At 46.8% G+C, this 114,322-nt stretch overlaps 2 protein-coding genes across 12 annotated transcripts; one reads left to right on the top strand and one right to left on the bottom strand.

The window, feature by feature from the left end:
- Nucleotides 1-2,277: 2,277 nt before the first annotated feature.
- On the bottom strand, nucleotides 2,278-93,951 carry GRK4 (G protein-coupled receptor kinase 4). Of its 10 annotated transcripts, XM_057309571.1 has the most exons (18): nucleotides 93,316-93,404; nucleotides 86,546-93,147; nucleotides 85,866-85,989; nucleotides 78,010-78,277; nucleotides 71,222-71,317; nucleotides 61,840-61,952; nucleotides 52,211-52,288; nucleotides 47,632-47,732; nucleotides 42,374-42,466; nucleotides 41,161-41,224; nucleotides 38,156-38,296; nucleotides 33,369-33,559; nucleotides 21,450-21,487; nucleotides 12,985-13,074; nucleotides 11,774-11,982; nucleotides 7,962-8,096; nucleotides 5,985-6,122; nucleotides 2,278-5,356 (listed from the first exon to the last, which is right to left on the bottom strand). In XM_057309571.1, exons 5-18 carry the CDS (start codon nucleotides 71,271-71,273, stop codon nucleotides 5,090-5,092), a joined length of 1,710 nt encoding a protein of 569 aa, XP_057165554.1. In that variant the 5' UTR covers nucleotides 71,274-71,317; nucleotides 78,010-78,277; nucleotides 85,866-85,989; nucleotides 86,546-93,147; nucleotides 93,316-93,404; the 3' UTR covers nucleotides 2,278-5,089. The 10 variants fall into 10 exon arrangements, with proteins under 10 accessions (XP_057165554.1, XP_057165551.1, XP_057165558.1 ...); XM_057309568.1 differs by having other exon boundaries at nucleotides 85,866-93,147; XM_057309575.1 differs by lacking the exon at nucleotides 71,222-71,317 and adding an exon at nucleotides 61,575-61,627 and having other exon boundaries at nucleotides 52,211-52,284; nucleotides 85,866-93,147.
- A 267-nt stretch (nucleotides 93,952-94,218) lies between these two features.
- Nucleotides 94,219-113,525, top strand: NOP14 (NOP14 nucleolar protein). Of its 2 annotated transcripts, XM_026485986.4 has the most exons (18): nucleotides 94,221-94,529; nucleotides 97,343-97,477; nucleotides 97,950-98,091; nucleotides 99,958-100,100; nucleotides 100,628-100,762; nucleotides 101,514-101,636; nucleotides 102,408-102,539; nucleotides 103,371-103,632; nucleotides 104,489-104,619; nucleotides 105,135-105,220; nucleotides 106,248-106,383; nucleotides 108,104-108,205; nucleotides 108,667-108,820; nucleotides 110,330-110,489; nucleotides 112,070-112,217; nucleotides 112,793-112,911; nucleotides 113,005-113,160; nucleotides 113,364-113,525. In XM_026485986.4, the coding sequence occupies exons 1-18, from the start codon at nucleotides 94,335-94,337 to the stop codon at nucleotides 113,461-113,463; spliced, it is 2,559 nt and encodes an 852-aa protein (XP_026341771.2). In that variant the 5' UTR covers nucleotides 94,221-94,334; the 3' UTR covers nucleotides 113,464-113,525. The 2 variants fall into 2 exon arrangements, with proteins under 2 accessions (XP_044235323.2, XP_026341771.2); XM_044379388.3 differs by lacking the exons at nucleotides 110,330-110,489; nucleotides 112,070-112,217; nucleotides 112,793-112,911; nucleotides 113,005-113,160; nucleotides 113,364-113,525 and adding an exon at nucleotides 108,898-109,195 and having other exon boundaries at nucleotides 94,219-94,529.
- The last annotated feature ends 797 nt before the right edge of the window (nucleotides 113,526-114,322 follow it).

The raw sequence follows: 114,322 nt of genomic DNA, 5'->3' as shown, positions 1-114,322 counted from the left end.
ATTCCTCTTATCTATGTCCCCTTGCTGTACTCTTGGTCATAGGCTCTACCTCTCGGGACCCTGGTAATTTAGTACCCATGAATGAGATGAAGAGCTTCTTCAGGATCTTTCTTTGGTTCAGTCATATCTCATTTCAGATCTTCATGTTAACTGTCTGTGACTCAGATAATTGGGATTAGATGAGGTCAAGAGGGTGGACCCCCACGACTGGGTTAGTGCCCTTGTGAGGGTCAAGAGAGAGCTTGCTTCCCCTCTCTGCTCTCCGCCACGTGAGGACAGGACTGTGGGAAATGCATTTCTGCTGTTTACAAGCTGCCCGGTTCAGGGTGCTGGGCAACAGCAGCCCAGATGGACTTAAGACAGCGTCCTGCTCATTGGTGGTTGTGCAACTATACTAAGAACATCACAAAGGTTATGACCGTGTCTTTGATTCGCTGCTAAAAGCTCCAGCCCAGGGAAGGGCCCTTCAATGGGCCTGGGGAGGAGGGTCAGGAAGACTTCTTGAAGATACCGGCTGGCTTTGACTGCTGTATTAATGAACAAGGTCGACATGGGGCATCATATTTCCTCTGCTGGGAGAGCTATGTTCTTTCCTGAGCAAAACCGCTAAAGTCCAGTTGTTTCCTTATTAGATGATCAACTGGAAATTCCACTTCCTATTTAAAACTGTGACTTAAGGAGATGCTGGGCCATGACCCAGGACAAGCAGAACCATGGCACCCCCAGCGCGCAGAGCAGGCCCTCCGCTGGGTTCCTGCTCCCACAGAGAAGGGGGGAATGTGTCCTAATGACAAAGCAGAGTGTTTGAAGAACTTCACTTACACTCAGCTGCCTGCAGGCAAGAGGAATAACACAAGGAAGCAGGAGAGAAAGGGGCGAGCGCCTGCTTGCGCAGAGGGCCATGGGCTCAACTCAGAGTCAGGATATCAGAGAAGCAAGTCTAGAGACTTCAAAGAATGAGCCAAAGGGAAATCTTTCTTATTGCACATGCCTCACTTTCTAGACAAGGGAGCACAGACCCAGGAGGGGAGGCGGCGATGTGATCACTTGCTGTGCCTGGGTCCCCGCGTCCTGACACTGCAGCTAAGGTGAGCACTGGCAGCAACCTCAAAATTAGTACCCTCACGGTTCAGCGAGAACCTAAGACAGGGCGAGCAAAGATGAGAGCACTCGCCGGGATTGGTAAGAACACAAGCAAACAGGGCTTCCAAAAACTGCTCGTTGTAGTAAATTCGTAATCACTTTTCTGAAGAGTCATTTGGCAGCATTCGCAAAAGCTGTAAGTACGCAAACCATGTGACTTAGTACATACATGGGAGTGCTGCCCTAGGGACATTACTAGATAAGCATTCAGGGACGGAGGCACCAAAATGTTCCGGAAGCAATATTAATATGATGAACAACATCAATGTCCAACCATAAGACTTTGGTAGGAACATCTGTACTTTCATATATTAGAATAATGCCAAGGAGCCATTAGAAATGTGTTCGGGAGGAGGTAGGGAAACTGGAACCCTGTGCCGTGTTGGTGGGAGCACAAGCTGGGGCAGCCGCTGTGGAAGACAGTGTGGCAGTTCCCCAAAAAACTAAGAGTGGAGCTCCCATACAACCCAGCGATCCCACTTCTGGGTGTTCACCTGAAGGAACTGGAAGCAGGATTCACAACAGCCAGGCACCCGTCAACAGGTGGACGGAGAAACACCGTGTGGTCCGTCACACAACGGAATGTTAATCAGCCTTAAACAGGAAGGGAATCCTGACACCTGCTAGAACACGGATGACCCTTGAGGACATTATGCTGAGTGAAATAAGCCAGCCACGAAAGAAGAAATACTGTATGATTCCATTTATAGGAGGCTCCTAGGAGAGTCTAATTCAGAGAGACAGAAAGTGGACGGTGGGCCCCTGGGGCCGGGGAGAGAATGGACAGCTACTGTTTAGTGAGGACAGAGTGTCAGATTCACAAGATCAGTTCTCAAGACGGACAGTGGGGACGGCCGCACGGCAACATGAATGTACGTAGTGCCACTGAACTGGACACTTAACAATGTTAAGAGGGTAAATTTTATGTATATTTTACCACAGGAAAAAAAGAAAGAAAAAGAAACACTTTGTTTCTAATGAAACTGTTCAACAAGAGAAAAATCTAGTTTTTGGTGAAACTAACAGGGAATTGTTAGACATTTTTGGTGGGAAAGGAAATCTTTTAAAATTTTCAGAAGGGCAATTTGTTCACATCGGTATATAATATATATTCTTTTAAAATGCCCACACATCTTTTTTGGAATGTAATTGTGCTTTATTTAGGGAAAACAAATAATTTTCACAATGCGATGTTTATTTTTATCTTAATAATACACAGACATGGTCAAAAGAACAAGTCAGACACAGTGCTTACAAAGAAAACAGCACTCCTCCGGCCCACTGCTGCCCATCCCAGGGGAAACACTTGCCAGACAGAGCCATTTGTAATCCCTTTAGCTCTTTCTTATACGGGTTACACCAGCTGTTCATACACTTCATTTTTTTTAAAGATTTCATTTATTTTGCAAGAGCAAAAGAGATCACAGAGGGAGAGGGGGAAGCAGGCTCCCTGTTGAGCAGAGAGCCCGACATGGGGCTCGATCCCAGGATCCTGAGATCATGACCTGAGCCGAAGGCAGACGCTCAACTGCTGAGCCACCCAGGCGCCCCGGATTTCTGTTTTCTCTAAACCGTCCTGCATTGTTTATGAGGAGCATACGTTACTTTTCCACAATTACTAACAGATCTACTGAGCGGGTAGCACAGACCAAACGCTCCACTAAACACCTTACAAAGGCCTTGGGTCTCCATCCCCCACCTCCTGCTGTCTTCAAACCGAGATGAGGGCCGCCATCTGAACAGAAGCCATCCCTAAAATAAAGGCCCCGGACCCCAAGGTAACTCCTCCCTCCCCCCACGTCGGTACAGAGCAAGCGCCCTTGGCCCTCCGAATCGCTGCTGTGCCCCAGACTGCCGTGAACATGCACACAGTTGAACCGGCACTCCGGGAAGCGCCGGGTGGCGGGGTCTCCATATCCAGACCAAGTCCTTGCTGTTTGGTGAAAAGTCACTGAGGTCTGGCCCCCGGCTTCTCACCCAGCCCCTGCCGCAGGCCTCATGCATGCGGATACGGGAGGAAGCCCCAGTTCTGCACCTCGGGGCCCCCGGTCAGCCAGCAACACCGCCGCCTCGCCGCAGAATCTGCATGCCCCCCTCCCATCTTCACAAGGCCCGTGGGCGCCAAGTAACAGAGCCCACGTTCCCACCATGCGGAAGGGGCTCCACCTTCCTCTGTGGGCAGTCCTGGCAGAGGGAAAGAGTTCCTGACCTTGGAATCCCAGCATCCCTTAGCCTGTGTGGGAAGCCAGCTCCTACACTAAGTGCCAACCGGTGCCGTGGAGGGGCTCCTCGCCTACAACCGAAGCACAGGCGTCTCCCAGCTGCACCGCACAGTCCTGGAGACTCCCAGGCTGCCGCAGTTGGGGGAGCAGCCGCCCACGGCCAAGCCCTGGCCCGGGGGACCTGCACACACCCTCTTCCAGAGCGTGCACAGGAGTGCCACGAAGACACGCACACAGGACCGTGCACACCTCACACAGGAGAATCTTGGCAAGTGAGTGGATGTCAGTGTGGACGCAAACGGGCAAAGACCTTCCAGGGAAAGCAGGGTCCCACCTGCCTCCCGCCTCAGTGGGCACTGGAGGACACTCTGGGCTTGAGCAACAGGACCCTTGGCTCTGGACACTGCTGGGCTGATGCCCAAGCCCACTCTTCCGCCCTCTCTGTGGGCACACGTGGCACTTGAGCCCCCGCCACAAGATGTCCACACCAGGGGCTTCTGGGCATCGGGGCAGTCCTCAAGTGCCTTTTTATTCAACCCGGCTTTGGTGAAAACACAACTCAGGTATGGATATAGAGAAATCCGCAGACGCATACGGCTCATGTTAAGCTACGTCACTTGTTTATTGCGGCTCGCAGACGGGATGGAACGCTGAGCACAGGCTCCTTGGCGCTGGGGTCGGGCTCTGCAGTGAGTGGTCACAGACTTGTGGGCAGCTCCTCCTTCTCGCTGGGGCCACCGCTAATGCAGCCCTGCAACACGGCAGAGCGGCGGGGTCAGTCACTTACCTAACGCACGCCCACCCCACTCTCCTGTGGTGCACACAAGCGTTTACAAGCACAGGGCCGGGGCACTGACTTTAAGGCTGAATCCCACACTTCTTCTTACTCCCCTCACGGTACGGAGGATGCTCAGTTCACACACACACACACACACACACACACACAGCATCTCAGGTTCGCTTTCTCTGTTGCACACTCAATGCAATTACATGACCCGAGCTGAGCGCTGCAAGGGAACGAGGCCCGGGCTCCTCCTGTCAGCACCATGGTAGCACAGAGCAGCCCATCCTGCACTGTGACGTCCACGGCTGCAGTGTCCCTGACCGGCTCCCCCTGCTCAGGGTGGGCTGGCGTGTGGAGCATGTCCAGGCAGGACTTCCTGCACATGGAGAGACTGGCTGCCTGGGAGACCCATGGCACTAATCCATACCTGTCCCCCGTTCTCCGAGGAAAGGTGGTCCTGGTGGACACGCCCTGACAGAACTTTCCCACCTAAGGCTTGTTTTTCATGCTGAGCAAAGAGGGACTTAAATGTTAGTGGACAACCTCTGAATAAAGTCTTCGCGAACGTACAGGGTACAAAGCAGGGCGATGCCTTGGTCCAAGGAGAAAACCTTCACTAGGAAAAACATCCTTAGTATCATGCTACCCCAGGGAGTCTGTCGGCGCCGCTCTCCCACGTCCCGTACGAGAGCAGGCCCTGGAGGGACCCGCGGCCACGTCGGAGTGGGGACGGCGATCTACATGACTAGCTGCTCCACGACCGGACGCTCGGTTGCGAGCGAGCTCACGCACCGCCTCACTGAGGGAGGGTCTGGGCCGCCTGCCGGTGAGCCTTTTTTCCTTTGTGCGTCAGAACAGAGTCTTCACACCAACAGCAAACGACATAGTGAGGATTTTTCTGGTGGGGCTCAAATTGCACCATAGGGCTAGAGCTCTTAAATTACGTGAAATGTCTTAATAAGAAAGCTGAGAAAAGAAAGTTTTTACCTTGGTGAAATATTTCTTTTCTTTTAACACATCCCATTAAAAAAAAAAACACCCAAAATAACAAAATGCTTGTTACCCTTACCCCTCTCCTGAAGAGTCTGTAGAAGAAGCCTCTCTTTGGTTTGGGAACCGGGTGATACATTTTCTCTTCTACATTCAACACCATGTTTTCTTCAGGCTCATCTTCATTGATGTCCTTAAAACAACCCGATTCGATCATCTGTGTCCACACAAGAGCAGGACAGAAAAGGGGAGAGACATCACGAGGTCGGTCAGCCATTTCCTGCCCGACACCCAGCTCGGCACACGAGGGCCACTCCCGTTCCCATGCTTGGGGCAGGGAACGCAGCCTCTTCTTCCTCCCTGTGAGTGCACCCCCCAGAGCAGGTAAGGACTGGGTACCGGCCAGGCCCGCTTTGAAAGTGGGACCCAGGGTGGTGAACTGTCCCCCTCCTGTGCAGGCACCAGGGCAGCTGCCTTGCATAATCTTACCTACACACACACACACCGACACATGCACACATGCATGCACGCACGCACGCACACAGACACACACACGCATGCATGCACAGAGACACATGCGCACACAGACACACACATGCACACACACGCACATGCACGCACGCACACAGACACACACATGCATGCATGCACAGAGACACATGCACACACAGACACACATGCACACACACGCACATGCACACAGACACACATGCACACACGCACACATGCACACAGACACACACAGACACACATGCACACACACAGACACAGACACACATGCACACGCACGCACACGGGCAGGATTTTTTTCTCCTGGTGCTGTACCCAGTACAAACAGGCAGTACCTCGTTCTGCCAGGGGATGGAGACACAGCCCGTAGCAAACTGACTGTAGAATGTGTCGTCTGCGGTGTCCAGGTAGACCCCTCTCACCGTGGAGAACTGCTCGATGTCCACGACGTCCTTACAGTAAATGGCGTGCGGCTGTGCACCAACAACAAAGAGGCGTTGGCTCTGGGATTACTGGAGTCATTCTTAGTCTCCTTAATTACTAAGAATGCAGCGCGTGTGAAATCGATGCATTCACACTGTATTTGAAGCCTTTTCCTCCCTCTTGGGAGCTCTTCTCTGTCACAGACCCCGTGGATGCCCTCTGGTCTGCAAACCTCCCGAGGGCCCCACCCTTCCCTTTCCTGCGGTGGAAAATGGGTGACAGGCAGAGGCGGGATGGAAGGCCATGGAACCCTTGGCCTCCTCCTTGTGAAGTGCCCCACGCAGAGTCTAGGTGAAAAAGGGCAGGTCCCGCTTCTTGACCTGTCAGAGCTCATCTAGTGGCCTCCAGCTGCCCCTCCTCTGGGACAGGAGCCCCAGCCTGCTGCCCTTCGGGGGGCAAGCCAGCAGGGCGCGTCTGGGCCTGGGCCGTGGCCTCCTCCAGTGCAGCCACCTGAGCTCCTGGAAATCAGGAACGTAAACACGGGAGTCTAGCTACCGGCCAAACCATGATCGTGCAAGACGCCGGTAGTTCTGAGAACCGCCCTACCCGCGGGCGGGAACCTGCATGATCTAACAAGGGCCATTCAAAAGGCCGCTGGTCTGCAACCTCAGAGCAGCCACTACCCATTCAGTCCCCACACAGCGGGGCCATGGAAGCAAGTGGGGGCCCCACTCAGAAGACAGTCCAGGGGAAGTCTGGTGAGGACTGAGCCCAGGCTGAAGGCCCAGAACCCTGTCCTGCCCACCCCCCCGGACAAGACTGCCTGACCGTTACCACGGGACTCCCCTGTCAGCGGGCCCTCACAATTCCTCTGGTTACATTCAGTAGAATACCCAGAAAGTCAGCCCCGGAGCCTCGACCTGGCAGGCCCTGCCCCAGGCCTCTGAACACAGCAAGGGGAGTCATCGCCGCTTCCTGGAGAAGACTGCCTTCCCTGCTCCTTTCACACCTGATGGCCCACGTCAAGTCCCTGGGGTGCACATCCCTGTCCAGTGGTTCGCTCCGTTCGTCATTTGTTCCGCTGCCCACATTTGCGGGCTGGCGCAAGCGACACGGGGCAAGACCTTGCTTTCTTGTGCTCCCTGGGGTCCTAACACCTCCATCTGTGTCTAGCAGGTGGTAGGCACTCAGTAAATATGCAATGTGTGAACTCACTCAAAGAAAGGAGCTACTACTACAACATACTGGAATATAAAAACATAGTAAGTCCTGACTTGTACAACTAAAAATGTTTCAATTGTACACCTCAGTTCCATCATGTCCTGCAGAATTATCTCCACATTTCTGTTAAGGACAGACTGCTGTCCGTTCATTTCTGCTTTCCTCAGCATGGATTTCCTGCCTGCGGGTGTTCCCACCAAGGACTGACCCAAGCCGGGCCCTGTGCTAAGCGCGCGGACCTGGCCCCTGAGTAGGCCTCCACGGTAGGCTCACAGGAGGATCAGGTGACCTCCAGGGCTCCCTGCAGGCGGCATGGAGCCAGGACCTTGGAGACACAGAGAGCGGAAGGGCTTCCCAGACTACAGAGGTGGGTGTGCTGGCACTGACACAAGAAAGGGGATGCTGTCACATGGAAGGCCTTGCAGGGCCCGCCGAGGAGGCGGTGGGGTGGTGCCGGGGCTCCGAGCAGGGCAGAGCCAGGGTTGGCTGCCAGGAAGGCCCATGGGGACCTGTGAGGACAGTGTGGTAAGGGGCCAGGTGCTGGGAGGGGGCACCCGAGGAGAAGCACAGCCAGGTGGCACCAGTGGCCCTGCATCTGCTAGAAAGTCACGGGGTTCTGTGGATCCATTTTCTTGAACACCCTGCTCCTGTCTGGGCAACGTACTTACATCAGGACAGAAAGGTGGATCTAATATATTTGCTTCCAGCCTCTTGAAGTTAATATCCTTGAACACGGGGTGAGCTTTCACTTCCACTGCTCCGGCCTTGCTGCCCAGCCGCTGTTTGGGATTCTTGGTGAGTAACTATGCAAAAGGCAGAAACGGAGTCAATTTAAGCTTTTAGGATAGAAGAGAGAACTCGGAAAGTCTCCATAATAATAAGCAAAAAATCAGGGGTGGCAAAGAGCACCTCCATCCAAACAAAGTTACTCAAATTTCAAAGTTTCGCCCAAACCTCCTTAATTCAGATTTCACGAATTTAGAAGAGACGATGCTTCAAAAAGGAGTGGAACTAATATAACAGCCTTTGAGCTACCAGCAAGTAAAGGTTGGCTAAGTAAATCCTTAAGGAAAAAGTTTTAGCCATGTAAAAATTAGGGGACTCTTTTAAAAGAAACAGGAACTGTCAAGAACTTCACAGACACCATTCTAATGTTATGTTTATAAATAGAGACTATTTTAATCTATCCATTAAATAGATCACTAAGGAGCTCATATGAGGCAAAAATTCGGCAAACCAAATTCTAGAAATTGTATATTCTTAAAATGAACAGACAGCATCTCTTTCAAAAGTATTCCTTACTCATATATTCATAATTTTCACCAAATAGGGCCTCATCCACAGTTATCATCAGTCAGAAAGGCTTGGCTGTGCTCAAAGCAACACGGGACAGGTCAGGCTCTAAAGCAGGGCCAGGCCTGACCTCGCCAAGGTTTCAGCACAGCACAGCACAGCCCGGCCCATGCTGCTGCGCCCTGGGGGTGGAGCGCGACAGTGGTGCGAGGGACCAGCAAAGCCTAAGCACCTGGCCCCTCACGGAGAAGTCTGCTGACCCTGGCCTCATCTCGCAGCCCGCACCCACCGCTTTTCTGAAGAGTAACCAAATTCCCAGGCAAAGAGCCGAGCACATTCCGCGCCTGGCGTGTGTGCACCGGCCCGCACACCCCTGCAGCCTTCACTGCGTAGACTCAAAGCAGCACACACCCCCTTGCTCACCGTCTCACGGCCTGCACACGCACTACATCCTCTGTCTAGAAGACCCTTTGTCTGGCTGAGCCGGGCTCCAGCTTCCTACCTCGGAGCATGCTCCCTTAGGACACCCGTCCCTCCTGGTGTGACGCCATCACTTGGGGACATGCTCAGGGCCAGTCCCTCCTGCTGGACCCACACCTGCAGAGGTAGGGCCGTGGGAACTCCCACTCGCTGCTGTAGCCCCCGCACCTCGCCAGGGCGAGGGCTCAACAAGATTTGCTCAGGGCAGTTATTCTTGGCATGCTTTGCTCATTAAAAACAGATCTGAAAAGTCCCAGCGTCTCAGAGGTTCCAGGACTCCATCATCAAGCCTGCTGCTGACACACACCGGTCAGATGGCCGTGGACTTGTGGTCAGAAGGCCTGGGTTCAAGCTTGCCCACTGACATCCCGTTATGGGATATCACAAAAATCAAATTCTTAGGGGCGCCTGGGTGGCTCAGTCGGTTAAGCTGCCAACGCTTGATTTCAGCTCAGGTCGTGTTCTCAGGGTCGGGGGTTCCGTGCTCAGCAGGGAGTCTGCTTCTCCTGCTCCCTCAGCCCCTCCCCCCACACAAGTGCTCACCCGCGCGCTCTCTCTCTCTCTAAAATAAATAAATAAAATCTTTTAAAAAAAATCAAACTCTTAATCTTTCAACTGTGAGGCTAAGAAACAAACTGAGGGCTTCAGAGGGGAGGGCGTGGGGGAATGGGATAGGCTGGTGATGGGTATTAAGGAGAGCACGTATTGCGTGGTGCACTGGGTGTTATACGCAGCTAATGAATCATCCAACTTTACATCAAAAACCAGGGATGTACTGTATGGTGACTAACATAATATAATAAAAAATATTATTATAAAAAAACAAAACAAACAAACAAACAAAAAAAAAACTGTGAGGCTAAGAAAAACCCCTTAGAAGTCCACTCTTAGGGTCAAAGGAGGCAATACATTATAGAGCTTTGGAAACTACAGACAGGTGTCCACATGTCAGGCGCCACTCTGGCCACCTGTTTGGGTCGGTGTGAAAAGCCACTTGCTCTGTCCTACACAAGTGCCACGCTCTGACCTCACGCCACATCTGCATGCTCACTCGGCATGGCTGCAGCGTGCTGGGAGCAGGTGCTGGGCAGAGGAGAGGCAGAGAGGGGGAGGAGCCATGCACAGGCCTGCAGCGCCCCCTCTGCAAGTGCACTGGGCACGGGGCCCGGCCCACCGTCCCTGTCCCCAGGTGCTGTCCTCTCCAAATGCCCCCTGCCTCCTGAGATGCCCTCTCCTCCAGTCCCCATCTGCTGGGGTTAAACCCACTCTCCAAGAGCCAGCTGTCTCCGCTCACAGGAGCTACTGAGGATTTGTGTGTCACTAGGCACGTCACACGCACTCCTACATCGCCCCTTCCCAGCGAGCCTGTGAAGGTCAGGTTATCACCATGCAAACGTCATAGACGAGAGACCAGAGGCCAGACAGGGAAGCCTGGTGTAGGGAGCTGAGATGTGGCCCCCAGCACAACCTGCAAGCCAGAGATCGGAGTCCCAACCCTAGTTCTCACTCAGGCACCGCCTGCCTTCCCCAGCACCCCTACCAGAACACAGCATTTCTCCATCCTGAAAACCCTTGAGCCCTTGTTTCTCTCATTTATGGCACCCATCAAATTCTGCTTTTTCACCATAGTTATTTTTCATATTTGTTCTAGGCCTGCCATTAATCTGTGAGCTCCTTAGGGGCAGGCTGTACTTCCAACATATATCTTTATATTCCTGCAGCCCTTATCCGAGTGCCTGGTGGGTGGCAAGCACCGGTCAGATAGCAGCTCAGCCAGAATGCTATTAAACCTGGAGGAGCTGGCTAACCACCGCCAGCTCCACGCGGAACGAGCTGGCGGGAAGGAAGGCCAGCGTGGTCCCCACTGCTTGTGACAGGCCACTAACACTCATCACTCCACATATGGCAACAACAGGGAAGGGGAAACAAAATCGCTATCTCCAACCACCAACAACTCATCCAAGTTACTGACGTTTTCAGTAACGGGTACGTGGCTGCTGGCTCCCACAGGCACCCAACTGAGGACCCACAGCCTGCCTCTCTGTCCGTCCCCACCCCCCACTCTCCCCCTCAACTCTTCATGACCAGCCAGTCCTGCTTTCCTCTCCGTGCGCTCCCAGACTCTCCAACTCTGGCGAGAGGGGCCATGGCTCCAACAAGTCGTGCTCACACCTTTGCCTCCAGACTCATGACTCTGCCCTGAGACCCCCGTCCGCATCCTCCCATAACCCACTATGATTCCACCAACCATGGTTCAACCACTGCTCTGTCTGCCCCCAGCCCTGCAGTCTCTGTCCTCTTCTCTTCTCTCCACTGTGACACGCAGCCTCATGGGGCCCTTAACACATCCAGGAAAGTGGCAGACATGTGGTGGCCCATCAAGACCATGATCCCTGGCAGCCAGTTAAAGAGGAAAGAAATACGGGCAGACAGAAAAACCTCACTGTTCCTAAGAAACAAGCTTCTATTTGATCTTTAGTTTGACAGGAAATGAGTGACCTTGGTACCACTCTTCCCTCTCAGGGGCATCTTTTGAGAAATCAAACAAGGCACTGCTCTGCTTCGCTCCCATTGGTTGGAAGCCCAATCACGTCGTTTCCTAGGCAAGGCCCTGACTCACTGGTGGCTGTGTGGCAGGGCGACTGCTAGTGGAAACAACCCCAGTGAGCTAGGGCTTCCACCCCAACCTCCCCAGAGCTCGACCCACCATCTGGCAGACGGACTTGGCGTCCTCCGAAAACTTCTCTGAATACTGCTCGGTGTCCTTCCTCACTCTTCGGTCCACCTCCTCTCGCTTGACTTTCTCTTTGAATTTTCTGAATGGAGAATGTCCCTCAATCATTTCATATATCAGACAGCCAAGTCCCCACCAATCAGGACTAAATGTATAGTTTTCATTATTGATAACTTCAGGAGCTACATAACAAATACAGGGAAATTTAAATTAAATTTTGGTTTTAAATTTTCTTGTAATTAATTCCAAATAACACATTATAAACTTAATGTTTGTTACAACATGAACCCTGGAAATGTGTTAAGGGGCAGAAGACAGACACAGAAGGCCCAAGAGTGTGGATCCTATTTACATGAAGCAGGCAGAAGAGACAAGTCGTAGAGACACAGAGCAGGCGAGCGGCTGCAGGGCCGGGGCCGGAGGGGATGCTCATGGGCCCGGGGTCTCTTTCTGGTAGTGGTGGTTGCACAGCTCTGTGTGCGTGCGGAAATCCACTCCAGTATACACTTCTGAGTGGTGGATTTCATGGTATGTGACTTATATTTCAACAAACGGGTTATTGGAAATAGTCTGTGCTATCCCCTGGGCATGAAATGAGCAGCACACGTGGGGAACCGGTGCTGTAGGGCAGACCCTGCCTCCTGAGCAGGGTGCTCCCTCAGACACGCAGAGCCACACCCACGGGTGCCCCGAGGGCACTGACCCTCTACAGCAGCTGACTGAAGACACAGTGGGGCATGGGATGTTCCTGCAGGACTCTGCGGAGGCCCTCGGGTTCCCTCATGTCAGAGGCCATGCCTGGGTCAGGCTGGCACCGCCGGGCTGGGAGCTGAGCCCAGGCCAGGGCCTCCCAGGCACAGAGGCTTTGCAATAACCAGGGGAACACAAGTTCGAAAGGGCCCAGAGAGGCCAGTGTGCCCAGGATGGTGGCAGCAGCAGAGTGTGGGCCCCGTCCTGCCCTGATTCTGCCCTCACTCAGCTGCATGACCTCTGCCGGCCTCACACCTGGTCTCTGTAAGACAGGAGGGCAGCCAGGAGGACTCCCCTGCAGGGTCAGCACTGGCCGGGCACAGACTTCCAACACTACCCGTGCTCCCTCCAAGTGGCTTAGAACTTCTCTGTGTTGTGAGGACGCGGGCGTCCAGACAGAAAGCACAAGGATCTGGAAGCAGCCTTTCACATACCCATGTAGCCGACGGTCCCCACTCTTCCTCGGATGGTCCCCCCTTCCGGGATCTCCGTGGCTAAACCCAGGTCTGAGATCCGGATGTGCCCTGTGTGTGTTCAAACACATTACAAACCACAGGCGGCATGCTGACATATTCATGACAATAAACAGTGGGGAAAAAATCTAAAATTACATCTAACTTCTCCACATCTAGTAAAATACTATGCAGAACATTTGGTTCCACTAACACAACAGGAAATTGGAGTTATAGCTAGCTACTAATCAGAAAGCCCTTTAACCACAGACAACCACTTAATACGATAGAAGCACTGTGTTTTTTATTTAATTTCCTATAACTACCAGATCCATAAACACAACTATAACGAACAGTATATGAACTACACAAGAGAAAACGAACACGTTTTGTCAGAATACCAGTAGGCTTATATACAGGAACAACAACAGGCAAATAATAGGAGTTTTTCTCTGAAGAACAAATTGTAATAGCAAAATAAATAAAATCAAGGAAACTCAAGAGACTATGTTGTGTGTTAATGCCTTTATATAGAAAGATTTACATAGTTATTAAACTCAGTATGAAAATAACAATTTATAGAAAACTTTCTTTTGAGAGTCTACAAAGATAAACCAGCCCTGGAGGCAGACGCCCCACTCACCTTGTTGGCCGTGTGTCTCCAGCTCCTGATAGTGTACCTGCATATAGTAGGTGCTCAATAAATACGATCAACGAAATGAATGAACCAACCAATAAGCATGTGCTCAACACTGAAAATCCACCACATGCCCTTGCGGCACTGAATTAGCTTTAACACAGACTGCATCATGCCTTAGATGGGAAAATGGGCCTTCCCCTAGCACGCCAGCACTGTGAGTCACGTTACTCCCCGCAGCGCACCCGCACTGGGGGAGGTGGGAGGCTGGAGCCACGCAGCCTGGGGTTGAGTCCCCTCTCTGCCTCTGGTTTGAGTTCCCTCATCAGTGTGACTCAGTTTTCTGCTTTTGTACAGGAAGATTTCCTCAATAAGGCAGCTTTTATATATTTCATGTTTAAGTAGAGTACTGGCATGTTGTAAAATTTTAAGTATCCTTTCTTATTTTTCTTTTAAAAAGTGATTTTTTTCCAAGGAGAAATGAAAAGCCAAACTGCCGACAAATGGATGAAGACTCAGTTTGAGAACCCAGTCTGTCGGTGGGGCCACAGGGAAGCAGGTGCACGCGTGCCCTACTAGTGCTCACACAGACCAGCACAGCTCCGCCGCAGGGAACTGGCAACGTCTGAGAAACTGCACATGAACCTCTTCTCCAGCCTCACACCCCCCCCCAGGGGCCCATCCCAAGGACACACTGGAAAAAGCAGGAAATGACATGCCCACAGGGTTGGGCACTGCAGCACTAATGACAGAGAGCTGGGAGCAGCCGGTTACTGGGCAGCGTGGACCGGGCAGACCGAGCCAGTCCATCCACAGGCAGCCAGATGAAGAAATAAGGAAGATCTCCATTTAGTGTTGTAGAGCAGTCTATGTTACATATTTAAAAAGCAGAGAAAAATACTGTAATCATATTAATGTCATTAGGAACTAATGTTTTCAGCAATAGGAGAAAAAAACCCACAAATGTGAAATGAAGAAGTAAAATGAGAATTAGAAATATCAATATGAATCCATGATGGATATTTTCTTTTAAAACAAGAACAGATGTGTTCTCTCCCAAAAAGGGCCTGGGAAGAATGACCAGCAGGGCAGCAAGGGCACCTGGCTCCCACACTGAGATCTCCACACAGAGGATCAGGCCCCTTGGAGACAGGGTCGACTCCAGGTCTCAGTTAGCACACATGCAAGGTCATCCTGGAACATCTTCAATAAGAAATAATAGCAGAAAACAAGGAAATCATTAGAGGCTACTGGGCATCCGCTGGCCAAAGAAGGGACAAAAAAATCATAAAGAATGATTACTCCAATGGATTAAACCCTATCAAAGTGTTAAAATTCATACATTCATTAATGATACCAAAACAGAATAAAATGAAAACTTCCTTGATCATCTTAGAGAACGATAGAGAGCTAACACGATCTCCTGAAAAGTAGAAATAAAAGGAAGCATTCATGTATTTCACCTGCTTTTCCTGAACAAACAGGTAGACAAGGTTCTTTTTTACAGGTGCATCTCAACAATTAAGTGCACCAGGAATGACAGAATTAGAATGCCGTCACTTTACAGCCCCAATGAAATGCTGTATCTTGACATTGATCCTTCATCCATGAAGTGAAAAATTGGTGGGAAATGGATAATGGAGAGATCAGGCTGACCAAGGTGTGAAACCACTCATCACTGTGAACATCATAAAGGAGAGACACTCAGTCCTCACATGCCTCCTGATGTCATACAACAGGAAGGACACACCAAGTATGCCACCAAAAATCAAACCTGGACCAATTCCAGACTCCAGATCTAACCGCTGGCTTACAGGAAGAATAGGGGAGGCAAGCAACATGTTAAATCCAGCCAAATCCACAACCCGGGAACTTCAATAGGACAAATGTCTGTTCTAGACTGCCAGGGCTGCCATAACCAAAGCACCACAGCTGGGAGCTGAACGGACGGATATTTATTTGCCCACAACCCCGGAGACTGGAAGTCCAAGATCCAGAGCCAGAGGGTGGGCCCCTCTGCCTGGTGTGTAGACGATGGCTCTCACCCTGTATTCACAGCCTCTTCCCTCTGTGCACGTCTGAGTCCTCATCTCCTCCTCTTGTAAGAACACCAGTCATATCCGATTAGGACTCTCCCTAGTGGCCTCATTCAGCTGTAATCACATCTTTAAAGACCTTCATCCAAACATGGTTGACACTTGAACACTATAGGTCGGAACTTCATGGGTGCACTTATACATGCGCTTTTTTTAGTACGGACAGCACTGGAAATGCATTTACACTTCCTTATGATTTTCTTTCTTATGATTTTCTTAACATTTTTGATTTCGACTCAGGTCATGATCTCAGGGTCGTGAGATGGAGCCCCATGTCAGGCTCCATGCTGAGTGCAGAGTCTGCTTAAGACTCTCTCTCTCTCAGGGCACCTGGGTGGCTCAGTCGTTAAGCGTCTGCCTGCGACTCAGGGTGTGATCCCAGGGTGCTAAGATCGAGCCCTGCATTGGGCTCCCTGCTCAGCGTGGTGGGGGGAGCCTGCTTCTCCCTCTCCCTCTCCCACTCCCCCTGCTGGTGTTCCCTCTCTCACTGGCTGTCTCTCTAGTCAAATAAATACATAAAATCTTTAAAAAAAAAAAAAAAAGACTCTCTCTCTCTCTGCCCCTCCCCCTCTCCAGCTTGCTCTCTCTCTTAAAAAAAAAAAAAAAAAGAAAAGTTATATGCAGATTTTTGACTGTGTGGGGAGTTGGTGCCCCTAATCCCTACATGGTTCAAAGGTCAGCTATACAGTCACATTCTGAGGTACTGGGGCTTAGGGCTTCATGACATGAATTTTAGAGGGACACAATTTGACCCCTAACACTGGTTTCAAAAACAAATAAATGATACAAAGAAGCAGGGAGGAGGAACCTATGAAATTTTAAAAACTCAACAAGATACCAACCAAATGTAATATGAACTTCATGCTATATTCAATACACAACTATAAAAACATTTATGAAATAATTAAGGAAAATTTAAAGCTGATAGGAGGGGCAGAAGGAGAGGGAGAGAGAGAATCTTAAGCAGGGGGGCGCCTGGGTGGCACAGAGGTTAAGCGTCTGCCTTCGGCTCAGGACGTGATCCCGGCGTTATGGGATCGAGCCCCACATCAGGCTCCTCCGCTATGAGCCTGCTTCTTCCTCCCCACTCCACCTGCTTGTGTTCCCTCTCTCGCTGGCTGTCTCTATCTCTGTCGAATAAATAAATAAAATCTTTAAAAAAAAAAAAAAAAAGAATCTTAAGCAGGCTCCACACTCAGCACAGAGCCCGATGTGGAGTTTGATCTCATGACCCTGAGATCATGACCTGAGCCAAAATCAAGAGTCGGATGCTTAACCAACTGAGCTACACGGGTGCCCCAAGGAATTGTTAAATACTTTTGGATGTAATAATACTTTTGGGTAATAATAGTATAACAAGTAATAGTTAAAAAAATAATATCCTTATCTTCAATATACATTTTATAGCTAGAAGAATATGATGTATAGGATTTCCTTTAAGATCATTGTCAATAATAAAATGCTACTAGTCTTTACAAAGATTCACTGCTTATCCTGCTTCTTAGGAATACACCTACTGCATAAAACTGAAGTCTCTTCTATAGAAAATATAGGCATGATAGAGTTTTCTTTTTTATCTCAACTACCGGTTAAATTTCACAAACCAAGTCCCTCTTATTACAAGTTTTCAAAAAAGAGGGCTGACATATTTAGGATGGACAAACAGTAAATGTACCTAACAACCTAGAATAGACGATAATCAGCTTTTTAAAATAATATTTCATTTATTTATTTGAGAGAGAGAGCAAGCACAGAGGAAAGCGAGGGGGACAAACCGACTACCTGCAGAGTGGAGAGATTGGCACAGGACTCCATCCCAGGCTGCTGAGATCATGACCTGAGCTGAAGGCAGACGCTTAATCAACTGAGCCACCCAGGTGTCCCTATTCAGCCTGTTTTAAATTTAAATTTTATTTTAATTCCAATATAGTTAACAGTGTTTTATTAGTTTCGGGTGTACAATATAGTGATTCAACACTTCCATATATCACTCGGTACTCATCACAGTAAGTGTCCTCTTCATGCCCTTCACTTGTTTCACCCATCCCCCCACCACCTCCCTCTGGTGACCATCAGTTTGTTCTCTGTAGTTAAGAGTCTGTTTCTTGGTTTCTCTTTTTTTCCCCCTTTGTTCATTTGTTTTGTTTCTTAAATTCCATGTATGAGTGAAATCATACGGTATTTGTCTTTCTCTAACTTATTTCGTTTAGCATTATACTCTCTAGATACATCCATGTTGTTGCAAATGGCAAGATTTCATTCTTTTAAGGCTGAATAATATTCCATTGTATATATGTATCACCTCTTCTTTATCCATCCATCAGTCGATGGACCCTTAGGCTGCTCCCATAGTTTGGCTGTTGTAAACAATGCTGCAATAAACATAGGGATGCGTGTGTCCCTTTGAATTAGTGTTCTCACATTCTTTGGGTAAATACCCAGTAGTGTGATTACTGGATCAAATGGTATTTCTATTTTTAATTTTTTGAGGAACCTCCATACTGTCTTCCACAGTGGCCACACCAGTTTGCATTCCCACCAATAGTGCCTGAGGGTTCCTTTTTCTCCACATCCTCACCAACACTCGTTCTTTCTTGTGTTGTTTTTAGCCATCTGACAGGTGTGAGGTGATGTCTCACCGTGATTTTTGATTTGCATTTCCCTGATGATAAGGGATGTTGAGCATCTTTTCATGTGTCTATTGGCCATCTGCATGTCTTCTTTGGAGAAACGTCTGTTCACGTCTTCTGCCTATTTCTAATTAGATTATTTGTCTCTTGGGTATTGAATTTTAGAAGTTCTTTATATATGTTGGGTACTAACCCTTTACTGGATGTGCCATTTGCAAATATCTCCTCCTATTCAGCAGATTGTCCTTTTGTTTTGTTGATTGTTTCTTTTGCTATGCAGAAAATTTTATTTTGATGTAATCCCAAGACATAATTTTTTCTTTTGTTTCCCTTGCCTCAGGAGGCATATCTTAAAAAAAAAAAAAAAACAACATTGTTATGGCTAATGTCAGAGAAATTACTGCCTGTGCTCTCTTCTAGGACTTTTACGGTTTCAGGTCTCACATTTAGGCCCTTAATCTATTTTGAGTTTATTGCTGTGTATGGCATAAGAAAGTGGTCCAGTTTTCCCGACACCATTTGTAGAAGAGACTGTCTTTTTCCCATTGCATATTCTTGCCTCCTTCGTTGAAGATTAATTAAATAAACCCATATATAATTGTGGGTTTATTTATGGGTTTTCTACTCTGTTGATCTGTGTGTCTATTTTTGTGCCAGTACCATACTCTTTTGATCACTATGGATTTATAATATATCTTGAAATCTGGAATTGTGATACCTCCAGCTTTATTTTTCTTTTTCAAGATTGCTTTGGCTATTTGGGGTCTTTGTGGTTCCATATAAATTTTAAGATTATTTGTTCTAGTTCTGTGAAAAATGCTGTTGGTATTTTGATAGGGATTGCATTAAATCTGTAGATTGCTCGCAGTAGTTTAGACATTTTAATAATATCTGTTCTTCCAATCCATGAGCATGGAATATCTTTCCATCTGTTTGTATCATATTCAGTTTCTTTCACCAATGTTTTAAAATTTTCAGAGTAGGGCCTTTCACCTCCCTGGTTGAGCTTATTCCTAGGTATTTTATTATTTTTGGCATAATTACAAATAGAATTATTTTCTTAATTTTTCTTTCTACTGCTTCATTATTGGTGTATAGAAGTGCAACAGATTTCTGTACATTGATTTTGTATCCTGGAACCTTACTGAATTCATTTATCAGCTCTACTAGTTTTTTGGTGGAGTCCTTAGGGTTTTCTATATATAGCATCATGTCATCTGCAAATAGTGAAAGTTTTACTTCTTCCTTACCAATTTGGATGCCTTTTATTCCTTTTTCTTGTCTGACTGCAGTGGCTAGGACTTCTAGTACCATGTTGAATAAAAGTGGTGTGAGTGGACATCGTTGTCTTGTTACTGACCTTAGGGGAAAAGCTCTCAGTTTTTTCCCCATTGAGGATGATATTAGCTGTGGGTTTTTCATACATGGCCTTTATTACGTTGAGGTATGTTGAGGGCTTTTATTATGAATGGATATTGTACTTAGTCAAATGCTTTTTCTGCATCTATTGAAATGATCATATGGTTTTAATCTTTCTCTTATTGATGTGATATATTATGTTGATTGATTTGTGAATATTGGACCACCTTTGCATCCTGGGAATAAATCACACTTGATTGTGGTGAATGATTTTTTAATGTATTCTTGGATTTGGTTTGCTAGTATTTTGTTGAGGATTTTTGTATCTATGTTCATCAGAGATATTGGCCTATAGTTCTCTTGATAATCATCTTTTTTAAACCTAATTTCACTACAAATGGCAGGTTATGCTTTACAGACAAAAACAGAAACCCCAAAAAGCTGTCTAGATGGCAAACGAAAGAGTTACTCCTATGTTCTATGGTTTCTGGTCGAAATTAGTTCTTGGGAATTTTAAATGCATGATATTAAAAAACCTAAAATCAATTGCATTTATAAGTCATAAAGTACAGCCAGGATTACACTTTTAAAATTAAAAGAGTAGGAAAACAAAAAGAAAAGATGAAAAGTCTCCTGAAATCAAGAAAAGCAAAACAAAGTTCTGTCATTCCTTTCCATTCTTAACAAGAATGTGACCAGGTCTACAGTATCTAAAGAGTAAGTAACAGTAAGCACCACAGAAGTGACGCTTGGCATCTGCTTTGGGACAGGGTGGCAAAGGTCATGGCGGCCCGTGCTACTACTGACCACAACTGTACACAAGTTATATTTTAAGGGCACCATGAGCCATGGCAGTGACTGGATCCGATGCACTGAGACCCTGCATGGAGAACCAACCAGAAGTGAGCTGCAAGGGGCACAAGTGTTTTCTCAGAAGCATTTGCAAACCCTGATAAAACCAGAGGATGTTCACTGGGAGTGGGGGATGCACACATCCGCTCTCCAGCTGCTCCCACCTGGGACTCTTGCAGAGGCTGGGAGCAGCTGGGAGCTGAGCCAAGATTTTGGGCCCCCAGAGAGCCTGCAGGGACACAGACAGCAGCAGTATTCTGGCGCTCCCAGCACTGCAGAGACACAGAGACCCAGGGCCCTCAAAAACAGAGCCAGCTTCATCTTCAAAATATCAGAAAACAGAAGCTAGCAAGCTATGTAAAGAATAACTCATTATGCCCACGTTGGATTTATTTCAGAAATGAAAGGTTAGTTTAATATTTGAAAATTAACTATATTAACAGAATAAAAAGAATATCATATAATCATCTTGATAGAAAAAGCACTGACAAAATTCAACAACTATTCGTTATTTTTTTAAAAAGGAAAATTCTTAGGGGATCCTGGGTGGAAAAACGCTTCTAAGGGAAAAAGCAAGATGTGGACCAACAGCAAGAAATACGAGAGAGAAAAATGTTCTTACTGTGAATATATTTTAATATGCTTCTAAAACTCAATTATTAACTGAAAAATATGACCAACTCTGCTTCTTGCTTAAATACAGGGGAATGGCAATGTTATCTCTATTATATTTTCAAAATAACACATACCAAAGAGTTTCCCTTTTTGTTGTTGTTTCTGTTCTACAATGGGCTAAGCCCCCATCAACTTTCTATAACCAAGTCCCTCTTAACAAAGTGTTATGCTTTAGGCGTGAAAAGTTCACTCACTTACCACGGTCATCGAGGAGAATATTCTCAGGCTTTAAGTCTCTACAAAGGAAGAGACAACAACAAAAAGCTCAATTATTCAGAAGGCGACACTGATTCATCAGCACCCAGCAGAAATAACCACAGCTGTCTCTACTATGAGCAGCGCCAAGAATGGGGGATAACAAAACCGTCCTTTGTGGGTCAAGTCATGAGTCCTTCATGCCGTCGCTGGGAAGGACGAGGACGCCACAAAGGATTCATCTCAACCAACACCGTGCGTGTGACGGCAGTGTGCTCTGCCCAGGTCCGCAGATCTGAGACAGTTCAGTGATGGAAGGTACAGCCCCCTAGTAAGGAATTAGTCCTTAATGAACTTGGCTCAATTTCTCTTATCATTCATATACTTCTTAAAATGTCAACACCTGAAAATTTCCCATACCAGAAGAACTCAGCTTTGGGGATCAGACAGGCATGGATTCAAATCCTAGCTCTGCTGCTCTGCTGCTGTGTGACCTGAACTGCTCTAGGCCTCAGTTTCCTCCCTTGTAACGTGGCTTGATCCACATGTACCCACTTCCGCAGCGAGGCAGGGTTGGGGGAGCCCAGGCCTTGCAGCAGGAAGCATGTAATCAACAGCCATGACTGGAGAAGGGATACCACAGACTTCAAATAAATACAGATCACTAAAGGCTAAACTATCTTAAATGTAATATTCCAAACTGCTTGTTTCTTCCTTTTGAAAGAAAATATTTACTTTTCAGAGGATTTATATTTAACTCTGGTTTCAAAAGTGGCCCTATCATAACACCCCATCTCCCCTGAGCATCACCCCTCCGTCTGTGGCCAGATTAATAGAACCTCCACGCGAGAGCAACAGCAGATGGAAGGCGGCTGGACTCGGGAAAGCTCTGCGAAGAGGCAGAACCAGGAGCTAGCTGAAGTGAGCCTTCCCAGGACCCCACAGTTAGTGTAAAACCTGCTCAGGCCAAAACCCACACCCCCAGGAAAAGACGATAAGTGAGCCTGTTAGCAGCTCAGGAAGATGTGAATGCACCCTGAGTGGCTGCAGAGGAACCTTCCTGTGGTGACAGCCATGCCACAGCAGTCACGGTCCCCTTGGGGCGAGGGGCGGGTGGCTTCTGCTTTTGCATTTTCCAGCCATGTGCATATGCTCTTGCACTATCAGGGTGGGATGATGAGCATTTTTGGTTTTCCCTTTATTCTTTTCTGCATTAAAAAAATCCTTATGTTATTAAAAACAAAGGAGCCCTCCCTTGCCTCGGAACCTCCACAGCCTCCTCGTTTATGTGGGCTTACGCTCAACATCAACACAACACCTGCCCCCCAAACTACTTTAAATTTCTCCCGGGACACCCTAACCCTCACTGCTCCAAGTGTGGGCCAGCACCGCTGCAGAGCTGCTCAGAAAGCAGGCTGTGGGCCAGCGTGAGAGGCCCTGCCCCAAACCGGCCCTCCAGCCGTCCACTCAGCTGCCACCACGCACTGCGGCTCAGCTGGCTCTGAAAGGAAGTGTGTTGTAACAGCGGTGGCAGGAGTAATGTCAGTAACTCACCCAATGCCCACACAGAACAGTGGATTTATTGGTAAGAGTATACAATAAAGCTGTCACTGCAAAGAAATGTCTTGAGAAGATTCTGGATCACAAATCAAAACAAAGCAAAACCAATTTAATGATTAAGGTAAGTATCAAAATTCAACTCTCAATCTGAGAACTGGCCTTGTAACCTAAAGAATCTACACAAAAGGAAAACGTAAAACAAAATCAAACCCAAGTGAGAGAAAAATAACTGAAGACCTTATTACCCACTAAATATCTGAACTTGGTATCAGTTAAAAATTACAACCTCCACATTCTTAAACATAAAAGAATTACAATATTAGGCCTGACCCTCTAGTCTGCAAACCTGAGATTTTGACTCTGACAGTGACACGGAGGATACTTGATGGGAGGGAAGGGACAGATCTGACCTCAGTTACATAATTTTCAAATTGTCTTTTCTCTGTATTCACTGTATATAAATGTAAACAGCATTCATCAACCTGGTTTTTAATTACTGATTTTTCTAGTCTGCTTCAGAAGACTCAGGAGGGTGCACTGATTCAAGCTTTTGTATGTCTATTCAAATTTCCCTCTCGTGAAGTACCAACAGAAGCAGCAGGATTCTAGTTGGGAAAAAAAAACAAACAAACATGAGCCTATTTTCTTTATTCACAGGTGACATGATTCTTTTTTTTTTTTTTTAAAGATTTTATTTATTTATTTGACAGCCAGTGAGAGAGGGAACACAGGCAGGGGGAGTGGGAGAGGAAGAAGCAGGCTCCTAGCAGAGAAGCCTGATGTGGGGCTCGATCCCAGAACGCCGGGATCACGCCCTGAGCCGAAGGCAGACACTTAACGACTGCGCCACCCAGGGACCCCAGGTGACATGATTCTATATGCAGAAAATTTTAAGGAATTCACAACAAAACTTCTAAAGCTAATAAAGGAGTTGAGAGAGGACACAAAATCAATGTACAGAAATCAGATGTATTTCTACACACTAGCAAGGAATAGTCCAAAAATGAAATTAAGAAAACAACTGTAGGGGCGCCTGGGTGGCTCAGTTGGTTAAGCACCTGACTCTTGATTTCGGCTCAGGTCACAATCTCAGGGTTGTGGGATCAAGCCCCACATCAGGTTCCACGCTGAGTGTAAAGCCTGCTTAAGATTCTCTCCTTTTCGGGGCGCCTGGGTGGCACAGCGGTTAAGCGTCTGCCTTCGGCTCAGGGCTTAATCCCGGCGTCATGGGATCGAGCCCCACATCAGGCTCCTCCGCTATTAGCCTGCTTCTTCCTCTCCCACTCCCCCTGCTTGTGTTCCCTCTCTCACTGGCTGTCTCTATCTCTGTCGAATAAATAAATAAAATCTTAAAAAAAAAAAAAAGATTCTCTCCTTCTCCCTCTGTCCCAACCCACTCATGCTCTCTTTCTAAAAAACAACAACAACAACAAAAACGAAACAACTGAATTTGAAATGGCATCAAAAACAATAAATCTGGAAATAAACTTAACAGCAAAAAAAAAAAAGTACAAGATGTATATCCTGAAAAGTATGAAATATTCCTAAGAGAAATTTAAAAATATCTAAATAATTGGAAAGATATCCTGTGTTCATAGGTCAGAAGATTTAGTATTGTTCAGATGTCCATTATCTCCAAATTGAACTATGGATTCAATGTAATCCTTAGCAGCAATTTTTGTCCCAGAAACTGACAAGCTGATCCTAACATTTATATGGAAATACAAAGGACCCAGAATAGCCAAAATAATCTCAAAAAAGAATGAAGTTAGAAGCCTCATACTTCCCAATTTCAGAACTTACCACAAAGTCACAGTAATCACGACAGTATGGTACTGCCAGAAGGACAGACGTACAGACCAATGGAATAGAATCAAGGGTCCAGAAACAACCCCACCCTCTCAGGGTCAGTTTTAGACAAGAGTGCCAAGGCAGTTCAATGAGGAAATGACAGAATTTTCAACACATGGTGCTGGGATGGGGACTCCTCACCCACCCACACTGTACTAAAAACTTAACATGGGTCATAAGTTTAAAAGTAAAACTTAAAACCATAAAATCTTTAGAGAAAACATGGAACAAAATCCTCACGTTGCTGGTTAGACAATGATTTCTTAGAGAAACAACAAAAGTGTAATCAACAACAAAAAAACCCTGATAAGTTGGACTTCACTAAAATTAAAAACTTTTGCAATTCAAAAGACACCATTAAGAACATGAAAAGACAAGCCATGGACTGGAAGAAAGTATTTGCAAATTTTACATCTGGTAAAGGACATGTATCCAGAATATATAAAGAATGTTTGCCACGGGGCGCCTGGGTAGCGCAGTCGTTAAAGCGTCTGCCTTCGGCTCAGGGCGTGATCCCGGCGTTCCGGGATCGAGTCCCACATCAGGCTCCTCCGCTGGGAGCCTGCTTCTTCCTCTCCCACTCCCCCTGCTGTGTTCCCTCTCTCGCTGGCTGTCTCTCTGTCACATAAATAAATAAAAATCTTAAAAAAAAAAAAAGAATGTTTGCCACTTAATAGTGATAAGGCTAATAATCCAATTGAAAGTGGGCACAATATTTGCATACACATTTAACCAAAGAACATGTGAGGATGGTCAATAAGCACATGAACAGATGCTCAATGTCATCAGTCTTCAGGGAAACACAAATCAAAACTACCAAGAGAAAAAACAAAACAAAACAAAAAACACAAAAGCCCACCATGAGATGTCACTTCACAGCCAGTGAGGTGGGTTAGCATTAAACAGGGAGGTACTAACAAGTGTTGGAGACGATGTGAGGGGATGGAGCCCTGGAATGAATGTAAAATGGTACAGCCGCTTTGGAAGAGAGCTTGAAACTGTCTTTAAAAGGTAAACGTAAATTTTCCATGCTCTTGAGAAATTCCACTTGTTGGTATCTACCCAAGAGAACTGAAAACATATGTCCAAACAAAACTTCATACACAAATGTTCATAGCAGCATTATCGATAACAGCCAAAAAGTGGAACCAATCAGAAACACCCGTCAACTGGCAAAAGGACAACGGAATATTATTCCATCATAAAAAAGACCCAGGTACTGATAAACGCTAAAACATGGACGAACCTCGAAAACATTATGCTGGTGGACAGAGGCCAGATGCAAAAGGCCACATGATGATTCTATTTGTATGTAATATGCAGAAAGGTCGATCTACAGAGACAGAGAAATGATGCCCCGTTCTGCAGTGTGAGCTCTTCTTTAAAGGTGAGCATGCCCAAGACGAGATGGCCATGGTTAGGAGGGAGCACGGAGGCTGACCCTTCTGGAATCTGACAGGCGAGCGCACTGAGAAACAGCCAACACAGGCATCTCCAGCCCCTCACCCATTTATCTGTTTTGGATGTTATTGTATTGTTTCTGTAATTGCTAGAAAATGCAGTGAAATTGAAAACTTTTTTTTCTTTAAAATTGTGAAAGGATTCCCCCACACCAGCTCATTAATACATCTACCACCTCACATTTTTTTGGGTGAGAACATTGAAGTCTTAGTCCCTTAGCAAATTTCAATTATACGATATAGTGTTATCAACTCTATTTTCATGTTTTACATTATATCCTCAGGCTATTCATCTTATAGCTGAAAGTTTGTGCCATTTTGCCAATCTTTCTACTCCCCGCCCCCCAGCCCTTAGTGACCACTTTTCTACTCTGTTTCCACAAGCTTGACATTTTTTTTTAAGACTCCACATATCAGTGCTATCATGCAGTACTTGTCTGTGTCTGGCTTATCTTACTTAACATGGTGCTCTCAAGGTCCGTTGTGTTGTCACAAATAGCAGGATTTCCTTCATTCTCATGGCCAAATAATAATTCCATGTGGATGTGTATACCACATTTTCTTCATCCAGCCACCCACCGATGGACACCTAGGTTGTTTCTGTCTGTTGGCTATTCTGAATAACACTGCAGTGAACATGGAAATGCAGACATCTCTTTGACACACTATGGATATGTCCTTTAGAATACGCCGGAAGTGGGACTGCTAGATTACATGGCAGTTTTATTATTACTTTTTTGAGGAACCTCCTTACTGTTTTCCATAGTGGTAAAATCGAAAACATTTTTAAAAGCTAATTCTTTAAAATTTTCATAGCCTTTTGCCATATTCACCTGCATACAGACTATACATTATTATGTAAAATAATTCTTCTGATTTAAAAGACACCTCACTACCCAAACAATGGAAAGCAGAACACACCGTCCCCAGAGCAGCTGAAGAACAGGGAGAAAGTTGTTCTCCATATCCAGCTGCTGGTAGGCCAGGACTTCCCTGAGGCTTCAGGCCAGTCTTGGGAAAAGCTTTTATGTGAAAAGAAAGTGTAGCTGGCCCTTGAACAACATAGGTTTGAACGGCTTGGGTCCCCTTACCCGTGGTTTTTCTTACAGTCCCAGTGCTGTGATGTATGTTCTCTTCCTTATGATTTTCTTACTAACATTTCCTTTTTGCTAGCTTGCTTTACTGTAAGAGTATAATACAGAATCCATATAACATACAAAATATGTGTTAATCAACTGTGTATGTCATCATAAGGCTTCCAGTCAACAGGAGACTATTAGTAGGTAAGTTTTGGGGGGGTCAAAGTTACATGTGGATTTTCGACTGGGTCGATGTCCCAACCTCCATGCTGTTCAAGGATCAACCACACTGCCCAGAGACTCAAGTGCTATTTAATAAGGATCTGGTCATTCCTGCATGTTAATATTCAGATGGTGCTAGGGCACTCATGGGGCCTGTCCCCAGCTAAAAGCATTTTGGTTCATCTGATTTTACAGAAGCTATGTTCCTCAGTTAATTTTTGAAGGACATTTAAAACCCCAAAGGCAACAGGCCCCTTCAGATTTCTGCATGGTGAACAGGCAATATGTCACAAAAAGACATTGGGAGGGAGAGTACTCAGCTGGACTGGAGATGCGTGCCCACACAGATGTCTTTATGTACTGTTTTGTTTGAAACAAATGATTGACTATTAGATAAAGATATGGTTGCACACTGAAAACCATGATCTATCTCTCCAGACTCTCTCTATATGTACACTTATTTCTTTCACTTGCTTTTTCTCATCGAACAATTCAGACAAAGCCACGTTACAAGTAGACATATCTAAAGGTATGACACAAACTACTACACCCCAAAACCACACACCCAGGCCACTCACACAGTCAACACTGCCTCCCTGCCTGTCCCTGTCCCCCCACTCCCGTAAGCGCTGTGCTTGCTCCACACTGAGCCTGGCACTCCTTCTGTGGTTTGTTGTGATGCTGTTTCAGGCATTTTATCCGAACAAACAGCAGAGGATGACAGACAAAGAGAGATGAAATGCTCCGGGATAATCATATCTGGAATAAAAGGGCCTCTAGGATGCTATGGCATTTTAGTAACTTTTTAACCTTTTCTCCAAATAAGTAACAGATGCAAAGGGCACAGCCTAGGGCCTGAGGGGCAAGAGAAAGCCAACAGGTTTGCTTCTTCCTTCCTCCTGTCTCCACGGCCACTCTGGTTTACGTGCACTCCTCTGCCCACTTTCTCCAGAATGCAAACACGGCACACGTCTCCCCCGGAAGAACGGTCCCTTCACCCTCTGCTCCGATCCTAGCCATCTATCCGAGATCCCACGTGAGTCCTGGCTCCTCCTGAAAGCCTTCCTTGATCAGGCCTGGGCCAGTTTAAAGCGCTTATGCTGGAAAGAATTCTGGGAGCCCATGAGGTCTAGCTGCTCCCCCCGAGCTGCCAAATCTGTGCTGGTGCTTCCACGAGAGGCCCACGCGTGAAGGCCTGGCACGCTCGTGGCAGCTCCCACAGAGAGTGAGCGGGGACCCAGGCTCTTCTTCTGACTGCGAACATGCTGTACCCTAAGGATGGCTCAAAGCCCGGCCTGAGTGCCTCCACCTCTCTGACCTTAGACTGCTGAAACAGTAAAGCATTTTTATTTGTACCCTCCCTCTGCAAAAAGAAAGGTCATCTTTCTGGCACCTGGTCTGATAAGGGTTGTCAAGAGGCAACCTCTGACAACAAGAAAGAATTTCAAAGAATGAATGCGGTGCTTGACAGGTCTCTAGGGGAGGGGATGCACCATCAGACTGAAAGCCATCGGTCGTTCATTCAACAGCGCAACCTCCTAATGGTGGCTGTTGTGGACACGCGCTAAGTTCCCGCTAAGTGCTGGCCAGCCCATGCCTTTTCCCTGCTCTGTCTGAGGGCAAGTGGGGGCCTGAGGTGAAAGGTTGGGGGGAGAAGAAAATCTTCTAACTGATCTAGTAATAGAGGCACACCTTAGAGGATATAGGGGATTGGTTGCAGACTGCCAGAATTAAGTGACTATCACAATATAATGAATCAAATGAATTTTTTGGTTTTGCAGCGCATATTAAAGTTATGTTTACCCTACACTGTAGTCTATTAAGTGTGCAATAACATGATGTCTCACAAAACAATGAATGCCTTTTTTTAAAGAGTTTATTTGAGACAGAGAGAGAGAAAAGGGGCAGGGGGAGGGGCAGAGGGAGCCCAATCTGGGGCTCGATCCCAGGACTCTCGGTTCATGACCTGAGCCGAAGGCAGACGCTTCACCGACTGAGCCACCCAGGCGCCCCCAAAACAATGAATGCCTTAATTAAAAAATGCTTTATTGCTAACCATCATCAGAGCTTTCAGCAAGCTGTAATCCTTTTGCTGGTGGAGGGTCTTACCTCGATGGTGACGGCTGCTGACTGATCATAGGGGGGCTGCTGAAGGTTGGGGTGTCTGTGGCAGTTTCTTCAAACAAGAGAATAAATTTGCTGCACTGATCGACTCTTCCTTTCCCAAATGATTTCTCTGTAGCATGTGATGTTGCCTGATAGCATTTTACCCACAGTAGAACTTCTCTCAAAATTGGAGTCGGTTCTCTCAAACCCCGCCACCTTATCAACTACGGTTATGCAATATTCTAAATCCTTGTCGTATTTCAACAATCTTCATCACAGCATCGTCACCAGTAGACTCCATCTCAAGAAACCACCTTCTTTGCTCCTCCACAGAAGCACCTCCTCATCCGTTCAAGTGTTATCCTGAGATGGCAGCAGCTCGCTCACCTCTCCAGGCTCCACTTCCAGTTCTCTGGCTGTTTCCGCCACATCTGCAGTGACTTCCTCCGCTGAGCCTTGAACCCCTCAACGTCCTCCATGAGGGCTGGAACCCACTTCTTCCAAACTCCTGTTAGTCTTGATATTGAACCATGGGAACATTTTCTTAATGGCGTCTGGAATGGTGAATCCTTCCCAAAAGATTCTCGACTTACCCAGCTCGAGCAGAGGAATCACCATCTACGGCATCTGCAGCCTTGTGAAGTGTGTCTCTTAAATAGTAAGACTTCAAAGTCAAAATCACTCCTTGCTCCGTGGGCTGCAGAATGGACGCTGTGTCGGCAGGCATGAAAACAACACTGATCTCGCCATACGTCATCAGAGCTCTTGGCTGACCAGGTACAAAGTCAACCAGCGGTAATCTTTCCAAAGGAATCTTTTTCTTCTGAGCAGCAGGTCTCAAGAGTGGGCTGCAGATCTCTGGTAAACTGTGCTGTAAACAGAGATGCTGTCGTCCAGGCTGTGTGGTCCGTTTGTAGAGCACGGGCAGAGGAGAGGTAGCGTAATTCTTAAGGGCCTGAGAATTTTCAGAATAGTAAATGAGCACTGGCTTCAACTTAAAGTCACCGGCTGCATTAGCCCCTAACAGGGGAGTCAGCCTGTCCCTTGAGCCTCTGAAGCCAGGCGCTGACGTCTCCTGTCTAGCTAGGACAGTCCTAGATGGCATCTTCTCCCCAGATACGGCTGCTGCGTCTACACGGAGCATCTGCTGTTTGGGAGCCGCCTTCACGAGCGATCCCAGCTGGATCTTCTGCAGCACCTGCTACAGCTTCTCCATCAGCACGTGCTGCCGCACCTGGCACCTCTGTGTCTCCTTAAACCTCACGAACTCACCTCTGCTAGCTGCAGGCTTTTCTTCTGCAGCTTCCTCACCTCCCTCAGCCTTCGTGGATTGAAGAGAGTCGGGGCCTTGCTCTGGATTAGGCTTTGGCTTTAAGGGAACACTGGGGCTGGTTTGGTCTCCTATCCAGACCACCACCATTTTCTCCCTATCAGCAATCAGGCCGTTTTGCTTTCTTATCACTCATGCGTTCGCAGGAGTACGAGTAGCGCTCTTAACTTTCTTCGAGAACTTTTCCTTGGTGTTTGTGACGTGGCCTTTTGGCGCAAGAGGCCTACCTTTTGACCCATCTCGGCTTTAGACATGCCTTCCTCACTAAGCTTTATCATTTCTAGCGTTTGATTTCAAGTGAGATATGTGTGACTCTTCCTTTCACTTGAGCACTTAGAGGCCATTGCATGGTTATTAATTGGCCTAATCTCCATATTGTTGCATCTCAGGGGACAGGGAGGCCCAAGAGGAGGAGAAAGAGGGAAACAGCCGGTCGGTGGAGCAGTCAGAAACACACAGCACGCACTGGTTACGCTTGCCATCTTTTATGAGTGCAGTTCGTCGCTCCCCCAAACAAGTACAAAAGTAACATCAGAGATCAGAGATCACCCTAACAAGTAAAATAATGAAAGGTATAAAACACTGCAAGAATCACCGACATGTGACGCAGACACGAAGTGAGCCAGTGTGGCTGGAAAAGTAGTACCCATAGCACTTGCTCAGTGCAGGGCTGTCACCAAGCTTCCATTTGTAGAAAAGGCAGTACTCGTGAAGCACACTGAAGCGAAGAGCCATAAAGCACGGCAGGCCTGCGTGTCTTCCACACTGGAGGCCAGCAGCGGGGGCTCAACGGTTCTGAATTGTAATAAACTCTACGGTCCTTCGGAGTAAAAGAGGAATCACAGCTCCTACAGGCTTGTTCCTTGCTTCGGGACCACCAGTCTCTCCCTGCGAGTGTGGTGACAAGGCATTCTCCACTCAGACCTCGGCCTGTGTCTGTAGGAATGGCTCCCAAGGCAGCAGTCCACCCCTTGCTCAACACCTCAGGGGTGCTGCACCAGCCCCGTGGCCAGGCCTGATATCTGGCCCTCGAGAGAGAATAATGTGGCCTGGGAAATGTGAGACAAAGCCAAGAGTTCATCAGAACAAAGGCCTTCTGAGAAGCTTGCGGCTGGTGTGACCAGCCCTTCAGTGGGACAGCACAGGTGCTCTGAAGATGCCCCAGGGGAGCATGCACCCCCATTATCAGGGGTGAGGAGCTTAGGGATGAGCTGCAATTTCCCAGAATGAAGGCAGAGGGGCTGCAGTGAAGAAAGGCCTCTGACAAGCGGACAGCATGTGCAAAGGTATGAAGACGTGAGGACGCTTGAGAAGTTCTGGGAGCTGCAAATATGTGTCCATCACAAAGGCAGAGAGTCCCCATTCAGGGTGCAGCGGGGCACCAGGCTGGAGAAGTCAGTGGGGAGCGGCATCACACAGGGTCAGGAGAGCCAGGCCCACGGGGCTCCAAGCTAGGGACGCTATGACAGGCTCAGATCCACGTTACAGGAAGGCCTGCCATTGGTCTCACAGAGCAGGACCCGGAGCAAGACCAGCAACAGCGAGACCATTCAAGTGTCTGCCTGCCAGGTAACCTAAGGAAGACACGAACTAAGTCGGTGACCCTAAAGACTGACTAGGGAAATTCAGGGGTGATTTGGTGACCAACTGGATGAGGAAGATGGGGGATACACAGACCCCTTGGAAATATAGGAGAAAGGGCAAAGTGAGAAACGCCTGTAGGGAATGGTCCGCACACGGAGGTGGATGTCTGCACAGAGGCAAAGGGACAGAGCTGTACGGGGAGTGGTCGAGAAGTGTGTCAGAGCCCAGGAGCTCCACACCCAAAGGGTGGCTGGAGGGACCGCTTTCCCTAAAACTAAATATTTGGTCATACTAATTTAATTCTACCTATTAAATTAAATTAAATTTTCTTTACTGAATTCTAAGATGCAAAATACTAAAATAAATATTATTACTTTGAGACATTCAGTCGTGACACTATTTTGTTGGAACGGAGTCCACAGTCCTAAATAGAACTATTTTGGAAATGGGCTCTTCTCATGCTTACATGAGTAACACTGCCTATATTTGATCAACTTAACAAATAAAACCAACCTACTAGAGATCGAAGAGAACTAAAAAGGAAACCAAGGTCCACCACTGATCAACCATATTCCCAACAGTGTGAGTGACCAGACCCTACAAATGGCCACCAAAGGGCTCCACCGCAGCCCTCCTGCCCAGGCTCCTGGGTGGCCAGAGGGAGCCCGGCGGGAGCCTCAGGCTCAGGATGAACAGGCTCCCAGGCCCCAGGAGTTCGTGCTGTTCTTACCTGTACACAATTCTTTCCCTCTGTAAATCCTCCAAGCCACAGGACAGCTCGGCAGCATAGAAAATAGCTCTCTGCTCATCAAAGCCAGGGTTGCCCATGTTGTGGATGTGAAACTTCAAGTCCCCTCCATTCATAATGGTTAGCACCAAGCACAAGGAATCTTTGGTTTCATAAGTGTAGGACAAACTAACCTAAAGACAACAGCATCATAAAAAACAAAGCACAAAACCTGCTCATTCATTGGTGATTTACTCTATTTGCTAACATTATTCAAATATTCTGTGGAGATTTATCATTAGGATGCCCCAACACTGTATGCTTCAGGGAAGTGCATACCATGCATCTGGTGCTGCTTGGACGTTTACCTGTCAAAGATCTTATGGCAGTTCTGTACCAAGAGGAGAGAACTTTCTATGGCTAAGTGGGTAGGTGTATTTCTTCACAAAGACACTTGGGATGATCAGATTCATCGAAGCTATGCTCTAATCGTTGAGCACTTATGTTCCATGCTTCTGGAACACCCACATTCAGCATACAAGATAAATTACAGTTAATACACCCTCCCACAGTGCAAGAGGGGTCTTGCTGCTGCACATTCTTCCAACATTTTATGTTGTCAGTCAATGCTGCTGAAGGTATAGTTGTCTCTTATTGTGGTCTTAGTATGCATTTCTCTGTATATACAAATACAGGAATCACTTCTCATACTTTTATATATTTATCCATTTGGAACTACTTGTGTGAAGTACCTGTCCAAGTTTTTTGCCCACTTTTCTATTGGTTTGTAGGTCAATTTACACACACACACACACACACACACACACACACACACACACCCTGCTGGGATTTTGACTGCGACTGCATTTAATTCATTTAATGTATATATCAATTTGGGAAAACCAACATCTTCATACATGGAGACTTCTAATCCATAAATATGGTACCCTTCCATTTATTTGGTCTTCTTTAATTTCTTGTAATAGCATTTTAGATCTCAGCGTAGAAGTCTTGCACATTTTCATTAAATTTTTGCCTAGATTATGATGTTTCTTGATTCTGTTGTAAATGGTATCAATTAAAAGTTTTTATTTTCTAAGTATTTGTGGCTGGTATTGTATCTAATAACTTGGCTAGATACACAATAAATTATATAGGAAGTGTTGGACTGTCCACATGCATAATCACATTGTGGGCCAGCCAGGGTGGGCTGGGGGAAGGAGGAGGGAATGAGTGTTACACAGGTACAGGTCAGGACCACTGATCAACTGTAAGCAGAGAGGAAAAAATACCATCAAGGATGAAGGAAAACTCACAGAGGAAATAAAAAACTACCTCCAGACAAATAAAATGGAAATTAACTTTCCAAAAACCTATGGGACACAGCAAAAGCAGCTCTAAGAGAGACAGTCATAACAACACAGGCCTACCCCAAGAAACAAGAAAAATGCCAAATAAATAATCTCATTCTATATCTAAAGGAACAAGAAAAAGAACAAAGTCCAAAGCTAGTAGAAGGAGGAAATAATAAAGATCAAAGTGGAAATAAATGAAAGAGATTAAAAAACAATAGAAAAGATCAATTAAACTAAAACCTGGTTCTGTGACAAAATAAATAAAATCAATAAACTTCTAGTTTATATATATCTAGTTTATATATATCTAAATACATAATTTTTTTAAAAATCAGAAATGAAAGAGAAGTTGCAAGTGACACCACAGAAATACAAAGAATCATAAGAGATCAGTATGAATAATTACACACCAACATATTGGATAACCTAGAAGAAATGGAAAAGTTCCTAGAAACCCAACCTCCCAAGACCAAATCACACAAAAATGGAAAATATGAACAGACGAATTATAAGTAATGAAATTGAAGCAGTAATTTTAAAACTCCTAAGAAACAAATCCCAAGACCACATGGCTTCACAGGTGAATTCTACCAAACATTTAAAGAAGGGTTAGTACCTATCCTTTCAAACTATTCCAAAAAAATTGAAAGAGGAAGGAAGGCTTTCAAATTCATTTTACAAGGCCAGAATCACCCTGATACTGAAACCAGATAAAGGCATTACAAAAAAAGAAAATTACAGGCCAATAACCCTGATGAACGGAGATGTAAAAATCCTCAACAAAATATTACCAAATCCAATTCAACAATATCTTAAAAGGATCATAAACCACAATCAAGTGGGATTTATTCCAGGGATGCAAGGATGGTTTAACATCCACAAACACATCAAGATGATACACTATATTAACAAAATGAAAAGTAAAAATCGTATGATCATCTCAGATACAGAAAAAAACATATGACAAAATTCAGTATCTATTTATGATAAAAGCTTTCAATAAAGTGGGTATAGAAATAATGTACCTTAACATAATAAAGGTCACATATGACAAACCCACAGCTAACATTATCCTGAATGGGGAAAAGCTGAAAGCTTTTCCTCTAAGATCAGGAACAAGACAGAGATGTCCTCTCTAGCCATTTTTATTCAACATAGTATTGAAAGTCATAGCCATAGCAATTAGGCAAGAAAAAGAAATAAAAGGCATCTAAATTGGAAAGGAAAAAGCAAAACTATTTGCAGATGACATGATGCTATATATAGAAAACTCTAAAGACTCCACCAAAGAGATTTGAGAACTAATTAATGATTCAGTAAAGTCACAGGGTACAAAATTAACATATAGAAACAGGTTATGTTTCTATACACTAATAACAAGCTATCAGAAATAGAAATTAAGAAAACAAGCCCAGGGGCACCAAGGTAGCTCAGTTGGTTAAGCATCCAACTCTTGATTTTGGCTCAAGTAATGATCTCATGGGTCGTGGGATCGAACCCCACATCAGGCTCTGCACTCAGTGGGGAGTCTACTTGAGATTCTCTCCCTCTGCCCCTCCCCCCACTCACATGTGCACACTCTCTCTCTCAAATAAATGTATCTTAAAAAAAAGAAAACAATCCAATTTACAATTGTATTAAAGTAATAGAATACTTAGGAATAAATATAACCAAGGAGGTGAAAGACTTATACTCTGAAAACTCTAAGAGACTGATGAAAGAAATTGAAGACAACACAAACAAATGGAAAGATATACCATCTTCACAGATTGGAAGAATTAATATTGTTAAAATGTCCATATTACCCAAAGCAATCTACAGATTCAGTGTAATCCCTATCAAAATACCATTTTTGCCATTTGCAAAATGTGGGTAGACTTAGTGGGTATTATGCCAAGTGAAATAAGTCAGTCAGAGAAAGACAAATGCCGTATGGTTTCACTCATATACGGAATCTTAAAAACAAAACAAACTAACAAACAAAACAGAAACAGACTCAAGACAGGGAGAACAAATTGTTGATTACCATAGTAGGGAGGGGTTGGTGGACAGAACATAAGTGGAAGGGATTAAGAGGTACAAACTTTGGGGTGCCTGGTTGACTCATTCGCAAGAGCATGCAACCCAATCTCAGGGTCGTGAGTTCAAGCCCCACATTGGGTATAGAGATTATTTAAATAAGTAAACAAACTTTAAAAGACAGAAGTACAAACTTCTAGTTATAAAGCAAATGTCAAGGAGATGTAATGTATAGCATAGGGAATATAGTTGATAATACTGGAGTGACAATGTGGTGATAGATGGTAACTAGACTTATCACAGGGATCATTTCATAATGCATAAAATTATGGAATCACTATGATGTACACTTGAAACTAACAGGATATTGTCATGTCAGTTATACTTCAATTAGAAATAAAAAAGAATGAAGGAAAATATTTCTAGGTTCCTTGGGAGAAGCCAAGAATACAGAAACAAAAATATTTCATTTAAATAGAACAAACCATAGGTATTATTTATATCCCTTTAATAAAGCTAGATTATGGATCTCTGTGTTTCAAAGTAGTTACACAAATATATTTTAAACAAGTCCACGATGAGCCAGTTTCATTAAATATTTCCGTGGAATGCACGAGGAGAGACCTGTCATACTCAGAGGTAAATGTAGAGGGTGGCTGTGCAAGGCCACTATTTGCAGTTTGTCCCCTAGCACAAAGCAGCAAACCTCAGTCCTGAGACAGAAGTGACTTGGAGGAAGTAAGCCTAACACCACAAATTCTTTCTTAAGTTACCTTTCCCTCTCCTCCTTCACGCAGACCCTCCTGTTACCACAGAGGCTGTAGGAGATACGAAGTGGGGGGACAGAAGCTAGGTTTGGGGATGAACGCCACAGCGCCTCATGCACAGCACAGGGCCTGGGAGGGTCAGGGTTCACCCCAGCCCCACTCGTCCAACCCTTGCCTGACTCAGTGAAGGTGGGATTTGAGGCTTCATACGTTTGGGGAAGGCTAGCCAAGGGCCAGCGGTACATTGGCCAGGTGTCAGACTGCGGCCTCACAGAGAGGACTCAAGGCAGTGCCTTCGAGCCCAGGAGGCAGTGGCCCCATGGCCCAGGATGAGCACTGGCTGCCTGGGAGAGGGGAGGACTGCCAGGTGTGAGGAGGAGCCCGCAGACCAGGCCCCGGGGTGGGGGGGTGGGGAGTGGGCGGCGAGATCACCTCTGCTTTGTATATGTGTTCAGTAAGAAGTGGATAGGGAAGAAGGGGCTGCCAGCAGGACCGTGCTATCCCCGGCCCCTGGCCCCGCTGCCAGCCGGGGCAGCACAGCTCACACCCCCAGCAGTGGCGGCAGTGCAGGTGGGCCCAGCAGCAGGTGTGCCTAGGAAAGCATTCCTCACGGCACCATCCACAGTGAGGACTAAACCCAAATACTCACTACAAATCTGCTATTCACTTTTTCTAGGATTCTCTTTTCGTTGAGAGCCATGGCTTCACCTTTCCTCCTCTTTATTCTTTTTTTCTCTAGCTTCTTACACGCATACATCTTTCCTGTAGCTCGCACTTGACAGGCACAAACCTAGTTTAAAAAAGGGAAAAAAGGTTTCTACACACCTGCCACCTCTTAGGCCACCGGGACCACCACTACCACCAGCGACCAAACCCCGTTTCCTCTATGATCAGCCCCACTGGTGAAGAGCAGCGAGGGGCTGGTGGATGGAGTCGGGGGGTGCACTCTGCCAGGTGCCCACAGGTGATCACAGCACATCGGATCAGCCAGGGTCTCCCTGGGTCTTTCAGTCCTTGCGAAAGAGCCACAGTGTTTGAAACTAAACTGAGTCCTCTTTCTTTTAAAAGTTTAAGAATATAAGAAAAGGTATTGCATAGAATTCATAAACTCCCATGCATTTATTCTACTTAGTTGTTAAAATACTATTTATACATTACTTACCTTCCCACTAGGAAAAAATTTCCAAAATTACAGAAGTGGAGATGGGGTTATAATGAGTTCCCAGGTACCCGTGCACAGCTTCTGGGCTATCAACACAGGGCTACCTTGTTGCCTCTGACTCCCGTCCACTGCACACATACACACGCACATGCACACACACGCACACAAACCTACTGCACACCACAGCATGCACGCACCCCACACACGTAACACATGCACATACCACACATACACAGACACGGTTACCTTATAGGCAAACATAAGACAGGATATCATTTTAATCCATCAATAACATGATTTTGATGATAAAATATAAAGTTCATTGTGGAAAATACTGAAACTATTAGTAAGGACAATGACAAAACTCACTGAAATTCCAAGATAACTGTGTAGGCTTCTGAATCCTCCTGAAATTTGGGTGGGGAACCTGACCTTATATTATAGAATAGACAATATTTTATAATTTCCTGTTTTCATCTTACAGTGTGACTGTTTTCTCATCATTAAATGTTCTCCCAATGTCTGACTACTCCAGAATTTATTTAATCATTTAACCATTAAGTCTCAGCACATAAATCTTGGCATATCTCTTTATGACTTAAGACAAATTCTTTTAAGTAGAATTGCCAAGTCGAAGAACGAGAAGGGAGCAGAGGTAAGGGTGCCAGATGCTGCACTCTCAGCTGGACACGAATACTCATGTGCTGCTCAGCCACCCGGGAAGCAGGGATCGTCTCCCTGTCGTGATGAGGATGAGATGGTGAAGCCGAGGTCACAGAGCGGGAAGCAAGGCCAGCCGCTGCCCACGAGCTCTCCACGGCACCGCGCTGCCTCTACAACCGCGCACGTGGAGATGCCGCCAGCTCTCTTTGCTCGGCGCTGCCTCGGGACCCCACAGATCTATTCTGGAGGGCTTGAAGCCTAAGTGCAAGCACTGTGGGCGACAAAAGAAGACCAAAATCTGTCTTTGCAAACCCAGTGGAAGAGGTGTTGGCATTCGGAAAAAGTAAATCCACCACTGGAATTTGGACTTAAAAGGCACTGAGGCCGTCCGCATTAGGGTCACGGGGCTCCCCTGACGGATGCACAATGGAAATGGACTGTTGGGTCCCCCACAGACAGATGTAACAAATAGCACATCCAGAACAGGTTTGAGAAAAACCAGAACAGTTTGTCCATCTGTACAGTCTTCTGTGCGGAAACACAAGTAAATGTGCTTAAAAAAGTCTATAAATATAAATATGCCAAGTCTTTCACAAGTTAAAATTTGCTAACGTTACTACTGAGTCCATTTCGGAAACCGACAGGGGGCTATAACTGTAACTACATTCTTTGTAAACACAAGAGCTTGAAACATCCTCTGTTCTTAGACAGAATCTGAGTTTTACACTTGGACATCATGAAAGGCAGAGTAGCACGAATTAAAGCGAGTGAAGAACTTTCCTGCTTGAAAAGGTATTCAAACAGAGGGTGGATTTCTCACAGAAATCTCTATGCTGGAAGGGTTCCAACAGCATTTGGCTGGATCCCTGGACGCACCCTAACAGGTCAGCAGAACGGTGTTCTGAGGTGATGGCGAGCGGGCCGCGGTCGCAGCACACCCAAGCACAGATACAGGGGAGGCCTCACTTGTGGGACAAGGTTCTTAGGTCAGCTTCCTAATTCACATTAAGGGAACTCCGGTGGCTTTGGTTAGGCTTTCCATGGGAATTTGGGAGCACGGGTGATTTCAATCACATGTGGGCAGTGTAACTTGCTTCTGACTCCCCACGCACTTCGGTTCCCGTGGCTGTCCCGGCTCTGGGGAGTTACAAATGCTAAAACTGAACATGACTGCTCCAGATAATTAATGAGGCAATTAACACCTCTTTAAATGACGTAACCGGAACTGCATGTGGTTCTTTGTCCACCCCACACAATAGTCTCTATCTAGGAGAGCCATCATATTGAAAGACCATCTCTCATGAATTTGTGGGCAGTTTCCTTAGGATTTTCCCAAATTTACACATTTTCTAGTATCTTTTGATATAGGTGTGGGAGCACATACATGTCCACACAGAATTGAGATAAATAAGCACATTTAATAATATACTCTGTACTACACGAGCTTTTAGGCTAGTCTCAAATTATAGAAATAAGAGTAACAGAAATTCGACAATATGGAAACAATCATCTTTTCCATCAGGACAAACTGAGCTTGAATGTCAAATAACTGAATGCGGGAAACAACTTCTTTAAGAAACTTAAAGTGAAAGAAAAAAATCATGAAGATAGTGAATTTTTTCTTTCCAGATCTCCAAATCTTTTAAAAGCAGGTAGCAAAGTACCTTTTGTTTGAAGTTCAATCTTAATTCTTGTGGTTGGCAAACTCATTCCCAAATACACAGGAAGGGAGTAAAGGTATTGGTAAAGCTGACACATCATGTCTCTCAAGTACCTTGCTGTCTTACTTTTCTAGAAGTATTGCTTATAGCTAGTCACGTATTACTTACCTCACCAAATCCGCCTTTTCCTAGAACTCTGTAATGTCTAAATGTGTTCTTTGTTACTGGTTGCCTAATTAATAAAAAAAAAAAAAGCTTCAGATGTCACATCATATTGTTATTTTTTTTTTTAAAGATTTTCTTTATTTATTTGACAGAGATAGAGACAGCCAGCAAGAGAGGGAACACAAGCAGGGGGAGTGGGAGAGCAAGAAGCAGGCTCCCAGAGGAGGAGCCCGATGTGGGACTCGATCCCGGAACGCTGGGGTCACACCCTGAGCCGAAGGCAGACACTTAACCGCTGTGCCACCCAGGCGCCCCCACATTGTTATTTTAAAGCAGAAAAGCCTGCCTAGCTCTTGTCCTGCCCTTATTTAAAATGACACTGCACTCACTGTTCAAAGGGAGTGTCTGGGGCAAGGGTGTGCGTGCTCAGGGACCGTGGCTCCCTCTGCTGGGACACCCTCCATTACACTAAGAGACGTAAGCGCATGTTAACATTGAAGATTTATTGAAAACACTGAAGATAGATCTAGAACGGTCCAATTATCCTTACTAATTGAAGGCAGGTCAGCAACTAGTCCACATCATGCCATGTGTACGTATTGGGCCTGTCGGAAAGCTGCGGAGGAAAAGCACCTATCTACAGTGCACCACCCTGTAGAAAAAGAACCTCAAAGGAGGTGTTTATACTCAACGTCTCAAAAGAAACATGCATGAAGTAGAACTGGAAATCTGAGCAATCAATAACCATCGTAACGACCACACTAAGTGGCAACTGACACTTACTGAGCATGTACTTTGTACAGCATGCTGCACACAATCCTCAGGCGCCCAGCAGCCCAGTAGGTGGATTCTAGAATCACCTCTATTCTCACGAACAGGGACCTGATGCTCACGAAGGCCAAGTCCCTTGACTATGTCTGCGTTTCTAGTACCACAAGACGGAACCAGTGCACATCGGATTATATTTCTGTGAATCTAGGATATGTTTTATTTTCTAATAAATTTTCTAATAAAAGGGCAGACTGCCCTTTTAAAAGGAGAGAACAGAGTCAACTAAATCAGAAGAAATTACATAGCACATATTAATAATTTCTGTACAATACCATATCCAGCCTGATTTCCAATATTATTTTAACAGATGGAAAAGTATACATCAATCAGTACACATTCCAAGAAGTTATTACTTGTTTTTGTTGAATTTTAAATTAGAAAATACCTTTCCAGCCATTTCCACTGTAGAAATCGAGAAAAACATGGGCTTTCTTGGTATTCTTCAAATGGTTCTCCACTTAAATAGTTATGGACAATTCTAGAAAAAGATTTTCCGTAATTATATACATTTGTTGCACTACATATGAAAACCACCGTGTTTCTGGGCACTCATCAACACTGGGCATGGGAAGTCAATCATTTTACACAATATATTAAATTTTGCAATTATAGAATTTCACACTCGTTTCTAATGTTATCAGTAAAAATATGAAAGCAGGAATTCAAAAGAAATGAAATTGTTTACCTTCCCACAGTCAAAATGTCTTTTTATGTATAAATAAGTATTCAATGGGTGTAGGTGAATGTATGTGTATGCGTGAGTGGGTGTGTGTGTGTGTGTGTGTGTGCACGCACCCAAGCATGTGTGTTTCAGTAGGGATTGTAAACATCTGGTATGTAAGATTAGAATGAGTATCTAGATTATAATAGTCATATTGTAGAAAGTGTTAATATGTGACACCACTTTTTTTTTTTAACATTGAAACTAAGGCACCCAATGAACTATTTTATGCTATATATTTCCAGAAGAAATTTTATGCAATTAGCCATGCTTCTAAAGTTTTATTTAGAATTTTATAAAATGTATACAATTTTATTGTATTACAGAAGTAATAAAATTCTTATTTGTAGGTAGATAAGGGACAGAATGTAGTCTATTATTTAAAACAGCTCATTAGTCAATAAGGATCTAACAAGAAGATTGCAAGCACTGTACTGGACGCTGGAGGGAAAATGTCCAACGAGTACTACTTTGAAGAATCTGCCAGCTTGGCCAGGGAGATGGGTAAGTTCGTGCACTGTTAGAGAAGAGTGTGCCATGCCTGGCATGCCCAGAGCACCTCCCCTGGGAGAGGATATATTAGGGACACTTTGGTGAAGGTGGGGTCTGAGTTGAAGTAGAAGTCACCCAGACGAAGGAAGAAGGAAAGGGTTTCCCAAGCATGGACAAAAACCCAAATGGGAAAAGATCATAGTTTTCATGGGGAATTGCTAGTAGACCAGTAACTCAAGAGGCTTTGGGAACAATTTCAGCATTTTCGCTGATTGGTAGAATTCGGAGCAAGCCACTTGATTTCACTTTATTTTGTAAAAGGAGGTTATTCACAAGTTCTTGGACTAACTAATATTATAGCACAGTGTTTCTCAAAATGTGTTCTGAGGACCCCTGTGGATTCTGAGACCCTTTCGTGGGGGGGAGTGTTAAACAATGAAACTATATTTGTAATAATGCTAAGACATCATGTGCCTTTTAAAAACTAAAAAAAACCTCATTTTCACAGAGGGGTTTTCCAGAAGCACAAGACATGTGACATCATTGCTCTGATGGCTAGTGGAATGTTTGTGTCTTCTCTTTAAAAATGTAAGCCATGTACACAAAACTCTTTGGGTCCTCAATCATTTTTAAGAGTGTAAGAGACACCGGAAGATGTCCGGACATCGGAAGGTCCCACACGGCTGCTGCACACAATCTGAGGCCTGAGCACTGTTCTGGAGGCTACCTGGACCACCTCCTCCTGGCCAGCGGAGCGGGAGGGAGCGCCTGCTCCCTGCCTCTAGGAACACCTTTCTCTGCTGAGCACGTGGGCAGCCCAACTCCAAACCTTTGTGGGCCAGGGCAAGGGTTCTGATACTGCTGGCTTAGTCAAATCATCTTTGTAGAGGTGTTTGCATATTTCCATGAGAAGAGCCACACAATATCAACTTATTCTAATATAATTGTATAATTCGGTCTGTATAAATTAATAAGCTCATGGTTACAGTCAACTTACCAGTGCTTCTTAACTTCACTTCTTAATACTCCTCACCTCAAAATCAAAAGACTGCCCCACTGCTCTAGTCTGAGATATAAACCTACTGCACACACCTTTTTAAAAAGATTTTATGTATTTATTTGTTTGCTTGTCTGTTTATTCATTTGAGAGAGAGAGAGAAAAAGAGAGAGAGGGACAAGCAGGCTGAGCATGGAGCCCAATGTGGGGCTTGATCCCACAACCCTGAGATCCTGACCAGAGCGGAAACCAAGAGTTGGATGCTTAACTGACTGAGCCATCCAGGCGCCCTTCCCCGCAATCTGCACACACTTTTTTAAAAGTTATGACATTTAAAACTGTGTATCAGTTCAACATTGGTTTTTAATACATCCATCCTGGGGCTCCCCACTAGCCATCACGCGCTGCTGCCTCTCCCTACAGCTTCTTACAGAAAACAGCGGGGAGCCTAAAGGAGGCGTGTGTGCTCATGATGCCGCAGTTCCAGTACTCTGGAACCCGAAAGGAGAAAGGCGGCTTTCGGGGAAATGAAGGTTGTAGCAACACAGAAATGAGCCAGAACAGTAGGGAACTCTGAAACTCCTCGTTTCTGCCCCGTGCCGTGCTGAGGTCCCCATTAGCCAGTGCCAGGCACAGCTGCTGGCAAATGGCAGGCACTGAATAAGAATGTAAGGAATAAACCGCCGTCGGTCAAGTGAACTAATCAAAACAGACAGAGGACTGAGTACTAAAACTTATTTAAATACGAGTGACTTTTAAGTCCATATCTTGAAGCAGATACACAGAGAAGGAGGCAGACCTGTGGCCAGTCTGATACGGTCGTCTACACCACCCCGTTCTTCAACAATAGGACAGAATTGGAAAAGTGCCTAATACGTTAAAAATACGAACAAATTCAGTGAACAGATGTATCGATGAAGAACCCTAAGGGTGGAGTGGGGGAACATATAGTAACCGTAGAAAAATGAAAGAGACCTAGAGGTAAAAAGGGAAATCAGGAAACTAGCGGGCAAGTGCTAGGGAAGTGAAAAACCATCCACGGCTAGAAAGCTGGGTCCCAGCGACGCAGCACAGGGAGCCGTGGTGTGAACATGCAGCGCAGACCTACAGGCGTGAAGGGACCCTTCTCCCCCATGTCCCGGACCAGCCCTGCTAAGCAGTGTGACTTTCCCCACACAACCTCAGGGGCATGCAGAGATCGGTCTTTGTTACTCACAATGTGTACTTTCTCCACGGCTGAAAAAGGAGTTGTGGGTATTCCCTGGCACATCGGTGCTTGGTTTTTGGAAGGGATAGTCATGATGATGTATGCTACGGACTGAATGTGTGTCCCCCCAAAAGTTCTATGTTGAAACCTAATCCCCAAAGTGATGGTATTTGGAGGGTGGAAACTTCCTGAACAGATTTGGTTTCGTGCTCTTATGAAAGAGACCCCAGAGAGCTCCCTGGCCCCTCCTGCCACGTGAGGCCCCAGAACACTGAAGAGGTGCCTCACCAGAGCTGGACCACAGTGGCGGCCTGACCACAGGCTTCCAGCCTGCAGAGCTATGGGAAACAGATGACTTCCGGGCTGTGGTATCTGTTATTGCAGCCAGACAGACTGAGACAATGTGCTTCTGAGAGGGACCTTGAAAAGGCCAATGACAGATGGCCTGCCTTGCCCCCATGAAGTTGCTCCTGGAGGAGGTCCTGCTCTGCTGTCTGTGAGTGTGTCAGCACAGGGGACTGTCTCCAACCTGTGGCTGTCCCCTTGTCTCCGTGGCACCACTTGGTGAGGCTACGGAGTGTGGAAGTGGAGTCTTCCATCCTGCTTTTGTCTCTAGTGCGTCTTCCCTGGACTGGGCCAGACCCTCAGCCCAGGATGGCGTCACTGAGGCTCTGTCCTACTCCCGTCATCCTCAGGAAACATGGACGGGGCAGTGTTACCGCACGTTGCACACGAAAGAGGCAGTGCGCTGGCTGGAGGCACAGCTATGCAGAGCTGACTGAGCACGACCTGAGATGTGGCACGGGGCCGGCCTGGCTGCTGGTGCCCTGTCTCAGAGCACAGGGGACAAACCTCCACTTCACAGTTGCTGAAACACTTACCTCAGAAACAAAACGTAGTTCTTTGGTAATTCTAAGTCACAAAGGAGTACTTTGGGCGGCACAGAGTGACCGACTATTCTACAACCTTGTTCTCCCAGTTGCCAGTGCCCACCATTGCAAGCAAGAGAGGGGCTGAGCTGAGGTGCTGGTGCCAGACAGGCCTACACCCACACTGTGTGCCCATCACACAGATGCCACCACTAGGAGATGCCACCACTAGAGCCTAATGGGATCTGTGTTCTTCTCTGTGTCTACAAGTTAACATAAAAATCTGAGAAAGGAAAAACACAACATCTGAAGTGACTACTTAGGAATCAATTCTCAGGGTTTTTTTCTAGTAGTTTCTGCAAAATGAAAATGGAACCGAAAAGTGATCAGTTTAAAATCGGGATCTTTGCAAAAGTTGCATACACACCAGGTTGCTGACTGCCCTTCTTGGGGAATGCATCCATGCGAGGGTGCTGGCTGCTCTGTCCTCAAGCAACCTGCCTCTCACTGGCCAGGGGCCTGGGGCACATTACCAAACCTCTCTGGCCTCCATCCCCCAAGCTGTAAAAAAGGACAACGGTCGTGCCCACTTCATGGGGTTACTGGGAGGAGTGATGCATCCATAAGCGTTTATCACTGTTGTCACCATGAGAGGGAGAAGCAGGTTCCCCACTGAGCAGGGAGCCTGAAGCGAGACTCGATCCCAGGAGCCCGGGATTACGGCCTGACCCAAAGGCAGATGCTTTACCGACTGAGCCACCCAGGCACCCAGAGAATCAATTTCTGCTGTTTTATGCCACCTAAGTTTGTGGAACTTTGTGATGGCCACCCCAGGAAATGGACACAGCACCTGACACAGAGCCGGCACTCAACCAGCCTCTGTTGAACGGATCTTAGGATAAACGACACCTGAATGCTGCATGACTGGACAGAGGACTCCGTGTTCTGAGCCAGATCAGTCCAGAAACCATTCTTTCTCCCTGTGTACATCAGGAGCCAGATTTACTCAAAGTGCTTTCCCTTAGAATTTTCCTGTCTGTATCGCAAACATCTAGAGAAAAGATATTTTCAACAAGTGCCCAGGGCTTTAAAAAACAACAACATTTTATGGGAATCTTTTCATCTCAGACACACGCATTTTAGAAGGCTGAACGGAGGGGCCAGGGATGTGACTCATTTCAGTGTGTCCCTTCCATCTGTAAAATTATCACCCTTCGTGAACCTCTTTCTAGTGAAAGTGACCACTTTAATTTGCAAAGTCCTGCAGTAAGAGTGGGTGTCATGCAGAGAGAGCAGCGTAAGCCCCCGTCTGGGGCCAGCCATGTGCAGCCTGTGCAGGGTGGCGGCAGCCGCTTACCTGGTGCATTCCTCAAAGACGTCCTTGCCAGGGCTCTGCTTCAGTCTTAACCGACATTCTCTCAAAACACGGGAAGGTATTTCTGGTAAAGGGGCTGCCGGCTTTTTAGTACAGCACAAACCAAATGCATAACAATTAGTGATGTCATAATTTACCAACTGTAAACAGAACCTAATGCTTACTCTACAAAAAAGTACAACATCAAGTGTATGAAATAATGAGTCAAAGTGCCACTTTCACCCGCCACCCCGGTGTCATTTTCCAGAGTTCACTGTGTTGTCCACCTTTTCAGATCTTTTCCTAAGCAAATCAAATCAGAGCAAAAAGCAAGGTTTCTGGCAGGTATCTGTACACTGTGTTCACAGCAGCAGTGTTCACAATATCCAAAAGGTGGGAGCGACCTGAGGGTCCACTGACAGACGGATGGGTAAACACCGTGGTCCATCCATGCAGGGGAGTGTTATTCAGCTTCAAAGAGGAAGGACGTTCTGACACCTGCTACCACATGATGAACCGTGAGGACATTATGCTCAGTGACATGAGCCAGTCACAAAAGGACAAAGACTGTATGATCCCACTTCTATGAGGTCCCTGAAACGGTCAGAATACTAGAGACGGAACGTGGAATGGTGGTTGCCAAGGGCCTGGGGGAGGGGAAGGTGGGAGCTGTGTTTAATGGGGACAGAGTCTCAGATCTGCAGGATAAAGACAGTTCAGGAGGTGGATGGCCGTGCAGGCTGCCCACAATGTCAGTACCTGTAATGCTACCCAACTGTGCACTTAGAAATGGCTACGATGATCGATTTTGTCTTTTTTGCCACAATTAAAAATGTACACACATATAATGCGCACAAGCCCTCAGAAATACACAACTTTTTCTCATACAAATGGGATGAAAATACATACGTAGTTTTGAAAATATGTGCTGCTACCTAGAGAGCTGGTGTATTTTCTTGGAGACTGCACGGTTTTCCAGGGCGTGTGTTTATCTGTCCTTCTTACACGCTCCAGCTGCCGTGTCCCCACTGTACGTATCACTGCATGAACGTCTTTGTACCACCGTGTGTTTACAAGACAGACACCCAGAAGTAGAAGTCTAGCTCAAAGGGAATGTGTCTCTTAAACATTGATATTTGTTCCGAAGCCGACCTCCAAGAAGGCTCTCCCCTTTTACATTCTCATTAATATGTCCCTACTCACCAGCTCCCCATTCTCTTAACCCTCAACTAGAGAATTCTGGAGAAAGAAAACATATAACAAAACTATTGTCCAGATTTATTGAAAAAGATACCCGGATCATATTCAATTATACATTTAATTTGTCACTAGACATGAGAAATGCATCCTAGACTGATTTCTGGCAGTGGTTTGGCTGAGTTAGCAGAGCAAAACTGTGTTTTCTACAAATCAAAGAAACACTTTCATCAAAGCTGAACTAGTGATAGAAATATACAATATAGAAAATTCCCATTTTAAAAAAAAATGAACAATTTGTTATAATTAATAATGATTAATAGGTGTCATTTAAATGATCTAACAGAAGTGAGGCATTTTCCCATCTATACTATGTCTGCCTTTGGCTCAGGTCACGATCTCAGGGTCCCGGGATCGAGCCCCATGTCAGGTTCCCTGCTCTGCGAGGCGTCAGCTTCTCCCTCCACCCCTCCCCACCCCCACCTCCCCCCTTGTGTTCTCTCTCTCTCAAATAAATAAATAAAATACTTCCTAAAAAATAAAAAAGAAGGAGATATATATAGTTTCCCAGGCAAACAAAACTAAAGGAGCTCACATCACGAAACCAGCCCTGCAAGAAATATTAAAGGGGACTCTGAGTGGTAAGGAAAGACCAAAAATGACAGTATGAAAGGAGGAAATACAAAAGCAGTAAAAATGAATATTTCTGTAAAAAACGGTCAAGGAACAAAATAAAAGGATATAAAATATGACACCATATACCCAAAATGTGGGAAGGAAAGGAGTAAAGAATGGGTTCAAACTTAAATGGCCATCAACTCAGTAGAGACTGCTACATGCAGAAGATGTTATGTATCAACCTAACAATAACCACAAATCGAAAGCCACTAATAAATACGCAAAGAATAGAGAGAAATAAATTCAAATATATCACCAAGGAAAACAGCAAACCATGAAAGAGAGAAAGACAAAAAAAGATCAGAGAAAATCTTCAGAAACAACCACAGAACAAGTAATAAAATGGCAATAAATGCATATGTATCAACAATTACTTAGAATGTAAGTGCACTAAATGCTCCAATCAAAAGACATAGGTGACAGAATGGATAAGAAAAGAAGACCCATCTATATGCTGCCTGCAAGGGACTCATTTTAGACCTAAAGACACCAGCAGATTGAAAGTGAGGGGATGGAGAAATATCTATTATGCTAATGCTTGTCAAAAGAAAGCCAGAGTAGCAATACTTATATCAGACAAAACAGACTTTAAAACAAAGACTATACTAAGCAACAAAGAAAGACATTATATAATATCCTACAGGAAGATATAACAACTGTACATATCTATGCATCCAACCTGGAAGCACCCAAATACATAAAACAGTTAATAACAAACATAATAACAAACATAAAGTAATAACAAACATAAACAATAATAATACAATAATATTAGGGAGCTTTAACCCCCCCACTCACATCAATGGACAGATCATCCAAACAGAAAATCAATAAGGAAACAATGGCTTTGAATGACACATTGGACCAGATGGATTTAACAGATATATTCAGAAGATTCTATCCTCAAACAGCAGAATACACATTCTTTTCAAGCGCACATGGAACATTCTCCAGAATAGATCACATATCAGGCCACAAAAAGCCTTAACAAATTTAAAAAGATCGAAGTCATACTGTGTATCTTTTCTGACACAACACCATGAAATTAGAAGTCAACTACAAGAAAAAATCTGGAAAGACCACTAATACAAGGAGGTTAAATTAAATACTATGCTACTAAACAATGAGTGGGTCAACAAGGAAATAAAAGATGAAATAAAAAAGTACATGGAAACAAATGCTAATGAAAACACAATGGTTCAAAGCCTTGGGATACAGCAAAAGTAGCTGTAAGAGGAAAGTTTATAACAATACGGGCCTACTTCAAAAAGCAAGAAAAATCTCAGATAAATAACCTAACCTGATGTCTAAAGGAGCTGGAAAAAGAACAACAAAGAAAACCTAAAACCAACAGAAAGAAGGAAATAATAAATATTAGAGCAGAAATAAATGATATAGAAACTAAACAACCAATAGAACAGATCAATGAAACCACGAGCTGGTTCTTTGAAAGAAAATCAATAAAATGGATCAACCCCTAGCCAGACTCATCAAGGAAAAATGGATAAAGGATCCAAATAAATAAAATCACAAATGAGAGAGGAGAAATACCAACACCACAGAAGTACAAACAATTATAAGAGAATATTATCAAAAACTATATGCCAACAAATTGGACAACATAGAAGAAATGGATAAATTCCAAAAAACATACAAACTACCAAAACTGAAACAGGGAGAAATAGAAAATCTGAACAGACCAATTACCAGCAAAGAAATTGAATCCATTAAAAAAAAAAAAAGAAAAGAAAAAGAAACAACACCTCCCAACAAACAAAAGTCCAGGACCAGATGGTTTCACAGGTGAATTCTACCAAACATTTAAAGAAGAGTTAATACCTATTCCTTTCAAACTATTTCAAAAAATAGAAAAGGAAGGAAAACTTCCAAATTCGTTCTATGAGGCCAGCATTACCCGGATACCAAAACCAGATAAAGACACCACAAAAAAGAGAACTACAGGCCAATATCTGTGATGAACACAGATGCACCAGTGAGCTTCCCCTACTTGATGGCTCAGAATCTGAACATCTTGAACTCATTCTCACTACACTATTCTCCAACCCCAGTCTCTCCATGTTTGATTCCTGGCTCCGGCACTTAACAAGCTGTGTAACCTTTGGTGAGCCACTTAACCACTCTGATTTTCAGTCTTACCATATCAAAATAGACATAAGGTACCCACCTCATAGGACTGTTGTAACAACTCGTTACATGTACATGGCTTAGAGCTGTATTCACCAAGTGTTAGCTATCCTTGTTACTGTTCTCCTCCAACCCTACAATACAGGGGCCTGACCGGGGTTTAGGACTTCTAACAGCCTACAAAAAGAAGTCATGTGGAGGGAAGCAGGTTACAGCTCTAATGTCAGGGACACACTAAACTGTTAGAATCTACTGAATGAAAAAGCATAAAACCTAAGACTCATTAAAGCTGTTAGGAAAAAAATGTTATTTTCAGTCAAATAAATTCTCTAATACTGTATTCTCTTTGAGGAAACATAGCAACTTTTAAATTCTTTGAATTAATTTTCTAAGAGATTTGTTAATTTCCTCACCGACTCAAAATACAGAAGACGAATATCTATAAGAAATTAAAGATTTTGACATACTTGTTGTATCTTATCCAACTAAGTAAGAAGGGCTATGGACTCTAATTATTGAAGTAAGCATTAACAAATCTTTGCATCTAAGGAAGAAAACACACCTCGGCACCGAAGAACGTGTCAAAGATTTGCAGTCCACAGCTTCTTCGGTTCTCGTCAGCGGCCACTTCATATTCTGCCTGACGGTAGAGAGGAGAACAGAGAGTAATGGTAGCAGAGCTTCTCCACTGACGTCACAGTGTTTCAAATTCTCTGACAGACGGAATTGGCTGGGTACCCTAAAAACCACAGCGTAGCTCTAACTGATTTGACATTGATCAAGTATCTGCAGCTCTTCTTTGGAAAACTAATGGCAATGAAGGGAAAAAAACGTTTTCTCTGAAGGGTGAGTAACGCAGTAGAGCAACAGGTCACCGTGCTCCAGCTCTGTCCTATCACACTCTCAGCCCTTCCATGTGGCCGAATGAAATAGAACCAAATAAACAGCTTACGTTGCTCTAGGCAACAGCATTTTAGAACTGTCCAAGCAGCACGTGGCCAACCTGAGCACAGAGCTCCCAGAGAAGTCAGAGTTGGCGACACCAAAGCAGGAGACATCCCTACGCCGGGCTCAGGCAGGGGACGGTAAGAGAGGATACCACCAGTAGGCCAGAAACCAGAGGAAGGGTCAAGGCAGAACTTGATCAATATCTAAACCTCTACAAAGGATAAGCAAGGAAAAAACTGAAAAGAAAGATAGCAGAGAAAACCAGAGGAGAGACCATAAAAGCCTGTCTAAGAGGCTAACAGCCTCAAGCAAAGGCTACTCCACAATGTCAACAGACTTGGAGGCTCAGGCACAAGGAGGCCTCAGTGAAACTACTGGATCCTGCAGGTCGGGGCCTGAGAAGAGCCGTGAAGCTAATAGCCAGATGGGCGGGGAGAGGTTATTGAGGAAACCAAGACTGAAGGAAGTTCATGTACTGCTGAACACATACAGTCCTTGTGGGCAGGAGTCGGACCTCATACTTGATTCTGCACCCTCCAAGGACCCAGTATAGGAGCCACGGCCGTCAGGCTGACCACCCAGTCAGACCCAGCATCATGCTCTGTTTTCAAGGGCACTCTATTCACCCTGACTAGTAACTAGACCCCGCTGACTTAGAGAACCTTCTGGCTTACATTCTGGATGCTGGATGGCAGGCAATCAGCGGAAAAGAAAGCACTGGGATTTTGTGATGTCTTTCCACACACCAACCTGGCAGGAACAACGTCCAGATGTTCAAATACTAATCTAGTCATTGCTGTGCTGGCATTCGTGGGTGCGATTAAAGTCTTTACCAGCTGACTTTAAGTAAAAGAGATTGTTTTAGAGAATCTGGGTGGGCCTGATTCAATCAGCTGAAAGGCATTAAAACCAGAGCTGAGGCTTCCTGAAGGAATTCTTTTTTTTTTTTTTAAAGATTTTATTTATTTATTTGACAGAGATAGAGACAGCCAGCGAGAGAGGGAACACAAGCAGGGGGAGTGGGAGAGGAAGAAGCAGGCTCATAGCGGAGGAGCCTGACGTGGGGCTCAATCCCGTAACACCGGGATCACACCCTGAGCCGGAGGCAGACGCTTAACCGCGGTGCCACCCAGGCGCCCCTTCCTGAAGGAATTCTACCTGAGGACAGCAGCTTCACTCCCATTTTTGGAGGATTCACTCCTGTCCTATAGATTTGAGACTCCACTAACCAGACCTCACAGTCATGTAAGCCAATTCCTTGCAATAAACCTCTTTTTTTTAATGTTTTTTTATTATATTATGTTAGTCACCATACAGTACATCCCCGGTTTCCGATGTAAGCCTCGATGATTCATTAGTTGCGTATAACACCCAGTGCACCATGCAATACGTGCCCTCCTTACTACCCATCACTGGTCTATCCCATTCCCCCACCACCCCTCCCCTCTGAGGCCCTCAGTTTGTTTCTCATAGTCCATAGTCTCTCATGCTTCATTCCCCCTTCTGATTACCCCCCCCTTTCTTTATCCCTTTCTTCCCCTACCGATCTTCCTAGTTCTTATGTTCCATAGATGAGAGAAATCATATGATAATTGTCTTTCTCTGCTTGACTTATTTCACTTAGCATTATCTCCTCCAGTGCCGTCCATGTTGCAGCAAATGTTGAGAATTCATTCTTTCTGATAGCTGAGTAATATTCCATTGTATATATGGACCACAACTTCTTAATCCAGTCATCTGTTGAAGGGCATCTCGGTTCCTTCCACGCTTTGGCTGTTGTGGACAATGCTGCTATGAACGTTGGGGTGCATATGGCCCTTCTCTTCACTACGTCTGTATCATTGGGGTAAATACCCAGTAGTGCAATGGCTGGGTCATAGGGTAGCTCAAGTTTTACCTTTTTAAGGAACCTCCACACTGTTTTCCAGAGTGGCTGTACCAACTTGCATTCCCACCAACAATGTAGGAGGGATCCCCTTTCTCCACATCCTCTCCAACAATTATTGTTTCTTGCCTTGTCTATTTTTGCCATTCTAACTGGCGTAAGGTGGTATCTCAGTGTGGTTTTGATTTGAATTTCCCTGACGGCTAATGATTTTGAACATTTTTTCATGTGTCTGTTAGCCATTTGTATGTCTTCATTGGAAAAGTGTCTGTTCATATCTTCTGCCCATTTTATGATTTGTTTATTTGTTTCTTGCATATTGAGTTTGAGAAGTTCTTTGTAGATCTTGGATACCAGTCTTTTATCTGTAGTGTCATTTGCAAATATATTCTCCCATTCCGTGGGCTGCCTCTTAGTTTTTTTGACTGTTTCCTTGGCTGTGCAGAAGCTTTTTATCTTGATGAAGTCCCACAAGTTCATTTTATCTTTTGTTTCTCTTGCCTTTGGAGATTTGTCATGAAAAAGGCTGCTTTGACCGATGTCGTATAGGTTGCTGCCTATGTTCTCCTCTAGGATTTTGATGGATTCCTGTCTCACATCGAGGTCTTTCATCCATTTGGAGTTTATTTTTGTGTGTGGTGTGAGATAGTGGTCAAGTTTCATTCTTTTGCATGTAGCTGTCCAATTTTCCCAGCACCATTTATTGAAGAGACTGTCTTTTTTCCACCGGATGTTTTTCCCTGCTTTATCAAAGATTAGTTGCCCAAAGAGCCGAGGGTCCATTTCTGGGTTCTCCATTCTGTTCCATTGGTCTATGTGTCTGTTTTTGTGCCAGTACCATGCTGTCTTTGTGATCACAGCTTTGTAGTACAGCTCGAAATCTGGCATTGTGATGCTCCCAGCTTTGTTTTTCCTTTTCAACAGTTCCTTGGAGATTCGGGGCCTTTTCTGTTTCCATACAAATTTAAGGACTATTTGTTCCAGTTCTTTGAAAAATGTCCTAGGTATTTTGATCGGGATAGCATCGAAAGTGTAGATTGCTCTGGGTAGCATGGACATTTTAACTATGTTAATTCTTCCGATCCATGAACATGGAATATTTTTCCATCTTTTTGTGTCTTCTTCAATGTCTTTCAAGGGTGATTTATAGTTTCTTGAATATAGATCCTTTACGTCTCTGGTTAAGTTAATTCCAAGGTAACGTATGGTTTTTGGTGCTATTGTAAATGGGATGGATTCCCTAATTTCTCTTCCTTCAGTCTCATCATTCGTGTATAGAAATGCAACTGATTTCTGAGCATTGATTTTTGTATCCCGCCACATTACTGAATTGCTCTATAACTTCTAATAGTTTGGGAGTGGCTTCTTTTGGGTTTTCCATATAGAGTATCATGTCATCTGCGAAGAGAGACAGTTTGACTTCTTCTTTGCCGATTTGGATACCTTTGATCCCTTTTTGTCGTCTGATTGCTGTTGCAAGGACTTCTAGTACTACGTTGAATAATAGTGGTGAGAGTGGGCATCCTTGTCGTGTTCCTGATCTTAAGGGAAAGGCTTCCAGCTTCTCCCCATTGAGAATAATATTTGCTGTAGGCTTTTCATAGATGGCTTTTATCAGATTGAGAAATGTACCCTCTATTCCTACACTCTGAAGGGTTTTAATCAGGAAACGATGCTGTATTTTCAAATGCTTTTTCTGCATCAATTGAGAGGATCATATGGTTCCTGAGTCTTTTCTTGTTGATATGATGTATCACGCTGATTGATTTGCGAATGTTGAACCACGCTTGCATCCCAGGTATGAAACCCACTTGGTCATGATGGATAATCCTTTTAAGGTACTGTTGGATTCTATTAGCCAGGATCTTGTTGAGGGTTTTGGCGTCCATATTCATTAGGGAAATCGGTCTATAATTCTCCTTTTTTGTTGGGGTCTTCCCCTGGTTTGGGGATCAAGGTAATATTGGCCTCATAGAATGAGTTTGGTAGCTTCCCTTCTGTTTCTATTTTTTGAAATAGCTTTAGGAGAATAGGTATTATTTCTTCTTTGAATGTTTGGTAGAATTCCCCAGGAAAACCGTCCAGGCCTGGAGTTTTGTTATTTGGAAGGTTGTTTATCACTGACTCAATCTCTTCATAATTAATTGGCCTGTTTAAGAAATCAATTTCTTCCTGTTTCAGTCTTGGTAGTTTATAGGTTTCCAGGAAGGCCTCCATCTCTTCCAGATTGCTTAATTTATTGGCATAAAGCTGTTGATAAAAGTTTCTAATAATCCTTCCAATTTCATTGGTGTTGGTCGTGACCTCTCCTTTTCTTCATTCATAATTTTATTAATTTGGGTCCTTTCTCTTTTCTTTTGGATAAGTCTTGCCAGTGGTCTGTGAATTTTATTGATTCTCTCAAAGAACCAGCTTCTAGTCCTATTGATCTGCTCTACTGTACTTCTGGTTTCTAATTCATTGATTTCTGCTCTAATCTTGGTCAACTGCTTCCTCGTGAGTGGATTAGGCCTGTCCCTCTGTTGCTGTTCCAGCTTCTTGAGGTGAGAATATAAAAACTGCATTTTAGATTTTTCTATTCTTTTGAGTGAGGCTTGGATGGCTATGTATTTCCCCCTTAGGACTGCCTTTGCAGTATCCCATAGGTTTTGGACTGTTGTGTTTTCATTCTCGTTGGTCTCCATAAATTGTTTAAATTGATTTTTGATTTCCTGGTTTATCGAGTCATTCCTGAGCAGGATGGTTCTTAGTCTCCAAGTGTTTGAGTTTCTTCCAAATTTTTCCTTGTGGTTGAGTTCCAATTTCAGAGCGTTGTGGTCTGAGAATATGCAGGGGATAATTTCAATCTTTTGGTATCGGTTGAGACCTGTTTTGTGTCCCAGAACATGGTCTATTCTTGAGAATGTTCCATGGGCATTAGAATAGAATGAGTATTCTTTGGTTCTGGGGTGTAGTGTTCTATATATATCTATGAGGTCCAACTTGTCGAGTATGGCATTCAAAGCCTTTGATTCTTTGCTTAGTTTTTGCCAGGGTGTTCTGTCTATTTCTGATAGTGGAGTGTTGAGGTCCCCTACTATTAATGTATTTTTATCTATATGTCTCTTTATTCTGGTTAAGGGTTGGCTTGTGTATCTTGCTGCTCCCCTGTTGGGGGCATATATATTTATAATTGTCATATCCACTTGTTGGATACATCCTTTAAGAATAATATAGTGCCCTTCTGTGTCTCTAACTATAGTCTTTGGTTTAAAATCCAATCTATCTGATATGAGAATTGCTACCCCAGCTTTCTTTAGAGGTCCATTTGCATGAAAGATGGTATTCCATCCCTTTACTCTCAGTCTGAATGCATCTTTGGGTTCAAAATGAGTCTCTTGTAGACAGCAAATGGATGGGTCATTTCTTTTTATCCAATCTGCAACCCTGTTTCATTTTATGGGAGCATTTAAGCCATTCACATTGAGACTGAATACTGAGAGATATGATTTTAATGATGCCATGTTGCCAGTAAAGTCTTTGTTTGTATCGGTTGTGACTTTCTGTCCTGTATCACTGTTGGGGCCTTTTTACCTTTATAGAACCCCCCGTAATACCTCCTGTAGGGCTGGTTTCATGGCTATGAAATTGGTTAATGACTGGCGATTCTGGAAGGTCTTTATTTCTCCATCAATTCTGAACGACAGCCTTGCTGGATAGAGGATCCTTGGTTGCATGTTTTTCTCTGAAAGAGTTTTAAAAATGCCCCCCCCCCAACCCTTTCTCTCATTCCAGGTCTGTGTAGACAGGTCTGACGTAATTCTGATACCTTTGCCTTGGTACGTGAGAAATTTCTTTGCCCTGGCCGCTTTCTATACTGTATCCTTGGATCTCATATTTGCAAATTGCACTAAGACGTGGCGTAGGTTTGTCGTGATTGAGCTTGGGAGGGGTCCTCTCTGCCTCATGGACACGAATGTTTGTTTCCCTTGCTAGATTAGGGAAGTTTTCAGCTACAATTTGTTCAAATATCTCTTCTAGACCTCTGTTTTTCTCCACCCCCTCGGGGATGCCGATGATTCTGACATTGGATCGTTTCATTGAGTCAGTAATCTCCCGTAACCTACATTCATGGGGGTGGATTTTTTTAAGTCCAGCTTCTATTTTTGTTTTTTCTTCTACTAACCCATCCTCCAATTCGCTAATACGTTCCTCTGCCTCATTTACCCTGGCCGTCAGAGCCTCTAGTTTTGACTGCATTTGGCTCATAGAATTTTTTAATTTCTGCCAGATTCGCTCTCATTTCCACCCTTAGAGATTCTATATTCTCATTAACATTTTCGTTAATACTTTTTTCAAGTCTACACATCACCTTGACCATTGTTACTCTGAATTCCATTTCTGATAATGTGGTTACATCCATATCCATTAGTTCTGTGGCAGAGGCCACAGACTCATTGTCTTTTCTTCGCTGGGGGGGGATTTCTCCTTCTCGTCATTCTGATGAGGAGAAGTTGCGGGGTTGTCCAGAGCCCAAATTATTGACCGGGACCCAGGTCATGCGCCCTTGTTTTATAGGGATCTTAGGGATGTGGGCTTTTTGATTTTTCAGCCTGCTTTCTGGGGGAGGGGCCTGCCGCGCCAATACTCAAGCAACCCTGTTTGGATAGGGTCTCCGTGTCTCCTGCGAGGGGGGGTGGGGATGGGCACCCTGTGAGCCGGTGTTTCCAGGCTTTTGTTCTCTGGCAGCTTTCCCTGGCGGTTTGCTGTGCCTTTTCTGACAGACACAGCAGCAGTGGCCGAATCTCAGCCTCTGTCACAGAACAAAGGGGATCGCGGGCCGTTCTCTGATGATCTGGCCACTTGAACTCTGTTTCTGTTGGTGCTGCTCAACCGTGCAGCGTCCCGGGATGTGCGCCCCACACCCGGCGTCCCAGCCCTCACTTCCAGGGCCGGCGCGTCTCTGTCCTTTGTGTTTCTAACACTGCCAGCCGCCAGCCGCCCCCGCGCACTCCCGGAGCTCCCGGTCTCAGTCTGGTTCCAGTAAGCGCACCGGAGTTCCATGAGAAGTCTGGTGGCGCGCGCTCCCCGCTCAGGTCACAGTCTGTTTTCTCGCGGGTGCCATCCGCGAGTCCGCCCGCTCCCCCATGCAGGTGGCTACTGCTTCCCGGCGCCCGAACGCGGCGGCTCCCTCCCCCTTCCGTTTATCTTCCGATATCTGTGCGCGGTTTCACGGCTCCCTGCTTCGTACCTCAATACTCAGCGCTGGAGATGTTCATTTGTAGAGATCCAGATGTATCTTCCTGTGTCTCAGGCTGATTCCGTGGATGTTCAGGCTGGTCTGGTACCTATCCAGCTCGACTCAGGGGACCGGCTGAAAAAGGAGTCCCCTACTCCTCTGCCATCTTAACTCCTCCTCCCTGCAATAAACCTCTTAATAAATGTCTCCTATTGGTTATTTCTCTCACTGCACACTAATTGCCAAAGATTCCATTAATTCAGTCAACAAACACTAAGTAGAAAAGAGCAGACAATTATGCCGGGTGCCATGAGGGAAATAGATAAGATACAGTCTTCTCTCCACTCCCGAAGCTTCAAGAACCTGCGAGGTTCAAGTCCAAGCAGCAAGTACTGTACAAAAGGCATAGTTAGGCATGATTTATTAACCCACACAGCTGCTGTCAAAAACAAAAAACACAGAACAGAACCTGTCATTGCAGTTGACCAGCAGTCACCTAACAATTAATAGGTCTCATGTCACCATCAGAAGATCCAACCCTGAAGGAGCTTTAACAATGCAGTTTAGCCACTTTGAAATAAAGAACTGTAGATCCCTAAAGTGTTAAAATATAGCAGCTTGGCAAATATAACCCGATACACTAAGACATATCTGCACTCTATCCTGGAACTGACGAGGCCTGCCCCACTACACCAGCGTTCTAGCTTCAAAAAAAAAAAAAAAAAGACTCCTTTCAAAGCCCTGCTTTATTCTAGTAAAGGCACCGGAGGGAAGGGGCTGGGAGGTCCACAGAGGACAGGCAAGAGCCTCAGTGTTCATCTGAAAGAACAGGCCCACCTCATTCTACTGAGCTTCGCTGCGCGGCACTTCACAGACGACGTGTTCCTCTACAAGTGGACGGTCTGTACAACACCGTGGCGAACACGTCTTTGGCACCATTTTTCCAACAGCACTTGCTTATGTCATGTCTCTGTGTCATAATTTGGAATTCTCCCAATATTTCAATCTTTTCGTTATTGTTATGTTTGTTCTGGTGATCTGTGATCAGTGATTCTTGATGTTACTTGCGGCTGTCTGGGGCTGCCTGAACCGCACTCATACGCGGCAGTGAACTTCAATAAGAAACGCTGTGTGTGTTCCGACTGCTCCACTGACCAGCCTGTCCCCTCTCTTTCCCTCGCCTAGGGCCTCCCAATTCATCAAGACACAATATTGAAATTAGGCCAATTAATAACCCTATGATGGCCTCTAGGGGCACCTGGGTGGCTCGGTCAGTTAAGCGTCTGCCTTGGGCTCAGGTCGTGATCCCGGGGTCCTGGGATCAATTGAGCCCCATGTCCCCATGTCAGGCTCCCTGCTCAGCAGGGAGTCTCCTTCTCCCTCTGCCCCCTGCCCCCACTCACGCTCGAGTTCTTTCTCTCTCTCTCTCATAAATAAAATCTTAAAAAAAAAAAAAACCTATAATGGCCTCTAAGTGTTCAAGTGAAAGGAAGAATCAATCAATGTTGCAAACTTCTATCTTGTCTTATTTTAAGAAACTGCCACAGACACCCCAACCTTCAGCAACCCTTACCCCGACCAGCCAGCAGCCATGAACATCGAGGCAGGACTCTCCACTACCAAAAAAGATGATGCCTCGCTGATGCCTAGGCTTAGCATTTTCTAACAACAGAGTATTTTTTAATTAAGGTGTGAACATTGGTTTTTTTAGATCAATGTTATTGTACAGTTAATAGATTACAGTATAGTGTAGACATAACTTTTATGTGCAACGGGAAACAAAAAAATTCATTTGACTCGCTTCATCGCGACATTCGCTTCATTGCCATGGTCTGCGCCCGGCCCTGCAGTATCCCCGAGTGCGCCTGCACTGACCACATGTCGGAAGGAGGATCGTCTGCTTCTGGACTTCAGCTGACTGCCGGTAACTGAAGCCATGGAAAGCAAAACCGCAGATAAGGGGAAATCTTATACAGGGATTTCCATACCAAAGTAACATGACACCAAGCAACTGGTTTATCCACTCTTACCATCATGTCCAAGGTCTACTTAACTTAGAGAGATCTAAGTTTTTACATCTGGTCTGTTCATTTTCAGAAGCACGAGACTGGATAGTCCAACACTGAGATGAACTGCTTACCACTGCATCCAGGAATTCAATGCATCCCTTTAGATCATGTTGCGTATCACAGAATTCCCTGAAGAGAAGTCTTCCTATTGGCTGCTTGTCACAAAGACTGCTATAATCCTTTTCTGGGTGAAGAAAGGGGAGAAGAAATAAACCAATATGATCGTTGTAATTCAGAAAGTGCTTTCTGAACTGCTGTTTGCACCTGATAAAATAAAAGTCAAAAATACTATTTGTGGGGGTTTTTAAAAACTACTTGTTTGTTTACTAATGTAGACTGGTCATCATGAATATTTATAGTATCTGGACAGAGCCAAAGGAGCTGGAAGAATTGCTAAATAAAGCTGAGTGAAGCATAACTGGAAATGTCCCTGCCTGCCTCCAAAAGGAATTGTGCAGGGGAGCAGCATTCCTGGGGGCTGCACAGTCAAGATCACAGCAGAGGAAGAGAAGGGCAGACGAGAGATCTGGCTCCATCCTTCCACAGGCCCATCCTCCCCAGCATGTTTGGCACAAACTGCGCCTATGTGAGATACACCACGGGAATCGACTCAAGCACATTCTTTAAAATTCTTTTCCATTTTGCTACCTTTCTATACTTTTACAAGTTACAAACTTTACACATGCTTAATTATTTTTAAACTGCTCTTGGGTTTTTTTTTTTTTTTCTTTTCAGTGGGTAATATGTTATATACCTTAACCTTACCACACACACTGATATTGTTTTGAGAACAAGGCACTAATATTTAGTCAAAGTATCAAGAGGGATATAAAACAAAAATGTTTTGTTTGAAATAGGTTAATTGAAACATCAGCAAGAAAATCAGCTGCTCTTTGAGCAATGGCTCTGAACCTGAAATGAACATTATACTGAAGGACTCCTAGAGCGGCTCTAAACTGAACAATTAAATAAAATTCATGAGAAGTAAGCAAGCCATAGCAAATTCCTCAGTTAAAGGGTTTATTCATGCCAAGTAGTTCTAAGAATCTAAACAATCCTACTTTAGGTGGCTGAGTTTGCAAATGGAAAAGAATAGGCAAGGAGAGAAATGTTTTGGTTGCCAGCACATAATTGCTTGTTTCAACAAACAACAATTTTGGAAAATTTCTACCATCTACTTTGTATAATTTTACTACCACATTTTATTTTAGGGATGCTATACTTAAAAATCAAAAGACACAGGCAGTCAAAAAGTGACATTTTTATAATACTGAGAATTTTTAACACTTTCCTCCCAAATTCAAGGGTTCAGGAATGTTCCTAGTTTCCAGCTAAGGATTGCAAATGGAGCTTACAGGTCTGCCTACTTTTTCCTCCCAGATTCCTACGGAAATGACCAAAAATGCCAACAAAAACCAAAGCCACAACAAAAAGAAGGAAACCCAACATGGAAAACGAATACAGGGTACCACAGGAGTTTGAAATTTGAGGATTACCTGGAAGAGAGAAAGCTGGTGGGTTGGATTGTTAAAGAACCCCTCAGCTTAAACCCTAGAGACAAGCTGCACTTCCTAAGGGAGACGCGCCCACACACCTAGAGCTCAAGGGGGGAGGGGGAGAGCTGTCCCAGTCATGATCAGAATGACTGGCTGAGGGGCCAAAGATTTAGAAGTCCCACTGAGTGCTAAACATAACTAATGACAGCGACCCACATCTAGAGGCATCCCGGTGACATTCCCAACAGTAAGGAGAAACGAGGAAACCTCTGAGAAAGAACAAAACATTAGCTACGACACGTAAAGCATCAGAGACACTGTATTAGCAAAGCCAGAAACTAGTACACCAATGTTTTCAAAGTTCAGGGGTCAAGGGAAGTGGAAATATTCAATTCTGTAACTATCAAACAAGAAGTCAAAAAAAAGGGACATTTTCCAAAATTTAAGAACTCAGAAACTTTACCTTCCATCCACCTATATATAAAAAAAAGAATTACTAAAAAAAAAAAAAAAAAGAATTACTTGAGGAGTTACAATAAAATAAGAGAGAAATTTTAAAAAGAAAATAGAAACCAAAAAGGACAAACAGTGGGTATAATCCAGAAGAAGCAAAGAAATATAGAAAATAAATAACCCTACTAAGATATTGGGAAAACTATCCTTGGCAAAGTGTGATCAATAAAGAATAGTTTCCTTTTATTGGCTCCAACCACACTTACTCGCTTCCAGATCAAATGGAATATAATTATAATATGTACTACTGTACCAGATTTTAATTCTGAGAATAGTCTATGGGCCAAGAGACATGGAAGGTATGTGACTGACTCAACGAGCAGCTCAGAGTGGCTGAAAAAGGGGACCCAGGGAAGCAAAATGTAGAGGCAAATGAAGCTTTATAACACTGGAGGAAAAAAGAAGCCTGGGATCACATTTTCCACAAGCCTCGGTGTCATACCGAGGAATCTTCTCTACCCTAGAAGGAACAGACATGAGCATAATAACTAGTGGTGACGCTTCTTCACCTGTGGCGGTGTGTCAGGTACTATTTTGAGTCCTTTCTGTGTATTATGTCACTGACCCTTCACAACAGTAGGTCTAGCATCTTAAGGAAAGCAGAGACCTTTTGGGAAGTGCTCACTCCTGAGGGCCACCTAGATCCTGGGGCATTGATGTGAAGTGGGGCAGTACAGGCTGGGGCAAGGGGACCAGCCAGCAGTAAGAGCAGCTGGACCAGAACAAAGGCAGCAGAGTAGGAAGGAAGAGGCCAATTCTCTGGTGACAAATGAATTTCAGAAGGCAACTCATTCAAACCCCGTCAAGTCTCCCCCTTAACAGTGAGGACATTACAACAGGAACCACAGGAGCCCTATTCTCAAGGAACCCATCCTCTACTGAGGGGACAATGAGGAAGCTGATGGGGTAAACAGTAGAAGGCAGTACCCTGTATGGAGATGAGAACCTGTGAGCAGAACAGTCCCAGAGTCTGGCTCGTACTGTAGGCAACAAGATCTGTATTGCGAAGGCAGCACCGGGGAAATTAAGATCATTCCCTAGTAGAGAAACATAAGGAGGGGCCGGTTGGGCCCCGTGAACAGAGGGAGGAGCTACAAAGCAGATGGCCAGAGTTACATATGTGGGGTGGGAGAATTGCTAGGATTGCAGAATTGCTCCACAGCCTAGGAGATCTGGGGAAGGATGCCACAGCAGGGAGTCAGGAGGGAACAGCCTGGCCAGGGAGAAATCAGTGCACTCCAAATTAATCTGGCTTATTTGGCAAAGCCAAATGTCTGAAGTTTAAGTTTATTTGGGCTCTCTGTGGGTATATTTCAGTTTGCTTTGCATTTTATATTTATATCATCCTCAGATACTAAAAAATACTTGCTTATTAGAGATGGATTCCATTCAAGCTTTCCAGAATTATTTCTTGATTACCCTTAATTTCATCCAGAACTCTTAACTGCTAGATCTGAGTCCTTACTTGTAAAGGAAGCTACAAGTCTTTTTTTTTTTTTTAAGATTTTATTTATTAATTTGACAGAGAGAGACAGCCAGCGAGAGAGGGAACACAAGCAGGGGGAGTGGGAGAGGAAGAAGCAGGCTCCCAGCGGAGGAGCCTGATGTGGGGCTCGATCCCAGAACGCCGGGATCATGCCCTGAGCCAAAGGCAGACGCTTAACAACTGCGCCACCCAGGCGCCCCTGAGGAAGCTACAAGTCTTAATTTAGGTGCAAGCAGGAAGAACGTAAGATTATTTGCACATTTTAAGTCTATATCCTGAAGCTCAGATACTATGTAAATTTCTATCATAATTATAAAATCTCTTGAGTAAATGATCACATGATGTAAGCCACATTTTCTGAAAGATCTTTAAAAACATAAACACAAGGTAAGAGCCCCTTGGGTTTTTCCAGAAGGAAGTAGGGCGAAATCAAAAAGCATGAGGAGATCTGAGGCAAGACCAGGTCACCTGGCATGCACTTCACACCCCTCTGGAAAATGAGACCACTGCCCTGAGCCCACAGCGCCAGATCAGTGAAGGAACTGAAGGGTCTCAGCACACCACCTGGCTGCGCAGGCCCAATCAACGGGAGTTTGATCCTGGGGACAAGATGGTCCTGCAGCGTGATGGGGAGACAATGGAGACATTCAGACTGGACAGCATTGATACGGGCACCTCATGGGAAAACCTCTCATTTTACCCAGTCCAGTTTTTTATTTTTTTATTTTTTTTAAAGATTTTAGTTATTTATTTGACAGAGAGAGAGACAGCCAGCGAGAGAGGGAACACAAGCAGGGGGAGTGGGAGAGGAAGAGCAGGCTCCCAGCAGAGGAGCCTGATGTGGGGCTCAATCCCACAACGCTGGGATCACGCCCTGAGCCGAAGGCAGGCGCTTAACCGCTGTGCCACCCAGGCGCCCCTACCCAGTCCAGTTTTTTAGATTGGCTCAGTACAATAGCAAAAATAATACATGGTTCAAAAAGACCTTAATTCTAAAATCTTCCACTTATATTTGGGTGGTGGGAACATAGGTGATGATTTATTCAGTAAAGTCCTTTATCTATTTCAAAATATTTCATCACACATACAATCTCCTCAATCCTTTAATTGCAATTTAAAATTTTCACACTGATGACATTAACAGAATCTTAGAGAAATGACAGCAACATCACAGAACCCATAGGAAATAATATAATCAGGGAATTTTTAAAAAGTTTCTCTAAATCAATCTTTAAAAATCTAGCATTTAAATAATCACAAAAACCTTAAATCTACTTCTTTTTACCTTATCTGGCTCACAATTCCATTAATGATTTCACTCTTCCATGCACTAGATTTCACATATTACTAAAATTAAATATGATAAACCACCGAAATGAGTCACAAAATACGTCTCAGAAGCAGCAAACCGCCTCCTTCTGTCTTACCACCAGAGGCCCTGGTCCTGCAGGAACCAGAAGATCCGGCTTCTTCTTTTGACCCCTCAGAGACTACACAGTGAACCATCTACTGTTCCAGCCACGATGAGCAGAAATGGGGGAAGAGAGAGGCCACGCCGCACAGGGAACTCAGGCCACAGGGAGGGAGGAGCCCTGCCATAGTGGACAGGGAGAACCAGCACAGAAGCCCTCTGGGGCTGGAACACTCAGGGCACCAGAGTCCAAGTCCACTCCCGAGAGGGCACTCTCCTGATGGGCCATGTTGGAAAGGGAACCAGTAATCAAGAGATTCTAAATGCATCAAATTCTGAGAGAAGGATGAGCCATTTATCAGAAGCTCTCTCTCTTATTTTCAAAGTGATTCTCCTTTAGAACGGATGCTAACTCAAAGTTTTATAGCTCATGGATTCTCCAGCATCCACAAATTTAGAACAACCAAAGGATAAAAATTAGAAAAACCCAAAACATGCTTACTACCACACTAAATCAAATACATATGTAAACTAATAAAATAAAGAGCTGCATACAAAGTAGAGGGTATCTGAGTGGAAACATTCTTTCATTCCGTGAGGAAGTCTGCTTGTACATCTGCCCTGAAGCAACTCCAGCTAAGGTCACCAATTTACTCATTCTTCATTCATTCATTTAACAAAACTGTGGCTGAGCACTGTTCTAGAGATGGAAACAAAGACCCTGACCTTGGGGACAAATCCAGCAGCTTCTCAACCTCTCTGTGACATGCCCACCTGCCTGAAGCCATCCTAGTCCGCAGTTCTCTTGACCCCTCCACTCCCCAGACTGCATACAGACCTGTCTCACTATTCCTCCTTGGTCTGCTTTGCCTGAGCCACACCAAGATGTGAGGGCTCTTTCCTGGCCTCCTGTCTCTAGGGAGAGCTTATCCACTCCCAGTCATGGACTCCTAAACACCAGGGAGACACAGATATCTCCCAGATTGCTCCTACAGCCCAGACTCTTCTGATCTCTAAACATGAATGTACAGATTCCATCCAACATAGCTCCTCACATCGTGAACCTGACCTCGGTGGATGGATCAGACCTGGAAGTCATCCTTAGTACCCCCACCTTTCCTACCTTCACACATAAATCAACCAGATCCCACTTCTTAAAGATCTCTCATAGTCATTCGCGTCCATGACCTCCAGCAGATGCCGAGCTTCCATCACTCTTGCCTGCACAATGGCAACAGTGTCTCCTTTGGCCTTCCCGCTCCCTCTCAACACTCCCAATCACAGTCCTCACACTGAAGCCCGAGATGCCCTTCAAAAATGTGCATCCAGGGACACCTGAGTGGCTCAGTCAGTTAAGCATTTGCCTTCAGCTCTGATCATGATCCCAGTCCTGCATCGGGTTCCTTGTTCATCAGGGAGCCTGCTTCTCCCTCTGCCTGCTGCTCCCCCTGCTTGTGTTCATTCTCTCTCTCTGACAAATAAATAAATAAAATCTTAAAAAATAAAAAAGTGTATCCACTTATGTCATACCTCTGCTGAAAATCTAACAGCATCGAACTTCAACTAAGACAAATGCCCTTACCAGGCCCAGGAGCCCCACTTTCCTCCCTTCCTCTCATCCAGTGCCACTGTCCTTCTTTGTCTCTGCTCCAGGAAGACTGGCCTGTTTCATGTCCCTGGAAACTGCCATGCTCCATCCCACTTTGGGGTCCTGTACTTACCCAACAGTCTGTACCTTTTCCTTCAAAGGGCTAACTGCAGTTTGTAATTACATTTATTTCTGCAATTCTTTATTTTATAACTATCTCTGCCAAGAGGGCAGAGGTCACATCTGTTTCTTAGCCACTGTATTGGTAGTGCCATACCCAGTGCTATGTACATGGAAGTGAATAAATGATGACATTTAAAAGTTAACTAATGGTGTTGTATACCTTAAACTTACACAATGTTATATGTAAATTACATATCTCAGTGAAAATAAACTAATTTTAAAAAAGAGCACAAACCGGGGAAAAAAGTTAACTAATGGGACATTAATGTAATTTACTTCATTCTCTGCACTAAAATCTACCCTTAAAGAATCAGAAGCATACTGAGATAATTAATATGCAGATGAACATGGAAATGTTTCTATAGCCCTATGAATATATTCAATAGGACAAAGAGTCCCAAAGTAAAGTTTATAATATCTTAATTACAATGCAAATGTCAAATAATGGAATCAACCTCCACACTAATCACTCGGTGCTTTATGCAGGAAATACTATTAATACTATGGATCAAATATCCATTGGCTCAAAGAAGCATGGCCAATAATCAATAAAAAGATGCTTAACATCATTAGTAATTAGTGAAGAGCAAATCACACTCACTAGGATGGCTATAATGAAAATAAGTTGGCAAGGATGTGGAGAACCTGGAACTCTCATATATTGCCAGTGGGAACGTAAAATATGCAGCTGCTTTGGAAAACAGCTTGCCAGTTCCTCAAAAAGTGAAGCCTAGAGTCACCATCTGTAGCAGGCTGAATAATAGCCCTCCCAATGTATCAGGTCCTAACCCCTAGAAATATGACCTTATTTTAAAAAAAGAGCCTTTGCAAATATGATGAAGTCAAGGATCTTGAGATGGAAGACTGTCCTGGTTTATCTGGGTAGGCCCTAAATACAAGCATGTGTATCCTCACAAGTGTCTAGAAATAAACCCTCACCTTTACAGTCAGGTGATTTTCTATAAAGGCACTAAGACAATTCAATGGTGAAAAATAGTCATTTCAATAAATGGTTCTGCAACAACTGGATATCCAATGCAAGTATGAAACTGGATCCCTACCTCATGCCATAAACAAAAATTAACTCCAACTCGATCAAACACCTAAACGTGAGAGCTAAAACTATAAAACTCTTAACAGAAAGTGTAGGTGTAAATCTTTGTGACTTTGGATTAAGTAGTGGTTTCTTAGATATGACACCAAAAGCACAGCAACAAAAGAAAAAAATAGATCAGTTGGAGTTCATCCAAAAAAAAAAAAGAAACTTGTGTTCCTCAAAGAATATCATCAAGAAAGTAAAGGAAAACACAGAATGGGAGAAAATATTTGGAAATCAAATATCTGTAAGAGTCTAGTAACTAGAATATATAAAGAACACTTATATTTCAACAATGAAAAGACAAACAATCCAATTAAAAAATGGGCAAAGGGGGTGCCTGGGTGTCTCAGTCCATTAAGCAAGCATCTGACTCTTGATCTCAGGGTTGTGAGTTCAAGCCCCACATTGGGCTCCATGCTGGGTACACAGCCTACTTAAAAAAAAAAAAAATGGGCAAAGGATTTGAACAGATATTTCTCCAAAGAAGATATACAAATGGCCAATAAGTACATGAAAAGATGTTCAACATCATTAGTCATTGGGAAACACAGATCAAAACACAATGAGATAGGGGTGCCTGGCTGGCTCGGTCAGAGAGTCATATGACTCTTGATCTCGGGGCTGTGAGTTCAAGCCCCATGCAAGGTGTAGAGATTACTTAAATAAGTAAAGCTTTAAAAAAAAAACACACACAATGAGATACCACTTCACACCCACTCAGATTTCTATAAAAACAAAACGGAAAATAAAAAGGGTCAGGGAGGACATGAAGAAACTGGAATCCTCATATATTGTTATTGTTGACAGGAACACAAAATGGTGTAGCCACATTGGAAAACAGTCTGGCAGTGCCTTACAAAGTTAAAGATAGAATTATCATATTACCCAGCAATTCCAATTCTGGGTATATACACAAAAAATTGAAAGCAGGGACTCAAACATTTGTACACCAATGTTCTAGCAGCATTATTCACAATAGCCAAATGGTAGAAATAACCCATTCAGCACATGAATGGATACACAAAATGTAGTACAAATCCAAATCAATGCCACTGAACTTTATATTTAAAAATGGTTAAAATGAGGGGCACCTGGGTGGCACAGCTGGTTAAGCATCTGACCCTTGGTTTCAGCTCAGGTCCTGATCTCAGAGTCATGAATCAAGCCCCATGTTGGCTCCCTGCTCTGCACCAAGTCTGCTTGTCTCCCTCTCCCTTTGCCCCTCCCCACCACGTGTGCATGCTCTCTCTCTCTCTCTCTCTCAAGTAAATATTTTTAAAATGGTTAAAATGGTAATTTTTTGTGTACTCTACCACAAAGAAAACACTTGTACATGAATATTTCTAGCAGCATTATTCATAATAGACAAAAAAATTTAAACAACTCATCAATCTACTAATGAATGAATAAATAAGAAGTGATCTATCCGTACGATGAAATATTATTTGCCAAGAAAAAGGAATTAAGCACTGATTCATGCCACAGCATGGATGAACTTAGAAAACATTGTGTTCACTTCTAGAGAGATGATTAATTGGGTCAAGGGGAGAGGAACTTTTACTATATTACTCTTCTGTTCTATATAGGACAATGAGCACATATTACTTCTTAAAAGAGTAACATCTAACAAATGGTACAATGCCAGACATGATCTCCAGGCTGGCACTGCTTACTCACCAATGGAATGTCTAAGCTCGCTGCACTGGCTGACAGGGGGCAGCTTCAGCATTTCCCTCCATTTTTTACTACGACCACTTTTTTTGCCATATCCTCCTAAATTTGGGGAAAAAAAGTATTTTTTTAATGATCAGAAATATCCAACTATAACAACTATTTCCACTAAAGTATTCCGTTTGAGTAGTTTGGTACATAAGGTGAGTGAAAATACAAGCTTATAATAATTTGTCTGACCTGGAAGGTAGCTTAGCAAGTATTAAAATCCCAAGTGATGCAATCAGTCACTGACTTTATCATTTAGAAACCACGTGACCCTGACCTTCTATAACTAACTCTACTGAACCTAAGCTTCCATATTTGTGAATTGGACCTAACATGACATATCATACATGGCTGCATCCCTACTATGGAGCAAATGCATGCAAAGGACAGGAAATACAATGGTAAAGAAGATCGTATCCCTCCCCCCCATTCTAGTGAGGGAGAGAGATTTTTTTAAAAAGCAGGTAATGATAAGTGATAAAAAAAATTAGCCAATCATACAGTACAAAATGGTATGCAACAAAATCAAGCAAGGCAAAGATGAAGGGTAATATAAGGGCTAAGGTGAGATTGGAGAAGGCCTCTCAAGAGGGTCACGCTTAGGCAGAGACCTGATGGGGGTGAGGGAATGATCCTCGGGAAGGTCTGGAAGTGAGACAAGAATGGAGGAAAAGCTGTTAGATGACATTTTAGTGGATGGCGGCCACGCTGCAGTAAGCATGGCATAAAGTATAGAGATATTGAATCACTATTTGTACACCTGAAACTAATGCAACATTGTGTGTCAACCATACTCAAATAAAATTTTTAATAAAGTCAAATAAAATTTTAAAAAGGTAATATTTTAGAAAGATATTTTTAAATAAGCCCCTTCAAACAAAACTCAAGAGAAATTAGAACCTTCAATTTTAAGCATTCTGAGGAGCTAAAATTTTACTAAATTTTATCCTAGAGAAAACATCACAGTTTTGGCCAGTGATTAAAAGACTCCAGGGCTATTGGAAAGAATAGAGAAACCGGGGGGAAAGCCATGTTCTGGGAAGTTATGAGCTCTGCCTTAAGCACAATGAGTGAAGCACTATGAGGGAAAGCTATCTGGAGGAGCTCAGGAGAGAAGAAGGCCTGGCTAGAGGTACGGATGTGATAGTAGTCTGCAAATCGATAATGGTCGGAGATGCAAGGGCTTCTTCCATGATCTTCTTTTTGCTCCTCCACCCACCCCCTCCATTTCAACTGGGATCATGACTCCAAACTTATATCCACTATGCAGAGGAGGTCCCAGAGCACCTCGAGGTCAACATGTTCAAATCGGACTCAATTGTCTTCCCCTCAAATTCAACCCTCTTTCCACACTATGCCTCCAGTTAACTACCCACCATCTACCAGGCAAATAGAGCTGGAAACTGGGGCACTATCTAACTCCATCTCTGAAATGCCTCACCCACTTATTCAGAAAGCATTTGCAGCCCAAGTCCTGTGTGTTGGGCATTGTCCAGGCACCAGGCATACAGCAGGTGGCCAGCCCTGCCTGCAAAGGTACTCCTGTCTCCTACTCTCCTTGCCCATGCTGTTACCAAGGTCATTGGCCTCTTCTTCTGACCGACCTTCCTATACCCAGTCTTCCCCTTCCAGACCCTCCTCCACACTGCCTTCCAACATTACTTTCCTAAAGTGCAAATACCAGCTCACTTCTGAGTCTAGGGCTGAAGGGAAAATAAAGCACAGCCCTACGTAACATCATTCCACAGGCACACCATGCCCAAGCCACACTGTCCACAAAGGCCCCTAAGAAGTAAGAGCAGGTTTCCTCCAGGAACCTGGAAAATGCCTGGACTGTCACTCTGGCCTTATTAGTGCAGGCAAATCTCTACTCAGCTCAAGCCTACCCTGCCTTTCCTAGAGAGATGTAGGCACTCTTTCCTTTTCATGCCCTTTGCATCTTGAAAACACTTTCATTAAATCTCAGCAAGGGCAGGCTCTAGATTCATGGTCTTATGCCCAGTGCATCTCTAGCGTTCAAAATATGATTGATGGGATGTAAGGGGGCTCCAGGTACTCTGCACACAGCAGACCCTAAAGGAATGTTTGCTAACTTTGAGGAGACCTGAAAAATTGCAGATGCTGACTATAGCGCATGAGTCAGGCAGGATGAAATTGCCAAGGTCTAGGAGGAGGAGGAGGAATAAGAAATTTACTGAGTCTTTATTATGTGCCAGACACCTTTCTAGGAGCTTCATATACATTGACTCATTGAATCATCCTTCACCCTATGATGAAAATACTACCACTATTCCCTTTTCTCAGATAAAGGACCAAAGCAAAGAGGTCAAATCACTTGTCCAACATCTCACAACTAGTGAGATACGTGGGTCTGCTCCAGGAATCCTGTTTAACCATTACTGCTATTAAGAAGCAAAATGGTGTAACCAAAGCCTTTTTAAAAAGTACACAAACATTTAAAATAAATTATTTGCCATAAACACATTTAGAAATTAAGCTGGGATTTGAGCCCGCATAATCACACTGGTCAAACGGGGATACTACCTTTGTCATAACACCTGATTTTCAATCAATAAACAGGACCACCAAGGTAAATGCATAATGTGAGAAAGAACTGGACTCTGGTCTACAAATTCTGCTGGATATTAAGGGGTTTGGGGGTTGGTTTTCTACTATGACTACCATAATTATTTTTATAACATATTCTATATTTCTATAACACACATTATACACCATCCCTAGTCCTAGGCCCACAAGAAACAATCCTAAATTTAGTGTGTTTTTAAGTGTGTGTGTGTGTGTGTGTGTGTGTGTGTGTGTGTGTAGCCTTGAAAAATATATTGCTTTAGAGCAAGATTCTTAACCTGGCATTCACAGGCAGATATCAGGGTGTCCCAGAATTTGGACAGAAAAAAACACCTTTAGCTTCATTAACTTCTAACCAAAATTTATCATTTCTTTCAGCCATAAATGTAGGCAAGAGTATTATAACATTAGTAGTATCTGTGAGTTTATCACCAAGAGCATTCAGATTTCCCTATCACATGACAGTTGCTAGAGATAACTCAAAATATTTACGCTCACACTACTTTGAAATTATCATAGAGGTGCCAGACCAGCTGCCAGAGTGTCTACAAGTGATGGAGCAAGCAACCCCTAGGCAGCCCTGTGCCTGGTAGTTAATCGTTCAGACTCCAAATGGCTAGGTCTTATGTTCTTACATGGTTGGCCTAGCTATTTTACTCTCTGTGACTCCCCACAACTGTGTTGATGGACACATGGAAGCAGGTGAGTCAAAGACCACCCCATAGTTTAGAAGCCCCATTCAAACTAGCCATGACAGCCTTCACACTGATGGATCTTTAAAGGATGAGACTTTAACTCGCCTATGTATTTATCGCCTTGTTACTTAATGCTCCGATAACAAAGCACTTTTATAACACAAATGTGTTTAAAAAATTTTACAATTATTTCAATATAGCTGACTTCTTTTACAATCATATATATTTTATTTCATTTAGATTAAGAACCCTTACTCTAGAGGTTGTTAACAAGAATGGTGTGCTACTGGGGAGCCTGGGTGGCTCAGTTGCTTAAGTGTCTGCCTTCGCCTCAGGTCATGATCCCGGAGTCCTGGGATCATGAGCCCCACGGTCAGGCTCCCTGCTCAGAGGGGAGTCTGCTTCTCCTTCTGCCCTTCACCCCGCTCGTGCTCTCTTTCAAATAAATAAAATTTTTTTAAAAAGTGTGTTACTCCATACATCACTCTACAATTTGATTTTTTCCCACACAGCTCAGTCCATTTTGACAGATTGTTCACTGTCCCAGGCAGGCTCTCCTCTGCTCCTCTCTCCCTCCATCCCCAGCCTCATGTTTCATGGCCCAAAACACTCTTCCCCAGCAAAGGTAGATCCCTCATTTCCTCAGGTCTTTGCTCCTGGCCCCCGACATGACCTTTCTTGTCCTACCCTCATGCTTAATCCTTAGCACTCCGCTTCTCTGCTTTATTCTCTCTTCTTGGCTCTTATCACTGTCCACCATACAATCTGTTTCATGTATCCTGTTGAGGACCTGTCTCCTCATGAGATTAGAAACTCCTTGAAGAGAGGGGTTTATCTGTGTTATTCACAGCTGTAACCCGGATAGCTGGATGAGTGGCTGGCATAAAATAGACACTCAATAACTATTTGGTGAACAAGGCCCCTGGTCCCGAGCCAGAGTACAGGGCGATGATAGGTCACTTCACAGATCCACAGACTGGTCGGGAAGCAGCAAACCCTGCCAGGCTAGGTTTTCCCTGTGTGCATGAGAAACGCTGATCACAGGATATCTATCCAGTGGCTAAATCAGAGCAAAGCTGTAAACAGAAATGGAGCTAGCATCTCCTATGTCATTTTCATAGGGAAGTTCCCTAATTCAGACTTCTCCTGAGTTATTGGCTCACCAATTCATGAGCTCAAATTAATGAAATTTTAGTGTACTTGATTTATCTTAAAGTTTTCAGAAGAAAAAAAGTGTTTCAGGAAACACTGCATTGTATCCGTCCAGCACAACCTTCCAGGTTATCAGATTCTAGCCTTCCTTGTCTTTGACCTATTGCGTAGCTTTCTGTAAATTGACAGGCACACATGCAAGCTGTTTTGTCTGGTAGTTTCCATGGACTTCTTTTCCCGGATTTGCAATTCAATTCCTTTACTCATATGAGTAAAGGAGTGAGCCTTTTGACTTCATTTGAATTGTTTAGAACATTTGCCTGGTTCTCTATGTGAATAAAACAAAACACATGTTCATTTTAATGTGATCTGTATGAGCGTAATTTTACCTTTCTCTGGCAATTATCTTCTAAGATGCCTTACTCCTAGTCAAGCTCCATCAATGGGACCTGTACTGATGTCCCCTCTTTCATTTCTGATATTATTAATTTGTGTCTTCTTTTTTTCTTAGTCTAGCTAGGGCTTACAGATGTTATTAACCTTTTCAAAGAATCAAATTTTCATTTTGTTGATTTCCTGCCTTCAGCTTCACAGATTTCTACTCTAATTTTTATTATTGGGGCATCTGGGTGGCTCAGTTGGTTAAGTGTCTGCCTTTGGCTCAGGTCATGATCCCAGGATCCTGGGATCAAGCCCCGTGTCAGGCTCCCTGCTCAGAGGGGAGTCTGCTTCTCCCTCTGCCTCTCCCCCCACCACCACCACTGGTGTGCTCTCTCTCTCTCTCAAATAAATAAATAAATAAATAAATAAATAAATAAAATTCTTTTTTTTTTTTTTAAGTGTGTTGTTTAATCTCCAAGTATTTGGGGGATTTTCCAGCTATCTTTCTGTTATGATTTCTAGTTTAATTCCACTGTGGTCTGAGAGCAGATTTTATATGACTTCTATTCTTTTAAATTTGTCCCAGTGTGTTCTATGGCCCAGAATGTAGACTCTCTTAGAGAATGTTCCAATGTGATCTTGAGAAGAATGTGTAGTGTATTCCTCAATTTTTCCTTGCAGTTCTATCAGTTTTTGACTCACATATTCTGCCTATATGTTGTTAGGCACATACACATTAAGGATTGCTACATCTTCTTGGAGAATTATCCCTTTTGTCATTATGTAATGCCTCTCTTTACCCTTTATCTTTGCTCTGAAGTTTAAACTGTGTGAAATTAACAAAGGTACGCCTACCTCCCTTGATTACTGGCAGCATGGAATACCTTTCTCCATCCCTTTATTTTTAATCTATGTGTATTTTTATATTTAAAGTGGGCTTCTTATAGACAACATGTAGTTGGGTCTTATTTTTCTATCCACTCTGATAATCTCTCTCTTTTGATTGGTGCATTTACAACCACTGATGTTTAAAGCGATTACTGATGCACAATACAGGCATACCTCAGAGACACTGTGGGTTTACTGCCAGATCACCACAATGAAGCAAATGTCACAATAAAGCAACACAAATGAAATTTTTGGCTTCCCAGTACACATAAGTTATGTTTACACTATGCTGTACTCTGTTTACCATACAATAGCACTATGCCTAAATAACAATGTATATAACTTAATTTTAAAATACTTTATTGCTAAAAATGCTAACCATCATCTGAGCTTTCAGTAAGTCATACCCACTGATCACACATCACTATAACAATATAATAACTTAAAAGTTTGAAATATTATAAGAATTACCAAAATGTGACAGAGACATAAAGAGAAAAAATGCTGTTGGAAAAAATGGCACCAAAAGACTTGACACAGGGTTGCCACAAACTTTCAATTTGTAAAAAGTGCAGCATCTGTAAAGCATGATAAAACAAGGTATCTGTAGTTGGATTAATATTTACCATATTTTTACTACTATTTGTTGCTCTTGTCTTGTTCTTACTGTTGTCTTCCATGCTTTTTTTTTTTTTTGCCATTTGTGGTTTTGATCATTTTATAGGATTCTATTTTCACATTTTTCTTAGCGTATCAATTATACTTCTTTTTAAATTGTTTTTAGAGGCGCCCCAAAGTTAGCAATATACATTTACAACTAATCCAAGTCCCCTTTCAAAGAAAATTATACCATTTCACAGGTAGTACAAGTACCTCATAAATAACAAACTATTCCTAATTCCCCTCCTAGCCCTTGTATCGTTGCTGTGATTCCTCTCACTTATACGTAAGCACACCCTTTTTATACGTGTGTGTATGTATATATGTGCTGTGTTATCTGACAGCTATTAGATTAAGAATAAAAAAAACAAGTGTTCATTTTACCTTCATGTATTCATTTTCCAATGCTTTTCCTTTATGTAGAGCCAAGTTTCTGAATATGTAATTTTCTTTCTCTCTGAACGACTTCTAACATTTCTTGCAAGGCAGATCTACTGGCAACAAATGCCCTCAGTTTTTGTTTGTCTAAGAAAGTCTTCATTTCTTCTCACTTTTGGATGATAATTTCACAGGGTACAGAATTCTAGGCTGGTGGGGTTTTCTTCCAATATTCTAAATGTTTCACTCCCCTGTCTTCTTCCTTGCATGGGTTCTGGGAAGAAACCAGATATAATTCTTACCTTTGGTCCACATAGGTAAAGCGTTTTTATCTGTGGCTTCTTTCAAGATTTTTTCTTTATCTTTGATTTCCTGAAGTTTGAAAATGATATTCCTAAGTATAATTCCTTTTTTTAAATTTTTATTTATTTGCGAGAGAGAGAGAGCGAGAGAGTGGGGGAGGGCAGGGGAAGAGAGAGAAGCAGGCTCCCCACCAAGCGGGGAGCCCAACACAGAGCTTGATATCAGGACCCCAGGATCATGACCTGAGCTGAAGGCAGATGCTTAACCGACTGAGCCACCCAGGTGTTCCTCCTGGGTGTCATTCTTTTGACATTTATCCTGTTCCATGTTTTCTGAGCCTCATCTGTGGCTTGATGTCAGACATTAACTGGGGGAAGTCTCAATCATTATTACTTCAAAAATTTCATCTGTTCCTTTCTCTCTTTCAGCTCCTCCTGGCATTCCCATTACACGTATGTTATGCCTTTTATGGTTGTGCCACAGTTTTTGGATATTCTGTTGTGATTTTTTTCAGTCTTTTTTCTCCTTCCTTTTCAGTTGTAGAAATTCTCAGTCATATCCTCAAGCTCAGAGATTCTTTCCTCAGCCCTGTCCAGTCAGTTAATGAGGCCATCAAATGGATTCATTTGTTATTGTTTTGGTTTTTCTTACCTCTAGCATTTCTTTTGATTCTTCCTTAGAATTACCATCTCTCTGCTTACATTATCCATCTGTTTTTTGCATGTTGTCTAACTTTTTCCATTAAAGCCCTTAGGATACTAATCACAGTTTTTAAAAATTCCTGTTCTGATAATGCCAACATTCCTTCTTTTACTCTGCTTGGTCTGGGAGGCCATGGCAAGGGTTTGGAGGAGAGGGCTGACACTTCAACTTAAATTTTAATAGGATCACACCGGCTGGTGTGTTGAGAACAGACTGCAGGGTCAGAAAGGTAGAAGCTGAGACCACATATCAACCAACTATGGTCTTCCAGGCAAGAGGGGTTGACGGCTTGAGCCATGCTGAAGGCAGTGAGAGATCAGATTCTTTACATTTTGAAGGGAGATCTAAAAAATTTGCCCAAGGACTGGATGTGGGATATACGGAATTAAAAGTCAACTGTAATATTTTTGGCCTGAGTATTAACTGAGATGCAGAAGCAAAAAATTGGGGCAGGGTGAATGTTAAAAGGCGAAAGATTTATACGATCTGAAGAGAAACCAGAGTATGGGGGGGCAGGGTGAATGTTAAGAGTTGGTTTTGACTCTTTGTGTGTGTGTGTGTGTGTGTGCATGCAGATGAGGTTTTCAAGTAGCAATGTCAAGTGGGCAAGTGGAGAATGGGCTGCAGTTCAATGGAAAGGTCCAGGCTGCAGATCTCAATGTGAGAGAGAGCAGCTTGCTTCAAACCATGTTACTGGATAAGATCACAAGGGAGTGAGACTCCATGGACTGAGCCTTGGGAGCATTTCAATATGAAGAGGTCTAGCAAATGAGAGGCAACCGGCCAAGCAGTCTGAGAAGGACAAGCACTGAAACAGCAGAAAACCATGGAGGGTGCTGGTCTAGAAGGACGTATTGACTGAGATGACCCCCGTGATGAGCTATGTCATGTGCAGCCCACAGGTGTAGTAGGGTTAGGACCAAGAACGGACCCTGGTGATCTTGACAAGGCTGGTTTCAGTGAAGTGGTGGAGGTGAGAGCTCAGAACCCAGCACATAACTCACTCAAAACTTACTTGTTTGAAGAGTAAATGACACACACACAAAAGTGCACACACACCGTGTACCTCCAAACACAGGGCCTCACCCACATTTCACTAAAAACAGCAGTGCACACACACATACCATGAACCATCTCGGAAAGTTATCACTACAAAAGACCCCCTAACAAAGCTCCCTGGCTTGGTCTGAAGAAGGTCACAAGGTGAAGGGGAGAGAGAAGAATGGGGTCCTTTCCACCAGTGTCTCTTTCACCTTGGACTGCTATAACAAAACACCATAGTCCGGGTGACCTAACAACAAATGCTTATTTGTCAGAGTTCTGGAGGCTGGACATTCCTAGATCAAGGTGCTGGCAGATTCAGTGACTGGTGAGGGCCCTTCCGGGTTTGTAGATGGCTATCTTCTCATTATGTCGTCATGGGCCTTTCCGTTACGTGCACTTGAGCAGAGAGATCTCATGCCTCTCCTTCTTTTTATAAGGACATTAATTATATCATAAGGCCCCACCCTTATGACCTAATGTAACCATAATTACCTTACAAAGGCCCTACCTCCAAATACCACCACATTGGTGATTAGAGCTTCAATAATGAAATTGGGAGAGGACACAAACATTCACTTCATAGCAGCAGGCTTGGGGCACACATGCTAGTGAACCAGAGCATCCACACTGCCCCTCAGTCAGCTGTCCTTGATTCCGAAAGTCTCCATTGACACATCAAAGCAAAGTCTAGCTCCAATTTTCTGAGCTGTCTCATCCAGGTACAGTCAGCCTCAAGATGAGGTGGGTGACACTCACCATACCATGTCAAGACAGGAAGACCAGTGGGGAAGAAACCAGGCAAGAAAAGGAAGAGCACCCATATTTAGTCATGCGACCACAGCCTATACCAACCATGGTTGGCACGGCCCAGGCTATTTATACAGAAGACCGTCCATAGATCCTAAAACCTGAGTGGGGCAAAAACAAGAGGCACAGTCCACTAGGGCAGTATATTGCGTCCCAAAAAGTAGACAGTGATGTGGGGCCATAGCATTTGAAGGCTCGAAGGTTTGAGGGTCCCCCTCTATAGGCTGCCTTCATCTATTTTAAAGGTACCTGTTATGGGCTGAATTTGTATCTCCTCAAAAAAGATATTTTGGAGTCCTAACCCTCAGCTAACCCCCTGCACTTCAGAATGTGATCTTATCTGGAGACAGGGTCTTTACGGAGATAATCAAGTTAAAATGGGATCATTCTGGTAGGTCCTAATCCAACATGACTAGTGTCCTTTAAAAGGGGGACATCTGGGAGCACCTGGGTGGCTCAGTCAGTTAAGTGTCTGACTAGATTTCAGCTCAGGTCATGATCTCAGGGTCATGGGATCAAGCCCTGTCTCAGGCCCCACGCCCAGTGCACAGTCTGCTTATCCCGCTCCCTCCGCTCTTCCCCCCTGCTCGCTCTCTCTTTCAAATAAATAGATAAAATCTTCTCTTTAAAAAAGGTGGGGGGGGGGACATCTGAACACAGGCACACAGGGACAGTGTCATGTGAAGACAGAGGCAGAGATCAGGACGGTGCACCTACAAGCCAAGGCACACCAAAGATGCCAGTGAACCCCCAGAAGCTGGGAGACAGGCCTGGAACAGGTCCTGCCTCACAGCATTAGAAGGAATCAGCCCTGCCGACATCCTGATCTCGGACTTCTGGTCTCCAGAACTGGCAGAGCTATGTGTTCGTTGTTTAAGCATTTAGTTTGTGGTACTTTGATACCACGGCCCTAGCAAACTAATCCAGTACCATTTCCGACCTTTCTTCTTCCTGCTCTTTCTTCCAAGTATCCTTTCCTGCATTTTGGGCTACTTCTGCTTCTGATCCAGACATAACCTGCGGGCCCATCTCCCTCTTTACTCATTCATTAACTCAACAAACATTCACAGAGCACCTACTATAGGCCACAGTACTATACAAATGACATCAGAGAGCCATATAAAGGGCTCAGTGAGGTGCCGACCATCCTATGGCAAATGAAGCAAGCCAAGCTGGGCAACATGTGCTGAAACAAGTTTGAAGAACCATACAAATCATTCTGTTTTGAGGTCAAATATATCAAAGCATAAACTGTAATGAGACTACTAACTTATATTTTGTATAGCAATTGATTATATACTTATCAGATAGTGAATACTATTATCGAATTAGTCTTTATAGCCATGACATAAACGGTAATGACTTTGCATGCATATATACAAAACACCTCATGTTTCTACAGAACAGTAACTTAAGAAAGATCTGATTCCAGTGTTTTTCTGTGTCTCAGAATAAAGCCCAAACTGGGGCACCGGGGTGGCTCAATCAGTTAAGCGTCCGACTCTTGGCTTTGGCTCAGCTCATGATCTCAGGGTCCTGAGACTGACCCCCTCTTCAAGCCCCTTGTAGCGTCGGGCTCCCTGCTCGGCAGAGAGTCTGCTTTCCCCCTCTCTCTCCCTCTGCCCTTCCCCCCACTCACGTACTCTCTAAAATAAATAAATCTTAAAAAAAAGGAATAAAGCCAAAATTGTGTTCACTGCCACCATTTTCCTTCGAAGCTATTACCTAATTTTAATCATTACATAAAATGTGACACGAAAATATTTTAGAGTATTGGTTCCACAGACGGTTGTCCTACAAATTAGCATAAAGTCACTAAATCCAATTTTTGGTTCACTGAGCAAGAAAGAAAAAAAGATTAGAGCCATCATAATCTATGTACACAAAATAGAAAATACTTTATGAAAAAGCCAAACCAAACTGGTTGCTAATAAGCTGGCTGGTGTATGAACAGCTGAAACCAGTGGTAACACAATGACGGGAACAGAAGCTACACATCATTATGTGAGAATGGGTTAACCCTCTGTTGGTTACTATTATACAAGTCACTCCAAATGTCTAACGAGTATGAAGAAATACAAGTAAAAAGAAATACTTCATAACTCTTTCTAGAAAACGTGGTCGGGACGCCTGGGTGGCTCAGTCGGTTGAGCGTCTGCCTTAGGCTCAGGTCATGATCCCGGGGTCCTGCTTTATATATTTCAAGTACTCAGATGTTAGCTACCATGATTATATAAGACTGTCAAGAAGAGAAAGAAGGAGAAAAAAATAAATGTAGAAAAAATGGTAGCAAAATACATACCAAAAAATTCACATAAAATGTAAACAGGGACTAAACCTTAAATACTAAAGGAATGAGATTATTAGACTGGATAAACCATCAAAATCCAGCTATATGTTGTTTACAAGAGACACCTGAAGCATTCAAAAAACACACCAAAAGGCTGGGGTGGGGAAAACAGCACAAATTAGGGGGGGCGGGAAAGGCAGGTATAATAATAGACATGTCCGATGGAAACACAACTTAAGGCAAATGCAAATGCACTGGTGGGGTCAGAGATGCACCTTACATAATACTAAAAAATAATAACCCATCAAGAAGATACTGAAGTCATTAACTAATAAATACTTAACAGTGTCTTGGAAATAAAAATCAATCAAATCAGGGGAAACAAATGTGAAAAATCCATGGACTTAGTGAGAAATTTCACCAAGACTTTATCATAAACTGATTAATCAAGCAGACAAAAAGCAATAAAAATAGAGGCTATTTATACAGTAACAGTAGCAAGCCTGGGCTAATAGATGAAGGTACAGGATCCTCCCCAGCAAATAAAAAACACATATTCTTCCAAAGAACAGTTAAACATTTATAAAAATTGACCATGTACCAGCTTACAAAGTATATTTCAACAAATACCAAAATATTGATATCATGAAGACCATGTCCTCTGATCATACATAATTAAATCACCAACAATAAAAAAGATCGTTTAAAAAGGTGCCATAAGTTTAGAATTTCTTAAAAATCACACTAAAAAAATCAAGGCTTAACAAAGAAATCACAATGAGAATCACTAAACATAACTGAGATGAAAAAGCCACATGAAGAAACTTGTAGCTGCTGTTAACACAATACTTAAGTTAGAGTCTTAGTTTATTTTAAAACAAGAAAGTTTAAAAAGTAATGGGTTAGCATTAAACTTGAATAGCTAGAGGCAAATTAAAATAAAGAACACAATATAAACAGAAATTAATAAAACAGAAGCCAACCATAATAGAGAAGAGCACATGAAACCAAAGGCTGGTTCATTGAAAAGATTAACAAAAATCTTTTGCAAGCCTAACAAAAATAAAAGACCCACACAAATAATATTCTAAATTTAAAAGATCACAGTTTCAATTGTAAAAATAGGAAGTGTTACAAGTAATATTTATACCAAATAAATTTGAAAGCTTAGATGAAAATAATTTTCTCAGAAAACATAAATTACCAAACCTAACTCAAGAAGAAACAGTCCTGAATATCACACTAAGTATTAAAGAAACTAAACTGATAATAAAAAGAACGATCCCTATCCCTGCTTCCAAGTCAGGAGGGTCAGGGTGGGGACAGGGGGAGACTCCAAGCTCAGGCAATTTCATGGGCAAGGTTTACCAAACCTTTAAGGAACAGACAGGCTCTATCTTATAAAATTTTTTCCTTAAAAAAATACTTTTAACAGACACAATTTTCACAATAATATGCACCAATCTTAATATTATCACTCAATGAAATGTTGCAAATGTACATACACCCACATAATTACCAGCTGGATCAATACACATTTTTTTAAATTTCTTTTAAAAGATTTTATTATTTGAGAGGGAGAGAGCACAAAGGGAGAGTGGGAGGGAGAAGCAGACTCCCTGCTGAGCAGAAAGCCCAAGTGGGGCTCGATCCCAGGACCCTGAAATCACGACCTAAGCTGAAGGCCGACACTTAACCGACTGAGCCACCCAGGTGCCCCAATACACATTTTCATTACCCCAGAAAGTTCCTTCCTGCCTCTGGTGTCAATCCCTTCCTTCCTTAAGGCAATTACCATTCCAATTTGTATTATCATGGATTAATTTCACTTCATATCACTGAGGATTGCTCTCTCTTCTTATTTTTTCCTTAACATAATGCTCTTGCATGTATCAGGAGCTCTTTCTTTTTACTGCTATACAGCATTACACGCATCAGTATTTCTTTATCCATCCTCTCATCGGGGAACATTTGGGTTGTTTCCAGTCTAAGACTATTATGAATAAAGCTGCTGTAAACATTCTCGAATGAGACTTTATGTGCACACTGAACTGGGTATATTTGGAAGGAGAATCACTGGATCATAGGGTAGGTGTATGTTTATCAGAAACTGTCAGGTTCTCCAGTTTTGCACTCCAACGAGCATTGTGAGAGTTCCAGCTGCTGATACCCCACGTCTGCACTAACACTTGATATTGCCAAGGAATGCAGGTGGTCTCCAGAAGCTGGAAAGGGCAGTAAAATGGATTCCCCCATAGAACCTCCAAAATGACTTTGTAATAGCACTCCAACCGGTCTGAAGGGCAAACTCGCCTCAAGCTTACTCACTCTTGGCTTGCTGACCTAACTCCCTTGGTCTGTAAAAGAACCAACCTCTTCAGATTTGCAGACCACTGGCCTTCAGGAGTGAAGGACCAAACTTTCCCAGGAGACGAGGCCTGGCCACATTCAAAATCAGCTGCCACTGATGCCAGCGAGTCTATTCAGGGCCCCGCCGACACTGGACTCACCGCCTGAGCACCTGCTGCTCTTGCATGTAGCCCATTCCTTCTCCCACGCCTTCCCTCTAAAACCCTCCAGCTTGGCCTGGACAGGGAAGACGGTCTTTGAGACGTCTGTCCACCTGCCTTCCAGGTTGCCAGCTTCCTGACTAAAGCAACTTTCCTTTCTCACTGTCACTTGTCTCTAGGGTATTGATTTTTGAGCGCAGACAAACCTGAGTTCTGAACCGGTTCCCTGTCCGGTCACATTCTCCCTAGAAGCTCCAGGAAGGAATGCAGCCCTTCTGACATCTTGATTTTAGCTTAGCAAGACCCATTTCAGACTTCTGACCTCCAGAACTGTAACGCAACAAATCTGTGTTATTTTAAGCCATATAGTTTGTGGTAACTTGTTACAGCAGCAATAGGAAAACTAATACAGCAAGTGGGGGAATGGGAGATTTGTGCAATGTATATTTGCATCCAGATTACATTAAAAACTGCTATAAATCAATGAGATACTCTGCCCTCATTGTGCAGAAGATATGACAAGCAATTCACAAAGATGAAAGCTGAATCACCCTCATCATGAAAAGATGTTCAATCTCCCTGGTAATTAGGAAAATGCAAATTAAAACAGTGTTATAGACTGGTTTGTATCTTACCACCCCACCCTCACCCCCAAATTCACATGCTGAAGCCCTAACCCCCAATGTAACTATAGTTGGAGATAGGGGCTTCAGGGAGGTAACTAAGGTTAAATGAGGTCAGCCAGCTAGGGCTCTAAGCTGACAGGTGTATTCATAAGAGGAGGAGTCACCAGAAAAATCTGTTTCTCAGCATAAACACAGAGGAGAGGCTATGGGAGGACGCAGGGAGAAGGCAAGCTTACACATGCCAGGAAGAGAGTCCTCACCAGAATCAACCATGCTGGTACCCTGACCTTGGACTCCTAGCCTTCAGAACTGTAAAAACAAAACAAAACAAAACAAAACAAAACAAAAAAACACAAAAAAAAACCCTCATTTCTGTTGTTTAAACTGCCCAGTCCATGTTATTCTGTTACGGCAGCCCAAGCGGACTAATACAAACACTAAGATAACACTCCATGCCCTTTGGAAGCAAAAGCCTTAGGGTCTGAGAATTTCAATAATTTTTTAAGTTATAAAGATAACCAACACAGGAATTTAAAACAGTGATGTAACTACACGAATGAGGGAGAAAGAAGATGGAAGAGCTGGTTTAAGGGAAGCTATGTCCTCATCCAACAGCATAAAGCTAACAGAATCTAAATTGACAAGCACTACTCTTTAGAAATGCAACAGTAACCACCAGAATAACTAAAATAGAAATCATGAAAAGAATCAATGCGGTTGCACCTGAGGGGGGGGGGGGTCATAAATAACACTTGTTTCTCACAGTTCTCAAGACTGAAAGTCCACGACCAAGGTGCACAGATTCAGCATCTGGTGAAAACCTACTTCCTGGTTCACAGATGGCTGTCTTCTCACTGTGTCCTCATATGGTGCAAGGGGCCAGGGAGCTCTTTGGGGTCTGTTTTATAAGGGTACTAATCCCTTCTATGAGGGCTCTACCTTCATGACCTAAGCACTTCCAAATACCATCACATTGGGGATTAGGTTTCAACATGTAAATGGGTGGGAGAGAAATAAACAGTCTAGATGAGGAAGATGAGGAAGGCTAGGGCTTTCTGTCAGAAGTCCTTTTATTCTCTGATTCTTTTTTCTAATTTTTTAAATTTTTTTTAAAGATTTTATTTATTTATTTGACACAGGTAGAGACAGCCAGCGAGAGAGGTAACACAAGCAGGGGGAGTGGGAGAGGAAGAAGCAGGCTCCCAGCAGAGGAGCCTGATGTGGGGCTCGATCCCAGAACGCCGGGATCACGCCCTGAGCTGAAGGCAGACGCTTAACGACTAAGCCACCCAGGTGCCCCTATTCTCTGATTTTTAAAATTATGGATTCTTTGGAATTTTTTTTTTTAATTAGTAGAACAGAACCAGTCAAGAATTCTGTTCCTAGCTTGACGAAGGGACATGAGGAGGCTGTCCTTTTGGGAACATGCTGTGTTTAACCCAATGAAGCACTTGAAGGAACGAGTATGAGCATGGAAGGCAAATACAATAAACAGGGAGCAGAGAGGCTCTAAGTCCCTTCCTTCTAGAGCCAGAGTGACATCAGAAGGCCCTGCCACATCACCAAATGCTTTACCATCACTTTCAGCTCTGGTATGGACTCCTGATGTAACTCTGAACAACGCTGTTGGCTCTGTAGTTCTCGTGGCTTAAACACAATGTCTCTGAATGTCTCCTTGTCGGATGAGAATCCAGTGGCCCCACCTTCCCGGCCACATCCCAACTTCTGTCAACTGTGCTTTCACGCTGTCCAATCAGCCAAAGAGCGACATTGCCACATCTAGAAAGCTAATTTCAGGCCATAAGCTAAAGACAAAACATCAACCCATTTCCATTAAAAGCAGCAGAGTGAGGAAGTCTTTCAACAGACAGCATTACATGATTGGTTAGAGCATGCATTTGGAGCCAGATAGACCTGGGCTGACCCCTGATGCTCCCATTTACTAATGATGTGACCTTGAGCAAGTCACTTCTCTTTCCCTCATCTGTGAAAGGGGATAATAACACCTGCCCTCAGAGGTTGGGGGGAGGGGGTGGTGGGGTGCCACCAGTTCAGCAGCCTTGTTGACCTGGCAAATCTAGTGCACACGGATCCTCACCAAAAAAGATCTAGGATTACCCTGCAAACAATCAAGCACAATGTCTCTGCCAGGAAGTGAGACAAATCAGCACAGGAGTAAGGGGGCAACAAAGGCAGTACTGCCATGTGTTCTTTGAACTAGGAACTTTCTTTCAATTTGGTAAAAACAAATAGTTTCCATTCTAAAAAAAACAAAACAAAAAACAAAAAAAACACGTGCCTGGCCTTTTGCTAACATCACAACTAGTTATGGGTGACCCTGCTGTCTTTGCTAGTGATGAGCATGTAAACACTGAGACAGGAACTAGAGGCTGCATTGGAGATATAATCACATTTTAATACTGATTTAATAAAAACAGAAATATTAAATTCAAAATGAAATAAAAAGCACTCACTATTGACATTCCAAAGTTGAATAAATCTCAGTTTTTGTTCCCTATTTCCAGACCACTAGTCTAAAAAGACAGCGTAGCGTGAAACCTTAATTTCCGGTTATCACAGGTATTGAAAGAATTCCTGAGATGTGCTCTTGTCCTCAGTCACGGTCGGCATTTGCAGAGCATATACTGGGCGCCAGCACAGCGCTAGATGCTAGTGACACAGACGGGGAGACCCAGAGCTGCCTCAAGCCAGCCCAGTGCAGCAACAGCTCACCCTGGGCATGACGGTGGCACAAAAGATGGAATGAGCAAGCCTCCGGCAGGAGTGTCACAGTTCTGGGAAAGACACTCGAGCTGGAACATGGAGGAGGAGCAAGACTTCACCAGGCGGGAAGGTGTGAAGGGTTGTAATACCCTCAGCCACAGATGGCCAAGGAGAGCAGAGCAGGTCACTGAGGTCAGGGAGGACTCTGTAGGGGTCCTGGAATAGAGGTCTAGGGCCACATTTTAAACAGAAGATTAAGAGAACAAATCTGTTTTAGAAGGAGTGTTTTAGCAGCACTGGGGATAATAAGGGAGAAGAAAGTCTAGAAACAGGCCAGCTAGGAAATTCTGGCCCTCAGTCAACTTAAGAGCTATAGGGGACCATGGCATTGGCGGGGGGGGGGGGGGGGGGGGAGGTGTTGGCGGTGTGCCCTGGGTGAGGACAGACAGGAATGGACATGACAAATAAAGCTTAAGGCTAAATGAGGTTCAAGGACCTCCCACACGTGAGAATTCAGGAAAAGAAAATCTATGCTTTTGGGAAATCTAAGAATGAGAATGGACTAGAGACAAAGAATGAGGTTCAAGGTCAATTAAATTAACACAACTGCATGTTCAAGTGCCAGCCTTCATCATGACACTGGACATAACAACAAAATCTACAGCCACAACTACTACCCTTTACTTTTCTGAGCGCCAAGCACTGTGCCTCGTTATCCCATGCAGTTCTCTTGACACCGCAAAGTAGAATTATCATCAGTCCGGTTTTACAGGTTAGGAGAGGAGGGAAAGGACTGGCTGGGATAACGCCCATAAAGAATTTAGCGTGCTGCCTGGACAGAGCAAACCTGCACTGATGTTAACTATCCATATTAACCATTAGGCTCTCCAGCAAACTTGAAACACACTTTATTCCCTCCAAATGCAGCCAATCCTTTAGTGTTCAATATGAATTTCACCTTCTCCTTCTTGAATTTAGCAAAATAACAAATCACCCCCTTAATCTCCAATTGTTTATCAAGTACCGATTATATGGCCAGCCAGCACTAAAAGGAATAAAAAATCAAGGTTAAACTTATGCCCTGACCACACACATGGATTACAATTTAGCAGGAGAATCAGGAACTACGCCCTGTTCTGAAATCCAAGTTCCAAACTCCCCGAGGGCAGAGAGTGCTTCCAAGCTGGAAGAATCAGAGCAAGCTACAGAGATGAAGATAAACTGGATTCTAGAAGGAGGAAAAGAATTGAACAAGAAGAAGGCAAGGAGGTCCTGCTGCACAGAAGGTTGGCATACCAAGCAATCAAGAACATATCCAAGTGAACCCAAACGTTGTTCATTTTTTTTTTACAACAAAAATGCATTAAGTAGCCCTTGGGTGTGGGATCAAATGAAGTGCAACGAAGGAAACAAAAATATTAGCTACTATACTTCTGGAATCAAGGCATTTATAAGCTACTTCTAGAAACTCCTTACAAACAAAATGCTGGGGAGGAAGTCTCAGCAAGAGAAAGCATGAATGATACCAGGTGTATTAACTACACGTCAGATGCTCAACAACTGCTAATAACACTATCGTCTGAAATCCAAATGGAATACTACACATAAGACCAAAATCCACACTAAATGTACTTATCCTTATTCTTCTCTCTGCATTTATGCTGCCAATTTCTCCAAGAGAGAAAATAGGGAGGAAGTCTCCTCAGAAGTTATGATGTGAAACAATTTAAGGTTATCATTTGAAGCCATGAAAGGTCACAAATTGCTTAACAAATGTATAACACAGGAAAAATATTCTAATTGTAAACAACAACAACAGTATGATCATTTTCTACTTTCTTAAAGTGTGGCTGGCAAAGTGACAAACAACTTTTTCAATGCAGCATTATCTGCCAACATTCCTGAAAAGGAGGAACAGTTTTAAACCCCTTCTGTTTGAGAACAAAAAGAGAGAGATGGATTTTATTTGAAATAAATATAGAAAATGACTGGACTCACTCAAAATATTAAATCAACAGTGTAATTCCCAGGACCAACATGTAACCGCTGTGCTATGTACACTCCTTTCAAACGTTAATTTTCTAAGGCATGAGCCAGAGAAACTAAATGAGGAACTAGCCATGAACAGACAAGTCCAAGAAGACACTTCCTAGGGGATAAGGCATGAGCTGCTCAAGCCAACAAACAGCTTCAACCTGGGAGAACAGCCCTAAATTATAACCAACACTCAGCATACAGTCATCTTTCTGATATTTCCTATTAACTTCTCTAAGCATTAACCACACAAACATAACGACTCTTTCTGAACACAGGAGTAAACACTCCCCGCGGATGAGGAGCAGACCTCATAACAATTACACCACTATGAGCTAATATTTTAGGAAACAAAAATCAAAACTCTTTTGAAAGTATCGCTGCAGTCCTAGGCTTTATGGCAGAAAATACATGTTTTATGTATTTTTTTTAAAGATTTTATTTTATTTATTTGACAGAGACAGCCAGCGAGAGAGGGAACACAAGAAGGGGGAGTGGGAGAGGAAGAAGCGGGCTCCTAGTGGAGGAGCCTGATATGGGGCTTGATCCCAGAACGCTGGGATCACGCCCTGAGCCAAAGGCAGATGCTTAACGACTACGCCACCCAGGCGCCCCTATGTATTTATTTTTTTAAGATTGTATTTATTTAAGTAATCTCTACATCCCACGTGGGGCTCGAACTCACAACCCCGAGACCAAGAGTCACATGCTCTTCTGACTGAGCCAGCCAGGCGCCCCTGGTTTTATGTATTTAGCATTTAGCACTTAAATTTATCTCGTCTTCTAATCTCTACAGCACTGTAGGGAAATCTGCTTGATGCAATAGTCCGGTTTTGTACATTACACCCAGAGATGATGATACAATGGAAAGAAAACAGGTTGAGCTTGGGTCAGACCCGACTTCCACGGAAGACATTTCACCTCTGTGACGATCTGGAGTTCAAAGTGAGAAACACCAGACACAATCAAATGCTCCACTGAAACCTACTGCTGAGGTCGCCCCACTGCCTTAACAGAAAAATAAGACCCCGTTCTCTTCCCACCCATCTTCAGTCTTCTATTCAAAATAATTCAAGATGAGGTCTCTATTCTCAACTCTTAATATAAGAGACACTTTAGAAAATAAAAGTTCACTACTTCTTAAATCTGGATCCTTCCATTTAAACCCTCACTTGGGTATCTAATTCTCTGCACCAGTCACTGTTACTTCAAGAATTCCTAATAAATGTTTCTGACCCAAGGTCTCCAATGAGTTGAGGAACCAGGCACTTTCTGATCCCACCTTTCCTCATAAAAGACACCTAGGACACAGATGGGAAGGGAGATGGATTAAAAAGGGAACAAACCCCAAAGATCTGAAAAGAGCTGTATTCCAGGTTAACTTCTCCCACAGAACGTTATTCACTATTCCAATCACAAGAAGAATTCACTGATGCTTCCCAACAGCATCACAAGTCACCCAAGAGCACCCCCTTCCCAGCCACGTGTGCCCGCGACAGAACCCCAGCCCTGGGACATTGCGCACAAAACGCTCCTTCCACGTGGTCTTTGATACGGAGTTCTGGCCAGTGTGCACCTCGGGTGGGCAGTGATCGCGATCGCAGCACAAGGACCGACTCTGTAGGAGCCTAGGGGCTGAAGAACCACAGGCGCGCAGCTCTGTCGCCAGCTCTCCAATCCCGTGGGAGACAAAGAGCTCTACCAGCGATCTCTGAACAGAAGGGCTGGGCCAACTGCTGCTTTCACGCGGATGGAAGGGTGAATTCTTACTGACTTGTTTCCACTCTACCCACCATAAAGCCTAAGACCAAACCTCAAAATCAAGACGCTATGCTAAAATACCAGTCCACAAACACTAATGGAAGCTTCTTGCTCAGGGTAGTGTACAGGCTTCTCCTCTTTGTCCTCTAAAGACCACAAAGGCACGGTCGTTCCTTGCCGGCTTCGCTCGGCGGTCTGGCCTCCTCGTCTTCGGTCCTCGGGTTAGGACCCTGCTCGCCGGGCGCTGACGCACTGGACGTTGCGGGGAGGCGGCAGGTCTACGTAGCAGGCTCAGACTGACGAGCGCAGGGCGCAGGCGACCTGTACTTGGGGTCCGGAGGTGCTGAAAAGGGTGCAAGACAGCGGACGCCTCGCTGACCCGCGGGTCCCGAGAGTGAGGCAGAGCGGACCGTGCGTCCGGGCTCTGCAGGGATCGGGGCTCCCAGCCAGGGTCGGGGGCTTCTCGGAGGCTCTGAGCTGGCTGGGGGTCGGGCGCCCGTAGTGCACCTACCTTGGCGCGCTTTCAGCAGCAGCGTGTTGGCCACGAGGTTCTCAAGCTCCACCGCCCGCAGACGCCGCCGCCGCCGCCGTCGCCGCCGCCGCCGCCGGGATCCGCGGGCGCGAGGAGGCGGGGGAGAAGGAGAGGGCGCCGCCACCTCCGCGCATTGCTCGCAGGACGCCACCTGCCCCGGCGACCCCGCGCGGGGTCCGGGGGAGCTGCCCTGCCGCCGCCGCCGCCCCTCCAGCTGTGGTGGCTCCTGCCGCCGCCGCTGCCGCCGCCGCCGCCACGACCACGGCCACGGCCACCACCCGCCGCGCCGCCTCCTGGCCGGTCTGCGACGCCGCCGCCGCCGCCGCCGCCGCTTCGGCCGCTGCTGGAGCTGGCGCCGGCGCCGCCCAGGGGAGTCCTCGTCCTCGAGGCCCGGGCCTCCGGGGGCGTCGCTGGGGCGAGGGGAGCTGGCGGTGCGGTCGCCGGGGGACTCTGCGCTCACCGCCGCCGCGCCGGGGCCCGGGCTCTCGTCATCGCTCGCGCCTGGCACGGGCAACTCTCTCCTCAGTGCCCGGCTCCCCGGCCGCCCGGAGTCTCCGCCAAGCCCCACCTCAGGAAGGGGCTCACCAGCCGGGGCTGCCCCCCGGCCCGGCGGCGGCGGCTGCTACTGCGGCCGCCGCCGCCGCCTCCGCCTACTCGCACGGCGGCAGGCTCCTTCCAACGGCTTCCCAGAAGAGGGAGCCCGAGCGCTCCCCTCGCCGCCGCACCCTGAGGCGGCTGCGGCGCGGCGCGGCGCGGTGCACTACCGCTCCCAGAGGGCCGCGCGCAGGCAGGAGGCGGTGCGTCGGAAGAGCGTGGCCTCCTGGGAGTTGTAGTCGCTCGCCTGTAGGTGCGTAGGCTAGCTTGCTGGTCGCGTGTAGTTCTCGCCGGCTCGGTTCTCGCGGGACGAGGACGGGGCGGCTCCCCGGTGTCCGCACGCGTTTCTGGAGGAAGCGCGCCGAGCGGCTGGCGGAGTGGAGCTGCGAGCTGGTGGGTGCGCCATGGGAAAGGCCAGGCCGGCGGCGGCGCGCTGGAAGGGCCCCGGGGCCCCGGCGGGGGCGCAGGGCGGCCGCGCGAAGCCCAACCCCAACCCGTTCGAAGTGAAGGTGAACCGACAGAAGTTCCCGGTGCTGGGCAGGAAGGCGCGCCACGCCGTGGGGCAGCCCGGGGTGTCGCGCGCGCGGGCAGTGCAGAAGGTAAGGGGTGGGGGCCGCGCCGCGGGGACCTGCCGGGACGGGGGGCGGAGGGGTGTCCGGAGAGCGCCGGGGCCCTGGGGTCCCCGCAGCGTCCGGTTAGGATGGTGCGTGGCCCGGCCGGGGGTCGTGCGTCCCGCGTGCCGAGCGCCAGTCCCACCGATTTTCTCTGCGCGCGCTGCAGGGAGTCGGCCCGGGAAGCTGGCGCCCGGCGGACAAGCGACGCGCGTATGCTCCTGCCCCTCTGTCCCGCGGGGCGCAGGTGCACGCCTCTTCCAGCCTGTCCTCGCGGAGACTTGGAGCCTCTGGTCCAGGGGCCGCCCATCCTTTTCTTCGCAGGGTAGGGGTGTCATGGATGTTGGGAGAACAAGTGCATCTCTCCTTCTAAGCACAGTACCGTGTCCCTCGCGGGGAGACTGAAAGGCCACCTTGTGTGCTTACGGTCCCAGAGTTTTCTGCCCCTTTCGGGCTCCGTTCAGATGGCATTCCTTGTGCGGCCTCCGAGACGCGTTCTTCCGTGTAACAATGTTTGTCGTTAGTGTGAGGAAGACACATTAGTATCCTATTGAAAAAATATTAAGGTGGGTGGAAAAGTTAGGGCACAGAAAGGACCTGCACGTTTTCCAGGGGTCAGCTGACGGCTGGGCTTGCAGTCGGTTTGAACGTCTCTGAAGCCTGAAGCTCTCTTTTAGCTGCTGGGAGATCCAGGTCAGGGAAGACTTGACCCCACCTTTCTGGGCCTGCTGTCCGTGTTCTGCCGAACAGGGCGCTATCCAGTCCTTTGAACTGAACGGAGTGTCGGCCCTACTGCAAGGAGCTGACAAGACAAACTTACATGGGAGGGGCTGCTGCTGATGAGGCCCCTGGGGTGGGGGGTGCTCTAGAGCAGCCCCGTTTGTTTCCACCAGCTAAGTGTGTTTTCTCATTTCTGGAACGGGGATAATAATATCCACCTTCCCCTAATGGTCGTCGTAAGATTAAATAGCACGTTTAGCCTGTACTGAGTGTTGTCTAAACACTAGCTATTCTTAAATTTCTCAGCTTGTCACTCAGACCCCTTCAAAATCTGGCTGCAACCATTGTCCTTGCTTTGCCTCTTGCAACTTGGTTTGTCCAAAAAGTCCCATCTTATCCCCCCAAGTCCCTCAGGGGCCAGCACAGGTCACCACTTCTGATACTTTCCCAAGCCCTACGGCCCAAATAGGCCAGGTTGCTCCTGCCTGTGGTACCTGACAGATTCACCTGCATGCTCTGTGCTGAAGGCCTGCGGGGAATGGCCTGGAGGCAGCTGTTGGTGCCTCCTCTGATCCCCGGTGCTTTGGGGGCTCCAGTCAGAAAGTGTGACAGGAAATCAGAAACTCCTTCATATAGGGAGTCACACTCGAGATCGGAAGAGTGAGCAAAGTGTTATAGGTGGGGACGAAGGCACGTTGTCCCCTGTCACGGAGTGTGTGGCACAGCATGGGGTGGGAGAGCTCAGAGCTGTCCAGAGGGGACTCAGGTCATCCAGGGCAGTTAGAGTGTGTGGTGTGTGTCAGGGCACACAGGGCCGCAAGGTGGGCCTGGTCTTCTCATTGGTGACAGTCCCTCAGAAGTAAATGTGCTGTCCCATGTGTCTTCTGCTCCAGTCAGTGGCAGTGCTTTGGGCAGTACCCATGTGCACCCCGAGACTGTAGGTGCGGTCCCAGTGCCAGCCCGTGGTGGCTGGGCCTTATTGTCCTCCTTTCTCACACAAGTGGTGAGATAACCAGAGTTGACGTGTCTGTCATTCCTCCCAGTGGAACAGACGTTGTATCAAGAAGTGTAAATTGAATCCTCACTGTCAGCCTTATGAGGGAAGTACAAGTATTATCCCTGTTTATACATGAGAACACGGAGGCAAGGAACCGTTCCAGAACTTTCTTCAGGTCAGGAGTGAGGGAGCCGAGACCCAAACCCGGAGTTGAGTGTGTAACACACAGCATTACCCTGGCAATGCCCAGCTCTGTCCTGAGGCATCCTGCGTAAATTCTTGTGGTCCCGTAGCAACGGCCGGTGGGAAGTGCTACCGCTATTTCCCTCTTACAAGGGAGGCCTCTGGGGACAGAGAGGCTAGGTGCCCCCCAGAGTCCGAGCTGTCACACTCATGACCGCACCTCCCAGGCTTCACGCGCGTGAATGACCACGAAAGTGCCGTGGGTGGTGGTTTGGGGTCACAGTAACCTTTAGCGAGTAGACAGATCTGCAGATCTGGAATCCAGGAGGAGCAAGGATCGACTGTATACATATGCAGGCACCCGTGTGACAGAGAAGTAGGCAATCCTACTAGAGTCTCTGGGTAATTGGTTGTGACATTGTAGTTGACGTGCATGGCGTCCTTTTCGCCTCCTTGTTCTTTTTCCTTCCCCTCAGCTAGGACCTCAACTCCTCTGGCGTCTCGGCCCGGCAGGCGACTTCCGAGGGCTCATCATTCTGCTCCCTTTGGTTGCTACTGTTTTTCTTTAACCTCTGGTACTGGGCACGGAGGTCCCAAGGCGTGCCCTAGAGAGCCCCCCAAACTCCAGATACAGTCCTCTGCCTTTGTGTATGGGGGCGACCCCGCTTCCTCGGTCACTGAGAGCCGTCTTTCCAGCCAGTAGATAGCCCTTTTTTTGACTCTTGGTGTCAGTGGCCTAGGGCGTCCAAAATGGCCAGGTGGCAGTGGCGTCTTACAATTCACTGGAGCCACCGTGTGTCCCCCTGTGGGAGCATTTCCTCTTTAGGGACCAAGATCGCCAAGCCATCGGAGCTCAGAGTTGCCAGGACCGTGTGAGATTTTTCTGTGATCTGTTTTCCAGCGCACCCAGACATTACTGAAGGAATACAAGGAACGGGATAAGTCCAACGTCTTCACAGATAAGCGCTTTGGGGAGTACAGTAGCAACATGAGCCCGGAGGAGAAGATGGTGAAGAGGTTCGCCCTGGAACAGCAGGTATGCAGGACGATGGGAGGAGGGTCTGATGCCGCAGTTTTACCCAGAAGTCCAGCACCGGGAGGCGGTTGCCCCATCGTTCACTGACACCTGTGTGGGCGCTCCCCCACAAGGTACAGTGGCGAGTGCTGTGCCTTGTCTGGCTACGAGCCGGGTGGAAAAGTACCTTGACTCGAGGACACGGCAGCGCGGACGCAGCCGTGCTCTGGACTGGGGTGCAGCCCATGGCTCGGTCGGGTGGAGAGCCGGCCGGCTGTGGAACACCGGTGTGATCTAGCAGGGGCTCGGGCTGGCCCACTGATTCGTTTACCTCCCGCAGGTTCTGTTTCTCTCTGGGTCGTTGCTCAGATGACCCAGAAAATCTGATGTGCTTGGGCAATTGTTACATTACACAAATAGTGAAAAAATAACTGGGTTTTGCTGTTGAATGGATTGGAAATTTTAGGAAACTGATTTTTTTTTTTTCTGTCAGCGGCAACATGAGAAAAGAAGCATCTACAACCTAAATGAGGGTGAAGAATTAACTCATTACGGCCGGTCTCTGGCAGACGTCGAGAAGCATGATGACATTGTTGATAGTGACAGTGACACTGAGGAACGCGGAACGCTGTCTGGTAAGGGCTGGGAGCAAGGGGACAGTCTGCTGGTTTCGTTTTCTGTGCCTTTTCTTTGCACGGTTCGTCATTGAGACTTTTCGTGCATGCTTGCCTGTTAAACGTGGCCCCTTACGTGGTCCTAACTCTCTGTGGTGAAGGTAAGCGCTTGGTACCTTCGTGCTGACAACCTGGTCTTCGCAGGGCGAGTGGCCTCGGCCTTATCAGCACAAGAGGCTGTGATGCCCAGGTGACTAGGTGAGAAGTCGGGTTCCATGTGTTCCTAGTGTTGGGTCTCGGGGGCTCAACGGTTCATTAGAGATTTCCTGGCATCCTTTGATTCTCGTTATGAGGTAGGTAACTTAGAAAAGAAAAGTTCTTTTGAACATACGTGTATTTGTTATAACTTTATAAATGAGTCCTCAGGAAACACGTTGTGTTTTGTCCGGGTGCGTGATGTGGTGTCCTTCCCTAGGGTAGGACAGGTTCGTCATAAAGGTCGACCCTGTCAGGTAGCTCTTACCTCATTGTGATGGAGTGTGGGAGGGATCAGGGTTCCCAGGGTTCCAGTGGGAGCACCTGCCAACCTGGGACTGCCAGTCACTGAGACGGGCTACACCGTGACATATGCCGGCTTTGGGCAATTTGAAATGCTGCCAGACATCCGGGGGAGGCCTCGAGTCCCGGGAGCTGCAGCCTTGGAGGTGGGAGGCAAAGAGCGGGTGGAGCATCGGGGGCTGCTGCTGGGTCCTGGGGCTCAGGGGCCGAGCTGCTGGCGGTAGGAGCTGTGAGAACTGGTGAGTCCACCCCCGAGGGGAGGCAGGAAGCCAGGGGAAGCGATGGAAGAGTTGGGGAGAGTCAGGACTGAAGGCAGGGTTCCAGGAGCTGGGGGGCGTGGGGGGAGGGTGGTCAGGAGTCTTCAGCAAGAGAGAAATCCGATAATGACCCAGTAGAACGAAAGAAGCTCATTGGGGCAAAGGCAGTTGAGTTGCTTAGGTCATTTCCTTGAGTAGATGGGAATGGACGGTCCAGCCACTTGAGCCCCAGGGCTGCTCTGGGGGGGCTGCGGGGGGCAAGGCTTCTAGTTTCCTCAGCTGAGAGCGGGCGGGAGTGGAGCGCCCCCGGCCCTGGAGACTCCCTGCCAGGCGGCCTCAAGAGCCTGGCCAGAGTCGGTGGTTCAGTCCACCGCCTCTCCGTCCTGCACACACACCCGCCTGCGCAGTGTGGCAGGGAATGGGGCCAGGGCTGTGGGCCTCGCTGTGGGAAAGCAGCCCGAATGTTCTGTTGCTGTTACTGGCAGGAGATTTGGGGGTTTTGCTCCCCTTGTAACCCTCCATTGTCTCATCTGAGATACCGGGTTTTTTAAGGTTTCTGTCCATTCCCAAGTTGATGATTCCAACATGTTTTCTCTCTTCTGCCACGGTAACTGGGGCCGGCTAAATGCCACGGGCTCTTGGCGCTGGTGCAGCTTCCTGCCCTCAGGACCTTTCAGCCTCCGAGCCCCTGCCCGGGGAGGCATGAAGGACACGGGTTCTCACGTGGCCTCATCCTGGACTCTCTGTCCTGAGACTCAGAATCCAGCCTGTTTTACCGCGTTTGCGGATCGTTCATGAGATTCGAACGCAATTAGCAAGTAGATCCTTGGTGTTTCCAGGTGTCGGGTCTCAGTCAGGTGGTATTTTATGGCTCTGGGTTTTCTCGGGGTGGTTCGTCCTGGGGATTTCTTAAGTGCCACTGTACCTGTGGTCTCGTGCAGCTCCTGTGCGGGAGAATGTTTTTTGAGTATGGAGCTTGTTCTCAAGTCTGCAGTCAGATGACCGTTGGCGGCCCAGGGCCGGAGCCACCAGCACCGGCTCCACAGACGCCTCTTCTGCTCTTTGTCCCCAGCCGAGCTGACAGCTGCCCATTTCGGAGGCGGTGGCAGGCTCCTTCATAAGAAGACCCCGCAGCAGCAAGGAGAGGAGGGAGAGAAGCTGAGGTCACGCAGAGAACTCATCGAAGAGCTCATTGCAAAGTCCAAGCAGGAGAAGGTGTGTTGGCACTCGTGGCGCTCCGCCCCAGGACCCTCACCAAAACAACTGCATTCCTGCATGGCCGGCTTCTAGGAAGTATCTAGGATTTCACCAGACGGCCACGTCACGTGGCCAGCCGTCTACCCTTGTGGGCCAAAACAACTCTGGGGCTTTTTTCCCTTGTATGTGTTGAGGCTGTATTTAAGATTTCCTGTGAATTTAATAGAAGCATTCCTTTTGAATAGGAATATTTTCAGTCTCATCTTGCATATACTTCTCGTGGTCTGTTTTGTTTGGGGGGCTGGGGGTGTTTCTGGTTGGTCGGTTTTGTGTGTTGACATGTGCCGCGTCTTTACTACCTGCACTGCTTGGAGTATCTAGGTAACAGCCGGCAGCCGGACTTAGTGCTGCGTGGTGAGACTTTGTAGCTTCGCGCTCTGGGGTGTCTCTGTTCTCCCGCTATGTGACGTGTTGACTGGCGAGTGTGGCTGCTCGCTCACGGCTCCACGCTCGTGGCGTGCGTCACATCTGCTCTGTCTCCGCAGAGGGAGAGACAGGCACAACGGGAAGGTGCCCTGGAGCTCACAGAGAAGCTGGATCAAGACTGGAAAGAAATCCAGACTCTCCTGACACACAGAGCTCCCAAGTCTGAGAACAGGGATAAGAAGGAGCAGCCCAAGGTGGGTATCGAGTTGACTGCACCTTTCTGTGGGGAAATGGTGGAGGCCAGCGTCCCTTCCGGCCTGTTCCTTGATGTGGACAGCCGTCCTCCTGTTCTCTTCGTTCCTGTGTCTTCCAGTGAGCTCTCGTGAGTTTTCGGATACGTGTGGTGTCTGTGTAGAGCTAGACAGAAAGAGACTTCAGTCTCTACTCCTAGATAATTAAACTAAAGAAAATGGTTGTTTCTGGTATGAGAAGTCCTTTGAGAGAAGGCCTTCTTCAGACGGCGTTTGACCTTTCCTGTTGCATGTCTGCACGTCTGTATACGTGGTTGCTGAGGTTTCGTTCCAAACAGCGTGTGGCTCCTACCATATCCTTTTTAGTCTAAATTGTTGGGAAAGCTGCATTCCTGTGTGTCTGGCTTCTAGGAAGTATCTAAGATTTCACCAGATAGCCACGTCACATGGCCAGCCGTCCACCTTTGTGGGCCACTGGCACTGTTGCTGCCACCTTTACCCCAGCCCGTTTTGTGGGCTTCGTGCCTAATGAGCAGTGTTCAGTTTTGTGAAAGCAGGTATGTTTTGAGAAGAATTTCCCTGGTGTGAAAAATCCTGTGTGATGAGAACCGTTTTCTTTCAAGAAGGAAGACTTGGATATGGTTTGGCTCCCTCCTTCGTGCTGTCCAGACATGACTGGATAGGCAGGAAGCTGCCTGCACAGATCGTTTAAAAAGAAAACCTAAAAGTGGAAAGTTTCTTATTTCTGCCCTAGCCTGACGCGTATGACGTGATGGTCCGTGAGCTGGGCTTTGAAATGAAGGCCCAGCCCTCCAACAGGATGAAGACAGCAGAGGAGCTGGCGAAGGAAGAGCAGGAACGGCTCCAGAAGCTGGAGGTGCGTGTGCGACCGCGATGGTGCCACAGGGCCCAGCGCCACTCGGGGGCTGTGCAGGATCTGGGTTTGAGGCCTCTCTTCTCTGTTTTGTGAAGTATGGGCTGCAGGTGTGGTGTTTTAACAAGGAAATTTTCATAGACTATTTAAAGTTTACGTGTCTTTTACTGTAAGTTCCTTTTTTTGATTATAAAAGCAAGAAAAATGCAGATGATACCCCAAACGTACCACATAATGAATGTTTGCTCTAATCCCTTTACCTCAAAGCAGCTGCCAACAGTATCGTGCACTCTGCCTTCCCGACTCCTTCTCTGTGCCTTAAAAAAGGCTTTTAAAATTTCATTATATTAAAACAAAAATGAATGTTGGCACTCTGTTCTGTATCTGGTCCTTTGGTCCAGCCCCACCTGGGCCTCTTCCCTGGCTCGAGGCCTGTGTGCAGACAGCCTTGCGGTTGGGCCCCTGGCTCAGCTGCATGGACCTGTCCCCCCCGTGCCGTGCCTGCCCTTTCCTGTCACTGCGCGGCAGGGAGCAGAGTCTGCACAGCTCGGCCAGAAAGACCTTGGAACGACGGGCTTGCCTTCCCGGTGACTAGACCGCACTTGTGCCATGGTTTTAGTTTCCATTGGTGTGCGGCGAGAGGTGTCGCGTGTGACGCTTCCCTGGAGCCCACGCGCTAGGCAGAAAGCAGGCGCGGAGCCCCGGGTCTGGGACCGCAGCCCGCAGGAGGGCAGGGCCGGTGTGCCTCCCGCAATGCGCCTCCTTCCCGCCCAGGCTGAGAGACAGCGGAGGATGCACGGCGAGGACGAGGGCGGCGATACTAGAAAACCAAAACACCTGTCCGCAGACGACTTAAATGACGGCTTCGTTCTGGACAAAGACGACAGGCGCTTGCTTTCCTACACGGTAAGGGGTTTGCCTTCGCTGGTGTGCTTGCTCTCTGAATTCCAAAGCACGGTTTCTGGTATCTAAGGTTCATCCCAAATGGAAAGCGTGAATGTCTGAAACCACCCGTGTGCTCTGCGTCGGGGAGCGCGTGGCGAGTCCATCCCGTGCCTGCGGGCAGGCTGCCTGGAGAGGGGCACCAGCCTTGTGCTGTGTCCTTGCTCGCCAATTTCGGCTGCTTCCGCTCCTGAGCGTGTGGTTCTCTGCAGGCCCAGCACTGCTGTTGAGGGAACCAGTAAAATAATTGAGCTTCTAAAAACTTTGTAAGGTCTACACCCTTGCCCCTTCAGAGTGAATCAGCCTGGTTTCAGGGCAGGAATGCAGGAGGCCAGGTGTGTTGAGCAGAAGAGGATCCGAGGTGCAAGGCGCTCACAGAACACTGGGGTATTTGGCAGGAGAGCGTAGTCAGGGGTTACCCCCAGGTGTTAAGGTCCCAGAGCCTCCAGGTGCAGCCCAAATGTCAGGAAGGCCCTGCTGACTCACCGTTTTGCAGCCCCAAAGCCAGTGGCGGGAGGCCGCAGACACAGCCGCTGGAGCCCGTTGGTACCGGGGCACCTTCCACACCTTGGGTTCCTGCTGCTCCGTGGCAGAGCCTGGCCTGGAGCCCTGGCGGCAGGCATTGGGAAGCTGTTCCCTGGCCTGTTGGCCCTTGAGGCCCCAGAGCACGCTGAGGCAGGGCATGGAGCCGGTGCGGAGGACGGCACTCGGCGCTTGTGTTCCTTGAGTGTGCAGCGTTCGACATAGTTACAGGGTGTTCCCGGGGCACTGAGGCCTGTGGTCCCCGTTCTCCAGGATGGAAAGATGAGCATCGGGGAAGACCAAAGCGGAGAAGCCAGTGACGGCGAGAGCGAAGAGGAACAGGGTGAAGACCTGAGCGAGGAGGACCCAGAGGACAGCAGTGACCCCGATGGGCACTCAGACCTGGAATCGGACATGGAGAGCGAGGACTGTGGGCGGCCAGACAGAGAGCCACGGCAGGCCCCGGGGAAAAGGATGACAAGTGGTCACAGAGCTCGCGGAGCTACCAGGACTGAGCTGCCCTATACATTTGCGGGTAGGCAGACACTGGGTTTTCTTATGTGTTGGAATGACCTCTGTGACCTGGCGACAAGTCTGCCTTGCTAGGGCCACATCTGTGGAGTGGGGACCAAGGGTGTACTTCTGGGCATGTGGACACGTGCCCGCCCAAAACGTCTGGGCTCATAATGGGCACGGTCCTGCTCTGCGGTGTCTGGTCAGTGTTAGCAACCCTCTGTGGTGTGACTACAGACAGTTTCATGGGCTGCCTGAAGGACGAGGACAGCACACACCTTTCCACGGAAGGTCGTGCTTTTTCCGTGGCTGGTGATGGAAACGTGGCTGCCACAGAGAGCTGGGGCCGGGCCTGGGAGATGGGGAGTCACTTGTGCAGGGGCTTCCTGTGTGCTGACCTGGACACTCGTTTGGCCACATAACCCCTTACAGCGAATGCGTGTCGTGTGGCCTGGTGTGAGGAGAAGAATCCTCCAGTTCTAGCGAGCAGTCCTGAAGTGTCCTGTGACTTACGATCACTTCCGGAGGCTGGCTCCCACGGGCGTGACCTGTGATCAGTGGGAGTCTGGGGTGGTGATAGCACTCTGCCACGTGGCTCCTTCCAGCTCATTCTGAGCCAACACGCACATTAAACCCCGCGCCTGCTGCCTGGTCAGTAGCCCATCCTGCCACACCTCGCCCCCAGGACACGCCAGCACACGTTAGATCCACCGGCGGTGCTCGTGGTGGGAGGTAAAGCGTGTCTGTAAAATACACGTGAAATCGTCCCTTCGTGAAGTAACGTCACCCCTGTTTTATTTTGTTTTTAACTTCTTTGTTATCAGAAATGTGATTCTCTTTCTAAATGTTAACCACAGAGCGTTCTGCGTTTTTGGCAGCCCCTGAGTCCTACGAGGAACTGAAATCTTTATTATCAGCAAAAACAATGGAGGAGCAGCTTGTGGTGGTGGAGAGAATTCAGACCTGCAACCATCCGAGTCTGGCCGTGGGAAACAAAGCAAAGCTGGAAGTACGTGCTGCACGTGGCGGGTGTCAGGGCGGCCCCCACCGCCGTCTGCGTCACGCGGCGCATGCGTCTCAGGCCCCTGCGGCCGCGAGTGCTCTGCGCGGACCCTGCCACGGCCCCGGAGGAGGCGCTGTTGCCCTCCGCTCACAGGTGGGGGAGACTGAGGCCCCGGCTCCCCAGGCCTCAAGCGGGAGCGCCAGCCTTTCAGCTCCGGAGACGAGCACTTGGAACTTGCCTTTTCTTCTCAGCAAGTGCCGCCCACTCACGAACGAGGCGCAGGGCTGGGCGTGTTCTCGGTTTGTCTGGAGCCCTGGGTGCCGGCTGCCGTCCTGCAGGAGCGCACGCCTCCTGGTGCAGGGCCAGCTCCTGGGCCTGCGCTTTGTAAGGCGCTCCCGTCAGGGGCCCAGAGGCGCGTGTGCACACGTGTCAGTCGGCACGTAGGGGATGGCGCCTTGTGTGCCTCTGGTTTTATTCTGGGGGTCGGTGCTGAGCTCTGTTCCCGATCCGTGTTCTTGCAGAAACTGTTTGGCTTCCTTTTGGAGTACATTGGAGACTTGGCTACAGATGACCCACCAGACCTCCGAGTAATCGATAAGTTGGTTGTGTAAGTAACGGCGGTGGGTTCACCGCAGTGCGGGGCTGACTTGAACAGCTCTTTTCCTAGTTACAGTCATAAAACTTCGTCTCAGAGTTAGTAAGGTGGACCTTGTAAACGGGCCCCGTGGCATACACCAGCCACGGGGATTTCAGAGACGACGGCCCCCTCCAAGTGGTGTTAGCACGCTGCTCCCGTCACCCTAGAGACGGATACCTGTGCACCACGAACAAGTTGACTTTAAGACAGATGAACACTTCATACTTGTTCATGCTGTTTGGAGGCTTGTCTTTCATTGACCAATGAAACTTCAAGGTCTGCTTGGACAGGCTGAGGGGTTTGGGACACATGGTGGACTGTCCTGGTGTCACCCAGAAACCCGCCTGCTCCAGGTCCATGCTTGGGTGGAACCCGACAGGCTGGTGCTGCATCAGGGAGGCCAGGCCTTTTGGCCTTCCCGTTCCCGCCCTGTCCAGGGATGGCTGAGCCTTCGCTGCACTAGGACCCCCGTGAAAGCAGAGACGAGAGTGGCTCCTGGCCCCGGGTTGGCTGGAGGGAGATGTGGTGGAGGGAGGGTTCGTGAGCGCCAGGAGCTGGTAGGGGTCTGTCTGGGGCCAGCCACACACTGTGCACCCCACGTCGCCGTGCCACCTTCTGCCAGTACCGTGGTGCTGTGAGGAACCAGTGAATTCCTGTGGATGGCACCTTGGAACCGTCCGCCAAGTCTGGTTCAGAGAATGTGCTCGTTAGGGCATTATGTTTCTGCCATCGCTACTGAGAAGGTGCGACTTTCTAGGAGATGGCAAAGCACATATAGGTTGTTATAAAACGAACACTACTAGAAGAATTATCTGGATCACCGAGAAGGGCAGCCAGCCCAGTAAGAGGAAGAGTGGGCTCATCCAGGGGCCTCCATGCTAACTTGCTCAGCCAGCAGGTGACATCACAGGAGCATGGTGAATGAGAGGTTTGGGGCTTGCTTTCTGATTTCGTTATCTGAAGTCATTTTCCCCTGACCTGTGTTTCTGATTAACAGGCAGTTATATAATCTTTGCCAGATGTTTCCAGACTCTGCAAGCAACTCCATAAAATTTGTCCTGCGAGATGCCATGCACGAGATGGAAGGGTCCGTTGAGGCCAGAGGCCGGGCGGCGTTCCCGGGCCTGGACGTGGTGAGCAGGGGCTTGGTCTCAGGCACGGGGGGCCGGTGCTGTCGGCCGAGTGGAATGTGCATGGTTTGGTGGGTTCACCAGGCCCTAGAGCTTTCAGACTGAGCCGGAGAACAGACTGGCATGAGGTGGGAAGGACTGTTGACCCGTGGACAAGGAACTAAAAAGTGTTTCACAAAAGAGGGAGTTCTGGTTTCCGTGTGACTGGGGCCGTTCGCAGCCTTCGTGGTAAAGAGGCTTTAGGGCAGACAGAGCAAGTCTGTGTTGGGAAGGACCAAGCCCGTGTGCCGGCTCAGCTGTGGCCCCACTGAGACACCCGAGCGCCCCTCACGGCTCTAACAGCTCTGTGGCGGCCACGGGCCACCTCGAAGAAATCCTTGCTCAGTCTGTTCCATGTTGTAGGATTTCTGCGGAAATGCAAAACAGTGATTAACAGAAACTTAAAAACATAGGGTCTGTGTTCCTGGTTTTAGTGCCCCCCCCCCCCCAGAGTGGGATCTGAGCCAGTGTCCGTGAGCCACTGCTGGTGACTTGCCTTCTTCTGTGAGCCTCAGCCCTCGCAGACACTTCCCTGCTTCCCCGCCGATGGGTGGCCTGTGTCCCCGCAGAGCGCTGGTGCAGAGACAGGAGACAGGCCCCATCCCAGTTTCTTAGATGAGCCGTCAGCGGCTGGGGGTTGGAGTAACGCCTCCCGTGAGGATTCACGACAGTGCCACGGCAGTACAGCAGTCGGTACACAGGGGCCGTCACCATCACCACGGCTTCCGAAGCGGACACTTGTAGTCCGTTGCTGGCCAAGCGAGGAGGGGCGGGCTGGGTGCGGGGAGCCGCGCGGGCTCTCCTTTCCTGTCTGCCTCCCTGTGCCTGTGTTCCCTGGAGTCCCAGTCAGGGCGGCGTGGGGAGCCCTGCGGAAGGGTTTCCGGCAGGTCTTGTGGCTGATACTAGAGCCCCTGCGGGGAGCAGGAAGGACGAAGTGGGGGCTCCGGGGTGTGCCTGACGTGTTCAGAGTAGTCCCGTTAAGGAGGATTTCTTGGTGCCTTTGGACTAGATGGAGGGTGTGCAGATCGTACGGAGCAGGGCGCAGGGACGCTTTTCTGCTTTAGCGAAGCAGCCTTTCTAGCGCCTCCCGGGTGGGGAGCCTGTGGGCACGTCTGCCCCGGGGGGGGGGGGGCCCGGAGAGTGTCGTCCTCTAAGCCAGCACTCCTGCCGCCACTGCGTGTTGCCTAGCTTGTTGTCCGGGTGTGCGGGCCAGAGCCACGGCTCACGTGTGGCGTCTTGGGGCCAAGCGGAGCCTGTGCAGTGGGCGGGCACCACGCGTGGCTCTGGAGGGAGCATGTCCTTCCTCCCCGTCCAACACGTGTCCACGCCACCCTGCGCCCTTGGCCTTCCCAGTAGCCCCGCCAGCTGCCCAGCTTCTCTTCTCTCATCGGAAAAGTAAACAGCGGTCTGTGTCGTAGCTTTAGTCTGCGCTTCTCACTGCGAGCGGTGCCCAGGCCGCTTCCGTGTCTGAGAGGAACGCACCGCGGTGAGCCGTTCCGGGGTGTGTGCGTGTGAGTGCGCGTGGGCGTGTGTGTGTGTGTGTGCAGGTGTGCGTGTGCACGGGCGTGCCCAGCGCGGCCCCTCGCCGGGAGGGCCACGACCTGCTTTGCCCTCGGGCCATAGGAAGGGCTGTGGTTAAACGTCGCACCGCTTTCTCTAACGTGTGTCGCGGTGCCCCTTGCAGCTCATTTATTTGAAAATTGCCGGGCTGCTGTTCCCAGCCTCCGACCTCCGGCACCCCGTGGTGACCCCCGCGCTGGTGTGCATGAGCCAGCTGCTCACCAAGGTACGTGCTCGCTGGCGCGTGTGGCCGGGGCGGCCGGGCGAGGCTGCGCGGCGTCGCCACTCGGGGCCAAGCCCAGGAAAGACTCACGGAGAGAGAAATGGCCCCAGATGAGGTTACGGAGGGCGTGACACCAAAAAAGAGCCTGTCGAGTCTGACATGGGCTCTGTTTCCCTTTTGGCTTAAAAAGTCCGAATAGTCGCGTTTTCCAGTCCGGTCTGGTGCACACTCCGCGGCGGTCCTTGCGCGCGTGGGTCATCTCGGAAGGGGCAGAGCGTTCGGGCCGGCCACGCGCCTCACCTGCTTTCACCCCGCCGACCACGCTGTGGCGAGGGGCGGTGCTTCCTCTGTGCGGGGGGCGGCTCGGGGCCCAGACCTCAGCTGGGGCGCCAGCTTGTGTAGCTAGCGCAGCCTTCCGGAACCTTCTTCCTGACCACTGACCCCCGCCTGTGCTCGTGTGCCAGTGCCCCGTCCTGTCTCTCCAAGATGTGGTGAAGGGCCTGTTTGTGTGCTCCGTGTTCCTGGACTACGTGTCTCTGTCTCGGAGGTTCATCCCTGAGCTCATTAACTTCCTCCTTGGGACCCTCTACCTCGCAGCTCCAAGCAAGCACGGCCAAGGTGAGTCGGGCTGACGGAGCTTCCTCAGGTACGTTCTATCTTCGCGTCCTTCTGAAAGTCGTTCGGGCTCCTTGTAGAAAGTACGGGACGTGGAAAGGTGAGACGCCCGAAGCCCCGCCGTCCAGAGCAGCGGCCTCTCCTGTGTGCGGCCGTGTGGACGGCCCCGCACCCAATGGAACCGGGGCCCTGCTGTTCCCACCACCTCGGCTGCCGGCGGACACACGCGGCGAGTCCCAGCGGTGGCGTGTACCCCAGATGACCTAGATTTCCTGTCAAAAATACACGAAACAGTTCTTTTATGTTGATTTTGTGTTGAAATAACATTTTAACATTTGGGCTTAGAGGAATATATCATTAAGATAGACCTTTTCTTACTTTTTTGGGCCACAGGAACACTTGCACTCCCTCTGCGTGGCCCCCGTTGTGTTTCTGGCACGCAGCCCAGTCTGTGTAGTTTCTAGAGTGCCGGGAACTTTGGGAGGAGTGCCTGTCAGAAGCCTCGTTGTAACGAGAAGAGTTCTAGCGTCTGTTGACCTTCCAGATGGCACTGGTTTGAGCCCCCCGCCCCCCCCACAGCGCCCGAGATGCTGGCCACTCACTGCTCCCCTCTCGGGTTGTCAGGGTGCTGCCCGGTCTCCTCCCCTTACTCTGTGTCCTTCGGATCGCCTTTCCTGCCCCGATCGATTGCATGTCGTATCTGCGATCTAATGCCACCATGGAGACCATAATGCCTGTTGTGCGGAGCACCTCACCAGTGCTAGGCCGGGGAGGCGGCACTCTCAGCCCCGGCAGCTCCTCCATTCAGGATCCTAAACACACTGTCTGTCCTGCTTTCACTTCCTGACTCACAGCCGAAGCCCCCACGGGCACCTTTAGCTGCGCCCGGACTGCACTGACCCCCTCGCCGCGTGCTCCTGTGCGCACGGCATGGACCTGGAGAGGCGCAGTCACACCCAGGGGACCTGTCGGGAGGTGGCCGCAGCTCAAGGCGGAGTGGACACTGCAGTGGGGGCAGGCAGCGGGCAAGCAGCAGGCCCCTGTCCCTTCGCCCTGCCACTGCTCGCTTTGCTGTGCCCGGCGTACGCCAGGCCAGGCCAGCTGTGCCTGCTGCCTCGGTCGCTCTTCCGGGTGGTGACGGGGTTAAGTTCCCTCTGCTGGCGTCCGCTCTCTGGGACAGGCCTTCTCTGACCGGGTTCACTGTACCACCTGCTCCTGCTCTCCCCCCTCCACTCTCCTGCCCTGCGTCTCTGGTCCACCGTGTCTCTTTCTGATGCTCCATCTCGTTCGCTCCGTCTTTTGGGTGTTGTGTACTGCCTGTCTCCCCCATGAGGTCAGGGACCTGGGCTGTTCCCTCAGTCACCCCTGCGGACACTGTAACCCCACCTCTGTGTGGTGAACACAGGCTGCGTGTGTCCGAAGTGACTCTCCTAACGGCCTCACCAAGCAGAGGCTGCCCCATGAGCCCATGATGCTGAGGCCGCCTCTGTCCTTGTCTCGCTTGGACTTCAGGTTACACTCTGGTGCACCCTTTCAGAGCATCTGGGAAGAACTCGGAGTTGCTCTTGGTTTCTGACGAAGCAGACACAGCCACGTGGCAGAGGCGAGGCCTGTCTCTCCGCTGGGCAGGCGGACTGAAGGCCCAGACTAAGACGGAGGCCAACCACACCAGGTAGGTGGGCCTGGGGCGCCAGGGGGGCCGTGCTCGGTGCCGGGCCGGCCTGGGGCCGTGAGGACGCAGATGGTACGATCTTACGTGGGGGAATCCTCTACGAGAAGGTGCTAGAGCTACTAAGCCGACTCCGTGCAGCAGTGTCCTACAGTCAGCGGGACATGAGCGGCATTTCTGTACACGGTGAGCAAGTGAAAAGGAAATTAGAAAATTCTATTTACAACAGCGTCAAAAAGAACAAACCACGGGAATCAAAAACAAAGGAAGGAAAGATAATTGAGACTACAAGATACCGCGGACGCTGTTACGGAAGCCCGGAGTGCAGGAAACAGCCCCTGTTCGTGGGTCAGAGGACTCCCCTCCAGACACCATCACGCTGGGGACTGGGTTTCAGCATGTGAATTTGGGGGCACGCACATTCAGCCCACAGGAGGGCTGGGCTTTTTGTCAGAAGCCTTTGGTTCTCTGGGTTTAATTATGGACTATTTGAAATATTCTTCTGTTGTGGTGAAACACACAACGGGACATTTACACCCTGGTGCGGCCACCACCACTGTTCACCCCCAGAAGTCCTCATTCGTAAGACAAATTGTGTACCTGTCACACGCTCGCTCCGTGGCCCCTGGTGCCCCCGTCTGCCTTCTGTCTCCAGCATCTGGCTCCTCTAGGGACCTCCTAGAAGTGGCATCCCAGTAGCCGTCCTCTCGTGGCTGGTGTATTCCACTTTATAGCACAGTGTCCTCCAGGTTCGTCCGCGTGGTGGCAGGTGTCAGAGTCTCCTTCCTGTTGAAGGCTGGATAACATTCCATCCTGTGGATGGACCACGTTTTGTTCGTCCGTCCGTCCGTCCACGGACACTTGGCTGCTTGTCTTAGCTGCCGTGCGTAGTGCTGCCGTGAACAGGGGGGTGCCGACGTCTCTTCGAGGCCCTTCTTTTAATTCTTGTGGGTACGAACCCAGATGTGGAATTGCTGGGTCTGTGGGAGTTCTCAGTTTCATTTTTTAGAGCTCTCTGCACACTGTTTTCCACCCCACGTTACTTGGCATCCCGCCAGTTGCTCCATGTCCTCCCAGCATTTGGTATTTAGTTTTGTTTTTTTAACAGTAGCCATTCTCATGGGTCTGAGGTCTTAACTCCGTGCGGTTTCGGTTTGCATCTCCCTGAAGAAGAGTGATGCTGGCGTCTGGCCACGTGCTTCCTGGCCGTCTGTATGTCTTCCCTGGGAATTGTCTGGTCAGGTCCATGGAAAAAAAAGAAAAAACTTTCCCAGAATATGCGTGTTATTTCTCAAGATAACATCTGCTTGATTTTGCAAATAGTAATTTAAAAACTAAAGTGGAGCCACTCATTTTCAAGTTGCTGCTGCATTTCCCACAGTGACCCTTTCTGCTCAGGGACACGGGGCATCTGTCCTGCCCAATACCACACTGCGGGTGGACTCCGGCCCGTGTTGGGTTTTTCAGAGCTGTGTGTTAGAGATTTTAATTTTTGTTTAGAGGATTGACTGGCAGTGACCGAATGAAACGAGCTGGTCCCCTTCCTGCCTCTGGGCCTGAAGCTGGGTGTCACCCCCTTGCAGACTGTCGTGCCTGGCTGTCTGTCTGGCTCTGGTGAAGCACTGCGTGCTGCTCTACAGCTCACTGCCGTCCTTCCATGACATCGTGAGGCCGCTCGGAGCCCTGCTGACGGAGCACCTGGCTGACCGCCGTCACCCCCCGGAGCTCCAGGTGAGGCCTCCCGCCACGGGGCCCTCTGCAGGGGCTCGGCCACCTCCGTGGTCAGGGAGCAGGTTAGTGGGCGAGATTGTCTTGAGGTGGCAGTTCTAGAAATGCCCATGGGAAATGATGGCAGTGGGATAGCGAAGGAGAAGTAACCGTTCTCCTGGACGGGGTCTTGCTCGGTGCCCATGGTGTGGTCCCCCTGGCCAGCCGGGGTCCAGTGAGAGTTCTCCCATGTGTGTCCATAGAGATGGGTCACTCGTGCCCTTTGTAGCAAGTTTCTCTGGGGAAGGAGATTGCACGGTGTCTGCTGGATGCCAAAGCACTCCTGAGTGCCCACGGAGCCTTCTAGAAGGGTCTCAGGCGTCTGTCATCCGGCCAGCGGGAAGTGTGCGCGAGGGTATGAGCTGTCCCCCTGTGCACAGGCCCCCCCACCCGTCTGCACAGCGGCGGGGCTCCCTCACAGCCGGGCCTTGGCTGCACCCCCTTTTAGCAGAGGAGGCCCCGGACCCAGAGGGGCAACGGGCAGGTCTGTCCCCTCACGGGCGGGCCTGCCGCGGCCTCAGCATCCCCCCACGTTTCAGGAGCTATGCCGGAGCACGTTGGCCGACATGGAAAAGCAGGAGCGGCGCTGCCGGCCGCTGATCTGTGAGAAGAGCAAGCCGGTGCCGCTGAAGCTCTTCACCCCCCGGCTGGTCAGAGTGTGCGTGTCAGCCTCGCGTCCCCACATCGGCCGGCGTGGGGCGGGGGCGGGGAGGCGGGCGGGCTAGAGCTCTGACGCTGGCTTCCCCCTCAGCCTTGAGTTCGGGAGGAAGCAGGGGAGCAGCAAGGAGGAACAGGAGAGAAAGAGACTGATTCACAAACACAAGCGTGAATTTAAAGGAGCCGTCCGGGAGATCCGCAGGGACAACCAGTTCCTGGCTCGGATGCAGCTCTCGGAGACCCTGGAACGGTGAGCGCTGGCCAGGGCTGCTGGCGGGGTCAGGCCGGGTCCCCGTGAGTGACCGCCGGCAGTGGGTGGCCCCAGGGCCTGGGCAGGCATGGTCCCGGCCGCTCGAGTGCGCTGGCCCGCATGGATGCGAGCCACTAGCGGGTCACGTAGGGAAAAGGCCAAAAACTAATGTAAAAACGGTTTTTTTTTTCTTTTTCTTTAAGGGATACGGAAAGAAAACGAAAAGTGAAGCAGCTTTTTAACAGTCTGGCCACACAAGAAGGCGAATGGAAGGCTCTAAAGAGGAAAAAGTTCAAAAAATAAATAGTTCTGCAGACGAGGCAGGGAGATGCTATGCACTGAACATAATAAAGGCTGGTCCCGTGTGCCTGGGCTCTTCCCTGGGCTCCACCCCGCGGGCCTCTGGGACGCGCTTGCCAGCGAGCAGGGCCTCCCGCTCCATCTTGCGCAGACGCGCCTCTGTTAATCACAAGGTTTGGGACTGAGGGCAGGGATATGTTCGGTCCCAGTAACATCTGGTGACGCAGGTGACACGGGGCCCAGCGCAGAGGCCTGGCCCTCCCCGGGCCAGAGGTGGAGGCCGATGTCACACAGCCTGCGGCACACTGACCAGCCCTGCATGGTGGCCCTGGTGCCCGTGCCAAGCAGCCAGTCCCTGAGGTCACACAGCCAGCCGCAGCAATGACCACAGAGGGATTGGAGGCCTGGCCAGAATGACTCTGGCGTCCTGAGGGACAGGGTGACCTGACAGTGGTGGGGAGAATGGGGAGTTTGACCTTGGACAAGCTGGGGGGTGTTGGAACTCAGGATGCAGGGTACGGGGCCAGAATGTCCCTGCAGGTGCGTGGGGCTCAAGCCGCGCTTGCCCAGAGCAGCCCTGGGCTTGGGAATGAGATGCAGGAACACTCAGCCAGCCTCCCCGAGGGTCATCAGAGACCCACTTGCCAGATATCCACAGGCCGTCACAGCCACCTCATGGCTGGGGAGACTGGCCTGCTGTTACCACACGGCCTGTGCTGATACACAGCTGTTGCTGTTTGAATTCACCAAGTCCCTGAACCCGGGACCAAGTCAGGTGCTGGGCTCTCGGGCTGAGGCCTTGCTCTTCAGTCTGGTGGGGATGGGATGTGCTCACAACTAGCCCATAAAGCCCCAGGTCTAG

Source organism: Ursus arctos, unplaced genomic scaffold, assembly GCF_023065955.2.
Source record: "Ursus arctos isolate Adak ecotype North America unplaced genomic scaffold, UrsArc2.0 scaffold_9, whole genome shotgun sequence".
In the NCBI taxonomy this organism is placed as follows: Eukaryota; Metazoa; Chordata; class Mammalia; order Carnivora; family Ursidae; genus Ursus; species Ursus arctos.
Note: the sequence above shows the minus strand (reverse complement) of the source record. Positions and strands in the feature narration are given on the sequence as shown.

Coding starts and splice junctions, on each gene's coding strand:
- GRK4 (XM_057309569.1), bottom strand. CDS start 71,273: ATGCTGAAGCTGCCCCCTGTCAGCCAGTGCAGCGAGCTTAGACATTCC. Junction 52,289..61,839: donor TTGAATTCCTGGATGCAGTG/GTAAGCAGTTCA, acceptor CTCTACCGTCAG/GCAGAATATGAAGTGGCCGC. Junction 42,467..47,631: donor GTCTTTGAGGAATGCACCAG/GTAAGCGGCTGC, acceptor ATCTTTTTCTAG/AATTGTCCATAACTATTTAA.
- NOP14 (XM_026485986.4), top strand. CDS start 94,335: ATGGGAAAGGCCAGGCCGGCGGCGGCGCGCTGGAAGGGCCCCGGGGCC. Junction 97,478..97,949: donor GGTTCGCCCTGGAACAGCAG/GTATGCAGGACG, acceptor TTTTTCTGTCAG/CGGCAACATGAGAAAAGAAG. Junction 113,161..113,363: donor CTCTCGGAGACCCTGGAACG/GTGAGCGCTGGC, acceptor TTTTTCTTTAAG/GGATACGGAAAGAAAACGAA.